Source organism: Tachypleus tridentatus, chromosome 8, assembly GCF_004210375.1.
Source record: "Tachypleus tridentatus isolate NWPU-2018 chromosome 8, ASM421037v1, whole genome shotgun sequence".
NCBI lineage: Eukaryota > Metazoa > Arthropoda > Merostomata > Xiphosura > Limulidae > Tachypleus > Tachypleus tridentatus.
The window spans coordinates 49,191,034-49,315,096 of NC_134832.1; the positions used below are offsets into that span (position 1 = coordinate 49,191,034).

The 124,063-nt window shown below is 35.5% G+C and overlaps 1 protein-coding gene and 3 non-coding genes across 5 annotated transcripts; all 4 read right to left on the reverse strand.

Moving 5' to 3' along the window:
• Positions 1-19,150: 19,150 nt before the first annotated feature.
• Positions 19,151-19,242, reverse strand: TRNAI-UAU (transfer RNA isoleucine (anticodon UAU)). The gene is given in 2 exon segments: positions 19,151-19,186; positions 19,205-19,242. It is a non-coding gene; the product is annotated as a tRNA-Ile (tRNA).
• A 5,594-nt stretch (positions 19,243-24,836) lies between these two features.
• TRNAI-UAU (transfer RNA isoleucine (anticodon UAU)) lies at positions 24,837-24,928 on the reverse strand. Its single transcript is given in 2 exon segments — positions 24,837-24,872; positions 24,891-24,928. It is a non-coding gene; the product is annotated as a tRNA-Ile (tRNA).
• A 10,124-nt stretch (positions 24,929-35,052) lies between these two features.
• Positions 35,053-35,144, reverse strand: TRNAI-UAU (transfer RNA isoleucine (anticodon UAU)). The gene is given in 2 exon segments: positions 35,053-35,088; positions 35,107-35,144. It is a non-coding gene; the product is annotated as a tRNA-Ile (tRNA).
• A 7,730-nt stretch (positions 35,145-42,874) lies between these two features.
• LOC143222361 (lachesin-like) lies at positions 42,875-83,796 on the reverse strand. 2 transcript variants are annotated; one of them, XR_013012200.1, is made up of 9 exons: positions 83,535-83,796; positions 67,187-67,293; positions 64,631-64,838; positions 60,451-60,624; positions 59,644-59,772; positions 54,842-55,129; positions 50,875-50,933; positions 47,478-47,555; positions 44,143-44,160 (listed from the first exon to the last, which is right to left on the reverse strand). XR_013012200.1 is itself a non-coding variant. In XM_076448802.1 (8 exons), the coding sequence occupies exons 1-8, from the start codon at positions 83,626-83,628 to the stop codon at positions 44,075-44,077; spliced, it is 1,164 nt and encodes a 387-aa protein (XP_076304917.1). In that variant the 5' UTR covers positions 83,629-83,796; the 3' UTR covers positions 42,875-44,074. The 2 variants fall into 2 exon arrangements, 1 of the variants encoding a protein (XP_076304917.1); XM_076448802.1 differs by lacking the exon at positions 50,875-50,933 and having other exon boundaries at positions 42,875-44,160.
• Between the last annotated feature and the right edge of the window lie 40,267 nt (positions 83,797-124,063).

Sequence of the window (124,063 nt, forward strand, 5' to 3'; positions counted from 1 at the left end):
AACCCAGCAAGTGAACTTTAACAGGTACTAAGAAATAATGTTGATTTGTGTTGTGACAACACCAAGAAAAGGTTTAAAAATGTTGTTTTTTAATAATATTTTCTCTCTACAGGATAGGGTGTGTTTTTTATGGGGGGAAGAGGTATGTCATGAGTGTGAAAGAACTTTATAACAACGTTGGTTGTGTATTTAAATTTACGTACGTCAAAAACTCTCAGAATTTTTGTACAGAAAGAAGTTACATAATTGAAACTGTTAGTACTTGGTGAAACTTTATAAGTACAGAACTGAATGAAAAAACGAAAACAATTGTAGGTTTCACAAACACATCATTTACTCCTGACCATGGTTGTGAATAAATGATATAATTGTGGATCTGACCTGATTTTTCTTCTCTTTTTGTACAATTTTTCTTGGAATTGAAAAACAACAACAAATGTTTTGTAAACTTTAATCTTACATTTCTACCTTTTACTTGAGATTATTATATTTGTAAAAATTCTGAATTTAATTTCTTGGGCCTTTAGTGTCCTTTAAGCTTAACTTTATGTGATTTTACATCTTCAGAGAATAATACTTGATGATTTACCATGCTGTTCTAACATCATCAACATACATAAAACAATAATACAATACTTTTATTGTTTTTAGATCTTGAAGAAGAAAATGATTGACCTCTGAATCCTAATTAGAACAGTCTTCTGACGTACCAGTGTTCTATGTTCTAATTCGAACAGTCTTCTGACGTACTAGTGTTATGTGTTGTAAGAAGTTCTGTGTAAGTTAGAACATAGTTTTGTGTTTTAAAACTATTAGTGTATTAAATTTCACTTAACTCTAATTAAAGTCAGTTAATGTTCAGAATAGTTTTTTAACCCTTTCCTAATTGGGTGAAAGTAAATTTGCCATTTCTGCCTTTGCATTCCTGAGAATATAGGAAATCTAAAACTTCATCATATTTTAAATGCAAGCAACTTAAACAGAAAGCATCATAATGAAATTTTATAGATTGTTGTATTTTTTACTCATTGTGAAGCAGGAATTAAATATATTATTGTTTGTTTAAAACATGCATTTCTAATGAATTGAACTTACCAATATTTTATACTGCTGTATTTTTGTTTATGGCACGTCATGTATACGTGTATCCAAAGCATACAATTTTAAGTAAATTGGATAACTTGTATATTTTTATAAATGGGTTTGTTTATATATATGTTTCTTATGATCTACGATTTGTGAGAGTTCCTACAGTCCTGTAAAGATGTTAGGCCTAAATCGAGTCAACGAACATCAGAAAAAGTGTGAGTAGGACAAATGCTATAGTAAATGCTGGATCTCATATAACTGAATAATTGAGAAACCAGAGTTGTAATTTATTATTAGAGTTTTACATATTGTGATTTTTAATATAAATTTTATTCATTGTGATTTGTAATACATGTCTTGGGGGATGTTGAATTCTTAGAATAGTAGAAATTTTTATTTTATTTTACAGGATTTCGACATATCGTAATCAGTATAAGATTTAAGAGTTTCTTTATGTTTATGTTTAGTGAATATTTTTTATGGAAACATTAAGTTTTGTGTGTTTTTATTCCTATGTTATATTTTAATCTTTGTATTTCATGAGAAATAAATTATTTTGAACTGTGGTTCATATTAATTTTGAAATTTGTTACAAGTATGATAATGTTAACTTGATGGTAAAATATTAACAGGTTAAATAAAATCGAAATCTAAGCGAGTAAATAGGAATGTTTAAATTTTTTTTTCCTTTGTTGAAGGAAGTAAGTAATAAAACACATTGTTCATTCAACTTTTGCTCAACAGGTGGCAGCACTAATAAACATTATTTGTGATAATGAACAAAATAAAAAAGCGACATGGGATATTTTATCGTAAATAAATTTCAGTATTCTCGTGATTTTTAACAAAACAAATGCAATGAACAGTATTAACACCAATATGAGTATCATGCTTTCAGTTTGTAATGTGTGATAAGTCCGGGCATGGTAGAGTGGTTAGAATGACTAGAGTGTGAAACCTCGAATTCGGGTTTCCTGTCTGTTGTCTTAAAATAATATGCTCCACAATTTGTGGCCGTGGTTGTGCCATAAGAGTGACTGTCAAATCCCAGTATTCGGTGAGATAGTTACACATCGATATCTCTTGTACATGTTTGCGCGATATTTGAAACAGGTTGTATAAGAAACTACATATGAAAGAACTTGTGACAACCGTTCTTTTAAATAAAAAAATATAAAAATACTTATAAGTAATATTCTTGTAATATTTTTTTTTAATTGAAGATAACCATCAGTTTTTAAACATGTTTCAAACTTATTTATTCAACACACTTGAACCTGGCATAGCCAAGTAGCTACGGCGGGTTCGAGGTCCCGTTACACCAAACATGCGTACTCTTTCAGCCGTGGGTGAGTTATTTAGTAACGGTCAGTCCCACTGTTCGTTGGTAAAAGAGTAGTCTATCAATTAGTGGTGGGTGGTGATGACTATCTGCCTTCCATTTAGTTTTACGCTGCTAACTTAGGGACGGCTAGCGCAGATAGCCCTCGTGTAGCTTTGCGTGAAATTAAAAAAAAAACAAACGTTATACTAGTTGCCCGAAATATCCTATTTATTATTGTTGATATTCGTGCGAAGCAACGTGAGGACTATCTGCACTTGTGGCCCTCAATTCTGAACTGATAAACAGGCAACAGTACTCGCCGCTTATTTTTAGTTATGCTCTTGTCTTATCGAGCGGTAGAATATGACTGCCATATTTATAACGCATCTACAGCCGAAAGGCTCGCCATGGCCAGGTGGTTAAGGCACTCGACTTGTAATTCGAGGGTCGTAGGTTCGAATCCACGTCACACCAAACATGCTTGTCCTTTCAGCCGTGGGGGCGTTATAATGTGACGTTCAATCCCACTGTTCATTGGTAAGAGTAGCCTAACAATCGGCGGTGAATGGTGATGATGACTATCTGCCTTCCCTCTAGTCTTACATTGCTAAATCAGGGACAGATAGCCCTCGAGTAGTTTTGCACAAAATTCAAAACAAACAAAACTTACATATAATACTAAAAAAAAAAAAAATACATTTCCACGTAAGGTAATATCTGCACGGTTACAAAATGTATCACCCCATCTTTTGGCACGATTAAACATAACTTTCATCTTGGACGATAAAAATTGTGATAATAATACAATTAATACGAAATTCTGAAACTAAAAAAAAAAAACTCTTAAAGAACAGAGTTTAATTATTTTGATTCGTTGAACGGTTAAGTTAACAATTAATAGATGATTGGTGGAAAAAAATTCATAAGTTTTCAACATGTTACTTTAGATAAGGTTTAAAAAAATTAGGAATTTTCGTTATTTGTTTCAACCAACCAATCAGAATGCCTTAGAAAATAGCTTCGAAGTTCACTTTGAATGAACGGTTAATAAGTGTGATGAAGGCTTTTCACGGATTAAGACGCTAACGAACATCGGGAATGTGCGTCGTATAAGAAAAATAGCGGATATTACTATCTTTCAAACGCAATATCCTAGAATTTACCTTTAATGCCTGAAGTATCCATCGGCTTTTTTGTTTTTAAAACTATCGTTGTGTTATAAGCTGGCTTCTTATCACAATGTTAAAGGCATGCTTATTATATAGTCTTCCATGTATGCGTAAGTAATTTAATCTTATTTTGTGATCTCTGACGATGTGGTGTCAAGCATATAACTAGAAACCTTTTGTTTGATTGATTCTTGAATTGACAGAAATAAAATGTCACATCTTGTTTCTCAGTTGCGCCCGGCTTGTCCAGATGGTTAAGGCACTCGACTCGTAATCTGAGGATCGCGGGTTCGAATCCCCGTCATACCAAACATGCTCGTCCCTTCAGCCATGGAGGCGTTATAACATGGCGATCAATCCCACTATTCGTTGGTAAAAGAGTGGCCCAGTAGTTGGCGGTAGGTGGTGATGACTAACTGCCTTCCCTCTAGTCTTACACTGCTAAATTAGGGAAACCTAGTGCAGATAACCCTCGTGTAGTTTTGCGCGAAATTCCAAAACAAACAAACAGACACAGAGAAAGACAGATAGATACCTTGTGTAAAACAACAGAGAAGGACTTAGAAATAGAGACCTGAAGAAACTAGAGGTTGAAGAATGAAAGAAAAACCGCACTGAGTAGAGAGCCTTCATGACTACACAGTGGACCACTTGAGATCAGTAAAGAGCCTTCATGACTACTCAGTGGACCACTTGAGATGAGTAGAGAGCCTTCGTGACTACTCAGTAGAACACTTGAGATCAGTAGAGAGCCTTCGTGACTACTCAGTGGACCACTTGAGATCAGTAAAGAGCCTTCGTGACTACTCAGTGGACCACTTGAGATCAGTAGAGAGCCTTCATGACTACTCAGTGGAACACTTGAGATCAGTAGAGAGCCTTCATGATTACTCAGTGGACCACTTGAGATCAGTAGAGAGCCTTCATGACTCTTCATATATGTATCATCACCAAGAAATCATTGTCATGTTAATTCTTGCCCGGCATGGCGTTCGACTCGTAATCTGAGGGTCGAGGGTTCGAATTCCCGTCGTACCAAACATGCTCATCTCTCAGCCGTGGGGCGTTATAATGTTACGGGTATTCCCACTATTCATTAGTAAGAGAGAAGCCCAAGAGTTGGCGGTGGGTAGTGATGAATAGCTACCTTTCCTCTAGTCTTACACTGCTAAATTAGGGACGGCTAGTGCAGATAGCCCTCGCGTAGATTTGCGCGAAATTAAAGAAAAAATAAACCCTCGTGTAGCTTTGCGTGAAATTCAAAACAAACCAGTTTATATGTTACACTTTGCTATGCTTGTAAACTACCGCATCTTTTAAACATCAAATGAAGTTAAATTTTCTTCCACGTTTGTCACTTCTATAAACTAACACCCTGTTTTATCATTATTACAAGAAAATGAAAAGCTATAAAATTAAAAAAATCCAACAAAAACACAATTAAAATTTATTTGTTTTTCGAAATCTGGGAACCAGTTTTGTATTTTTATGTATGAATAATTTCCAAACGGGTTGTAATTTGAAGCTACACTGAAACAAGATGAAAAAGACAGTTTATGGTTAGCTTAATGGTAAAGCTAGCCTAGCAACCTAACATTTTCTAACGCAGCACGAGAAAAGTTTTGGTGCGCCATCTATAAATCTGCTTATTTTATTCTTATAACGCGCTGTCACGCTTGAAACTACCGTTAAATATTTAAAGCATATGTGATGAGACGTCCGTTGCAATAACAGACGAAGACAGACGTTTTTGCGCTAATAACCGTATTAATAAACTTGGTGAGAGGTATTAGAAGAGTGTAAAAACGTCACAAATTAAACTCATTGGCTACATGTTTTCTAATAATTATTTCAGTGAGGTATTTTATCATAGGATGAATTACGTGTTACCTTCCACCATTTAATAAGTAATATAGACTTGTTTCAATCCCAAAAGTAGGCTAAGCGTATAGTAGACGTAGCATTCAACAGTTTTAGGGGTGGTGGGTTGTACACATTTAGTGTTCAAAGTTTTTATACTGTAAGTTATTTCAACAACCATTCACACTTTTTATATTAAAGATATGTTTAATGTCTGCCCATTTTCCCCATACTGATTATTGCTGCTTAACAGTGGTGGCATTTATAAGATAAAGTTTAAAACTCTGCTATTTTTAAATCTGAAATTTTAGAGACATATGTTCCTACAGCCATAGTTGTGTCGCGCGAATCCTCCCATCACAGTGGCTCAAAGGTAAGCCTGAAGACTTGAGGCACTAAATATAGAGTTTAGACACCCGTAATGAGAACAACACAGATAATCCAACCAAAGGTATTCACCCTTTCAGCTTTGGGGGCGTAACGATGTAACGAACAATCACATTATTCGTTGGTAAAAGAGTATTTTTTTTGTTTTTGAATTTTACGCAAAGCAAAACGCGGGCTATCTGCGCTAGCCGTCCCTAATTTAGCAGTGTAAGACTAGAGGAAAGGTAGCTATTCATCACCACCCACTGCCAACTCTTGGGCTACTCTCTTACTAACGAATAGTGGGAATACCCGTAACATTATAACGCCCCACGGCTGAGAGATGAGCATGTTTGGTACGACGGGGATTCAAACTCGCGACCCTCAGATTACTAGTCGATGGCTTTAACCACCTGGCCATGCCGGGTCAGTGACAGAGTAGCTCAGTATTAATGTGTGTACAATATTATTCACAGTGTGTAGTAGCAACATTCATACACCTTGAAAAGACAGTACTTAATATTCCGTTAGGTCCGGCATGGCCTGGTGGGTTAAGGCGTCCGACTCGTAATCTGAGGGTCGCGGGTTCGAATCACCAAACATGCTCGCCCTTTCAGCCGTGGGGGTGTGATAATGTGACGGTCAATCCCACTATTCGTTGGTAAAAGAGTTGCCGGTGGGTGGTGATGACTAGCCGCCTTCCCTCTAATGTTACACTGCTAAATTAGGGACGGCTAGCGCAGATAGCTCTTTAGTAGCTTTGTGCGAAATTAAAAAACAAATCATGATTGATATCTGAGCATATTTACACGAAATATGAAAACACTTAACTGTGATATTGTGTAACATAATTTTATTTTGTCTTGCTTTTACTTCATGATAATACGTTTGGTATATCTGCTATAATTTGATTTCAAAACAAAACAAAAACGTTAAAAGGTGGACATATAATAAGTTACGCAGTTGTTATCTATGTTGGAAAAGCGTTCCTAGAATTTGTTTTTCACGTTTCTCTAGTTAAATTTCTAATACTGAATGAAGAAAATAAAAAATGACAGCTGGACGTAACCCGCTAACCCTGAAACTTAAAACAACGAAAAAAAAAAAAAAAAACAGACAGCGCCACCGCACCACTTTCCTATGACGATGCTGGACATTTAGTAGAATCTGTTTTGAGAGTAATTTTTGGAAATGAGTTGGTTTCGTAGAAGATCGTTATATGTAAATACTTTGTCTCAGATGTTACATGTTATTTCTAGAATATCGCATTTCTAATCGGATTTATAATGTTATTCTGTGTGTTCAGTTTCAACCCAGCTTATAGGAATGTTGTCTCTTTTGAAATAATGACTAATCCCTCTCGATCGTAAGTGGGTAGGGGGCGCTCGACTTGTAATCTAAAAGTTACGGGTTTAAATCCCCATCACACCAAACTTGCTCGCTCTTTCAGCGGTGGAGGCATTGTAATGTGACGGCTAATCCCCCTATTCGTTGGTAAAAGAGTAGCCAGTAGTTGGCGGTGGGTGGTGAAGACTATCCGCTTTCCCTCTAGTCTTACACTGCTAAATTCGGGACGGCTAACGCAGATAGCCTTCGTGTAGCTTTGCCCGAAATTTCAAACAAACAAATTTTCTATAGTATATTTTGTATTGCTTTAAACAAAGCTTTACTGTACATGCTTTGTCTACAGCAAGTATCGAAATCCAGATTTTGGTGTCATTAACTCTCAGGGTTACCGCAAAACTATCAAAGGACCTCAATATTATGTAAATTTATCATTTTTATTCAGCCAATTATTACGTTTTTAATACCTATAGAGTTGAAAAATTTATTTCGAGACATCCTAATGTTAATGTGAAACTTACATAATTAGAAGTTTCATTTAATTAACACTTGAAAACTACTTAACTCGTGATTCGTTAGTGGCAGGTTTGACAACTCTCACAAAGGACTTATTACGTAGCGTTTTAACTTAAATGAGAGAAACATGTTTTTTTGTCGTTTTTGTTTTTTAGTAGAATGCGCTTTTAGATATATATATATATATATATATATATATATATATGATTTTGATGGTCGGAGGTTACGAGATAATGAAATATTTTATGATAGCCTACTTTTATCTTCTACAGGCAACAGCTGAACTTAAGTTATGGGAAAACTAACGCAAAAATCAATTGAAATCTCTTGCAGTTTCTAACCGATTTGGCTACATCGTGAAGATTTAAAAAATTGATAAAACATATGAAATCACTGAAGGAGGTCGTTTAACTTCTTTTAATTTCCATAATTACAGCTTTTAGTGTAGTAAATAATTTATTTGTTTACGGAGTGTGTGCATGTGTGCGTTTTTCTGATAACAAAGCCACATCGGGCTAGCTGTTGTGTCTACCGAGGGGAATTGAACCCCTGAGTTTAACGTTGTGAATCCGAAGAGTTACCACTGTCCCAGCGGGGTACATTTTTGAAGTAAAAGGCGACACAATGGGCTATCTGTACTGTGTCCACTATAAGTACGTAACCTTGGTCTTTAGCGTTGTCAGCCTTTAGATTTATCGTTGAGCCACTGGGAGGAGCAAATAGCTTATTTAACGATCAGTGAATAACAACTAGGATATTGTTTGTTTTGTGAAAAAGCAGCACTGTATTTCTCGCGGGATTCGTGCCTCGAATTCTAGCGTTATAAGCTCTTAAATTTACTGATAAGCTCCTATAGGACTGGGGAAAATAACACAAAATTCAGCACATTTCTTTGATCATCAAAACACTAATTTTGTGAAACAAAAACAAACAAACTGTTTTTGTGATGAAAAATAACACGAAAAAACAACAACAACATAATTTCGAACTACTCTGTAGGAATATTAAATATACAGTAGATCTTATTTTGTAATAACGTTAGGGTTAACAAATCTTCTCCCCGTAGCACCAAACATGCTCACGGCTACTCTTTTTACTAACGAATGGTGAGTGGGTGGTGATGACTAACTGCCTTCCCTCTAGGGTTACACTGCTAAATTAGGGACGGCTAGCAGAGATAGTCCTCGTGTAGCTTTGCGTGAAATTAAAAAAAAAAACCAAAGACTTGTTAAAATGTCTGTAAACAGAACGGAAAAATATGTTGATATTCAGTTAAAATTTATCAGAGCTGCTAAAGTGTGCAAACAAGTCTGTTAACAGAAAAGAAACAAATATTCGGTTGAAATGTGTAGAATTCGGTAGCCACATTTTCCATTGATGAACATTGGACAACTATGTATCTTTTGTTTTTATGATTTACGGGCACTTGGTTGCCCTCCCCCGCTAGCCAACACTTAATGAAGAATGAGATGGAAACAAACCAGTAAAAGTTATCGTCACTTCTGTAGGTGATGATAGAATATGTTAGTAGAATATAACAGTTAACGTTGAATTAACAGCACTTATAAACAAACACGCATCTGTGCTTTCAGAGACCATGAAGGACTCTCGCTGTTTTGGGAGAGGAGAAAGGTCACACATGTCATTTTTATTGTTTGATGTCCTTGATTTCTCTCCCCGTCATTACTGCATGTTTTAATGTCCATTTGTTTCAGCGACATCCTTACTTCCTTACATGACTATTTAGAAATGTCTTGAACCCTAGAATTATCCACACACACACACCCCTTCCCTTCCGGTTTGTTAGACACACTTTTAATGTTTTTAATGCAAGAAACTGTATGTGGGTTCGCGATTTTAGTAGTTACAACCTTCCTGCAGTAAAACCTGTCTAAGGCGGAATCGCACGAGTCCAAGTAAAATTTCCTGCTGAAGCAGGTTTTCCGGCTGAGACAGTAAACGTGCATTTCTTTAATTATATATAATTTTTGAGCGGAACGTTACATTTGCTTGACTCAAGGGAAGTGAGACGTTTACGAATAAAATTATTATAATGTTTATGTTTTATTTATTAGAATAAGAACAAAAATAGGCATTCAAAATATACACAAGCACACAAAATCTTAATCAAATTTATTTTAAGAAAGTGTCCAATTTCAACTGTTTCGTTATTTTAATGAGCTTTCTCATGCGGTTAAAATAGAACGCCAATTCTACGGCCTTTTCAAGAAGTTCATTTTTACATACAATTTGATAAAGTTAATATAACTTAACACTTGCGACGAAGTGGGAATTTCTATTTCTTCACTATCTTTTCCATTTTGTTCATCTTCTGAATCTCTCACACTGTTACCATCTTGATTTTAAATCAATTTCATCAGTTTCTGTTAAAACATTCTTGTCGACGTTCGCAGAATCATTTGCATAAATCTTCTTAATCAGAGTTTGAATTTCACTAGAAAATGCAATTACATCTAACATGTCAATTTTCATGGTCATTTCAGATGATCTGTTACAGTCGTCCATGTTTACAACAACATGATGAAACATCAATTTTACACACTGTATAATTCCATTATCTAATGGCTGTAGAACTGATGTTGCACGTGGAGGTAGAAAGACTAAACGAAAATTAGAAAGTTGAACTTTTGTGACAAGTTGTATTATCTAGGAAAAATAGAATATTCCTATTTTCTTGTTCCATTCTTTTGTTAAAAAATTCCTTGAATATAACACTTGTCATCCACGTTTTATTATTCGCTTTCCATTCCACAGGAAGTTGATTCTTCCTTAAATTTTTGAAACAGAGCGGATTTTCACGTTTACCTATTACCCATGGTTACTCAAGTTTTTCCATCAGCAAATGCGACCAAAAGTAGAGTCAATCGTTCTTTCGAATAGCGACCTCTGAAATAATGACGGCAGAAGAAAGAACAGAATATATTTATTCAGTACTTACTGTCACAAAATGTCCGAGAATTTATTAATGTTTAAAGAGATTTTTAATTAAATAAGAAATTAATATTGTATCAAAATCATTTTTTTCTGCCTTACTCAGGTTCTAACCCTACTTGTTGATAGACAATGTAGGTGAAAGATAGTTTTCCGTTTGCGTTACGCAGGTTCCACCATGTAGAGGGCGTTTTATAAGAGAAATATTAAAATAATGCGGCAAAATATTGATTTTTTGGCTTAGACAGGTTTTACTGTAGAACATTCCACCCAAAATTACTTCCAGGTTATTTTCTCTAATCGTGCCTAATTTAGAAGTAATACATTACTGTTTTCTTATAGCAAAGCCACATCGGGCTGTCTGCTGCGTCCACCGAGGGGAAAAGAATCCCTTATTTTTGGCACTGTAAATCCGAACACTTACTACTACTCCACGTGAGGACCATTGTGATGGGCTCGTCGGGAAATAGACTAGAGGAAAGGAAGATATTTAACACCAACCCTTACGCTACTTTTTACCAACGAAAAATGGTGTTGACCATCGCATTATTATGCCTCCATAAGTTAAAGGGCCAGCATGTTCTATGACGGAATTCGACTCGCAGATTGCTCAACCAGATCATGCCAGGCTAATGACCTGTGAGTCATACACAAAAGCCCCCTCCTGTGGCACAATGGTATGACTGCGGACTCACACCGCTAGAAACCGAGTTTCGATACCCGTAATGGGCAGAGCACAGATAGCCCATTGTATAAGCTTTGTGTTTAAATCCAAACATACATACACAAGAGATTAAATCTAACAAACATGTCACCAGTAGTACAACTAATTCCAATATCTACCACTGGCATTCACTATGTATTCTGCTTAGAAAATGAATAATTACATCCAATTTGTTTTGGTAAATTTTTAATTTCTAGACGAAAAATATAAAGAAAATAAATTGTAACTTTGAAGTTTAAAATAAACGTTGGGATTATTAGGGTACATCTAGGACTTTCTAACTAATGCTTTTGAAATTGTGAATGAAACGATCTCTTGTTTACAGGGGGAACGAAATGTTCCCTTACAATCCTTAAAGTTCAAGTAAGAATGAAGCAGTCAATAACGGAACTGATTGTGGCGCCCTCTTTCGGTTTTACTGATGTTCATCTTTTAACTTTTTTTTTGTTATCTTTTAATATTTGATAAACAGTTTAGAAAAAAAAAAGACCTTTAAAGTCTCTTACTCTTTATCGCTTTATAATAATTTTCTTATTTCCGTTTTGCAGCTTTATCAGGGTTAATAACACGAGTTAGTCTTAACTATGCCTCACAGCGCCATGTCTTACAACGCTACAATCTGTGTGTTCGTTTTGTTTGTTTTTTGAATTTCGCGCAAGGCTACTCGAGGGCTCTCTGCTCCAGCCATCCCTAATTTAGCAGTGCAAGACTAGAGAGAAGGCAGCTAGTCATCACCGCCCACCGCCAACTCTTGGGCTACTCTATTACCAACGAAGAGTGGGATAGACTGTCACATTATACCGCCCCCACGGCTGAATGGGCGAGCATGTTTGGTGCGACGGGGATTCGAACCCGTGACTCTCAGATTACGAGTCGAACACCTTAACCCGGCTGGCAATGGCGGGCACCAATCTGTGTGTCAATGCTCTTGGTGGGCAGAACACAGAGAGCCCATTGTGTAGCTTTGTGCTTAACTATAAACAAAGTTATCTTAATTACACATAACAATCATCGAGAAAAATATCACATCTGAAATAGTTACTTGAAGGTTATACCACTTTTTTAGAGGGTTTTTTTAAAGATGGCCTCTCGACTTTAAAAATGGAAGAACAAACGTTTCGTTTGGTGTTATTGGAAATCCTTCTTTTTTAATTTTCAACATTTCTCAACTGGAATTTTTTTCAAATTATTTTTACGAATATAGTGTATCTTAGGTTTGTCTTTAGGCTTAGCCGACAACAGTTCTTCGCTTTGATGCTCAGTTAACCTAAATCTACAAAACAGCTTTACGAACTTACTTCATTTTTTATATTAAGATTGTTTATTATCTCTAAAGTCCTGGCATGGCCAGGTGGTTAAGACACTCAACTCGTAATCCGAGGTTCGAATCCCCGTCACACCAAACATGCTCGCCCTTTCAGCCGTGGGGGCGTTATATATAATGTGACGGTCAATCCCACTATTCATTGGTAAATAGTAGCCCAGGAGTTGGCGGTGGATGGTGGTGACTATTTGCATTCTCTCTAGTCTTACACTACTAAATTAGCGAGGGCTAACGCGGATAGCCCTCGTGTAGCTTTGCGCGAAATTCAAAACAATTATTTCTAAGCGTTTCCTTTATTTTTCTAAATATTCTTTTTTATAATGATTCCAATGTACCGTATTTTTATAATGATTCTCGTTCCAATGTACCGTATTTTCGGTGGACTGTTTGTTTTCTAAACGTTCAATTTTCAATATATCAGAAAATATACAAACAAAACGTATTCCAAGGTGTACAATAAAGGGAATTATTTAGTTGTATAATATTTAGTTTACAGGCCTTCTGCACGCGTTTAATAAGAACAAGGAGAAACAAAAAACAATAGATTTATTTTTATTCAAGATAGTTCGTTACTACATGTTTTTTTTAACAAACAAAAAAACGTTCCTAAGTTCACATTTTAATCGAACAGCACTATCCAAGATGGAAACTTCATGTGAACATCTTCATTAATAACGTATTCATTGTTCTTTCTAAAGGGAAGGCATCCAGCTAAAAGCACTCGCCGTCAACTTGTGAGCTACTCTAATCAAAAAGTGGGAGTTGACTTCCACTCTTGCATACGGCTCTAAAGTCATAATTCTGCAGCAATGGAATACGGGCCAAGAGCCCTCGGATTCGCAATTCGGCACGCTAACCACTGACCCACGCCTGACCCATCAATTTCGAATGGACGAAAAATGTGTTTGATTAATCCTAATGTATGAGTGCCAGGGATTATTTGCTTTGCGGATGATTACCTTGTTATTCGTCTTTATTAAACTGTCGTAACGCCTTATTCACGAGCATGACGTCATACGTAGAGTCTTATCGTGTTTTAATGTTATATAAGACATTACTCAAAAATTACATCAATTGTTTCTTCCCAATTTGAACCCAACAGTTGACACAAAAATTCGCTTTTCGCTTCATGCCCTTGGATACGCATTTAGAGTGACGACCAAGTCTGACCATTCTGTTACTTAGAGTAAGTAGCCCAATGTTTGTCAGTGCGTACTGTTGTTTAGCAACCTTCATTTTAGTTTGTCAGTTCAAAATTGAGGACGTGCGACTCGTAATCTGAGGGTTGCGGGTTAGCATACCCGTCGCGCCAAAGATGCTCGTCCTTTCAGCCGTGAGGGCGTTATATAGTGTCGGTCAATCCCACTATTCGTTGGTAAAAGAGTAGCCCAAGAGTTGGCGGTGGGTGGTGATGACTAACTGCCTTCCCTCTAGTCTTACACTGCTAAATTAGGGACGGCTAGCGCAGATAGCCCTCGAGTATCTTTGTGCGAAATTCAAAAACAAACAAACAAACTGTATATCACAAGCACTGAAACCCGATTTTATGGAATCATAAGCCATTAGTCTTATCGTTTAGTCACCAGGGGGCTTCAGAGTGACGAAATGCTGTTTACGTTTTGATTATTGAACGGTTTATTTATTCATTTTGTCAGCTTATTTATAAACACACAATCTTGGATTGATGTTATTTTATGTATTGAATGTAATGGCAATATAAAATTAGCAAGTGTAACATTGCGAAGTTAATTGAGCAAATAACCTTATCACGACATTGATATACGTATAACCCACTAGAATGTCTTATTTTCATTTGAATACTTTTACATACGGTGAAACCGGAATTTATTTTGCTTGTTTTATGACTCTTTCAATGAATGTAAAAATCTTGCTCGTAATTTCTTAGGTTCAAAGTCTTTTATTTGTGCCTTGGCTTCCTAAATGTCTCAATGTCTTTAATGCTCAGCTCAATGTCCATAATGTTTGTCTCAATGTCTATTATATCTGCCTCGATGTCTCCAGCGAATCTAAGCACATGTATATGCGTAGTAAACGCTAACGTTTTTTGTTTTTTTTTAATTCAACCCTGTATGGTTTCAGCTTTGTTATGAACACGGCAGTTCTGATTTATTGGCAGTGAGGCGAAACCCTATTTTCTAAGCAGAGCGATCATATTAAGTGGAACTTGTATTTTTTTATTCTTTTTGTTGAAGTTGCCAAGAGAACCTACTGGAATATGAAAGAACTTTGAGCTGAAAAAAAAGAAAAAAACTTAATTTGTTCTAAATCCCATGATTTAATCTCTGATAGGACATTTATATTAGTTTCGTATCGTCAAAACTAAAACGAACGTATTTACAGAAGGAACTGCTGTGTATTTTGATAAAAGAACTGTTGTCGGTGCATTATTGATTTATCAGATTATGGCATTAGTTACTAAACGTATCGTCAAATAGTAAGTGGTGGCTAGAGATAATAATAATAATAAAAAAAGAAACTAACATGAATCAACAGCGAAAGTTAAGCCTTTTCAGGATTTGCGATGAACAGGAAATTCGGTTCATTTTTTTACGTAATTGGGCCTAGAGATTTTAAAGCTTTAAAAAATAAAAGAGGTGAAGAGAGGTTAACTTGAAAAATGAACCATTGACTTTAATTTCAGCAAAACTTTGATGAGCAATAATAGTTCTCTTATCAGAGGCCCCGGCATGGCCAGGTGGTTAAGACACTCGACTCGTAATCTGAGGATTGCGGGTTCGAATCCCCGTCACACCGGACACGCTCGCCCTTTCAGCCGTGGGGTTGTTATAATATGACGGTGAATCCCACTACTCGTTGGTAAAAGAGTAGCCCAAGAGTTGGCGGTGGGTGGTGATGACTAGGTGCCTTCACTCTAGTCCTACACTGCTAAGCAATAATAGTTTTCTTATCAGAGGCCCCGACATGGCCAGGTGGTTAAGACACTCGACTCGTAATCTGAGGATTGCGGGTTCGAATCCCCGTCAACCGGACACGCTCGCCCTTTCAGCCGTGGGGTTGTTATAATATGACGGTGAATCCCACTACTCGTTGGTAAAAGAGTAGCCCAAGAGTTGGCGGTGGGCGGTGATGACTAGGTGCCTTCACTCTAGTCCTACACTGCTAAATTAGGGACGACTAGCGCAGATATTCCTCGTGTAGCTTTGCGCGAAATTCAAACCAAACCAAGCCAATTATTATCAAAACGAACTTTTAAAAAAAATCCGCTACATTATTATCTGTTACTGTACAGTTAAATCTGCCATGTTTTTAAATCATTAATCTAAACTTTTACTTCAGTAGCGGCACAAATTGATCTTTATTATCAGAAAATGTTTGTAACTAGAATAAAATAGTTACTTCACTGCCTCCCGCCTTTTTTTTTTTTTTTTAGTTTCCCTCTTTTGTTCTAAAGTCACAATTAGTGGCACGAGCACAGTTTTGCCAAAAGCTTCGACTTTGTTATCTGGAATGCTTAGGTCAGCATGTGCAGAAGGAGAACGTGTAATGAGATAGCCACTTTCTACCCAACCAGTCAGGCTGATCAATGGCGAACAAATGGAGCTCAGGTTTTAGTCCTGTACTCTTTTAACTATATGCACTTGAATATTCCATAACAATTTATATTTTATTTTGAACTCATCAAAGATTTAGCAACAACAGTGGTTTTGTCTGGTACTGTTATTTTAAAAATGCACGAGGTACAAATTTCGCGGGAATTTTCTATCTCACCATGATTAGTTATTTTTTACTTCAATAAACCAAACAATGAATAAAAAAGTCTTTAATAATAAACATCGTTTAACTTATTTTATGGTCGAGGCTAACTGGTTCAAAAAAACAGACTGATGACTGTATTTGTAATATTAACTCTCTTTTGTTTCAAAGACATATTATTAGTGTTTAACTTATTATTAAGGGTTTTATATATGTTTCTAATTTTAATAGACTAATGCAGTAAATAGAGATGATAATTTTAAGAGACCAGATGAAGGTTTCGGCATTTTAAGAGCAGCCTTTGTCGGCACAAAAACCTTGATAATTATAAAGTCCAAAGACTAATAACCAACCAGACCTTCCACAGTAAAATATAGTACTTTTCTTTCTTCTCAATTTATAATGAACATAATATCGCTTCTACAACATTCATAAATAGGAAATTAGGCCAGCACGAAAACCACGTGCCTTGATAGTTCTGAAGTTCAAAGACTAATAACCAACCAGGCCTTCCTCAGTAAAACATAGAAATTTTTTTTCTTCTCAATTTATAATGAATATAATATAATACAACATTCACAAAAAGGAAATGGCGAATAATTATGCTTGATACCTATGTGGGCTACAGTTTCCACCCCTTCAACCTTCCAAGAAATATCTCCTCCACATGATCTTGTCAAAAATGTCCACATGAATCGTTACATCCTGTCTGTATTTAGAAGGACAATGGAATATCACATATACGATAACATGTTTGAAATTCGAGAACTGACTATCACCTTTAATTGTGGTTTCCTGGTGCTAGTTAACGAAGTGCCACTGACAACAGCAAATGATCCTATCACGAGGACAGAAATCAGACTTGGCAAAACGAGTATCATAAAGTCTTTTCTTCTTTTAATTATGTATGCGGGCGAAAAGTTGCTGACAAGTCCTAATTGGACTGCATCGCTCGGAATGTCAGATATTCTACTCACTGTTCTTCACGGACTGTGATGTTCCAACATAGAACATTCTTTCTTCAGTGAACGTATATACAGAGCTCATGCCATGTACTACAAAAGATAAACTGATTTTCTTCAAACAAATAGATCTAATCTATGCTACGGATGATATAAGATAAGTTCTTCTTATGTGAACGAACACAGAAATATTTAATGTATTACCGAACTATTATTTCAATGCTTAGATAAGGTTTTATCTAGAGTAAATAACAAACGACTATAGGAATCTGTTATTGCAACTTGAATATATTATGTCAAGACATTTCCATCCATGACACATTAAATTATCAGAGTCCCTACAAACGTAAACAAAAATTACCTTCAAGATCTGCACCACAAACCAAATATGTAAACTATACTTATTAAACAAACTAATCCGAAGATGAACAGAGACACTTGATGGCATATGTAACCAAACCACCATTCTAAAAACAATACGCAACACCGATACACTTGACACCATTACTTTCTGTTTAACACTTGCATACTGTAGAGTATCACACAATTACAATTCGTCTTACAATTCGTTTATAGCCCTTAAGTACACTTTATATCCTTTCAACTTATTACTGTTTCTTAACAACTTGTATTTTCTGTTTATGTGTTTTTAACTAATGATAAAACATATTGTAATTCTTTTTATTTTCATATCTCATAAAATAGTCATTTATGTAATATGTCAGTACAGCTGTATGTTTAGTGTTATAACTATACTATAATATTACACTGTTAATAATGTAACGAATATTATAATATTAAACGGTTGTGTATATTAACCCTAATGAAGCTGAAAAGGAAAAACGTCAGTTAGATAAAAAAATATTTTATATATGTTTGTTTGTTTGTTTTTAAATTTCGCGCAGAGCTACACGAGGGCTATCCGCGCTAGCCGTCCATCATTTCGTAGTGTACGACTAAAGGGAAAGTCCTCCGCTAATACACCGCTAAATTTTCGGATTTACAACGTTAAAATCAGGGATTCGATTAACTTCGGTGGACTCAGATGAGAGCCCAGTGTGGCTTTTCTAAAGAAAACACACACACACGAGAGGGAAAGCATCAATTCGTCATCACCCACTGTCAACTGTTGGCTACTCTTTTATCAACTAATATTACAACTGACCGTCACATTATAACGTCCCCACGGGCAAAAGGGCGAGGATGTTTCGTGTATACGGGGATCAACACACATTTGCAGCAAACATCACATTAGAAACAACCCACACACTACTTGTATTTGTCTTACACAACAGTTGTTTTAAACACTTGGTACAAAAAGAACAAAGGAGTGGCCATAGATAACAGTGCAGCAGTGACACTAGAAATCAAAACTCTTGACACATAAAACACACGTTTAGTACCAGATGTATGGTAGAGATATATTTATGGCAAATTTCAAATAGTGTTTATTTTGATTTTCGCGCAAAGATTCACGAGGGCTTTCTGCTCTAGCCGTCTCTAATTTAGCAGCGTAAGACAAGAGAGAAGATAACTAGCTATCACAGTCCACACAAACTATTGCGCTAGTCTTTTACCAACAAATATTGGGATTGATTGTACTTATAAGACCTCCATGACTCAAAGGACGAGCATGTTTAAGGTGAAAGGAATTCATACCCGTGACTCTCGGATTACGAGTCGAGTGTCTTAACCACCTGCTCATGCCGGGCCAAAGTATCAGATCATGGATTTCAATTGAAATTCTTTGCCTACGGGACAACGAGATAGAGAACAAAACGAATATTCCCCAGGTGAGACTCGAACTCACAACCCCGGCATATCCCACAAGTACTGTCTTATAAGTACCGTGCGCTAACCAATTGCGCCACTGGGGATAAGATATTATTTGCAATAGAAGCACTAGAACACTTCACTATTTCCTAAAACCCTTTATCTATTAGCCAAGTTAACACTAAAACTACCCAACCCAGAAGGATACTTAACATTCATAGACGTAGCCATAAACATCCAATACAGACAATTACGAAACTTTATACATAACAAAAAATACAGGGGCGTGGATTTTTTTACACTCGATGGGGGAGATGATTTTTACAACCACTTATATGGACTGTTTAATTTGCAAGTTGGTAATCTCTGATTACGAGAACCTGAAAGCTGTAAACATACAGTCAGAGTAATCTTGTTGCCTCGATACTTCAAGATTTCCATGCAGGTTTGTGTAAGTGAGGTGTTGTGAACAGTTTTCAAAATGTTAACAGAATAAAGACAAATGTGTCACAAATTAACTGCCACATGAATTTATTCCTGCACACTGCACAGTATAAAAGATGACCATCATACTTGATAAGGTTACTAATAACTTTCATTGCATTAATTACGTTTTCAAATATTAATAAAATTAGTAATTACCCTTGATAAGTTTATATCTATTGAAAAACTGTTCTGTTGTTTGATAAAAAAATAATTAAAATGTCTTTGCGAACTTTTGAAAATTACACATTAATACAAAGTAGCACATGGTTATTCATTTGTCCTGTAGTCTACATGTTCTCAAACGTAGACCTCCTTTGTGATGATCTGTTTATGAATTCTTTTATAAGCTCTTCTATATTTATCTTGTCAACCTCATCTTTGTGAGTGTGACAAACTGCCGCATGGTTGAGGCGGCACTGAGACATAGTTGACCTTAACCACGTTTTCAACCGTCTTAATGCAGAAAAGCTGCGTTCACATTCGCAGCTGGATACTGGACATACAAGCAAAATTTTCATGAGAAGAAAAACTTCCTTAAACATCTGCTGGCTTGTTTCATGCATTTTACAGTGAGCCTCCTTCGCACCTTTCAGAGATACTGCTTTTGTTGTTCCTTTGTACATGGACAACTGAAACTCGAGCCGTTGTGCAGAGATTTCTGGAAGGAAGTTTACAACCGAGTTGTCAATCTTGCCATAGTTGATCATATTCTCAAGTGCCAGGTATTGCATCAAGGCATTGTTGTCTGCATTGAATCTAGTGGTCAGATGTTCTATGACTCTGTCCACAAATTCAAAATATTGGCTTCTGCAGTAATCTCCAGCTGTTGCAGAATGGTGTGCTGAGCCATCACCTGTGATCCTTCTGGGGGGTCTGCGAATGGGTGGTAGTTCAATAGGCACCAGATCTAGGTAAGTTACCTTTTTCTCAGCTTCATGAAATATCTTGTTGTAATTTTCCTCTGTTCGCAATACCCGCAATTGCTCAACTGTCATTGCAGATGCTTCAATCATGTCAGATACTGTCACTGATTTTGCTTGGAATGCACGGTTTAGTTCCACTAATGCAGCTAATGGATGCTGAACCATCAACAATCCTAAAACTGTCTTTCCTTTGTCAGATCTGTCCAGCAGACCTCGTGCTTTCACTGCTACATCTGATTTATCATTTGCTAATTCAGACAAAGAATCAACAATGTCACTGTGGTGATCATTAGCACATGTAATTACAGATAGGCGGGACAACCAGCGTTTTGGACACAGTGGGCGGATGTATTTAACTGGACCATTGTGACTGTCTGACGATACAATATTTTCAAAGATTGTCTTGTATTTGCCTGACCTCTGAAGCAAGACACCGGGTTCACGTACCCACTGGATAGAATCTCGAACACATTCACAAGCTTCAACTGCATGTTGCATTATTAAATTAGCCTTGTGTGTTCCACAATGAAAAAACAAAGCTGACGGTTGCTTCTCTTTTATTTTTTCCTGGCATCCACTGTACGCACCACTCATGTTAGCGGCTCCATCATAAGTTTGTGCTCTTAATCTTGACAGTGGTAAATTGAGTCTGGTCAGTACATCAAGTATAGTCGAGGATATTGTTTCACAAGTTGTATTGGAAACACTGTACAAACCAAGAAATGTCTCATGGACGTCAATGTTTTCATCTACGTATCGTACACATATTGCTTCCTGTTCGGCACCTGTAACATCCTGAGTGCCATCAACCATTAATTCAAATATTTTATTTTGCTTCACTTCGTGTGTTATGTTCCTCAGTATTTGATGGCTGAACATCTCCAATATTTCATTCTGAGCCTGGGGTGATGTGAATGTGGTTTTCTTTGACAAGTAGGCCGTCAACTCAGGATCTTCCTCTTCCAGGAGCTTCATTAACTGCAGGAAGTTTCCCTCCGTATCATTATGTCCACGTAATGCTAAATCTTGACGCAGTAAGAAACGTAAACTTCTGAATATTTGGGCTAGACTTCCTTTGTATTCTTCCTGCTGCTTCTTTTTTCCATCATGTAGCTGGAGAGTCACTGGAGTTACATCAAGTGAACCTTCTGGAGATATAGCAAATCTGTTCTGAGAGGAGGATTGGTGTTCGTTAAATTTCTGTTTTGCCTTTTCCTAGTTGCAAAACCGGTGGATATGAAGGAATACTCCACTGGACTCTCCAATTTCACTGTAAAAAGACCTATATTTTCCTCCTTGGCACAATGATAGCATATGACTTTTTGAGTCTGATTGTCCAAGTGCAGCCATGGAAACTTATCAAACAACGTACCCTAGAAGTTGATATCTTGATATTTTGCTTTCTGTCGTGGTATTAGATGTGCGTATGGATGATATGAGGCCCGTTGTAAAATCGAAACTCAAATTAAAGGAGCGGAGGGGGGCGATATAGGGCGCGTCTAGATCCGAGCGGGCAAGGGCACGTCTGGATCCGAGCGGCCCAAACCTGTCGTTAACTGTACATTAAACATTCACTATGGTCAGCACCTTTGGCAGCTGAGGAGAGTAAGACGTTCGACAATAAAACCGGGAAGACATGCGTAAGAACAAATAGCGCAGGCAAACCGCACAATATACACATAAGATTGATGCAGCTACAACTGGCCTGCCAGATCTAGATAACAGGATTTTTCGCGTGGGAGTAATATTTTCGAATTTCACGCTCTGTTCAATCTGTTGTGATGAAAATTTTACTTAATCGTACATTACGTACAAAACATGGGTAGATTCTGTGATAGTGCTTGCAAGCCTTGCATGTATACTTAGGCCTACCGACTGATACTTACGAACTATCGCTTATATAAAAAAACTTAGAGGAACGCCTATTTTAAAGATGTACATTTTGGCGACTGAAAAAGCCTACATCTAGGCCTAATTATGTAATTCGATTGGTAAGAACACGGGAATTACAAGAAGAAACACACAATTTGTAGGCCAGTGATGCAATAAAACAGTTCAACAGACCAAACTGTACGGGGGGGATGATTGTATGCACCACACACCCCACCTAAAATGAAGGAGGGGATTTATCCCCCATTCTCCCAGGATCTACGCCCCTGAAAGAAATTAGTAAGCAGATATTTCTTCATAATAAATTACACCATCCACAACGAGTTAAAATGGAAACAATAATAGAAGAATTAAAGATAATAAATCAGAATTATTTCACTCAGAATGCCATTCAAACAGCTCAAAATGACTTTAATACATTACTACTGTGAAACTGATACACCGAATATTACAGTACCAACGTTTTGAAACCACAGAAAACAAGAACTCTGCAAGAACAGCAACAAACATACGAAAATATCCGCAATGAACATTCCTTTCAGTAACAACGTAATCACAACCGTAAAGTCATTAGACAGTCTCAACTGACAACCAACGCAACATAAGAAACAGGTAAAACATAATACGCCAGAGAAAACGCCGTAGAACAAACGTGTAACGCGAGAAACTTGGTTTGTCAAATCCTTGTAAAATATGTGGAGACCCATATGTAAGAGAAGCTGGAAGTACTTTAGACACACGTGTCTCACAACACATCAGTACGTTACAGACGTATGACCAACACAAAACCACTTCAACAGAAACACTTCTTGTACAAACAGGGAACCACAAACACAGAAAACCCATTTTATGTTTCTACCTTAAAAAATACGAATGATTTTGAAGAGAAAATATATGGAAGCTAAATTTATTAAAGAATCTAATCCGTAGATGAACACTTAATGGCATATGTAACCAAACCACCGTTCTAAAAACAATACGCAATACCGATACACTTGACACCATTACTTTCAGTTTAACACTTGCATACTGTGAAGTATCACACAGACTTACAATTCGTTTATAACCCTTAAATATACTTTATGTCCTTTCAACTTATTACTGTTTCTTAGCAACTTGTATATTCTGTTTATTTGTTTTTAACTAATCATAAAACATATTGTAATTCTTTTTATATTTATATCTTATAAAATAGTCATTTATGTGATATGTTAGTACAGTTGCATGTTTAGTGTTATAACTATACTATAATATTACACTGTTAATAATTTAACGAATATTATAATATTAAACGGTTGTGTATATTAACCCTAATGAAGCTGAAAAGGAAAAACGTCAGTTAGATAAAAAAATATTTTATATATGTTTGTTTGTTTGTTTTTAAATTTCGCGCAGAGCTACACGAGAGCTATCCGCGCTAAACGTTCATCGTTTCGTAGTTTATGACTAAAGGAAAAGTCCTCCGCTAATACACCGCTAAATTTTCGGATTTACAACGTTAAAATCAGGGATTCGATTAACTTCGGTGGACTCAGATGAGAGCCCAGTGTGACTTTCCAAAAGAAAACACACACACACCAGAGGGAAAGTACCAATTCGTCATCACCCACTGTCAACTGTTGGCTACTCTTTTTATCAACTAATATTACAACTGACCGTCACATTATAACGTCCCCACGGGCCAAAGGGCGAGGATGTTTCGTGTATACGGGGATCAACACATTTTTGCAGCAAACATCACATTAGAAACCACCTACACAATACTTACATTTGTCTCACACAACGATTCATGAGGGCTTTCTGCTCTCGCCGTCTCTAATTTAGCAGCGAAGGACAAGAGACAAGGGGGGCCTGGCATGGCCTAGCGCGTTAAGGCGTGCGCTTCGTAATCTGAGGGTCGCGGGTTTGCGCCCGAGTCGCGCCAAACATGCTCGCCCTCCCAGCCGTGGGGGCGTTATAATGTGACGGTCAATCCCACTATTCGTTGGTAAAAGAGTAGCCCAAGAGTTGGCGGTGGGTGGTGATGACTAGCTGCCTTCCCTCTAGTCTTACACTGCTAAATTAGGGACGGCTAGCACAGATAGCCCTCGAGTAGCTTTGTGCGAAATTCCAAAACAAACAAACAAACAAACAAGAGACAAGGTAAATAGTCATGACAGTCAACACTAACTATTGTTCTAGTCTTTTTAACAACGAATATTGGGATTGATTGTCCCTTGTAACACCTCCATGACTCAAAGGGCGAGCATGTTTGGGGTAATAGGAATCAATACCCGCGACTCTCGGATTACGAGTCGAGTGTCTCAACCACCTGGTCATGCCGGGCCAAAATATCAGATCGTGGATTTCAATTGAAATTCTTTGCCTACGTGACAACGAGATAAAGAACAGAACGAATATTCCCCAGGTGAGGCTCGAACTCACAACCCCGGCATATCCCACAAGTACTGTCTTATAAGTACCGTGCGCTAACCAATTGCGCCACTGGGGATATGATAGTATTTGCAATAGAAGCACTAGAACACTTCACTATTTCTTAAAAACCTTTGTCCATCAGCCAAGTTAACACTAAAATTTCCCAACACAGAAGGATACTTAACATTAATCGGTTGTGTATATTAACCCTCATGTAGCTGCAAAGGAAAAACGTCAGTTAGATAACAAAAATATTTATGAATTAGGCGCAAAGCTGCACGAGGGATATCCGCGCCAGCCGTCCATAATTTAGTGGTTTAAGTCTACGGATTTACAATGTTAAAATCAGGGATTAGATAACCTTCGGTGGACTCAGTTTAGAGCTTAGTGTGGCTTTGCTAATGAAAACACACACACGAGAGGGAAAGCAGCAATTCGTCACCACTCACCGCCAACTCTTGGGCTACTCTTTACCCACAAATATTGCAAATGACCGCAACATTATAACAACCACACGGCTGAAAGGGCGAGGATGTTTGGTGTATACGGGGATCAATACATTTTCCAGCAAACATCACATTAGAAACAACCCACACAATACTTACATTTGTCTTACACAACAGTTATTTTAAAAAAACTTTGTACAAACCAAACCAAGGAGTGGCAATAGATAACAGTGCAGCAGTGACACTAAAATTCAAAACTCTTGACACATATACAGGCATGTGAAAAAGTCAGGACACCCTATGAAAGCCTGTATATTTTTGTAACATTTTTGGATATGTAGTTATTTAATCTCAATTTCAACAATACTGAGAGATTATAGGAATATATCTAAACAACTAAAACTGAAGAAAGGACTTTTCAAGATCTTCTGTAAATGTAATTCTACAAAATGCATATTCTAACTGAGGAAAAGTTAGGACAACCCACATTTATATCCACTTAAAATGGCTCAACTCAAACACAGGTGTATCATACCAGGTGCACATGATTAGAAGATCGTTACTCAGCATTTTGAATGAGGCATGATTTATTTAAACCTCAGATATTTAGTTTGGTGTGCTCCTGACTGTTGAAGTGAAAGTGAGCACCATGGTGAGAGCAAAAGAGCTGTCTGAGGCCTTCAGAAAGAAAATTTATGAGTCTGGTAGCACTTTATGAGTCTGGTAAGGGTTTTAAAAAGATCCCAAAAGATATTGAAATCAACCATTCCACTGCCCGGAAAATAGTCAACAAGTGGAGGGCTTTCAAAACAACTGCCAACATGCCCAGGTCTGGTCGTCCAAGCAAGTTCACCCCGAGAGCAGACCGCAAGATGCTAAAAGAGGTTTTCAAACACCCTAACATGTCATCACGAGACCTACAGCACGCTCTGGTACTGCTGATGTGAAAGTGCATGCCTCTACAATCAGAAAGAGACTGCACAAGTTTAACTTGCATGGGTGGTGTACAAGGAGGAAACCTTTGTTCTCTAAGAGAAACATCAAGACCAGACTAAAGTTTGTCAGAGAGAATGTAGACAAAGAACAGGTCTTCTGGAATAATGTTCTTCGGACAGATGAGTCCAAAATTGAATTATTTGGACACCGGAACAGAGGACGTGTTTGGCGTAAACAAAATACTGAATTCCAGGAAAAGATTCTCATACCAACTGTGAAGCATGGAGGTGGAAGTGTCATAGTTTGGGGCTGCTTTGCTGCAGCAGGACCTGGACAGCTCACAATTATAGAATCCACCACGAATTCCACTGTGTATCAGAGAGTGCTTGAGAATCATATGAGACCATCTATATGAAAATTAAAGCTGAAGCGGAACTGGACACTTTAACACGACAATGACCCAAAACATATCAGGAAATTCCCCAAGGACTGGTTGAAAACTAAGAAATGGAGAGTCCTGGATAGCGGAGACAAAGCCCAGATCTTTATTGCATTGAGATGCTGTGGGGTGACTTGAAACGGGCCGTACATGCAAAAAACTCCTCAAACATCTCACAGCTGAAAGAATTCTGCATTGAGGAGTGGGGCAAACTTTCTTCAAACCGATGTCAGAGACTGGTAGATGGCTACAAAAATCGTCTCACTGCAGTTACTTTAGCCAAAAGGGGATAACACTAATTATTAGGGGGTAGGATGGTCCTAACTTTTTCCTCAGTTAGAATATGCACTTTTGTAGAATTACATTTACAGAAGACCTTGAAAAGTCTTTTCTTCAGTTTTAATTGTTTAGTTATATAACTGTAATCTCTCAGTATTGTTGAAATTTAGATTAAATATCTATATATTCAAAAATGTTAGAAAAATACACAGACTTTCATAGGGTGTCCTACCTTTTTTCACATAACTGTAGATAAAACACAGGTTTAATACCAGAAATATGGCAGAGATATATAGATGGAATATTTGTTTTATCGGTTTGTTTTGAATTTCGCGCCAAGCTACACGAGAGCTATCTGCGCTAGCTATCTATAATCTAGCAGTGTGAGACTAGATGGAAGGTAGAAAGTTATCACCACCCTTTGCTAACTCTTGGGCTACTCTTTTACCAACGAATAGTGGGATTGAACGAACTTTATAATGCCCCCACGGCTGAATAGGCGAGAATATTTGCTGCGACGGGTATTCGAACATGCGACCCTAAGATTACGAGTCCAGTGTCTTAACCACCTGGTCATGCCGGGCCAAGATATCATATTGTGGATTTCAATTGAAATTATTTGCCTACGTGACAACGAGGTAGAGAACAAAACGTTATTTCCCCAGGTGAGGCTCGAACTCACAACCCCGGCATATCCCACAAGTACTGTCTTATAATTACCGTGCGCTAACCATTTGCGCCACTGGGAATATGATAGTATTTGCAATAGAAACACTAGAATACTTAACTATTTCCTAAAAACCTTTATCTATTAGCCAAGTTAACACTAAAACTACCCAACCCAGAAGGATACTTAACATTCTTAGACGTAGCCATAAAAATCCAATACAGACAACTACCAAGCTTCATACATAACAAAGAATATAATAAGTAGATATTTCTTCATAATAAATTACACCACCCAGAACGAGTTAAAATGGAAACAATAATAGGATAATTAAAGATAATAAATCAGAATTATTCCACTCAGAATGCCATTCAAACAGCACAAAATGACTTTAATACATTACTACTGTGAAACTGATACACCGAATATTACAGTACCAACGTTCTGAAACCACAGAAAACAAGAACTCTGCAACAACAGCAACAAACATACGAAAATATCCGCAATGAACATTCCTTTCAATGACAACGTAATCACAACCGTAAAGCCATTAGACGGTCTCAACTGACAACCAACACAACATAAGAAACAGGTAAAAAATGATACGCAAGAGAAAACGCCGTAGAACAAACGTGTCACGCGAAGAACTTGGTTTGTGAAATCTTTGTAATATATGTGGAGACGCATATGTAAGAGAAGCTGGAAGTACTTTAGACACACGTGTCTCACAACACATCAGTACGTTACAGACGTATGACCAACACAAAACCACTTCAACAGAAACACTTCTTGTACAAACAGGGAACCACAAACACAGAAGACCCATTTTATGTTTCTATTTTAAAAAATACGAAGGATTTTAAAGAGAAAAAATATGTAAACTATATTTATTAAACAAACTAGTCCGTAGATGAACAGAGACACTTGATGGCGTATGTAACTAAACCACCATTCTGAAACAATACACAACACCGAATGTTTTTTGACATTAGCAACTAAACCTTTAAACACATTTTATAATGTGTTATACTTCAGCACGTGGTAAGCTAGTTGTAGTCCGGCATTCTCCACTACAAGTAACTGATTAACTTGTACATCATTACAAGTCAGGATTTATGTTAATTAGTGAATTTGCTAACTGAAACTTGAACCTGGTTTTATTGTCTTAATTTTTTTTAATTTTAACAACCCCTCCCCCTTGAAAGTGAACTTTTATTTTGTGCCATTTCCTGGATCACACCTGTTAGGACTTGACTAAGTTTAATTCTACATCGTAGTGGGTGTAAGGTGTAATTAGTACTACATCGTCTATTTAACACCATATATGATGAATTTTTATTTTCTTAACTTAAAGTGCTCATTGTTGAAAAGAACTGCACCCATCACAGGTTGCTTACTGGTACAGTTACAACACAAAGTGTTCGTACACCTGCATCCCGAGTAGTTTTTTGTTCATAACTTATAAAGTACCACTTATAGGCTAATAAACGTATAGTGTATTATAAATATTATGCTAACACACATCTACATGAATTTTTATGTAAATTAAACCACAAATAAACTGTATATAAAGAAACAACCAAAAATTGGAGGAGCAGAAAGTGTTCGTACATTTCAGAACGTGTGAAAAAACTGATATTCCTGTGAATAATTTGTTTAGTTTGGCAAATAAACTACATTATACCATTCCAGAACTAGACACTTGGTTCATAATTATTGGAATTTAGCCAGCAATAAATGTACTTCCGGCAATATAGCGCCGTATCCGTCATTATCTGCTTGGTCATCATGGCGAACAGGAAACAACTGTCCAGTGATTTAAAAAATCCGTATTGTTGGAAAACACAAGTTTCGTCTGTTTCTTTCCGGTATTGCTACACAACTTAATGTGCCGAAATCTAATTTCCAAGTTTAAGGTTACAGGATCAACTGCTAACCACCTTCGTTCAGGACGCCCTACCAAAATTCCAGAGAGAACCTAGAGGATGGTTCTCAAAAAAGTTAGTAGGAACCCTCGTTTAACTCGTAATGACATACAGAAACTGGTAAGGGAAACTGAGGTTGACGTATGACCAACACAAAACCACTTCAACAGAAACACAGAAAACCCATGTTAATTTTCTACCTCACAAAATACGAATGATTTTGAAGAGAAAAAAATAGGGAAGCTAAATTTTTTAAAGAAACTAGTCCGTAGATAAACACTTGATGGCATATGTAACCAAACCACTATTCTAAAAACAATACAGAACACCGATACACTTGACACTATTACTTTCTGTTTAACACTTGCATACTGTTGAGTATCACACAGTCTTACAATTCGTTTATAACCCTTAAGTACACCAAATATCCTTTCAACTTATTACTGTTTCTTAGCAATTTGTATTTTCTGTTTATGTGTTTTTAACTAATGATAAAACATGTAATTCTTTTTATATTCATATATTATAAAATAGTCATTTATGTAATATGTCAGAACAGCTGTATGATTAGTGTTATAACTATAATATTAGAGTGTTAATAATTTAACGAATATTATAATATTAAACGGTTGTGTATATTAACCCTAATGAAGCTGAAAAGGAAAAACGTCAGTTAGATAAAAAATATTTTATACATGTTTGTTTGTTTGTTTTTGAATTTTCGCGCAGAGCTACACGAGGGCTATCCGCGCGAGCCGTCCATCATTTCGTAGTGTACGACTAAAGGGAAAGTCCTCCGCGAATACACCGGTAAGTTTACGGATTTACAACGTTAAAATTATGGGTTCAATTCCTTTCGGTGGACTCAGTTTAGAGCTTAGTGTGGCTTTGCTAATGAAAACACACACACGAGAGGGAAAGCAGCAATTCGTCACCACTCACCGCCAACTCTTGGGCTACTCTTTACCCACAAATATTGCAAATGACCGTCACATTATAACAACCACACGGCTGGAAGGGCGAGGATGTTTGATGTATACGGGGATCAATACATTTTCCAGCAAACATCACATTAGAAACAACCCACACAATACTTACATTTGTCTCACACAACAGTTATTTTAAAAAAAACTTTGTACAAACCAAACAAAGGAGTGGCAATAGATAACAGTGCAGCAGTGACACTAAAATTCAAAACTCTTGACACATATACAGGCATGTGAAAAAGTCAGGACACCCTATGAAAGCCTGTGTATTTTTGTAACATTTTTGGATATGTAGCTATTTAATCTCAATTTCAACAATACTGAGAGATTATAGGAATATATCTAAACAACTAAAACTGAAGAAAAGACTTTTCAAGACCTTCTGTAAATGTAATTCTACAAAAATGCATATTCTAACTGAGGAAAAAGTTAGGACAACCCCACATTTATATCCACTTAAAATGGCTCAACTCAAACACAGGTGTATCATACCAGGTGCACATGATTAGAAGATCGTTACTCAGCATTTTGAATGAGGCTTGACCTATTTAAACCTCAGACATTTAGTTTGGTGTGCTCCTGACGTTGAAGTGAGAGTGAGCACCATGGTGAGAGCAAAAGAGCTGTCTGAGGCCTTCAGAAAGAAAATTGTAGCAGCTTATGAGTCTGGTAAGGGTTTTAAAAAGATCCCAAAAGATATTGAAATCAACCATTCCACTGCTCGGAAAATAGTCAACAAGTGGAGAGCTTTCAAGACAACTGCCAACATGCCCAGGTCTAGTCGTCCAAGCAAGTTCACCCCGAGAGCAGACCGCAAGATGCTAAAAGAGGTCTTCAAACACCCTAACATGTCATCACGGGATTTACAGCAGGCTCTGGCTACTGTTGATGTGAAAGTGCATGCCTCTAGAATCAGAAAGAGACTGCACAAGTTTAACTTGCATGGGAGGTGTACAAGGAGGAAACCTTTGTTCTCTAAGAGAAAATTCAAGACCAGACTTAAGTTTGTCAGAGAGAATGTAGACAAAGACCAGGTCTTCTGGAATAATGTTCTTTGGACAGATGAGTCCAAAATTGAATTATTTGGACACCAGAACAGAGGACGTGTTTGGCTAAAACCAAATACTGCATTCCAGGAAAAGAATCTCATACCAACTGTGAAGCATGGAGGTGGAAGTGTCATAGTTTGGGGCTGCTTTGCTGCAGCAGGACCTGGACAGCTCACAATTATAGAATCCACCACGAATTCCACTGTGTATCAGCGAGTGCTTGAGGATCATGTGAGACCATCTATATGAAAATTAAAGCTGAAGCGGAACTGGGCCCTGCAACACGACAATGACCCAAAACGTACCAGGAAATTCACCAAGGACTGGTTGAAAACTAAGAAATGGAGAGTCCTGGAATAGCTGAGTAAAAGCCCAGATCTTTATCGCATTGAGATGCTGTGGGGTGACTTGAAACGAGCCGTACATGCAAAAAACTCCTCAAACATCTCACAGCTGAAAGAATTCTGCATTGAGGAGTGGGGCAAACTTTCTTCAAACCGATGTCAGAGACTGGTAGATGGCTACAAAAATCGTCTCACTGCAGTTACTTTAGCCAAAGGGGATAACACTAATTATTAGGGGGGGTAGGGTGGTCCTAACTTTTTCCTCAGTTAGAATATGCACTTTTGTAGAATTACATTTACAGAAGACCTTGAAAAGTTTTTTCTTCAGTTTTAATTGTTTAGTTATATAACTGTAATATCTCAGTATTGTTAAAATTTAGATTAAATATCTATATATCCAAAAATGTTAGAAAAATACTCAGACTTTTATAGGGTGTCCTACCTTTTTTCACATAACTGTAAATAAAACACATGTTTAATACCAGAAATATATAGATCGAATATTTGGTTTATCGTTTTTTGTTTGTTTTGAATTTCGCGCCAAGCTACACGAGAGCTATCTGCGCTAGCCATCTATAATCTAGCAGTGTGAGACCAGAGAAAAGGCAGCTAGTTATCACCACCCATTGCTAACTCTTGGACTACTCTTTTACCAAAGAATAGTGGGATTGACCGGACATTATAACGCCCCCACGGCTGAATGGGCGAGCATATTTGGTGCGACGGGGATTCGAACATGCGACCCTCAGATTACGAGTCAAGTGTCCTAACCACCTGGTCATGCCATTTTGACTCTTTTTAGGTGAAGGAGTAAGGTTGGTCATAATACTTATGAGCGAGATAAAGGTAGCATCAGAGAGACAAGCCAGAACCCAAAAAGCAGATGTCAAACTAAATATGAATATGAACGCGAGACGACCCGAATCAGAGCATGACGATAGTGCTGCCTTGGCTGGGATCTAAAGATGCAACAACACCGGCATATCCGACAAGTACTGTCTTATAAGTACCGTGCGCTTTTTTGTTTTATTATTCAAAACCTCTTGAAGAGGCCTCTTAATCATATATATTACATGCAAAACAAGTACAAAAATCAAATACACGATTATGCACAATTGAATGCAACGAATACTCTCTCTGATTACTCGTATTGAAGGACACACAATAATGTAACGTTGTGAACAAGGACAAACATGTTTAGAATAAAACTGAAAGAAACATCGACATTATTACGAATAACATACCTGGAATCATCAAAACTTGTTTTCTTTATTAACTGACCTTTATAAAATGACAACAGATTTAAATGTATATTTTTGGCTAAACAAAATTATCTTAACAGTCATAACACAATATTTAGCTAGTGTAATCAAAAACATACGCTGTAGGTTGTCATCTTTTCTTAATCTTTCTAGGATACCCTGTACAAGAATTCTCCATTTCTGATTCATTGGTACTGATTTTGAATGATAAAGGAAAGAGTATTGAAAACTAATGTTCATAAGGATTGAACCACTGGACATAGGCAATATAAATGTCTCACTGTTTCAGTTTCTTTATCACAAGGTGTACATAAACTAGTATCATGTTTTTGCATATGAACAAGTTTATTGTTCGTGATTAAAGCATTGTGATAAAATAAATAATTCACATCAAAAAAGACAAAGCCTTTAAATGGGTGATAAGTATATTTATGTATTTTTTTTTCCAGTTGATATCTATTAAAATATCTTCCCATGCAATAATTTCTTCAGTAGCGGGGATGGAGTTCTGGTGTATTGTCTTAATCAGTCTTTTATCAGGAAGATCATTTAGTGGATAACAATTTCACCATCTGAATCACACATCTCAAAAATAAATTTTGTCGTACCTGTAATTGGGGGAATCTCTCTTTTCAACCAAGCCTTTCCATTGTTCTGTAATAGCATCATATAACTATTAGTAATACTGTCTGACTTGGACAGGTATCATACTTTCAGATACATCCTGACATAACTCGATAAAAGTTTCTAAGGGAAGCCAACGAGGGACAAATTAGTAAGTGAAGTCCCTTAAGCGAATTAGTCCCGCGCTAATAAAATTTTAATAATAGAATGTGCTTAATTCCATAGTGGGAACAAAAACATTGAGAAATAGTGGTTGCGGAAAAACAATTTCTGTGTTATTTGAGTACCGTGCGCTAAACAATTGTACCACTGAGGATGTTATGGTACATGGAATAGAAGCCCTAGAACACTTCACTATTTCCAAAAAACCTTTGTCCATCAGTCAAGTTAACCATAAAATTTCCCAACCCAGAAGGATACTTAACATTAAACGGTTGTGTATGTTAACCCTCATGTAGCTGCAAAGGAAAAACATCGGTTAAGATGACAAAAATATTTTAAAAGTGTTTGATTTTGAATTTCGCTCAAAGCGACACGAGGGTTATCCGCGCTAGCCATCCATAATTTAGTTGTATAAGTTTACGGATTTACAACGTTAAAAGCAGGGATTCGATTACCTTCGGTGGATTCAGATGAGAGTCCAGTGTGGCTTTGTTAAAGGAAACGCACACACACTAGAATATTGCAACTGACGGCCACATCATAACGACCCCACGGCTAAAAGGGCGAAGATGTTTCGTGTATACGGGGATCACAACCAAACAAAGGAGTGGCCATAGATAACAGTGACATTTGTAATAATATTCATATGTACACAAGACATCAAAGCTCTTGACACATATTGATTAAACTCAGGTTTAATACCATAAGTATGGTAGAGATACATCGATGGCATATTTCGGAAACGATTTGGTTTGAGTCTTGCGCAAAGATTCATGAGGGCTTTTTGCTCTAGCCGTCTCGAATTTAGCAGCGTAGGACGAGAGACAAGGTAAATAGTCATCACAGTCAACACTAACTATTTTTCTAGTCTTTTTACAACGAATATTGGGATTGATTGTCCCTTGTAACACCTCCATGACTCAAAGGGCGAGCATGTTTGGGGTAATAGGAATTAATACCCGCGACTAATTACGAGTCGAGTGTCTCAACCACCTGGTCATGCCGGGCCAAAATATCAGATCGTGGATTTCAATCGAAATTCTTTGCCTACGTGACAACGAGGTAGAGAACAAAATGGTCATTCCCCAGGTGAGGCTCGAACTCACAACCCCGGCATATCCCACAAATACTGTCTTATAAGTACCGTGCGCTAACCAATTGCGCCACTGGGGATATGATATTATTTGTAATAGAAACTCTAGAACACTTCACTATTTCCTATAAACCTTTATCTATTAGCCAAGTTAACACTAAAACTACCCAACCCAGAAGGATAATTAACATTCTTAGACGTAGCCATAAAAATCCAATACAGACAACTACCAAGCTTCATACATAACAAAGAATATAATAAGTAGATATTTCTTCATAATAAATTACACCATCCAGAACGAGTTAAAATGGAAACAATAATAGGATAATTAAAGATAATAAATCAGAATTATTCCACTCAGAATGCCATTCAAACAGCACAAAATGACTTTAATACATTACTACTGTGAAACTGATACACCGAATATTACAGTACCAACGTTTTGAAACCACAGAAAACAAGAACTCTGCAACAACAGCAACAAACATACGAAAATATCCGCAATGAACATTCCTTTCAATGACAACGTAATCACAACCGTAAAGCCATTAGACGGTCTCAACTGACAACCAACACAACATAAGAAACAGGTAAAAAAATGATACGCAAGAGAAAACGCCGTAGAACAAACGTGTCACGCGAAGAACTTGGTTTGTGAAATCTTTGTAATATATGTGGAGACGCATATGTAAGAGAAGCTGGAAGAACTTTAGACACACGTGTCTCACAACACATCAGTACGTTACAGACGTATGACCAACACAAAACCACTTCAACAGAAACACTTCTTGTACAAACAGGGAACCACAACACAGAAGACCCATTTTATGTTTCTACCTTAAAAAATACGAAGGATTTTAAAGAGAAAAAATATGTAAACTATATTTATTAAACAAACTAGTCCGTAGATGAACAGAGACACTTGATGGCGTATGTAACTAAACCACCATTCTGAAACAATACACAACACCGAATGTTTTTTGACATTAGCAACTAAACCTTTAAACAGATTTTATAATGTGTTATACTTCCGGCATTCTCCACTACAAGTAACTGATTAACTTGTACATCATTACAAGTCAGGATTTATGTTAATTAGTGAATTTGCTAACTGAAACTTGAACCTGGTTTTATTGTCTTAATTTTTTTGAATTTTAACAACCCCTCCCCCCTTGAAAGTGAACTTTTATTTTGTGCCATTTCCTGGATCACACCTGTTAGGACTTGACTAAGTTTAATTCTACATCGTAGTGGGTGTAAGGTGTAATTAGTACTACATCGTCTATTTAACACCATATATGATGAATTATTATTTTCTTAACTTAAAGTGCTCATTGTTGAAAAGAACTGCACCCATCACAGGTTGCTTAGTGGTACAGTTACAACACAAAGTGTTCATACACCTGCATCCCGAGTAGTTTTTTGTTCATAACTTAAAAAGTACCACTTATAGGCTAATAAACGTATGATTTATTATAAATATTATACTAACACACATCTACATGAATTTTTATGTAAATTAAACGACAAATAACGTGTATATAAACAAACAACCAAAAATTGGAGGAGCAGAAAGTGTTCGTACAGTTCAGAACGTGTGAAAAAACTGATATTCCGTAAAAATTTTGTTTAGTTTGGCAAATAAACTACATTATACCATTCCAAAACTAGACACTGGGTTCGTAATTATTGAAATTTAGCCAGCAATAAATGTACTTCCGGCAATATAGCGCTGTGTCCGTCCTTATCTGCTTGGTCATCATGGCGAACAGGAAACAACTGTCCAGTGATTTAAAAAATCCGAATTGTTGTAAAATACAAGTTTCGCCTGTTTCTTTTCAGTATTGCTACACAACTTAATGTGCCGAAATCTAATTTCCAAGTTTAAGGTTACAGGATCAACTGCTAACCACCTTCGTTCAGGACGCCCCACCAAAATTCCAGAGAGAACCAAGAGGAAGGTTCTCAGAAAAGTTAGTAGGAACCCTCGTTTAACTCGTAATGACATACAGAAACTGGTAAGGGAAACTGGGGTTGAAGTAAGCACCTCTACAGTTACGAACATGTTACGCTCTTCTGGGTTCAACTGAGGTTGACGTATGACCAACACAAAACCACTTCAACAGAAACACAGAAAACCCATGTTAAGTTTCTACCTCACAAAATACGAATGATTTTGAAGAGAAAAAAATATGGAAGCTAAATTTTTTAAAGAAACTAATCCGTAGATAAACACTTGATGGCATATGTAACCAAACCACTATTCTAAAAACAATACAGAACACCGATACACTTGACACCATTACTTTCTGTTTAACAATTTCATACTGTGAAGTATCACACAGTCTTACAATTCGTTTATAGCCCTTAAGTATACTTTATATCCTTTCAACCTATTACTGTTTCTTAGCAACTTGTATTTTTCTGTTTATGTGTTTTTAACTAATGATAAAACATATTGTAATTCTTTTTATTTTTATATCTCATAAAATAGTCATTTATGTAATATGTTAGTACAGTTGCATGTTTAGAGTTATAACTACACTATTAGAGTGTTAATAATGTAACGAATATTATAATATTAAACGGTTGTGTATATTAACCCTAATGAAGCTGAAAAGGAAAAATGTCAGTTAGATAAAAAATATTTTATATATGTTTGTTTGTTTGTTTTTGAATTTTTCGCCCAGAGCTACACGAGGGCTGTCCGCGCGAGCCGTCCATCGTATCGTAGTGTACGACTAAAGGGAAAGTCCTCCGCGAATACACCGGTAAGTTTACTGATTTACAACGTTAAAATTATTGGTTCGATTCCTTTTGGTAAACTCAGATGAGAGACCAATGTGGCTTTGCTAAAGAAAACTCACACACTCTAGAGGGAAAGCAGCAATTAATCATCACCCACCGCCAACACTTGGGCTACTCTTTTACCAACGAATATTGCAACTGACCGTCACATTATAACAACTCCACGGCTGAAAGGGCGAGGATGTTTGATGTATACGGGGATCAATACATTTTCCAGCAAACATCACATTAGAAACAACCCACACAATACTTACATTTGTCTCACACAACAGTTATTTTAAACACTTTGTACAAACCAAACAAAGGAGTGGCAATAGATGACAGCCAAGTAGTGACATTTGTTATTATATTCATATGTACACTAAAAATCAAAACTCTTGACACATTTATTGGGTTGAGGAATAATTCGTGAGCGTTTTTAAATAAATTCATTCAAGCATTACATGCAAGACTATACAATACTTCAATACATGAACACCTTACACCCAAAACATTTATTATGATACTTTATTTCATGTAATACCTCGGTATATAGTATGCATTGTTTTAAACGAAATTGCAAGAAATTAAATGCGAAAAGCAGATGGTTTCGAAAATGCTCGATTTTGTCCACTTGACATTCCATTTAATGAGCTGAAAATGAAAGCAAAAATTAAATACAAATGAAAATCAAACACACCATCTATTAGAGCAAAAAATTATCTACCAAATGACGTGAAATATTTTGCGAAAGCGTTTCATTTATTAATATATTTTTTTAACTTGAAGAAACGCTCACGAATTATTCCTCAACCCAATATTTTAAACTCAGGTTTAATACCAGAAGTATGGTAGAGATATATCGATGGCATATTTCCTATAGGGTTTCACGTAAGGCTATCTGCTTTCGTCGTCTCCAATTTGACTGCGTAAGATTAAAGACAAGGCAGCTGGTCATCACAGTTCACACAAACTCTTGTGCTCGTCTTGTGCAACGAATAATGGGATTGATAGTTTCCTTTTGTCGCCTCCAGGGCGATGATGTTTGGTGTGAAGGGAATTCGACCTTCATGGCGGACCAAAATATCAAATCGTGGATTTAAATAGAAATTATCTGTCTACGTGACAACGAGGTGGAGAATAAAACGTCAATTCCCCAGGTGGGGCTCAAACTCACAACCCCGGAATATCCCGTAAGTACTGTCTTATAAGTAGCGTGTGCTAACAAATTACGCTACTGGGGATATAATAGTATATAGAATAGAACACTTCACTTTATCCATTAGCCAAGTTTACACTAAAATTACCCAACCCAGAAGGATAGTTAAAATTTTTTAGACGACCCAAAGTAGTCTAAAATTGAAGTGGAAATTACGGAAAATTGATATTTCTTCTTTACGGTCTTTTTTCCGTTACGGATTCATACCTGTATAACTGGCATTTTAGACGTACGTATTGTGTTCCACAAAGTACTTCAAATGCCTTTCTTTAACACCTGGAACACCTGTAATGTATAACAGTTAATCTTTGTGTCTAAAACCTTGAGTACCATGTAATATACAATAGCTAATCTTTGTGTCTAAAACCTTGAGTACCATGTAATATATAATAGCTAATCTTTGTGTCTAAAACCTGGAGTACCATGTAATACATAATAGCTAATCATTGTGTCTAAAACCTTGAGTACCATGTAATACATAATAGCTAATCATTGTGTCTAAAACCTTGAGTACCATGTAATACATAATAGCTAATCATTGTGTCTAAAACCTTGAGTACCATGTAATATATAATCGCTAATCTTTGTGTCTAAAACCTTGAGTACCATGTAATATATAATAGCTAATCTTTGTGTCTAAAACCTTGAGTACCATGTAATATATAATAGCTAATCTTTGTGTCTAAAACCTTGAGTACCATGTAATACATAATAACTAATCTTTGTGTCTAAAACCTTGAGTACCATGTAATATATAATAGCTAATCTTTGTGTCTAAAACCTTGAGTACCATGTAATATATAATAGCTAATCTTTGCGGCTTAAACTTTGTTAATATCTCCAAGTTAAAACTCGACCATTCTGTTTATAGGTAAGAGTTAAACTTTGTTAATATCTCCAAGTTAAAACTCGACCATTCTGTTTATAGGTAAGAGCTGGCTAAAAAGTTTCTTCCTCGGTGCTGCTAAATGAAACCAACCCAGACTAAGTTATCTTCTGTCAACAGTAAATTCACGAAAGTGTTTGAATAGGTTCGGTCAGCCAGGTTGTAGGGTTCGCCTCGAGTCAAGAATATATCCCTCTACATTATTCCCCGCTCGTGACGGAAGAAAAATAAATCAGTGATCGAATATTTACGAAAGAACTGTTTAAACGCATCCGTAATAAAACACGTAATTAAAAAAAAATAAAGAACGTGATTCGAACCTGAAATCTGCCCTACTTTTTTCTACTGATTTTGAACGTGAGGACATCTTTCATCGCGATTTAACAAGAAACTGACACTTTTATAAATGTGCAACTTCCTCTCTGAACGTAAAGGTAATTTATTAGCAGAACCTTCTTGTTATAATATTCAGATAGCCACATTTAGACGAAAACATGCCACACTAACGAGCGTCAGACAGAAGATAAAAAAAAAAATTCACTATTACTTCTCATCTTCGTCTTCCACCTTACTCAGCATAATTGTTATCCTCCCCTCAGAGTTCTTTCACTAAAAATTCATCAACGCAGAAAACACGATACTCTCCCCCCCCCTGAGAATTTGATAGGTTCAATTTGGTTGAATGTCATACAAGATAATTAATGTACCATCGCGCAACTGTACTCCTTGTTAATTTCATTTATTTGTTCTTATCACTGATTGTTACTGGCTATTATTGATTGTTGTTGGTTATTTCACATTGTTACTGGTTGTTTCTCATTGTTGCTGGCTGTTATTGATTGTTCCTGATTATTACTGGCTATTATTGATTGTCATCGGCTATTTCGCATTTTTACTGCTATTATTGGATATTTTTATTATTGCTTGATACTATTGGTTGTTACTGGTTATTTTTCATTGTTACCGATTATTATTGGTTGTTATTGGTTATTTCTCTTTGTTACTGGATATTATTGGTAGTCTCTGATTGTTGCTTAATATTATTAATTGTAATTTATTATTTATCATTGTTACTGGATATTATTAGTTGTTATTTGTTAATATTCATTGCTAATGGCTACAATTGGTTGTTATTGGTTAATACTCATTGTTCTGGCTATTACTGGTTGTTTCTGATTGTCACTGGTTATTTCTCATTGTTTCTAGATATTATTGGTTATTTTTTATTGTTATTGGTTGTTTCTGGTTATTTGTCATTGTTCCCGGATATTACTGGTTATTTCTTATTGTTTCTGGATATTTTGGTCATTTCTTATTGTTACTGGCTACTATTGGTTATTTCTGATTGTTACTGGCTACTATTAGTTATTTCTGATTGTTACTGGCTATTATTAGTTATTTCTGATTGTTACTGGCTATTATTGGTTATTTCTGAATGTTACTGGCTATTATTAGTTATTTCTGATTGTTACTGGCTACTATTAGTTATTTCTTATTGTTTCTGGATATTATTGGTTATTTCTTATTATTTCTGGATATTATGTTATTTCTGATTGTTACTGGCTATTATTGGTTATTCCTGATTGTTACTGGCTACTATAAGTTATTTCTGATTGTTATTGGCTACTATTAGTTATTTCTTATTGTTTCTGGATATTATTGGTTATTTCTTATTATTTCTGGATATTATTGGTTATTTCTTATTATTTCTGGATATTATTGGTTATTTCTGATTGCTACTGGCTATTATTGGTTATTCCTGATTGTTACTGGCTACTATAAGTTGTTTCTGATTGTTACTGGCTACTATTAGTTATTTCTTATTGTTTCTGGATATTATTGGCTATTTCTTATTGTTACTGGCTACGATTAGTTATTTCTGATTGTTACTGGCTATTATTAGTTATTTCTGATTGTTACTGGCTATTATTGGTTACTTCTTATTGTTTCTGGATATTATTGGTTATTTCTGATTGTTACTGGCTACTATTAATTATTTCTGATTGTTACTGGCTACTATTAGTTATTTGTGATTGTTTCTGGCTACTATCAGTTATTTTTTATTGTTACTGGCTACTATTAGTTATTTATGATTGTTGCTGGCTACTATTAGTTATTTATGATTGTTACTGGCTACTATTAGTTATTTCTGATTGTTATTGGTTATTTCTGATTGTTACTAGTTATTATTGGTTGTTTCTGATTGTTACTGGTTATTATTGATTGTTTTTTATTGTTACTGCCTATTGTTGGTTATTTCTTATTGCTTCTGGATATAATTGGTTATTTGTGATTGTTACTAGTTATTATTGGTTGTTTCTGATTGCTACTGGTTATTATTGGTTATTTCTGATTGTTACTACTTATTATTGGTGATTTCTTATTGCTTCTGGATATTATTGGTCATTTCTGATTGTTACTGGCTATTATTGGTTATTTCTTATTGTTTCTGGATATTATTGGTCATTTCTGATTGTTATTGGTTATTGCTTGCTGTTAATACAACCTATATAAATATCTTTTGATATTTGATCCTTTGATAACATAAAATGTTTAACGGGTCTCGTGGAAGAGGTGTTTTTGTTCGACATTTAGAGCTTGTGACTTCTCTTACAGACTTCCTCTTTTAATCAAGCCGAGAACTGGCAAAGAAAAAAGTGGACATTGAAGTTTTTCTTTTTATACATTGAGTAATTTACACTATAAGAGATAACTATGTGCGTGTCTGATAAATATTACCTATGGAACAAGAAAGTCTATTTTTAATGTACAGACAATGACCACAATATTGCTTCAATAACAAAGTGGTCACACCACTAGGAGTTTTCTGAAGGTTTCCAGTTCTTAAAGAGCCAACTTACAGAACTTTAATACTATACCACTATAGAACTGTTTTATTTTCTATTTGAGTTTACTCGAGAAATAACACCCTCATACACGTTAAACCTGGAGTTGTTTTTATTCTATTAGAGTTCACTTGAGTAACACATCTTTGTGTATCTATAACCTGGAGTTGTTGTTTTTAACCCATGAGTTAAACTGAGTAATACACCCTTGCTTAGCCTGGAGTTATTTTTTTATTTTATTAGAGTTAACTTTAGTAAAACACCCTGATGGTTCGAGCGAAATATACGTTTATCCGCGGAGCTGTCTTTTCTATTACTCAGATTAAAATGAGTATGCTCTGAGTGAAATGTACGCTTAGCTCATAAACCTACGCTGAACTATTTTCAAAATGATGTATTCATTACCCTTCAACAAACCGTTTCTGCGTGACTGACACTGCTTATTATCGTTCTAATGAAAATAAGGTTTATATTCTACTAGATGAAGCACTAGAGAACCATCTACAGTATGACATGTTATATATAGAACACTCTACAGGTTGCTTATACCTCATTCGGATTATTGTTACAAAATAAACGACATTATATATAAATTTTAATAACCATACAATCTCAATAGCGACGAACATTGGAGCGAGTAATAACTGTAAGGTTCATCAGTTATGTGACATAAGTTCGTAATGACAAAAAATTAAATATTACGTCATTCAAAATCAAAATCAAACTGATTACATGGCATTATTCAGAGCAACACACATACATAGCTGTCTAAGAGATCAAAACACTGTAACTTGGAAACCGTATTTATGGAAATATATTGTTTTACGATGTTCAAAAGCGACACGTGGCGACATCTGTAGAGAAATGAGTTATTCGTCAAAACAAGTAGAGTTCTTCAGTATATGACGAACGTGAATTAAGCCTTACTGAACCAAATACTGCTACTGGTGTAATTAGGAAGAAGAAGGTATTAATCGTTCGACATGTGTTCTCTCATTTTATGAAACTGACCGAGTGGGCTGAGTAACGAAACGCCTGTTAACCACGTGACTAATAATGAACCAATAAACGCTTAATTAGTGCCTCCAGCGTTACAGCAGTACTACAAATAACGCACCATTTTTTTTTCTTCTAATTTCTTAGGCTATCAATCACACATAAATTATTCCGATTTTCCATTTGCTTAGGTAATGACGTAGAAACTGTAAAGTCCAAGATGCCACAGGTAACACAGAAGTCCATGGGTTTTTACACGTGCGAAAACTGGGTACCTCACCTCAAGGTTCTTTGATTCATCGACGTTAACCAAAATATTAGGCTTAGCACCAGCTGAACTGAATGACTGTAGTGCGATGAGCCTGTATACAAAATCATAAAGGAGAGATTGACTTGTGAAAATATAACAAATACAGTAACAAACACAATGCATTAAGCCTATTTATATATTGTTCCGATTAATCTGGAATAAAATTCAATTAATATATTAACTAAACGTTGTTTAGGTATATTTACGGCATATCTTTTAAGGAACAGCAAGTAGCTCGTGATGATAAGAAACCAACTTGAAGTAAAAATGTTTCTTAAGACGACTGGTATGTGTATTAAAACGACTGGTATGTGTATTAAAACATCGTAGAGAAAAACCTTTTGACCTTCACAGGTCATCTTCATGTTAACAGAGAGAGAGTTTACAACGTTGTTAACTCGAAGATGACCTAAGAAGGTCGAAATGTTATTCTCCACTATATTTTAACAAACGTTTTAATACATACACCAGTCGTCTTGAAATACATTTTTACAGCAAGTAACTGTAATCTCACAGCAGTGGCGTAGCCAAAAATGGTCACTGGGGGGAGTTTAGTTTGAGTGCTTGATGCAAGCGCCGCAGGCCTGAAGCCATGCTAAGTGAGTCCGGGGCATGCCCCACCCCCCGGGAAATTTTTTTAATAAAACGGTAAAAGAAAAGCCTGAATTATGCATTATGAGACCACGTTTTTGGCAAATTTCAGAGTGGCACACTGAGGTGTTTGTCTTATTTTTTTAATCATAAATAAATATATAGGCTTATATATATAATATACAACTTAAAGTTATCAGGCCCAGCAAAGTAGGCCTCATTATACATTCACCGTGATATTAAAGTTGAACCAAACTGTGTTGTAGATGTCCTGGCAAGAACGAACAGACGTTTGAGCCTTTCATAGATATTCGATTGTATTTCTCTAGTTCTGACAAAACTTGCTGTGTTAAAGTGTTCAATCAGAAATTTGTATTTGACCATTTGTTGTGTGTGAAATTATCTGCCATGCAATCACGGATCTTTATGAAACTTCACAGGTGGCAACTGAACTTGTCTAAAAAGTTTGGGTCCATGGAGGGTGGGTTTAACACGCCCATTGGCTACGCCCCTGTCTCACAGTTTTTTATTGAAACTTTACTGTTCCGAATTAGTTCCGTAGTAACAAAGGTATGATAAGAATACTGCTCGAATAGCAGAATTAATAAAATATCAAGTTAGATTTAAAGTTCGACATGGTGCTATGATTGGCTAGCTTTTGTACGTCATTGGCCTTCACTAACTAATCATTTTACTTTATGCAGAACACTAACACTTATAATTTTAATAATAAATGAATTGTATTATTACGTTTATTTAATTTAGGCTTAACTCTATTACCTAACAGACTTTCATTTCTTAGTAACCCTGCCCACAATTTTAAAATTTTCTTTGTTTATTGAAACTGTAAAGCGCATGTCCCTTAAACTTTTTTTTAAATTTAAATATAAAAATCGAATATCCATCTGTTAAACATCGATTGTACCATATCAATACAGAAGTCCTAAATGTAATTTAGGTTATGTAGGTTCTACTGCTAGGGCGTTAAAAACAAGCAAACAAAAGTAAAGACATGAGTTATATATTTTAAAAAACAAGAAAAACTTTAATGGCTAATGATGAACAGTATTTAAGAATAGATGAAAGCCTATTAAGCCTAAATTAAACAGATATAATAGTGCAATTCATACACTCACCCTAGTAGACAATCCACAAATCAGTTAGAAAACGGAATATACACCACAAATGGAACACGAATATACACTGCTGGCCAAAATCTTAAGGCCAATGAACATAGAGAAAAATATGCATTTTGCGTTGTTAGACTCAACCACTAATTTGAGTAGAGCTTTGAAAGATGACAATAATAAAGGGAAAATAAAAAATAAAACACTTTTTGAACATTTAATACGGAAAATGTGAACAATATGAAATTAGCCTAAATACTTGCTGGCCAAAAGTTTAAGACCATACCAAAAGAAGTCCTAAACAGGTAGGAAATGCCCAACAAGAGGTCTCAGTAGTGAGTTGCACGGCCATCATTACGAATAACTTCAAACATTCGCTTTGGCATGGTCGATGTAAGCGTTTGCAGAAGGCTGGCTGGAATGTTATTCCGAGTGGTGAAGATGGCTTCAGGAAGATCATGCACTGTTTGGAATTGACGTCCATTTCTATAGACTCCTCTTGCCATCCACCCCAAACAATTTCAATGGGGTTCAGTTCAGGCGAACACCTAGATGGTTTGAAAGAATCACCTTATTCGACATGAAAACGTCCTTTGTTTGACGCCCCTGTATAACCTGAAGCTTCATTGTTCCATGGAAGGAAAAAGCACCCCAGGTCATTATGGAACTTCCTCCACTGTGTCATGCAGAAAATGTCTCCGGTAGGATATCCTTATCGTGCCAGTAACGTTGGAAGCCATCTGGACTATCCAGGTTAAATTTTGTCTCATCAGAGAACAAAACCTTCGTCCACTTTTCTACGTCCCATGTTTGGTGCTTCTCAGCAAAGTTTAACCGAGCTGTTTCGTGGTGTGGAAGGAGACGTGGCTTTTGAAAACGCTTACGGTTTTTAAAGCCTTTCTCTCGTAGATGCCGTCTTATTGTTCTTGAGCTGCATTCTGCATCCGTGAGGGCCTTATCTGGTTCGACAATCGGCTGGTGTCTTGCTGGACAACTCGTCGAATCTTCCTGTTCAACGTCGGCGAAATTTTCCTGGGCCGACGACTTGAAATTCTCGTTCCGTATCCCTCAGGGTCTTTTAGGATATTTACAACAACAGTTTTACTACATCCAATCTCACCAGCGATGACACGTTGAGAGAAACCTTGCTTTTACAACTCGACAATTCTGCCACGTTCAAACTCTGTCAACTTTTTAACCTTTGCCATGTTTTTACCCAATGTAACACAGGAGATGTCAGTGGGAGATGTTGACAACGCTAATGCTTGAACACAAATGACTAAATTTCGTTACGTATTTACCGATTAACGCTTCGTTTCAGTATGGTCTTAAACTTTTGACCAGCTAGTATTTAGGCTAATTTCATAGAGTTCACATTTTCCCTATTAAATTCTACAAACCTTTTTATTTTCCCTTTTCTTATTTTCATCTTTTGAAACTCTACTCAAATAAATGGTTAAGTCTAACAATGCAAAATGCATATTTTTTCTTTATGTTTATTGACCTTAAGATTTTTGGCCAGCAGTGTGTATCAGCTTAAGAAAACCTGCATACTTTTACCAAATATTTATATGTAGGTTTAATTTTCTTAGCTTTATATTTTCGTAATTAAAATGCTTAGAAAAACGAGATCAAATTTTTTTATTTTTACCCGAGTTTTGTTGCTGGTCGAGGGAGTTCAGACCCTTATTGTTACTGCTGTAATCATCGGTCATTCTTAGTTGACCACCTGCAAAGGGAACATCAAATAATTCACTATTTCAACTCAGTTTGTCAGTGTCTTGTATGTTTATGGTTTTTACTTCATTTAACATGAAGTAATAATATTAAAATAAAAAATATTAAAATATTTGCTCGTCAATCTATAAATCAAATCACCCGAGAGGTTCTGTCTTTTAATATACTTAAAAACAACAATAAAGTTTTTTATCACATTCATCTATGATGACGTCATAACTACTTGGAGAGACTTAGCTTTAATGGACTGCATCGACTTCTTGCTTGAGTTGGACAATGACCGAAAATCTTTCCAGGCCGTTGTCATTTCTAGAACGGTACGACGTTTTGGATTATATACTGAGTCTTTTGTCAGGTTGTTATTTGTTTCTCAGAGTGATGCGACTTTTCGGCTTCTACAATTAAGCCTTTTTCTGGCTTTTGTTTGTTTCTTTGAGTCGCACGACGTTTCTGCTTCTATACTGAGGCCTTCTCCAGGCCAAACAATACAGGAGCTATCTGTTAAAGCTAAACCTCCACTACGTCTAAACTGCATAAAATACCCATGAAAGGTTTAGAATGTTTAGACCCAAATGTTGAACATAATACAACATGATTTTCATAATAGATGTTAACCTTTAAACTTTAATCACAATTCCACATGATTTATTTTATCGAAATACATTGTTTTAAGCTTCTAGATCAAGGTTTAATGGCGATGTTTGATAATAGATAATTTGTCTACCACCTACATGAAAGGTTCCCAAGAGCTTAACTGAAAGATGTTCCACATAAATTGACAAAATAGTGGAGGTTTCAAAACAAAAAGAGCAGTGATTGGATTATTCAAAGCGTAAAATACTGCCAGTTGAATATACTATTCCCGGGTCTCTTCTTATAAAGATTAAAATACAGTATTTCTTCAATTGGATACCTTCGCTACTAAGGATATTTTCGGCCGTAATTCCAATAATATCTCCCGAAGTTTGGTCAGCTTAATATATGCATATAGGGCTAAACTAAATTTCTTAAGCTACCAGTGTTTCTGTTTGTTGGTTTAAAGTTAAGCACAAAGCTACAAAATGGGCTATCTGTGCTATGCCCACCACGGATATTGAAACCTAATTTTCAGCCACATAAGTCTTGAGATTTACCGCTGATCAGATGGGGGCGTGGCCAGTGTAAAACAATATCTATAATTAAAATATGATTACAATGTGTAAAGTTAAAAAGTAATAATACTTGGAATATTATACAGAATAACTAACACTGTAACTCAAAGTAACAATGAACAACTAATAATACTATTAACAATAGAAATAAAACACCTTCAATCCGATGTGTGATAATGTTACACAATCCTGACTTTCTTCTGAACACTAACAATAGAAATAAAACACCTTCAATCCGAAGAGATGTGACAAGTTATTTCTAAAATGAAAGAAGTCTTAATATAACCATAGATCCAACCGTACGGCAGAGTACGTGTGTACGTTTTGTTCTTCAGATTATCAAAAATAATGCACATTTAATCGATATATCAGTAAGCGATTTTAAGCTAAACCTTCGACGTTACATCGAGCTGATGACGTCAGCAGACGATCGATACGTCTTCTAATTACAGTGGCTATTAAACCATTCAACACTTGAACTTATTTCCAAAACGAACTATCTGCTAATAAATCGGTTTCAAACGAATTAAAAGTCCTGTTGAAGTGTAGAGACTACACAGGGGAGACTGGTCGTTTGGATGATTCTTCTACGTAATAGAAACTTGGGTTAGGCAGAAAGCTGATATATATACAAAATAGTTAAGGCCTAATTGCTTACAGCAAGAACCTAACAATGAAATTCTCATTTCCTAGTCTTAAGAAGATTGGGCGAAACACAGCGCTGTGATTCTCTGGTGGTTAAAAGTGTTAAAACGTATCTACATTTTCCTTCCAGGCTTTCTAATTACATACTTTCTCACACTAACTTATAGCTTATTTATTTTAAATGGTGTAACTCATAAGTGAATGCTAGAAACATTATAAATTTTAAGATATATTGTAAAGTACAATATGTCTTTCAAAAAGTTCATATTGTATCGACTTTGTATGCAAATCAGTGCAACTTTGGTTTCTATTTTCCCTTTGTGAACATTTTTTTTTCATTGTTGTTGTTGTTAAGTGCAATGCTGCACACTAAGGAACGTGTGTCGTACCGGGATCGAACACCAGATTTAAGCATTATAAAGTACTCTAGCTTACGGCTAAGCCACCTGAGAGGAGATTTCATTCACAGAATGTAAATTTATTTGTGATCACGAAGTTATTGAGAATCATGAGAGAGACTGGCGTAAACTCGAATTTCTCATCTAATATAAAATGAGAAAAATCATGCCCAGCATGGCCAGGTGGTTAAGGCACTCCACTCGTAATCCGAGGGTCGCGGATTCGAGTCCCCACCAAACATTTTGTCTTTTCAGCCGTGGGGGCGTTATAAGTTGACAGTCAATCCCACTAGTCGTTGGTAAAAGAGTAGCCCTAGAGTTGGCAGTGGGTGGTGAAGACTAGCTGCCTTCCCTCTAGTCTTACATTGCTAAATTAGAAACGGTTAGCGCTGATAGCCCTCGTGTAGCTTTGTGTGAAATTCAAAAACAAACAAACAAACCAATTATCAAATTGATTGTGATAAATTTGAATAAGTTGTTCTTGCGCGAAATTCAAAAATAAAGTGAAAACTGAACCACTTAAACCCTTTATGTAAATTTATGAAGTTTTATTTGTGAGGAAATATATATATAAAACACTATTCACTCAAACGATCTGTTCATCAAACTATGTAGTAAGTAAATATAATAATCTTAAAACGAAATGGATGAATAAAATTCGGTAGTTAGAAAATTATTAATGTTTCTCTTCAGCGTAGATGCGCGCCGTCTATGAGGCGATTAAAAATTTTTGACATGTATGTAAATGTTTAGATATATGAAGATGAAACTAATTTTATTTCTTGTCTCTTAGCGGACATATCTTAAGCTACATATTTCAAAATGTCACATACATATATATATATATAATCACTACCGCGACATATGAAGAGTTTCAAAAGAAAAAAACCAGTTTAGAACGGATTTGTCTCTGATAAACTTGTCGTGCATTATTTGCTATCGATCAATCAACACTGGAGAATCTTGGGTTACAAGTCATTCATGAAGGACATCATGTGACCATCTAAGAAGATAACAAATAATAATCTTCCATACTTTTTCTACGAAGCTGACTCTAGCCTCTAACGAGTAACAGGCGAAGGCAGAGAACACATTAATTAAATTATCTTCGACTCACCGTTCACGTTTTGGAATAAAGTCGAAAAAACTTTTCTTTATCAGATGCTTCGTGGACTTCTATATCAATAAGAAAACATCAGGTTTCACAGCTATAATTAAATCTTTATACATTCACCGTTTAAAACACCTACATGTGCTAACAATTAAATAACGAAAACAAAACTCGTAACTGTGATTTTAATCATTGTTTAAACAATACGTAAATATGCTTTTAATTTGTTTGAACAACCAGAACAAAACAACATGTAACGATGACTTTAATCATTGTTTAAACAACCATAACTTATCTGCACAACTTAACCATGTTGTGGAATCATAACCCAAATACTGCTTAACGTTATCTAACACGACTTGGTCATGTCGTAAGACCATAACCTGAAGTCTGGTTAACGTTATGTAACACGACTTGGTCATGTCGTTAGACCATAGCCTGAAGTCTGGTTAACGTTATGTAACACGACTTGGTCATGTCGTAAGACCATAGCCTGAAGTCTGGTTAACGTTATGTAACACGACTTGGTCATGTCGTAAGACCATAGCCTGAAGTCTGGTTAACGTTATGTAACACGACTTAGTCATGTCGTAAGACCATAGCCTGAAGTCTGGTTAACGTTATGTAACACGACTTGGTCATGTCGTAAGACCATAGCTTGAAGTCTGGTTAACGTTATCTAACAAAACTTGGTCATGTTGTAAGACCATAACCTGAAGTCTGGTTAACGTTATCTAACACGACTTGGTCATGTCGTAAGACCATAGCTTGAAGTCTGGTTAACGTTATCTAACACGACTTGGTCATGTCGTTAGACCATAACCTGAAGTCTGGTTAACGTCATCTAACACGACTTGGTCATGTCGTTAGACCATAGCCTGAAGTCTGGTTAACGTTATGTAACACGACTTGGTCATGTCGTAAGACCATAGCTTGAAGTCTGGTTAACGTTATCTAACAAAACTTGGTCATGTTGTAAGACCATAGCTTGAAGTCTGGTTAACGTTATCTAACAAAACTTGGTCATGTTGTAAGACCATAACCTGAAGTCTGGTTAACGTTATGTAACACGACTTGGTCATGTCGTAAGACCATAGTTTGAAGTCTGGTTAACGTTATCTAACAAAACTTGGTCATGTTGTAAGACCATAACCTGAAGTCTGGTTAACGTTATCTAACACGACTTGGTCATGTCGTAAGACCATAGCTTGAAGTCTGGTTAACGTTATCTAACACGACTTGGTCATGTCGTTAGACCATAACCTGAAGTCTGGTTAACGTCATCTAACACGACTTGGTCATGTCGTTAGACCATAGCCTGAAGTCTGGTTAACGTTATGTAACACGACTTGGTCATGTCGTAAGACCATAGCTTGAAGTCTGGTTAACGTTATCTAACAAAACTTGGTCATGTTGTAAGACCATAGCTTGAAGTCTGGTTAACGTTATCTAACAAAACTTGGTCATGTTGTAAGACCATAACCTGAAGTCTGGTTAACGTTATGTAACACGACTTGGTCATGTCGTAAGACCATAGTTTGAAGTCTGGTTAACGTTATCTAACAAAACTTGGTCATGTTGTAAGACCATAACCTGAAGTCTGGTTAACATTATCTTGAACAAATTAATTCAGAAATAAATCTTCGTTTACCCTACTACTACTGGTAGCAGTAACTTGGTTTGTGATTTATTAATTTAAAACAACATTATCCATAAGTCCTTACAACACACTTTAATGGGAAACTCTCCTTTTTATTATAGTCATGAGACTGATTAATAGGAGAGTTTCAAATTAACTGACGTCACCCAGTGAGTACACAGAAAAACGGAATTGTGATATTGAAACCGAACGGTACCTTATGCGCATGCTGACTGAATGTCCAGGCCAGAGATTCCTAAGGCTTAGGTTTGGTTTGGTTTGTTTCCAATTTCGCACAAAGCTACTCGAGGACTATCTAAACTAGCCGTCCCTAATTTAGCAGTGTAAGACGATAGGGATGGCAAGTAGTCATCGCCACCCACCGCCAACTCTTGGACTACTCTTTTACCAATGAATAGTTGGATTGACCGTACATTATAACGTCCCCACGGCTGAAAGGGCGACTATGTTTGGTGTGACGGGGATTCGAACCCGCGACCTTCATATTACGAGTCGAGTGCTTTAATCACCTGGCCATGCCGGGCCGAAGGTTTAGGTATAACCGTTCTTAATTTCGAACCACTGACCAATCATCAGAGGGACCTTTCTGGTACTTCAATCATAACAGTACTGACTGTCACGTTTATTATGTGAGTTTATCACGCCTCAAACTACGGACCTTATGATCCATAGCTCGACACTCTGGATAACGCTCGGTCCACAGGAAAACACAAACAAATTTTAAAGGTGTATGAATATGGACTCATCCAGAAGATGATGGTCTATGAATACATAAAGTATTTCTGGACTTTTATTAAAGGTTTACATTTAATTTCTGAGCATCCAGCTGTAAAGTTGCTTATAATTCAAAGTTATACTTAACACATTGCAAACTCTGTCAAACATTAACAGTTCTTATCCTTCGCTCTCTAATTCTGATCCATTGCAAGTTGCTGTCGTTAGTACAAAAATACTACCAAGAAGAAAAAAAAGACGATGAAATTTGAAGCTCTTCAAATAGAAGAGTTGCACGTGACGTCTCAAGCGAGTAACGTGTTCTGAACTTATCAGAAGAATAGAGATGATCGTGGTGTCTGTGACAGTACTTCTTCTACTAGAAGCCAAATCAGTAATAACTTCAACAGGTGATAAACGTTTATCTACATGGAACCAAGGAAAACAAACAGTACTTTCCATTCTTGCCACAAGGGGATTGCGACATATGACTGTTTATTACAGTCATCAGTATCATAGTTTCGTGTCAAGTGGAAGATTTGGTTAGGCCATCTGAATTCCATAAAAGAGTGAAGCAATCATTAAGTTACGTCTAGATGTCGAACAGGATGAATCTGACTTAAGACGTTTGTTACTTGACGAGGAAAACTATTTATATCAGTCTGTTTTGGCCCAGCATGGCCAGGTAGTTAGGGCACAAGGCTCGTAATACGAGGGTTGCACGTTCAAATCCCTCTCGTACCCGAACATACTCGCCCTTTCAGGTGTGGGGCGTTATAATGTGACGGTCATTCCAACTATTCGTTGGTAAAGAGTAGTCAAGAGATGGCGGTGGGTGGTGATGTCTAGCTGCCTTCCCTCTAGTCCTACACTGCTAAATTAGGGACGGCTAGTGCAGATAGCCCTCGTGTAGCTTTGAGCGAAATTAAAAACAAGCAAACAAAAAAGCAAGCATACTCTCGTATCTGACAGAACACCACTCACACTGGTCAGATAACTAGTGAAGAGAGAAAATCAACAGGACCAGTCAGTTTATGTAACTGAAAAGTAAAATTGACCAGAGTAGCTTGATAACACTGCACAACAAAGTTTTTGCTTCTTGAACACTGTTGGGTGTTCCTTATAGATTTTGGCTGTTGATCACGAAAATTACATCCATATTTGCCCATCACGTACCGTTTCATCGAAATCTTCAGTTTTGCTGCAATGGAAAAACGATATCAGAGCAACTGGAATCCGTCAATGCTTGTTGACTACTGTTGGACAATGTAACGTGATGCACTGGACATTGAATACAAACGGAAATCAGGAGCAAAACACTTTTAATTATGTTGAACTTAATAGCGTATCAGAAACATACACGTAATTAAATACGTTAAACAGTTAACTGTCTATTTCTCAGAATTCTTACGTGATGAAGCAAAACCAAAACTATATTTGTGCATACCCACCAGGTACCTGTTACAATCAGCAAAAACTTTTCAAAAAATTGTTGTGCAGTGTAATATGAATGAACAGATAACTTGTCTAACCTATTGAGAGGAGATAAAGGGTTCGTCAAAACATTTACTAGTACTTTGGAGGTTAATAAAATCATACCGTAAAGCCTAATTGACCCTTCTGTTGACCCTAGAGAGTTTTTAGCAAAACATCGGTAACTTCCATAGTCGTCTGGGGTCACAAATAAGATGACCAGCTGCATATGGACTTTATAGGTCTCCTCGTGCGTCTCTGTCACGTACTTCTGGTCAGATACGATCATTTCACCTTCTTCCTTGGTCCAGTAGTTGATGGACATAGGGAAGGCTTCAGTATGACATTCCAAAGTGACGTTGCTCCAAACTAAGGATCCAACCAGTTGGTGTGGGATCCAGATCATTGGTGGAACTAGATGAGGAGTGTATACAGGACAAGAACTGACAGGTACCATTAATATTCTACACTATTCTATATCTTATAGTTTATACAGTACAAGAACTGACAGGTACCATTAACATTCTACACTATTCTATATCTTTCAGTTTATACAGGACAAGAACTGACAGGTACCATTAATATTCTACACTATTCTATATCTTATAGTTTATACAGGACAAGAACTGACAGGTACCATTAACATTCTACACTATTCTATATCTTATAGTTTATACAGGACAAGAACTGACAGGTACCATTAATATTCTACACTATTCTATATCTTACAGTTTATACAGGACAAGAACTGACAGGTACCATTAATATTCTACACTATTCTATATCTTATAGTTTATACAGGACAAGAACTGACAGGTACCATTAACATTCTACACGATTCTATATCTTACAATTTATACAGGACAAGAACTGACAGGTACCATTAATATTCTACACTATTCTATATCTTATAGTTTATACGGGACAAAAACTGACAGGTACCATTAATATTCTACACTATTCTATATCTTATAGTTCATACAGGACAAGAACTGACAGGTACCATTAACATTCTACACTATTCTATATCTTATAGTTCATACAGAACAAGAACTGACAGGTACCATTAACATTCTACACTATTCTATATCTCATAGTTTATACAGAACAAGAACTGACAGGTACCATTAATATTCTACACTATTCTATATCTTATAGTTTATACAGAACAAGAACTGACAGGTACCATTAATATTCTACACTATTCTATATCCTTCAGTGTATACAAGACAAGAACTGACAGGTACCATTAATATTCTACACTATTCTATATCTTATAGTGTATACAGGACAAGAACTGACAGGTACCATTAATATTCTACACTATTCTATATCTTATAGTTTATACAGGACAAGAACTGACAGGTACCATTAACACTCTACACTATTCTATATCTTATAGTTTATACAGAACAAGAACTGACAGGTACCATTAATATTCTACACTATTCTATATCTTATAGTTTATACAGAACAAGAACTGACAGGTACCATTAATATTCTACACTATTCTATATCTTATAGTGTATACAGGACAAGAACTGACAGGTACCATTAATATTCTACACTATTCTATATCTTATAGTTAATACAGGACAAGAACTGACAGGTACCATTAATATTCTACACTATTCTATATCTTATAGTTTATACAGGACAAGAACTGACAGGTACCATTAACATTCTACACTATTCTATATCTTATAGTGTATACAGGACAAGAACTGACAGGTACCATTAACATTCTACACTATTCTATATCTTACAGTGTATACAGGACAAGAACTGACAGGTACCATTAATATTCTACACTATTCTATATCTTTCAGTTTATACAGGACAAGAACTGACAGGTACCATTAACATTCTACACTATTCTATATCTTATAGTGTATACAGGACAAGAACTGACAGGTACCATTAACATTCTACACTATTCTATATCTTATAGTTTATACAGGACAAGAACTGACAGGTACCATTAAAATTCTACACTATTCTATATCTTATAGTTTATACAGAACAAGAACTGACAGGTACCATTAATATTCTACACTATTCTATATCTTATAGTTTATACAGAACAAGAACTGACAGGTACCATTAATATTCTACACTATTCTATATCTTATAGTGTATACAGGACAAGAACTGACAGGTACCATTAATATTCTACACTATTCTATATCTTATAGTTTATACAGGACAAGAACTGACAGGTACCATTAATATTCTACACTATTCTATATCTTATAGTGTATACAGGACAAGAACTGACAGGTACCATTAACATTCTACACTATTCTATATCTTATAGTGTATACAGGACAAGAACTGACAGGTACCATTAACATTCTACACTATTCTATATCTTACAGTGTATACAGGACAAGAACTGACAGGTACCATTAATATTCTACACTATTCTATATCTTTCAGTTTATACAGGACAAGAACTGACAGGTACCATTAACATTCTACACTATTCTATATCTTATAGTGTATACAGGACAAGAACTGACAGGTACCATTAACATTCTACACTATTCTATATCTTATAGTTTATACAGGACAAGAACTGACAGGTACCATTAACATTCTACACTATTCTATATCTTATAGTTTATACAGAACAAGAACTCACAGGTACCATTAATATTCTACAATATTCTATATCTTATAGTTTATACAGGACAAGAACTGACAGGCACCATTAATATTCTACACTATTCTATATCTTTCAGTGTATACAAGACAAGAACTGACAGGTACCATTAATATTCTACACTATTCTATATCTTATAGTGTATACAGGACAAGAACTGACAGGTACCATTAATATTCTACACTATTCTATATCTTATAGTTTATACAGGACAAGAACTGACAGGTACCATTAACATTCTACACTATTCTATATCTTATAGTTTATACAGAACAAGAACTGACAGGTACCATTAATATTCTACACTATTCTATATCTTATAGTTTATACAGAACAAGAACTGACAGGTACCATTAATATTCTACACTATTCTATATCTTATAGTGTATACAGGACAAGAACTGACAGGCACCATTAACATACTACACTATTCTATATCTTATAGTGTATACAGGACAAGAACTGACAGGTACCATTAACATTCTACACTATTCTATATCTTACAGTGTATACAGGACAATAACTGACAGGTACCATTAATATTCTACACTATTCTATATCTTTCAGTTTATACAGGACAAGAACTGACAGGTACCATTAACATTCTACACTATTCTATATCTTATAGTGTATACAGGACAAGAACTGACAGGTACCATTAACATTCTACACTATTCTATATCTTATAGTTTATACAGGACAAGAACTGACAGGTACCATTAAAATTCTACACTATTCTATATCTTATAGTTTATACAGAACAAGAACTGACAGGTACCATTAATATTCTACACTATTCTATATCTTATAGTTAAAACAGAACAAGAACTGACAGGTACCATTAATATTCTACACTATTCTATATCTTATAGTGTATACAGGACAAGAACTGACAGGTACCATTAATATTCTACACTATTCTATATCTTATAGTTTATACAGGACAAGAACTGACAGGTACCATTAATATTCTACACTATTCTATATCTTATAGTTTATACAGGACAAGAACTGACAGGTACCATTAACATTCTACACTATTCTATATCTTACAGTGTATACAGGACAAGAACTGACAGGTACCATTAATATTCTACACTATTCTATATCTTTCAGTTTATACAGGACAAGAACTGACAGGTACCATTAACATTCTACACTATTCTATATCTTATAGTGTATACAGGACAAGAACTGACAGGTACCATTAACATTCTACACTATTCTATATCTTATAGTTTATACAGGACAAGAACTGACAGGTACCATTAACATTCTACACTATTCTATATCTTATAGTTTATACAGAACAAGAACTCACAGGTACCATTAATATTCTACAATATTCTATATCTTATAGTTTATACAGGACAAGAACTGACAGGCACCATTAACATTCTACACGATTCTATATCTTTCAGTTTATATAAAACAAGAACTGACAGGCACCATTAATATTCTACACGATTCTATATCTTACAATTTATACAGGACAAGAACTGACAGGCACCATTAATATTCTACACGATTCTATATCTTTCAGTTTATATAGGACAAGAACTGACAGGCATTATTAATATTCTACACGATTCTATATCTTTCAGTTTATAGAGGACAAGAACTGACAGGTACCATTAACATTCTACACGATTCTATATCTTTCAGTTTATACAGGACAAAAACTGACAGGCACCATTAATATTTTCTATGATTCTATATCTTTCAGTTTATACAGGACAAGAACTGACAGGTACCATTAACATTCTACACGATTCTATATTTTTCAGTTTATACAGGACAAAAACTGACAAACACCATTAATATTCTCTATGATTCTATATCTTTCAGTTTATACAGGACAAGAACTGACAGGCACCATTAATATTCTACACGATTCTATATCTTTCAGTTTATACAGGACAAGAACTAACAGGCACCATTAATATTCTACACGATTCTATATCTTTCAGTTTATACAGGACAAGAACTGACAGGCACCATTAACATTCTGCACGATTCTATATCTTACAATTTATACAGGACAAGAACTGACAGGTACCATTAATATTCTACACGATTCTATATCTTTCAGTTTATACAGGACAAGAACTGACAGGTACCATTAACATTCTACACGATTCTATATCTTACAGTTTATCTATAACAAATACTTCCAGTTACCGTACACTTTTCACATGGCACGTGCTGATATTCGATACTTTTAAAACACTAAACTTACAATGTCATATTTTGGTCCACTTACAGTTTACTTGTAGCACAATTCTTCGACTGACCGATGGAGGAACACCATTTGATGCGATGCACAAATAAGCACCCATATGAAGCCTACTTACTTTAGTGATGTTTAGGGTTTCTCCAGTGATAGACTTTCCTATAAATACGAAAGTTTGAATCTCTTGTTAGAGTAACGTATCTTGACTTAAATAAAATACATCTTTGTTCAAATAATTCTACCAACCTGGAAAATAATATTATTATTTTGTTACGAATGTGCGTTTTTAAGGGAGAATCAAAGTTAAACAATAACAATGTAAACCCTGCAGGTTTCGACAAATTGGGTTTTTATGGATATCTTTAACTTTTATTCACCAAATATTTTTGATCCCGTTTGTTCTTATGATCAGCGTCTCTTTGTCAAAACCCAAGTTTTCTACATTACCCTGTACTTTTAGGGAAGAGACATTTAATTTAATGAGGGGTGGTCTCGAGTTACTACGTGTTAAGAATTGATGACACAAGAGATGAAAGGTTTAGATTTTTAAAATACTGTTTTATGAGACGCGGAAATCAGTAACGATGCAGAATGCAGATTGGCGTGCACGTGAGTATCACGTTGTTTCCTCGAGTCTCATTTAAGTCTTTTAGGGCTATCATCAACACTGAAATTATGAGAATTATCATATTCAGTAACTAACAGCTGCAAATGGCAGTGCTAATCTCTCTTTAATAATTCAATGGAAGGCATTTAAAAGACAAAAATATATGCAATTTTTTTAAAATTCTGATATGGGCTTGCCAAGCTAATGCCTTTTTAATTTTATATTCTCACCACGAATCATCATGTTTGTCTTCCAGTTTCCTGCTGATACGGGTTGCTCGTCTTCTCGTCTCCAAGATATCGTCGGTGTGGGATAACCTTTGGTTCGACACGTCAGGGTTACGCTGACTCCTTCCCTCACGAGCACGTCAGTACTGCTCTCGGGCCCAATGATTTCCGGCGGAACTGACGAAATAATAGAAACCGTGATTTGAAATGCATGTTATTGTACGAAGATTGGTTAGAAGTTCACACCTTCGGGTAATGGGAAAAAAAACGTAGCTTGTGTGTGTTTGTGTGTGATGCATGACTTACGAGTTACAGTCTTATCCGTAATAAGTCGAGAAACAAAGGGCTCTAGACGACTGTTTATTTTGTAAAGAGCGTTTACTCAGTTCCTTAAGAAAATAGCACAAAATGACATCACACATCCACGCGCTAATCTCGCGATCTCTCCAAGTTCGATTAATTTTTGTCTCACGTCCAAATGATCGAAAGTACTTTGATACAGGTTAATGTTTTGTTCTAGACCTAAAGTTTGTAGTTGTTGAGGTTTTGTTTTTAGAGCTAAGACAATTTCTAGTGACAAGGTTCTGTTATTTGTTTTTCAACTTCATTGTTAGATTTGCTTATCTGGGATGGAAGTTTAGTTTCATCAATTATTCGCACAATGCCTAAAGTTTGGGCCTAGCATGGCCAAATGTGTTAAAGTCGCACCCAACATACTCGCCCTTTCAACCGTGGGGGGCGTTATAATGTGTCGGTCAATCCCACTATTCGTTGGTAAAAGAGTAGCCCTAGAGTTGGCTGTGGGTGGTGATGAATAGCTGCCTTCCCTCCAGTCTTACACTGCTAAATTAGGGACGGCTAACGCAGATAGCCCTCGTATAGTTTTGCGTGAAATTCAAAACAAACAAACCTAAAGTTTTTGTTTTGTTTAGAATTTCCCGTAAAACTACACCGCTAGCTGCTGTAATATGGCTAGAGGAAAATAGCTAGTTAGTCATCACCACCCACTGCCAAATCTTGGCTAATCTTTTAGCAACAAATAGTGGAATGTACCGTGACTTTATAACGCCCTCACGGTTAGAAAAGCGACCATATGCGTTGACGGAATTCGACCCCGCGACACGCAGATACGGACTGAGCGTCCTAACCATCAGACTATGCCAAGCATTGATCATAACCCCCCTCCATAAAGTTACTCGACGTTAAACCCTTTTCAAAGCAGATTAACCCAATGTCGTTATCGACTTTATTCGATATATATTTTTTAATATAGTAAGTATCTTAAAACTATTGAGCTTAATAACTGTCTTAAGTCCCTCGCAGGGACAGCGGTAAATTTTCGAATTTATAGCGCTAAAATCAGAGGCTCGATTCTCTTCGGTGGACACAGGAGAGAGCCCGATGTGACTTTGCTATAAGAAAACACATAAAAACACAAACTTTCTTAAATCATTCAACTCAATATCTTAAAAAACTACCGAAGTCAGTATATATTTTAAAACTGTTTAACTTATACATTTTTTAAATCGGTTCGTGTTCATTGTATAACTACTTTTATACAGCATTAATAAAGCCAGTTCAACAACTTTTCTTTTGAGTACACCAAAAATTTGTGAACAAAATAAAGACGCGAATTTTTGAACTGATTTTATTGAGTGCCTCCATCTAGGAAATGAAACTAAAAATATAATATTTTATTAAAAGAAAGCAAATCATACTTTACTTCCATACAAAACCGTGTTTATCGTGTTCATTGATTAATTTATTATCGAGGAAGAGACCAACCCCTAGACCTGGAGCCTAGACGAACGTGAAAACTGCTATCTGATACAGTCGTTTGTTGGCGCATACACTTCATTGAAATGTGTGTTACTACACGTTATTCTTTGTAGCGATTGGTTTGAATTTCGCGCAAAGATACACGAGGACTATCTGTGCTAGCCGTCCCTAATTTAGCAGTGTAAGACTAGAGGGAAGGCAGCTAGTCATCACCATCAACCGTCAACTCTTGGGCTACTATTTTACCAACGAGTAGTGGGATTGACCGTAACGCCCCAACGACTGAAAGGGCGAGTATGTTTGGTGTGACGGGGATTCGAACCCGCGACCCTAAGATTATGAGTCGAGTACTTTAACCACCTGGCCATGCCGGGGGGCCTCTTTGTACAATTATTTGTATAAAAATTAGTACAAGGCTTTTAAAATAAACCTGCGCAAGTTTTTATTCGTTTACATCTAATTAAACAAAAATTCACGAAGACATCTCAGGAAAACTCGACGAAGAGTCCGAAAACACGTTTTATTTCCTGACTTACATGTCTGTACTTTCTATTTTCTCAGTGATAATAATTACAAGTTAATGCGAAAAAAAACAACAACCCAACTCTCATTAAAGTTAGATTAAGCGAAAATTTAGTTTCATATTGAAGATTAACCAATAATATTTCTATGATAAAGAAAACTATGAAACCGTGTTAATCATAAGTGTGATGAATATTGTTATTAGGGAAGTTTGTTTTCTTCACCAGCAGAAACTACTAAAAGGCTAATCTGTAATATTATTCGAGATTTTTCGTGTTTCAGTATTATATACAAAGCCTAATCACGTATTAATATTAGTAGAAACAGTCATAATGACACAGTTAAATTTGAATGCTCTATATAGTTTGTGGCCAACAGTACGTTTATTTCTACACGCTTTATGTTGTTTTTTTTATAATTATTCAGGTTTAGTAACCTTATTTTACATGTATGTAAACATCATTATTTAACATAACTTTTACATTTGCCATAGTATTACGTCACAGCTTCGTAACCGCTGCTGGTCACGAAGTATTATTACGTAACAGGTACGTACTTATTGTTTGGTTGGCTTTGGACTTTCTTGGGCTACTTTTTTTACTGACGAATAGTGGAATTGACCAAACATTTTAACGCCCTCCGTCTAAAAGGGCGTGCATGTTTAGTGCGACGGGGATTCGAACTCATGACCCTCAAATTACGAGTTGAACGCCTTAACGACCTGGCTATGCTGGCCTTGAAATATGTTGTTATGCATCTGTAAGAAGTTCAAGTCTGTTAAAACATGTTTCGTGTAACTGCGTGTGTTGTTACAGGCAGTCTGTGTTTCACTACCCGCCATGGGTATCGAAACCCTATTTTCAGTGTTTCTCTGAAGAAAGGTAAAATAATTACAATAGCTAACACCAACAAATTTTCAAATAATTTATATTTGACTATGTGCGATGAACGTTTTTAAACCTAATCTGCTAATTATCCTTTGTTAGGCCATTTAAATGCGTACCAATGGTCATTCGATTTGAAAATTTCAAATGGACCAATTCCAGCAGTAAGGGCCCGGCATGGCCAGGTCGTTAGGGACGCTCTACTGATAATCTGAGATTTGCGGGTTCGAATCCCCGTCACGCCAAAATGCTCGCCCTTTCAACCGTGGGAGCGTTATGATATGACGGTCAATCTCACTATTCGTTGGTAAAAGAGTAACCCAAGATTTGGCGGTGGGTGGTGATGACTAGCTGCCTTCCCTCTAGTCTTACACTGCTAAATTAGGGACGGATAGCGCAGATAGTCCTCGAGTAGCTTTGCGCGAAATTCAAAACGAACAAACAAAAATAAACTCTCTATTCTTGACTGGCTTAACGGCGTTTACAAGCCGGTTTTTGTCCTACGAAGATATCTAATGTCTTCTTAGAAATAGTAGCGTCCGAAATTAATTAATTGAAGTTGGCCAAATATCTATAGTTTTCCAATTAATAAACTCTTTATCATAGCTATAACGTCCAAGGTTTATTATAGGATATTAGATATAGCAAAGCAACAATATAATGAGAACTGTCTCTTGGCGCGTCGATGTATAAACTTTAGGCAAGGTTCTCGAAAGTTCAGTTTGCAGCAATATTTTACTTACGGACATAATATATTGTTGATTCTTGCACTCGAGAATCTTCCACAACTTTAGACAATAGGTGGAAATTTCGCAACACATATTTAACACAATAAGTTACATGCATTTCTAAATATATATTAACCTAAAACAAACATCAATATTAAAATAAATACACATAACATAAATCATAAATCTATAACACAAAGCTCTGTTTAACTCTGTTTTTAACGAACTTTCACAATCATACTGATAAACCCAAACCAATAATTAACTCACCGACTACGTCTAGATAGCCAACTTGACTCTTCATGGGCACAGTGTTAATCTGACACATATAACCTCCCCTATCAGACTCTTGGACATTCTTAATGTGGAGAACCCAGTTTCGATGGTCGCTGTGACTTAAGTCAATTCTATAATTTCTAGTTATCACGTGATGGTGGATGGTTAAGATAGTTTTGCTCTCGACTCTCAGCCAAGCAACCTGAAATATTAAATATTTTCCAATAATACAACTTACTTAAATGTGTTTAAAATTTTTCATTCGACGTTCCTGAACTCGTGAGTTTTTTGAGTCAGGGCTTTGAGTTTACTGAAGAAGAGCGAGCGTTGGTTTCGAATGTTTAAAGTACTGTTACAGAGTCTGTTGAAATTTCACTTTAACATTCTGAATATTGAAAAGTTTTACTTCATCAAAAAACACTTAACTATCAATAAGATAAATATTTCAAGATGATATTAAAGAGAAGTACTTCATTATCAAAGAAGCACATTCAGCCGACGTTGTGGTAATTTCAAATATTTGCAGTTTAACCTCAAGGCCGAAAATTTTCAAATGCAGACAGTGGTCCATAGGCTTAAGGGTTATATCAACACTGTTTATAAAAGTTTGATAGTTCGCTAAAATTAATTATTTCATATGAATTTTGCCGATTATTCATTTTCAATAACTGAAAACGCGAGTAACATTATGTTTTATATTGAATTATGCAGTTAAAAGAATGTGATAAAAATGTGACTGTTTTTAACATGTTAATCGGATCATGTCATGAGGTCATAGTTCCGTTGTTATGGTAACAAACAAAAAAACGAAATTTCCAAACTCTTTCTCAGACAGTCATTAAGTATTTGAAGGATTCTCGATTAGTAACGCCCCCTTCAGTGGCACAGCGGAATGTCTGCGGACTTATAAGGCTAAAAACCGGGTTTCGATATCCCTGGTTGGCAGAGTACAGATGCCCCATTGTGTGGCTTTGTGTTTAATTCAACAACAACTCAACTAGTGGCAGACTTTCAAAGATTCACACTAATAACCACAGCCTTTCAAATATTTTTATTGAGAAACAAAAAAGTAAAATGATCAGTTATAAATCACGTTATTACTCAGAAAGTAAATACTGAAAAACAGAACAAGAAAAAAGAGTAAATGTTGAAAGAAACCGAAAAAAAAAAAGAAAACATCCAATGAAATTGATGTTTACCGATGTGTAACCTGGGATTGAAAGATATATATTAATTTTTATTTTGAAGAGAGAAAGATCGGAATAACATTACTAACACTGTGAATACTTTAAGAGAATACGGACTTTAAGTTATGTCCGTAATTTTAAATATGGTATAGTAGTTCAAAATAATGGTTGTTCTTATTTCTGACTACGTTATACCGGATATGTCTTATCTACACACAGAGCAGTAAGTTTTAGTTTTACGACTCTTACTCTGTTTGTTGTCGGATATTTGTAGCCCTGCACAAATAACGTATCTTCGCTCTTAGCCGACAATGCCAGTGTATCTATACCTTGATTGAATTACATGATAGGTCTAGACAGCTAAAAAAAATAACATCTTGATGCTTTCCTTAAATATACAATCGCTGTCAGAAGGCAGGAATTCTCTCTGTATGTCTCAATAAAACTTGACTCGTGTAAGCAACAACTTCAGAAAATGGGGTTTTGTGAGCGATAGAAGCTAAACTTCCAATCAATCAATCCGAACCAATTTATTGAAAGGAAAATACCTAATGAGATAAGTACATCTTGGTGACTTTGAAATGTCTGTTAGTTTGAGATCTCCATCTTCTGGTCTTTTCTGTCAAAAGAAGACCACTAACCAAGCCCACGTGCACATTGAACGATTGACGTGTTAGTAAAATAAAGCTTCTAGGAACATCCAAAGTTAATAATTCTTGATAAATAACGGAATATTTCCTCCTGCGTTAGGTTTTACTTCTTTCTAAGTCTGTATTACCATCAGTCATATTGTTTTCTGTCTCATTTATACAAAGGCAGTAAAAGATACTCGTAAAGTTGTAGATACAAAATAAATTCATCAAAAATAGTCCTGATAAAAAAATCCACCATCAGAATAACATCGTCACTAGTACTTATAACATCTATTAACTTCATCTTCTCCACAACCACAAATAATTACCATCTACCAATACCATGGTATCAAAGTATAGCATTCGAGCAGTACTTTGACAATAGTTACAGAACTCCGTCTTTAACCTATTGTTGTCACAATGGTTAGAAAAACAATGAAAACATTACACATTATTCGTCAGCATTATAGAAACTTAAAGGCTTGTGAGACACACACACACATACATACATTGCAAAATAGTTCGGTTTTTTGTTTTGGTATAGACATTAGATGCAGTTATTATGTTTGAACTAAGTGCTTTGTGAAATCATGACGGACAAAACTTTTTCTTCCTTTAACCATGAAACGCTGTCACTGTATTAACTGAAGTTAAGATACAAACCTTACTCGGTATCCTAAGTCCAGTCCCACCTCTGTCAGTATTAACGTAAGCTAAGATCTAAACCTTACCCGATATAATCCTAAATCTTCCACCACACACTTCAGACTGGCAGTCCGCCCCACTGCTACTGTGATGTTGTGCACTGGTTCGGAGAACACAGGCTCGGATTCTAAACCTGAAAAATCACTATATGTTTAACACTAATGATCTATAATAGACTTAGGAATTATAAAATACATAGATAACATCAGTTCAACACAAGATGTATACTGATGTATAATAACTGTTTTCTTTATTCTGGGTAACTAAAATTACAATAAAATAAACAAACCATGAATTATACATGACTACATTTAAACTAGTACCATTGTAAAATAAATAACATGGATATCTTTAAACTAGTACTAATGTAAAATAAATAACATGAGTACCTTTAAACTAGTACCAATGTAAAATAAATAACATGACTACCTTTAAACTAGTACTAATGTAAAATAAATAACATGACTACCTTTAAACTAGTACCAATGTAAAATAAATAACATGACTACCTTTAAACTAGTACCAAAGTAAAATAAATAATATGACTACCTTTAAACTAGTACCAATGTAAAATAAATAACATGACTACCTTTAAACTAGTACCAAAGTAAAATAAATAACATGACTACCTTTAAACTAGTACCAAAGTAAAATAAATAACATGAGTACCTTCAAATTAGTACCAAAGTAAAATAAATAACATGAGTACCTTTAAACTAGTATCAATGTAAAATAAATAACATGAGTACCTTTAAACTAGTACCAATGTAAAATAAATAACATGACTACCTTTAAACTAGTACCAATGTAAAATAAATAACATGACTACCTTTAAACTAGTACCAATGTAAAATAAATAACATGACTACCTTTAAACTAGTACCAATGTAAAATAAATAACATGACTACCTTTAAACTAGTACCAATGTAAAATAAATAACATGAGTACCTTTAAACTAGTACCAATGTAAAATAAATAACATGAGTACCTTTAAACTAGCACCAATGTAAAATAAATAACATGACTACCTTTAAACTAGCACCAATGTAAAATAAATACTTGTATATAATCTAAATGAAACGTGATCAAAATATTTTATTGTAATATGTTTCTTTAGGCTGGGCTTAGCGTGTTGGTTACTGAGCAGGGGGTACATTATAGAAAATTCAAGAAATAAAACTCGATGTTACTAAATCAGTTCTGCACTCAGCTATGGGCGCATTTGTAAAATTGACGGTCGATTTTCTCATTCGGTTCAACGTTCTTGTAGAGGTGAGTGTTACTTTTGGTCAGTAGTTCAATATTAATAACTCTCAAACTAGACACCTAGGGGTTTTTGAAGTGGTCATTTATCCTTTGCCATATGTAGCATAAGATTCGTTCAGAAGCCTAAACAAAACTTGACTAGAAACTAAAGTCACTTTCTAATTTAACATTTCCTTCTCAAAGACCAAAGGTGTGAAAATGTGAGGTTTTCATATTTATTTCTGTTGTTATTATTAAAATACTGGAATATTTTAATAGTCGAACTAGGCCTAACTCATCACGTACACACACGTTACAAAAACAATGGAAACTTTTCACAGTCTAGCTAAGCCTTACTCATCATGTACACACACGTTACAAAACATTCGAAACTTTTAATACTCCAACTGAGCCTAACTCATCACGTACACACACGTTACAAAAACAATGGAAACTTTTCACAGTCTAGCTAAGCCTTACTCATCATGTACACACACGTTACAAAACATTCGAAACTTTTAATACTCCAACTGAGCCTAACTCATCACGTACACACACGTTACAAAAACAATGGAAACTTTTCACAGTCTAGCTAAGCCTTACTCATCATGTACACACACGTTACAAAACATTCGAAACTTTTAATACTCCAACTGAGCCTAACTCATCACGTACACACACGTTACAAAAACAATGGAAACTTTTCAGTCTAGCTAAGCCTAACTCATCACGTACACACGCGTTATAAAACTTGACTATCACACAAACAAGCTAAACATTTTTTTTATCCAGTCATACTCTAGACTGATACTACGTTCTCTATTTATTAATGTTTTTCTTTTAAAAATTGATATCTCATATGTTTATATGCAAATTCGATGAATGACTGGGGTAATACTTAGATAAAACTTACGTTGATCCTGGAAACAAGAAGTATATATATATATATATATTACATTCAGCTAGTTACATTAAATCTTACACTGAAATGAAAACGTTCATTACGTTTGGAAACAGTAGAATACAGCCAATAATCACATGGCATAGTTACATGTGGAGAAAGTAGAAGATAATTAATAATCACGTGACACAAAGTAAAGATCTGTCAGACTCCTTCTGGTGGCAAAAGGATTAATTATGAAATTGGATTTAAAAATATGTTCCACCCAGATTCCACCGTAGCAATAAGCAAATCGAAGTGGTTTGAAGTTCTATCGAGTATCTCAGAAATCAAGCATTGAATAACGTGTTGAAATGTAAGGAAACAGTGACAAAGAAAAGATATATATATATGTACTTATATCCTCAGAAGTATTACTCATCCTGACTGTCTGACAGGAAATCATATTGAGCACTTGATTACCAGTGAGGAATTAATTGAAGAGCGCTGGTGACAAACCTATAACAGATTATCCTCAGCTGATAGATAGACCTCATGTTTTTTTCATCTAGGTTTTTTTTCCCTTTTGATAGGTCTCTCTTTTTTGTTCCTTATCACAAGAAATTTATACTATTTTTAACGTTTGAATGAGTCTCGTTTCATCATATTTAGTAGTGTTGTAGTCCAGTGACAAATCACGGTCTGTCAAAAAATAGAACAAAGCATTATTGGTACTCGTTTTGGATAGGTCGACCATTCATAAACAATATCCATCCGGGATTTTTCCATGAGGAACTATGATTTGTTTGGACAAATCTTACACCAAATGCAAAGTGTAATAAAAGTTCTAAATGGAGGCTTTTCTTAGATAGTAAGTTCAATCAGAAAATATTTAATATGACCTGTTGAAACTGACAAATTGTTTTTCATATGTGGTCCAGTGAAGCAATTCGGCCTGATACATTATCAAATACTAGATATATCACTAAATTTTTAGAAACTTTCTCATGGCCTGTACACGAAGTACAGGGTGTTCAGAAAGTCACTGTGCAGTTTTGTAATCATATGTCTATTCAGTATATTTCAAACCAGCAACTGATAGCGGTGTTTAGAAACAAAATAAGAAAGATCCAGGCCTGTATTGATGCCAACGGGGGTCACTTTCAACATTGTTTATAATTGTCATTCATATTTACCTCCTGTATTCTATATTGAAACATGTCTGATAATAAATATACAAGTGCACAGTGACTTTCCGAACACCCTGTAGTTCATTTTACAATATATGTGCTTACACGTTCAAAGTAATCTTTTAACGCGATTGTTGTTGGATATTTTTTGTAAGGTTACTTTATATGAATACTTTCTGAAGTAAAATCGAAAAAATTTTTATAGCTAAGTGACAAAATACAAAGCCCTGAAATCAGGCAATCAGAGCATAACACTTATTACAGGTTTGTATGTTGTAGTACTTTTCAAAGAAAGGAATTCTTTTAATTTCCGAGGATGATACAAAAGTATGTAACTGGAACTTCTTCTCCGTGGGTCATTTATAAGCTGTTTTTTTTATTTCTGGAAATTAATAAGGAATCAGCTATACGGATTTTAAAACAATCAAAGTTAAAACCATAACAAATTTTCATAACCTCTTTTATCAAATATATAATAAAAAACCTTCACAATGTTAGAAAAACACCGACGTTCGAAAGGCCTGGCATGGCCAAACGCGTAAGGCGTGCGACTCGTAATCCGCGGGTTCGCGCCCGCGTCGCGCTAAACATGCTCGCCCTCCCAGCCGTGGGGGTGTATAATGTGACGGTCAATCCCACTATTCGTTGGTAAAAGAGTAGCCCAAGAGTTGGCGGTAGGTGGTGATGACTAGCTGCCTTCCCTCTAGTCAGCACAGATAGCCCTCGAGTAGCTTTGTGCGAAATTCCCAAACAAACAAACGAAAAGTTTTAATAGAAATTAATAAAAACCTTTAACATAAGCGCTTTCAAAAGATGGACTTTTCTTCTTCAGGGGCAAACTGGGTTATAGAGTTTTTATTCATCAATAACAAACCTTAACTTCAATAACATATACTCTTCAAAACAAGAAACGCAAAAGGGATATTTTTGTTATTTTAAAGAGAAATATACGTAATAACGTTTCAAGCTCAGAGTATGCGATGTTACACGTGTTAAGGCACCGATTGTCAGACTAAAATGACAATAAAAGTTGTGCACTTTGAAAACGGAGAAAAACATCGGATTTTTCGCCAAAACGCATGCGTGTCCAATAAATTTGTTTGAGAGATCTGCACGTTCTGCAAGTGCAACATGTGCAAAATCCCTATAAAAGTGACGAGTTTTCGGTTTTCATAGCTCAGTGTTAAGCCACCGACACGCAATACAGTTACGACAAGACTGACTGAAGCACAATGCAACAACGCCATTGGCCGCTTGGAAGCAGGCGAATCTCGATCAGATATTGCCAGAGCTGTAAATGTCTATCACAAGGCTATGGAATCGTCACCAACAATATGGATCAACTCGTGACCGTCCACGATCTGGCAGTCCTCGTGTGACCACGCTCGCACAAGATCGCAACATCCGGTTACGTCACCTTCGGGATAGGACCATTACTGCAACGTCTACTGCCTCAACCATACCAGGGCTACGTAGGATTTCCGATCAGACCGTACGCAACCGTCTACGAGATTCTTAGGCCCCATGTGCAACCCATCATGGTGAACGTCAACGACGTTTTTCAACATGACAACGCCCGTCCTCACACAGCCCGACACACCACTGTCTTCTTCAGACACCACAACATCAACGTTCTTCCCTGGCCCTCCAGATCACCAGATTTAAACCCCATCGAACATCTTTGGGACGAGTTGGACCGACGTCTGCGACGGCGACAACCTCAACCGCAGACTCTATCTCAGCTTGCAGCAGCTTTGCAGGCTGAGTGGACAGCCATTCCACAGGATGTGATTCGTCATCTCATCGCTTCCATGGGCAGGAGATGCCAAGCAGTTATTGATGCTCACGGGGGGGCATACTCGTTATTGACGTTGAGTGACGTTAAACTTCACCTAGTGAGCATGGACTTCGACTTTGCAGACTTTGGACGTTCAGCAGTGAATGTGCAAAGTTTCACACATGTCATACAGAACTACCCGGAATAAACTTGTTAACAATTTGTCTCATGTTTTGCCTTTTGCGTTTCTTTTTTTGAAGAGTATATTTTATCTAATCTATAATAATAAACTTTAACTTGGATAACCTCTTTTATAGAATATATAATACTAAACTTTAATTTGGATAACCTCTTTTATAGAATATATAATAATAAACTTTAACTTCAATAACCTTTTTATAGAATATATAATAATAAACTTTAATTTGGAAAACCTCTTTTTGTAGGATATATAATAACAAACCTTCTTCAATATCTTCTTTTATCGAAAATGTGATAAATTGGAATCACTGACGCAGTCTTGGAAACGTATGCAATATACCGACAAAAGTTTTTTTGGTTTTTTTTTCTTATGAGGAGACAGAGAGAGAATTGTATGCAGTGCTATCTTCTCACAAACACCAGACAGATCTCTCCTTGACAGAGAAACTGGCCTTACGTTGTCTGGAAACAAGATACAAAAACAAAGAAACGAGAGGAAGAAAAGAAACGGGGTGGAAGTGAGACTAACTGAAAGGTTTTGAATTAAACATGAGAATGAAATTATAACGAGCAAGCACTCAGACCTTAGGCCTAGTCACATTACGGTATTTGTATTAAGCTAGCTGAATCCGAATCAACTGGTTGACTCCCTTCAATCAAACATCCTTTGGGTGATACTTTGACCAAGCGCCTTCTATTTGACAGCATTCTGTTAGATTTTGGATTCACTGTAGCCTTATTTCAATATTATTTATGTGATATCTCAGAAGGTCGTGTCTACTTCGCTAAGAAATGCTAAGATGTGTAACAACAACAACAAAAAAAAAAGGCCCAAGAACTGATATTGTCGCCAAACGTAAAACATCCCGATAAACGCTAAACCTACCAGTAGCGACCCCCAGTGGCACAGTGGTATTTCTGCAGACTTATGGCTAAGAAAGCTTTGCGTAACCTTGTGTTTAATTACAAATAAACGAACAAAACATACCAGTAGAATTTTGTGAGAGTCTTAACACGGGTTAATCAACGCTTTAATTTTAACTACCATATTTTTATAATATTAACTTCTTATGCATTTTCATTTTTTTTATTTGCTTAATGAGTTAACTGCTTTCACTAACCCTAAATAACTTTCGCTACACTTCATGACGTAACACTAATTATGTTATGAAAAGTTACTCAGTGTTACAATTCATGACATTACAGAAATTAGATTGTGCTACAACTAATTACACTACGAAACAGTATCCAGCGCTACACTACACCACACAAATATACACTGTAAGACACTACATAATGCTATCTGTATTATAAAACGTTATGCAATACCATACTACACCAATTTACACTATATTACATCACACATAGTACAACGTCTCATCAGTTTCGAACATTAGTTGTCATTTTGACTTCATGCTGTTACCCAGAATTACATTAGGTGTAGTCACTAGTATGAATAGATATTGTATACAGAATCTCTACTCTTGTTTACTTACTTTTTTAATACTCACCTATTCATGAAAGATTATTTGATATGATAGCTACTTTTATACATTGCAATGATAATACGCGTAGTTAGTAGCTAGCTGATATGGTACCTGATGATTTACTGTAGCTATTCACTACTTGATTACATTAGTTTGAGAGGTAAAATGTTAAGCTGTAGTTGGTGATTGTCATAGAGATTTGTCTGACAACATAGTGGACATTTATAGTTTCTGTGCAACTTAAATAAATATGTACATATAAATAATGCATAGAAATAATAAATGTATACCTGAACTAAGAAACAACGACAGTAAACGAATTCAAATGTTTTTCCGGTAGAAAAACAGTCTTTTTAAATAAAACATATAGGTCTAAAACATTGCTCTAAATAAAACTTCGTGATTTTAAAGTAATTATTCTACAAATGTGTGTAATAAAAATTAATATTGTTTTTTTTTTAATATTTCGCTTCATACATAATATAGGTGTTGGCTCCCTAGAAACCTCGATTGTATAGTGTACAAAACATTGAGTACTTACATGTTATAGTAATCTAATGTTCATCTATTATTGGTTGATAAGTCCCGTTTCACTCATTACTTAAGTTTTTTTTAAAGGAACATTAGATGTTTGTCGGAAATCTAACTTTCAGGAATAAAAATAACATTGTTTACACAAGAAATAATAAACAGACTTTATGGTCTTCATGGTACCTTATATAATATTCGACAATATACCAAACTGTTTCTGTTGTAGGCTGACAAGAAAATAATAACAAAAAGACGAATTACAAATGAGTAATTCTGAAATACATGCTTTCTGTTCAATTTTATGCGTGTACAGCCTAAACAGTCGATAGTAAGAGGCTTAAAGTGTTGTTCGTACTGAATATTTACATTTGAAGGTGTGTTTTACCTGAACATTCTATTACGGTTATTTTAAATTCCTTGTGATCTCTATTATGAGCCACAATCGTGAATCACGATGTATCACACTACCAAACACTGTGAGACGTCACACAACAATACATCACACTACTAAACACTGTGAGACGTCACGCAACAATACATTACACTATCATACACTGTGAGACGTCACACAACAATACATCACACTACCAAACACTGTGAGACGTCACACAACAATACATCACACTACCATACACTGTGAGACGTCACGCAACAATACATCACACTACCATACACTGTGAGACGTCACATAACAATACATCACACTACCAAACACTGTGAGACGTCACAAAACAATACATCACACTACCAAACACTGTGAGACGTCACACAACAATACATCACACTACCATACACTGTGAGACGTCACACAACAGTACATCACACTACCAAACACTGTGAAATGTCACACAACAATACATCACACTACTAAACACTGTGAGACGTCACGCAACAATACATTACACTATCATACACTGTGAGACGTCACACAACAATACATCACACTACCAAACACTGTGAGACGTCACACAACAATACATCACACTACCATACACTGTGAGACGTCACGCAACAATACATCACACTACCAAACACTGTGAGACGTCACACAACAATACATCACACTACCATACACTGTGAGACGTCACACAACAGTACATCACACTACCAAACACTGTGAAATGTCACACAACAATACATCACACTACCAAACACTGTGAGACGTCACACAACAATACATCACAATACCAAACACTGTGAGACGTCACACAACAATACATCACACTACCATACACTGTGAGACGTCACGCAACAATACATCACACTACCAAACACTGTGAGACGTCACACAACAATACATCACACTACCATACACTGTGAGACGTCACACAACAGTACATCACACTACCAAACACTGTGAAATGTCACACAACAATACATCACACTACCAAACACTGTGAGACGTCACACAACAATACATCACAATACCAAACACTGTGAGACGTCACACAACAATACATCACACTACCAAACACTGTGAGACGTCACAAAACAATACATTACACTACCATACACTGTGAGACGTCACATAACAATACATCACACTACCAAACACTGTGAAATGTCACACAACAATACATCACACTACCAAACACTGTGAGACGTCACACAACAATACATCACAATACCAAACACTGTGAGACGTCACATAACAATACATCACACTACCATACACTGTGAGACGTCACATAACAATACATCACACTACCAAACACTGTGAGACGTCACAAAACAATACATTACACTACCATACACTGTGAGACGTCACATAACAATACATCACACTACCAAACACTGTGAGACGTCACACAACAATACATCACACTACCAAACACTGTGAGACGTCACACAACAATACATCACACTACCAAATACTGTGAGACGTCACAAAACAATACATTACACTACCATACACTGTGAGACGTCACACAACAATACATTACACTACCATACACTGTGAGACGTCACACAACAATACATCACAATACCAAACACTGTGAAATGTCACACAACAATACATCACACTACCAAACACTGTGAGACGTCACACAACAATACATCACAATACCAAACACTGTGAGACGTCACAAAACAATACATTACACTACCATACACTGTGAGACGTCACATAACAATACATCACACTACCAAACACTGTGAGACGTCACACAACAATACATTACACTACCAAACACTGTGAGACGTCACACAACAATACATCACACTACCATACACTGTGAGACGTCACACAACAATACATCACACTACCATACACTGTGAGACGTCACACAACAGTACATCACACTACCAAACACTGTGAGACGTCACACAACAATACATCACACTACCATACACTGTGAAATGTCACACAACAATACATCACACTACCAAACACTGTGAGACGTCACGCAACAATACATTACACTACCAAACACTGTGAAATGTCACACAACAATACATCACACTACCAAACACTGTGAGACGTCACACAACAATACATCACACTACCAAACACTGTGAGACGTCACACAACAGTACATCACACTACCAAACACTGTGAGACGTCACACAACAATACATCACACTACCATACACTGTGAAATGTCACACAACAATACATCACACTACCAAACACTGTGAGACGTCACGCAACAATACATTACACTACCAAACACTGTGAAATGTCACACAACAATACATCACACTACCATACACTGTGAGACGTCACACAACAATACATCACACTACCATACACTGTGAGACGTCACATAACAATACATCACACTTGGTTTGTATTATAATTTACTTCGGACGAGTCTCACATTTATTATGTTACGTACGTTACGTATTACTATTTGAAATAACCGGAAATTTGAATTTGAACCTAATACCTAATATGTATTAAATATATATTATTTACCAACAAGATTTATACACCCAAGTTCCTTTTTTCAACAAATATATAAGTTAATATAAAACACATTAAAAAGTATAATTTATAATAACAGTTATTATTAAAGTTATTACAAATGCTGGTTTATGTACAAGAATGTTACAATTTACAAAAAATACTGGGTTTTATCCAGTCTAGAACTGGATATTTTATTAACGATGCAGGTCCACGACAAGAAAATTACTTCTTTGTTGATACACCTGTAAAACTTCTTTTAACGACTAGATAGCTTAAAACACCCGTAAGTGTTTTGTCTACAACAATATTTAATGTCCTCGTTGTATTACTGACGTCCAAAGTAATTCACTGAAATTGAATGGTTTGTAATGTTAATTATCTACAAACGTTCCCGGTCAAATTCTGCAGTTTCAGAATAATAGGTGTTAATCCCAATTATAGCTTCAGAGGCCTATAGCACACTGACTATAGCTATCCAACAATAATAATGTTATTCGTCACTCGGCGCATCGGTTTTTATATACCAATCAGGCAAGTTTCTAGAATTTTCAACAATGATATAGCGTGTTTTCGTAAACAAATGTTGTTGATTGTCACTTTAAAAAATTCTCTACAAGTTTCGAAAACAGGCAGGAGTTGCGAAATATAAGTCAAGAATATACATTGCATGCAAAAAAGAAAACTATATTGAAATAAGTGTAGGTACTACAATAAATGTACAACAGTAAATCTGTTACACACTACCATACACAGTGAGACATCACACAACAATACATCACACTACCATACACAGTGAGACGTCACATAACAATACATTACACTACCATACACTGTGAGGCGTTACACAACGATACATCACACTACCATACACTGTGAGACATCACACAACAATACATCACACTACCATACACAGTGAGACGTCACATAACAATACATTACACTACCATACACTGTGAGGCGTTACACAACGATACATCACATTACCATACACTGTGAGACGTCACACAACAATACATCACACTACCATACACTGTGAGGCGTTACACAACGATACATCACATTACCATACACTGTGAGACGTCACACAACAATACATCACACTACCATACACAGTGAGACGTCACATAACAATACATCACATTACCATACACTGTGAGACGTCACACAACAATACATCACACTACCATACACTGTGAGGCGTTACACAACGATACATCACATTACCATACACTGTGAGACGTCACACAACAATACATCACACTACCATACACAGTGAGACGTCACATAACAATACATCACACTACCATACACAGTGAGGCGTTACACAACGATACATCACATTACCATACACAGTGAGACGTCACATAACAATACATTACACTACCATACACAGTGAGGCGTTACACAACGATACATCACATTACCATACACTGTGAGACGTCACATAATAATACATCACACTACCATACACTGTGAGACGTCATACAACAATACATCACACTACCATGCACTGTGAGACGTCACACAACAATACATCACACTACCATGCACTGTGAACGTCACATAACAATATATCACACTACCATACACTGTGAGACGTCACACAACAATACATCACATTACCATGCACTGTGAGACGTCACACAACAATACATCACACAACAATACATCACACTACCATGCACTGTGAGACGTCACATAACAATACATCACACTACCATGCACTGTGAAACCTCATACAACAATACATCACACTACCATGCACTGTGAGACGTCATACAACAATACATCACACTACCATGCACTGTGAGACGTCATACAACAACACATCACACTACCACACTACCATGCACTGTGAGACGTCACACAACAATACATCACACTACCAAACACTGTGAGACGTCACACAACAATACATCACACTACCAAACACTGTGAGACGTCACACAACAATAAATCACACTACCAAACACTGTGAGACGTCACAAAACAATACATCACACTACCATACACTGTGAGACGTTACACAACAATACATCACACTACCATGCACTGTGAGACGTCACACAACAATACATCACATTACCATACACTGTGAGACGTCACATAACAATATATCACACTACCATACACAGTGAGGCGTTACACAACGATACATCACACAACAATACATCACACTACCATACACTGTGAGACGTCATACAACAATACATCACACTACCATGCACTGTGAGACGTCACACAACAATACATCACACTACCATGCACTGTGAGACGTCACATAACAATATATCACACTACCATACACTGTGAGACGTCACACAACAATACATCACATTACCATGCACTGTGAGACGTCACACAACAATACATCACACAACAATACATCACACTACCATGCACTGTGAGACGTCACATAACAATACATCACACTACCATGCACTGTGAAACGTCATACAACAATACATCACACTACCATGCACTGTGAGACGTCATACAACAATACATCACACTACCATGCACTGTGAGACGTCATACAACAATACATCACACTACCACACTACCATGCACTGTGAGACGTCACACAACAATACATCACACTACCAAACACTGTGAGACGTCACACAACAATACATCACACTACCAAACACTGTGAGACGTCACACAACAATAAATCACACTACCAAACACTGTGAGACGTCACAAAACAATACATCACACTACCATACACTGTGAGACGTTACACAACAATACATCACACTACCATGCACTGTGAGACGTCACACAACAATACATCACATTACCATACACTGTGAGACGTCACATAACAATATATCACACTACCATACACAGTGAGGCGTTACACAACGATACATCACACAACAATACATCACACTACCATGCACTGTGAGACGTCACATAACAATACATCACACTACCATGCACTGTGAGACGTCACACAACAATACATCACACTACCATGCACTGTGAGACGTCACATAACAATACATCACACTACCATGCACTGTGAGACGTCATACAACAATACATCACACTACCATGCACTGTGAGACGTCATACAACAATACATCACATTACCATGCACTGTGAGACGTCATACAACAATACATCACACTACCACACTACCATGCACTGTGAGACGTCACACAACAATACATCACACTACCAAACACTGTGAGACGTCACACAACAATACATCACACTACCAAACACTGTGAGACGTCACACAACAATACATCACACTACCAAACACTGTGAGACGTCACACAACAATACATCACACTACCAAACACTGTGAGACGTCACACAACAATAAATCACACTACCAAACACTGTGAGACGTCACAAAACAATACATCACACTACCATACACTGTGAGACGTTACACAACAATACATCACACTACCATGCACTGTGAGACGTCACACAACAATACATCACATTACCATACACTGTGAGACGTCACATAACAATATATCACACTACCATACACAGTGAGGCGTTACACAACGATACATCACATTACCATACACTGTGAGACGTCACATAACAATACATCACACTACCATACACAGTGAGGCGTTACACAACGATACATCACATTACCATACACAGTGAGACGTCACATAACAATATATCACAGTACCATACACTGTGAGACGTCACACAACGATACATCACACTACCAAACACTGTGAGACGTCACATAACAATACATTACACTACCATGCACTGTGAGACGTCACACAACAATACATCACACAACAATACATCACACTACCATGCACTGTGAGACGTCACATAACAATACATCACACTACCATGCACTGTGAGACGTCATACAACAATACATCACATTACCATGCACTGTGAGACGTCACACAACAATACATCACACTACCATGCACTGTGAGACGTCACACAACAATACATCACACTACCAAACACTGTGAGACGTTACACAACAATGCATCACACTACCATACACTGTGAGACGTTACACAACAATGCATCACACTACCATACACTGTGAGACGTCACAAAACAATACATCACACTACCATACACTGTGAGACGTTACACAACAATGCATCACACTACCATACACTGTGAGACGTTACACAACAATGCATCACACTACCATACACTGTGAGACGTCACACAACAATACATCACACATACTAACTGTGAAATGTCACGTAACCGAAAGTTAAATCAGATGATTTTATGGAAAATCTATTGTTTTCGTTAGACGTGCTGTTAAATATTTCAAAATTTATTTGTTGATAGTAGATGTATTATTCAGTGTATTAGGTGGGTGTGTTACTCAGTGTAAGAGGTGGATGCACTAGTAATAAATGTATAGTGAGTTGATTGTGATTAGTGAATGTTGTTTGTAGTGATATAAGGTGTTAATACTGACATATTACTGTCGGTTATATAGATGTATCAGATGAAAGAAAAGATGAAACTTGAATATTGTCAGAATTATAAGTATGGGTGTAAGGACTGTGAAGTTTTAATAACTGTCTCGATAATGAATAAATAAAAATGTAGATGTCAGTAGTTGACAATGAAAGCGTAGGTAGACAATTTGCGAAGTTAACTGGGTAAAATAAGGGTTAGATATAAATGTGGGCCGATAGGTTAATGACAGGAAAACGTTTCATATTAGCCATATAAATATAACACTGTTATTGTTTGTTTAAGTTTGATATTTAATTTGTTCATTACAGAATGTAAGAGGTGTTTATTGCGTTGTAACTTAGCACTGAGATGTAATCCATCAAGTTATTTACCACCAAATATATTTATATATTTATAATAAAATATAGCGAAGTACTCACATATTAACAACATAGCAAAACAATGAGACGTAATTAACTGTTGCATTGAGATCACTGAGCGTTTAGTGTTTGCTCAACAAACAATATGCCAGAAACTGAAACATTCATTTTTCTAATAGTACATATCCTGTGAGTTTCGCCACAGAGTTACAAAATTCTGTACCTTTCAGTTCTTTAGTAACAATACAAAATACCAAGGTGTTAAAACATTTTGTGCCATTCAGTTCTTTAGTAACAATACAAAACACCAATGTGTTAAAATATTCTGTGCCATTCAGTTCTTTAGTAACAATACAAAATACCAAGGTGTTAAAATATTCTGTGCCATTCAGTTCTTTAGTAACAATACAAAACACCAAGGTGTTACAATATTCTGTGCCATTCAGTTCTTTAGTAACAATACAAAGCACACAAAGGGTTACAATGTTCTGTGCCATTCAGTTCTTTAGTAACAATACAAAACACCAAGGTGTTACAATATTCTGTGCCATTCAGTTCTTTAGTAACAATACAAAATACCAAGGTGTTAAAATATTCTGTGCCATTCAGTTCTTTAGTAACAATACAAAACACCAAGGTGTTACAATATTCTGTGCCATTCAGTTCTTTAGTAACAATACAAAGCACACAAAGGGTTACAATGTTCTGTACCTTTCAGTTCCTTAATAACAATACAAAACACCAAGGTGTTACAATGTTCTATGCTTTTCGCTTCTTTTCAACAATACAAAACACCAAGGTGTTAAAATATTCTGTGTCTTTCGTTTCTTCTTTAACAATACAAGACACCAAGGTGTTACAATGTTCTGTACCTTTCAGTTCTTTAATAACAATACAAAACACCAAGGTGTTAAAATGTTCTGTACCTTTCAGTTCTTTAATAACAATACAAAACACCAAGGTGTTACAATGTTCTGTGGCTTTAAGTTTTGTTTTGACAATATAAAACACTAAAATGTTAAATCTTTGTATAATTAAGTTATCTCTCAACATTACAAATCCGAATTGTTAAAACAATAGTTTTAGTTCTTTTTGACATAAATATAAAAGAACAACGACAAACCGTGTTATTTATGTGTTATAATACAACATATGAATATGTTATAACATACAACACCTTTACAATAGACGAATATAACACCTTGTATGCACAATTTCGCTTTGTTTGAAACGATAACTACTGGAGCGTAATATAATTTAACTCTCCAAATTAACAAAACACGCAAGGTGTTTACGAAATATTCGTTTCAATTAAAGTAACACATCAATACATTTATGCCTACCGTAATATTCAGATCGTCCAATTTCCACGACGTCGTCAGTAAGTATCAACACCAGGGTGCAAGCTAAAGCTAAACAAGGATATAGTTTGACCATTTCGGATCTAATTTGTACAGGAGACAAACTAGTCCTTATATGCTATATCTGTCAGGTCTAAAAGAAACGTGTCCAGGATAAGTTTAGCTTATCATTTGGTTCATGACACCTTGTCTAGATATCTTATCTGGAACTTAAACAAGCGGGAAACCTTCGCCTACCAATCAGGCTTTCTAATACGTACGTTTTCAGCGAGCCTTTTATTGGGTGGTTTGGCGTTAGCTATCCTTATACGGAAGCTGTTCGTCAGCGCCTCCTGTATGAAACTTCTCCATTTCCTACATATGACTTTCGGATCGGTGTTATTAAGAAATAAAGAATAAAGAAAGTTACTTGAATATCTTCAATGGCATGTTTTTGGTAGCCCGCTGAATAAGTTTAAAGTAATAATCTAGCAAAGAATTTTAATGTGCGAAGAACATCGAAAATATTGTATTCTCCCAACTCCTGATGTCTGAGAAACTGTTTCAAAGTTTTCTCTGCTTTTTGTTTTGATCCACGTGTATACACAAAAACTTGATAATTTAAACAATTTTGTGCAAATGACGACACACAAATACGTCCGTTGGCTACGATTAAAGTTCATATTTGTCTACAATGTCAGACACTGAGAAAATAAACCAACTATAATGAAACTGGAACTTCCAGTGATGTATACAAAATTATTTTTTATGTGTACAAAACAAACGTCAACAGAGGAAACTGAACAAAACTTCGCTAAGAACATATATTATAAAAGAATGCAATATTCAAAGACATTAGCCAGATGTAACACACACATAATATATCTTAGCAAGACACAGTTCTAACAAATTTCGACCGGATTCAATTAAGAACCAAAGTTTACGAGATGCGACTTTTATAAATAACAGCCAGAAGAAACGGGTAATGAATATTGGCCAGGTTCAGTTTGCGCATGCACTGTTGGCAAGACGAACTGGCTGCAAATGTTGGCTAGAAAATGAATAAACCTTCCACAGTTGAATAAGAGTTAATATTAATCGTTGATGAAGATAGTCAGTGACCTACCTATATTGTCACTTGTTAAGTACATTGTTAAACTTTCTCTTCGGTGGACGCACCATATAGCCTGTTGTTTGTTTGCTTGATTTTGAATTTCGCGCAAAGCTACACGAAAGCTATCTGCTCTAGTCGTCTCTAATTTAGCAGTGTAAGACTAGAGGGAAGGTAGCTAGTCGTCACCACCAACCGCCAATTCTTGGGCTACTATTTTACCAGCGAATAGTGGAATTGACCGTCACTTTATAACGCCCCCACGGCTGAAAGGGCGGACATGTTTAGTGTGAGGGGGATTCGAACCCGTACCTTTCGGATTACGAGCCGAGTGCCTCAACCACCTGGCCATGCCGGCCGTAGCCTCTTGTGTTTTTGCTATAAGAAAACACCCATATCTTTTAACATTAACAGTTATAATGTACAATAACGACTTTTCCATGACGAAAAGTAAAATATAATATTCATATTTAAAATCGATTTTTTACTTCGTACTTGAAGATCTTGAATTACTTTTAGAAACTTAATAAAAAAACACATAAAATGTATTGTTTTCTGTACTCATCCGATACAAGGTTCCAAAAAATTTAGGTCTCGGCATGTCCAGGTGGTTAAGACGCTCCACTCGTAATCTGAGGGGCGCGGGTTCGAATTCCCGTCACACCAAACGTGCTCGCCATTTCAGCCGTGGGAGCGTTATAATGTGACGGGCAATCCTACTATTCGTTAGTAAAAGAGTAGTCCAAGAGTTGGCGGTGGTTGTTGATGACTAGCTGCTTTCCGTCTAGTCTTACACCGCGAAATTAGGGACGGATAGCGCAGATAGCCCTCGTGTAGCTTTACGCGAAATTCAAAAGAAACCAAACATCGTATATTCATGAACCGATTCGCTAAAATCGTTAACAACAAAATTCAGTCGTAAAAAACGACACAAACATGACTGAACGAAACACACAGAGAGAATGAGACAATATTGTACACATTAGGTTTACCAACTCTACGTAAATTGTTGCAGATTAATTTAGAAAAACCAGCGAACAGCTTGCTCAATATAGATTAATCAATATCAGAGAGAGAGAGAGTTTTTTTTAAAATTCTGAATAAAAGGATGCTCATAAATTTTCTTTAATCGTCTATAAAACGTTATGACTGTCCAGTCTGAAGCAGTTTACACAGAGCGTAAATACTGAAACGGTGACTTCTCATTGTTCTGTTCAAATTTGAAATTTACTGAGAAATAGTTGCTACTTGTCTTTGATATGAAAGCAACGAGCTAGTTTCTATTTATATTCGCTACTCTTTCTGTGTAATAGCCAAGTAAAGAGATTAGGCTGTTATTTTTAACATGGTATATTTAATACGTTAATCGATCTTAAAGCTTTTTTACCTAACCCTAATCTGATCATTTACGAGCAACTTCTTAACTTGGCGGGGCTCAAAAGTGAAGTGAAATTGGAATACATTTAATTAAAGTATCTCGTTTCACAAGACAGAAGAACAAAAATTAAATAAGAGTAGCCGCCCCTAGTGGTGAACTGACAAACTCGAGGAAAGACAGCAAGTCAACAATGACAGACAGACTCGAGGAAAGAAAACTAGACAACAATGACAGACAGACTCGAGGAAAGATAACTAGTCAACAATGACAGACTGACTCGAAGAAAAACAACTAGTCAACAATGACAGACAGACTCGAGGAAAGACAACTAGTCAACAATGACAGACAGACTCGAAGAAAGACAACTAGTCAACAATGACAAACAGACTCGAGGAAAGACAACTAGTCAACAATGACAGACAGACTCGAGGAAAAACAGCAAGTCAACAATGACAGACAGACTCGAGGAAAGAAAACTAGACAACAATGACAGACAGACTCGAGGAAAGATAACTAGTCAACAATGACAAACAGACTCGAGGAAAAACAGCAAGTCAACAATGACAGACAGACTCGAGGAAAAACAGCAAGTCAACAATGACAGACAGACTCGAGGAAAGAAAACTAGACAACAATGACAGACAGACTCGAGGAAAGATAACTAGTCAACAATGACAGACAGACTCGAGGAAAAACAGCAAGTCAACAATGACAGACAGACTCGAGGAAAAACAGCAAGTCAACAATGACAGACAGACTCGAGGAAAAACAGCAAGTCAACAATGACAGACAGACTCGAGGAAAGACAACTAGTCAACAATGACAGACAGACTCGAGGAAAGACAACTAGTCAACAATGACAGACAGACTCGAGGAAAAACAGCAAGTCAATTATGACAGACAGACTCGAGGAAAAACAGCAAGTCAACAATGACAGACAGACTCGAGGAAAAAAACAAGCAAGTCAACAATGACAGACAGACTCGAGGAAAGACAACTAGTCAACAATGACAGACAGACTCGAGGAAAGACAACTAGTCAACAATGACAGACAGACTCGAGGAAAAACAGCAAGTCAATTATGACAGACAGACTCGAGGAAAAACAACTAGTCAACAATAACAGACAGACTCGAAGAAAGACAACTAGTCAACAATGACAGACAGACTCGAAGAAAGACAACTAGTCAACAATGACAAACAGACTCGAGGAAAGACAACTAGTCAACAATGACAGACAGACTCGAGGAAAAACAGCAAGTCAACAATGACAGACAGACTCGAGGAAAGAAAACTAGACAACAATGACAGACAGACTCGAGGAAAGATAACTAGTCAACAATGACAGACAGACTCGAGGAAAAACAGCAAGTCAACAATGACAGACAGACTCGAGGAAAAAACAGCAAGTCAACAATGACAGACAGACTCGAGGAAAGAAAACTAGACAACAATGACAGACAGACTCGAGGAAAGATAACTAGTCAACAATGACAGACAGACTCGAGGAAAAACAAGCAAGTCAACAATGACAGACAGACTCGAGGAAAAACAGCAAGTCAACAATGACAGACAGACTCGAGGAAAAACAGCAAGTCAACAATGACAGACAGACTCGAGGAAAGACAACTAGTCAACAATGACAGACAGACTCGAGGAAAGACAACTAGTCAACAATGACAGACAGACTCGAGGAAAAACAGCAAGTCAATTATGACAGACAGACTCGAGGAAAAACAGCAAGTCAACAATGACAGACAGACTCGAGGAAAGAAAACTAGACAACAATGACAGACAGACTCGAGGAAAGACAACTAGTCAACAATGACAGACAGACTCGAGGAAAAACAGCAAGTCAACGATAACAGACAGACTCGAAGAAAGACAACTAGTCAACAATGACAGACAGACTCGAAGAAAGACAACTAGTCAACAATGACAAACAGACTCGAGGAAAGACAACTAGTCAACAATGACAGACAGACTCCAGGAAAAACAGCAAGTCAACAATGACAGACAGACTCGAGGAAAGAAAACTAGACAACAATGACAGACAGACTCGAGGAAAGATAACTAGTCAACAATGACAGACAGACTCGAGGAAAAAACAGCAAGTCAACAATGACAGACAGACTCGAGGAAAACAGCAAGTCAACAATGACAGACAGACTCGAGGAAAGAAAACTAGACAACAATGACAGACAGACTCGAGGAAAGATAACTAGTCAACAATGACAGACAGACTCGAGGAAAAACAGCAAGTCAACAATGACAGACAGACTCGAGGAAAAACAGCAAGTCAACAATGACAGACAGACTCGAGGAAAAACAGCAAGTCAACAATGACAGACAGACTCGAGGAAAGACAACTAGTCAACAATGACAGACAGACTCGAGGAAAGACAACTAGTCAACAATGACAGACAGACTCGAGGAAAAACAGCAAGTCAATTATGACAGACAGACTCGAGGAAAAACAGCAAGTCAACAATGACAGACAGACTCGAGGAAAGAAAACTAGACAACAATGACAGACAGACTCGAGGAAAGACAACTAGTCAACAATGACAGACAGACTCGAGGAAAAACAGCAAGTCAACGATAACAGACAGACTCGAAGAAAGACAACTAGTCAACAATGACAGACAGACTCGAAGAAAGACAACTAGTCAACAATGACAAACAGACTCGAGGAAAGACAACTAGTCAACAATGACAGACAGACTCGAGGAAAAACAGCAAGTCAACAATGACAGACAGACTCGAGGAAAGAAAACTAGACAACAATGACAGACAGACTCGAGGAAAGATAACTAGTCAACAATGACAGACAGACTCGAGGAAAAACAGCAAGTCAGCAATGACAGACAGACTCGAGGAAAGAAAACTAGACAACAATGACAGACAGACTCGAGGAAAGATAACTAGTCAACAATGACAGACAGACTCGAGGAAAAACAGCAAGTCAACAATGACAGACAGACTCGAGGAAAAACAGCAAGTCAACAATGACAGACAGACTCGAGGAAAAACAGCAAGTCAACAATGACAGACAGACTCGAGGAAAGACAACTAGTCAACAATGACAGACAGACTCGAGGAAAGACAACTAGTCAACAATGACAGACAGACTCGAGGAAAGACAACTAGTCAACAATGACAGACAGACTCGAGGAAAGACAACTAGTCAACAATGACAGACAGACTCGAGGAAAAACAGCAAGTCAATTATGACAGACAGACTCGAGGAAAAACAGCAAGTCAACAATGACAGACAGACTCGAGGAAAGATAACTAGTCAACAATGACAGACAGACTCGAAGAAAGACAACTAGTCAACAATGACAGACAGACTCGAGGAAAAACAGCAAGTCAACGATAACAGACAGACTCGAAGAAAGACAACTAGTCAACAATGACAGACAGACTCGAAGAAAGACAACTAGTCAACAATGACAAACAGACTCGAGGAAAGACAACTAGTCAACAATGACAGACAGACTCGAGGAAAAACAGCAAGTCAACAATGACAGACAGACTCGAGGAAAAACAGCAAGTCAACAATGACAGACAGACTCGAGGAAAGACAACTAGTCAACAATGACAGACAGACTCGAGGAAAGACAACTAGTCAACAATGACAGACAGACTCGAGGAAAGACAACTAGTCAACAATGACAGACAGACTCGAGGAAAAACAGCAAGTCAATTATGACAGACAGACTCGAGGAAAAACAGCAAGTCAACAATGACAGACAGACTCGAGGAAAAACAGCAAGTCAACAATGACAGACAGACTCGAGGAAAGACAACTAGTCAACAATGACAGACAGACTCGAGGAAAGACAACTAGTCAACAATGACAGACAGACTCGAGGAAAGACAACTAGTCAACAATGACAGACAGACTCGAGGAAAAACAGCAAGTCAATTATGACAGACAGACTCGAGGAAAAACAGCAAGTCAACAATGACAGACAGACTCGAGGAAAGATAACTAGTCAACAATGACAGACAGACTCGAGGAAAAACAGCAAGTCAACGATAACAGACAGACTCGAAGAAAGACAACTAGTCAACAATGACAGACAGACTCGAAGAAAGACAACTAGTCAACAATGACAAACAGACTCGAGGAAAGACAACTAGTCAACAATGACAGACAGACTCGAAGAAAGAGAACTAGTCAACAATGACAGACAGACTCGAGGAAAGACAACTAGTCAACAATGACAGACTGACTCGAAGAAAGACAACTAATCAACAATGACAGACAGACTCGAGGAAAAACAGCAAGTCAACAATGACAAAGAGACTCGAGGAAAGACAACTAGTCAACAATGACAGACAGACTCGAGGAAAAACAGCAAGTCAACAATGACAAAGAGACTCGAGGAAAGACAACTAGTCAACAATGACAGACTGACTCGAGGAAAAACAGCAAGTCAACAATGACAGACTGACTCGAAGAAAGACAACTGGTCAACAATGCCAACTTCCAAATTTTGTTGTGCAAATAGAAGGATTTGACTGTTACGCTTATAGTGCACGCACACCCTCAAAGTACGAAGCGTATTTTTGCGTTGACGTCTTCAAAGTTTGAGTACACAAGCCACTAGTCCACTCTAGGCCCAAGTACCAAAGTAGAAATAATTAGGGTTAGGTTAATTCCTGAGGCTTTACTAAAATATTGATCAAAAATATTGATCAAATTTTTACAGATTACGTAAAAAGTGCTACTATATTAAACGTCAGATAATTACATTTGATTCAGAGTGATTAATTTAGATTATTCCAACAGGTGGATAATTTAATTTTATAGATCAAAATTATAATGATTCTAAGATACGAAAATAATACGCAAACTCAAGGTAAAATATACAAAGCTACGATCAAGCGGTTGGATCAACGTTCCGACATCAAATCGAACACAGCCGACAAAATGTGCTACTATTAACTTTACCGAAAGCAGAACTTAACAGAGACCTACGACATCGCTGACGCTAGATATTTGATTTACGGTTTTATATATTACCACTATCAGTCGGTTATCTTTTCGAATGAAATAGATCTATTCATATTATACCTATTACTCTCCTATCGCACATAACCCTCACACTGGCTGTATCCATTGCTTTGGTTAAGCCTAACTAAGTTTTAAGTATATGTGTGTCTGTATATAATAGGAAGCCGCCATTTTGTTTCGCGATATTGAGCTGCACAAATGCTGTTTGTTATAATTTCGAAATTAAAGTCAACTGTTCTTGTTTGTACAGAAGAACTATACAGTTTTAGATACTGCCTGCTGAAGACCCTTAAGTTACGAGCTCGACACATATATAAGGCTCATTAAAAGTCATTAGACGACAAGAAACTATTATCGTAATGACTTCTCCACATGTTTCACTAACCCTAATTCCCACTACTTTCCAAATGTCTTCCTAAAAACAGTTTCTAATAATCCAAACGATTCTTAACTAAAAGCAGCCGTGTGCTTCTTTGCGCGGAGCCATTTATTAAGATCCGCCGTGATAGAACCTCTTTTCAAATCGAAGTACACGGATAACTGCTTCTCCTTCGTATATGTTTGTCGCCAACTTTCTATTAATTCATTGTCTCTTGAGTCTGTCATCTCGTCGCAATAATCAAAATGTCTTCTTTTTTATTCAAGTGTTTCTTTGTTACTTCCACATCTTTTACACCAATCATCCTGTCAGATGTTCCATTTTTTGCCTAAACTTAAACTAATTTTATAGTTATTGGTTTACATCTACTACCTTGAAAAGCCACTGATTACATATATAGCTTATCTCTAATATTCCTGGAACCCTTCGTGTTGAGTTTCTCATTACCTGAAGATTCCAACGACAACATTGTATTTACACGTTTCTCCTATAGGTGGCTTCAATCACACCAACCTTACTAATAACATCATGTAAGGTGTTTGTATTGTTCATGTCTTATCCACACTTTGGTAAGAATGTAAATGAAGCTTCTCTTGCTGGAGATTGAATTTTACCGATGTTATCCATGCAGGATTAGGTACAAAAATATATAAAGAAGAGAAAACATCAAAACAATAAATGTCAGTAGTTTTTACATTGAAGAAACTGACTTCAGCACGTTCCTGTGTTCTCTCTAATCTCACATTACCTTCTAGTATTATCGTTTTAAACCTATAATGTAATTACCATGAACAGGATTGTTTCATCTCTTTATTATAACCAGCCCAAAGGTATATGATATCTCTCAAAACAGAATTATTTCAAATATTTAATGTTATCATTCTAGGCCCGGCATGGCCAAGCATGTTAAGGCGTGCGACTCGTAATCTGAGGGTCGCGGGTTCGCATTCCCGTCGTGCCAAACATGCTCGCCCTTTCAGCCGTGGGGGCGTTATAATGTTACGATCATTCCCACTATTCGTTTGTAAAAGAGTAGCCCAAGAATTGCCGGTGGGTGGTGATGACTAGCTGCCTTCCCTCTAGTCTTACACTGCTAAATTAGGGACGGATGTCACAGATAGCCCTCGAGTAGCTTTGCGCGAAATTCAAAAAACAAACAAACAAACATTATCATTCTAAACAGGATTGCTTTTATCTATGACATGATGGATCCAAGCAAGATTATTTAAGCATAGAACATCATGAACCCAAACATGATTATTTTAAGATCAGGATATGATAAGCTAATCAGAATTATTTAAGCTCAGAACATGTTGAACCCAAAAAAATATTGTTTTAAGTTTAGAACATGTTGAACCCAATCATGACTGTTTTAAGTTAGAACATGTTGAACCCAAGTAAGATTGTTTTAAGTCAGACCAAAATCTTGTATGCGCGATGTAAAATATACACGTATAACACCAACTTATTTCATGTGAAAAGTTGTACAGATTTATAGAATATTTACATGAAAGCCATTGTATTAATCCACCAATCTTGAAGAAATCTTAAAGCTTTTTTATCCCAATTCCCAACCACCATTTTAACAAATTTTTCATAGCCGCCATTATTGGTATCTTTGTTGTCTTTTACGACGTGTTTCTGCACAGAGAAAACAGTTAAAAAAACAATACATTTCGTAATAACGTAACCATTGTTTTATCAGAAACAAAAAATCGATTAGAATTTTTATTTTCGATTTCTTTGTTCTAATATTTTGTTATGCATCGTTATAAAAACAAATCAAGGACTGATGGAAAGCAGATTGTATCAAAGGTTATCCGCGATGACACGTGGTATAAATTACTAGTCCATTTATTTTTGTATCTACCAAAAGACTGCACAACTAAGATATATCTCCTGATGTCAAAATAATGAAGTTACTTTTATTGGAAATAAATGATATGACATTCATGCGTATTCTGCCCGTCAAAAAATTCTGGCTTGGAACTTCAGCTAATGCATTTAGTCTTATAATTATAAAACACATAACAACTGTTCATAGAGATGCAATATATTTCCTCGTAATCTGCTGGCCGAAGGGAATGCTAATAAAAACAGTATAAGTAGTTTGTGAATACGTTTGGTTGGCCTAGTTGTTAGCAAAGGAGGATGAACTTCTTATATTCGTTTCAGATTTAGATCAGACTTTTGTTATGCTATTGTACTTGGATGCTGTTGACTTGCACATTAGAATTATTTATATTTATTGTACTTGGATGCTACTGATGTACAGATTAGAATTATTTATTTTATTGTACTTGGATGTTACTGATTTACGTCTTAGAATTACTTAATTTTATTGTACTTGGGTGTTACTGATGTACAGTTAAAACTATTTATTTTTATTGTACCATAACCGTATCAATATGATATAATACCACTACATCGAGGTGGTGTAACACCAACATATAGAGATTAGAAGTTGTTTGAAGTTAAGCATAAAGCTACACAATGGACTATCTGTGGTCTGACAAACACGGGTATCGAAACCAGGTTTCTGGCGTTGTAAGATCGCAGACGTATCGCTGTGACATTGGAGGGGGGGGGACAGAGATGATATGACATAATTTTTGCTACGTCTGAACAGTTAGCTGCAACATCTGAACTTTGTCTATGACACTATTCGATGTCTTCTAACACTCAAAGTTATATTTGCATAAGATTTGAAGAATATTGATTATTTAGCTTCTAAATGACTAAAAAACAAACAAACAAAAAACAGTTATAGCCTCATGTATAATGTACACTTCACCACTACAAAAATCCTAGTTTTATGGGTACGAATTGATTTTGTCTGTGTTTACTAACCAAGGGTGAAATCTCTAAAACTGATTCCAAGTGATAAACCAAATGATAGACGGGGGGTTCAAACTTAGTTTGTTTTAATGTTCAAACTTTAGGTGATTTTATTTTTCGTCATGAAAGCTGGTTTCTATGTGTTCCACTGTATGATCCAGGAACTATATATCCTTACTATTTGATCCAGGAACTATATATCCTTACTATTTGATCCAAATCTTATGTATTCCCACCATGTGATCCAAGCTTTGTGAATGTACAACATTTAATTGAGATCAGACATATTTCTATCATGTGGTTTACACCCTATGTATCCCCAACGTGTGATCCAGGCTCTAGGTGTCCCCACAGAGTGATCCAGATTTTATTCATCACCACCGGGTGACGGTAACATTAATTAATCAATCCGATATTAGAATATTAATTCCAGAGAGAACAAATGTTTCTAATTCTATCACCTGTAATCCTGAAAGTGTTTAACATAGTGTTTACCATGATATTTTAGCCCAATAAAATATGATAAAGATTGCAATTGAAATGTACAAATATATCTGGATAATTATTCATTTAATTTTTTAACACATGGATATATGTGAGTGGGTGTCTTTGTCACACTTCGACACTTCGGAAATTTGTGTTTTAAAACATCTCAAGATTTCAACCGGAAAGAACGCTACCTATTGTTAGTTGCGTTTATGTATACTTTGGCAGACGAACTGAGAGATATTTTCCCGCTCTTTAAGCGCTCACCAATGAAGAAAAGTGAAACATTACTAGTTGCATACGGGCGATTATAAAAGAAAACCAAGGAAAATGTAAGTTTTTCTCTTTAGATAGAAAGATGTTTTGATATAAAATGAATGGCGCTAAATGTCACATGCTTACGCTTTCATATATTCAATTAAAAAAAAAAAAACTTTCGTTTGTTTACAAAGGTTGGATTGACATTTAGATGCTGACATATTGATTTTAAGAGAAATGCAGTGACTTTTCAAGAATCTAAATACCACGATTTCGAGTGACTTGCCGGTTAAATTGTTTTTCTGAGAGATACCGTTAAACTGGATTTTCATGGAATGAAAAAAGAAGCTATAATTAATGGCCTTCCTAAACTTTTTCAATATTAAAAAATCAGGAACTTGAGACACAACCTTTCTGTTGACATTAACGAACTGTCATTAGTGTTTTCCACCCTGGACGTACGAAATAAAAATTAATATATATATGTGTTGCTAACAGGGGGCTATGAAACCGGCTTGACTGTCTCTCAGGCGCCATTTAAATCTTTTGTGAAATATAAAGATCACAACTTGTTTGTTGAACTAATAAAATTTTCTATTATGCACATCTGTTTCTAGGGTTAACTATATTCATTCGAACCTCTGTTTCTAGGGTTACCTTCATCCGTTACAAATCTCTGTTTCTGGCGTTAATTGTATTTATTACTAACATAAGTTTCTAGGGTTAACTGCATCCATTACGAATCCTGGTTTCTGGAGTTAAACTACATTCATTAGGAACTTCAGTTTCAGGGATTAGCTATATTTATAATATACCACGTTTTCTGTAATTAAATCAAATTTGTCTTTGTGATTTGTATTTCATTTAATAAAAATGTGTTTTTCTTCTGGTTTCATGTTTTATTTGAATTTCTGAGAATACTCATTTAAAACAACAAATCAGTTTCTCAAAAACTAATATTTGAACTGATCGTTTGAGATTATTACGATCAGTTTGTTTCACTGTTTCAAACCTTAAACCGTCGGTCGCATCAAATATTCTTGTGGTCGCAGTCAATATGTTACGAACTTTATTTTAAAAATTCGTAAATCTTTTAGCATCCATTTCAAAGACTGAAAGAACGCGTTTTAAAGTGTTTTTTTTTCCCTCGAAACTATATTTCACCGGAGGTCAGTAATAAAATCAGTTTAGTTTGTGAGAGGGGAGGAACTTGAAGGCAACAGAATTTTAATATATTCTTTTTTTTATTTTCTTCGGAAATTAAAAACAAAAAGAACAGACTGTGTTTTGAAGACTCGTTGCGTTATGGAACTGATGGATAGCCTTCAGAAACATGGAAACCTTATATTCTCGGACCCGGGAGGTTCGGTGGAAATAGAACATCATTTTTACGAGATGTTTTCTCCATAAGTGCATCGAACTCTCCAAATCTGTTTCAACTTGAGTTTGAATGAAAAACAAACTGAATGCATGCAGAACGTGTGCATTTGCTCTCAGAGTTAAATATGTGTGTGTGGGGGACTGTCAAACGGGTCGTGGGGTGTCACAAATGATTTGAAATATCCTTGGAAATGTACGATTTAGTATAAACGTTTCTTTTCTACGCTAAGAAACTACATCTAGAAAAAATACTCAATATAAACAAAGCGACAACCCATTTTATACTTAAAAGCAATTATTTATGCCAAAATTGTTAGTTTCCGTAATAAAATCAGCGTGACTGGAACAGTTATCAGCACTTGTTTGGTTTGTTTTCATTTTCGAGGAAAGCTACACGGCGCAATCTAATTTAGCAGTGATAGACTAGAGGAAAGGCAGCTAGTCAATACCACCCACCGCCAATTCTTGGGCCACTCTTTTACCAGCGAATAGTGGGATTGATCATAACATTACCACGACCCTAAGCTTGGAAGGGCAAGAATGGTCGGTGCAACGGGATTCGAATCCGCAACCACAGAATGCGAGTCGAGCGTTCTAACCATCAGGCCACGCCAACTCCACATTCCCAGAAAACCTATTTTACCATTTTTCAATTAAAAACTTTAATTAAAACAAAACTATACTTGTACGATTTATAATTGTTTTAATTTGGGTTGCTGGTGAGAAAATTATTAACAGATTATGTCTTAGCGAATCCTTACGAATTCCTTGGTTATTGGATCATTCTTGTTTGTACAGAAAATGGAAACTATGCGTAATAAGACAGTAATAAATCAACTAGAGCCACAGTTGCGTGGATAACTGCGTTTCGTTTCTGGAAGATAAAACACGTAAAAACATATTTTGAATAGATTACGAGTTAATAAGCCTAGTTGTGCTGTTCATGCTACGTCTCCGCCCCTCCCCCCCGAAACTCACACCTTAAATTTAGAGCTCCACAGCCCCAACCTGTTTTCTTGATAAAATCGATATCTACTTTAGTGTCATCTTATGTAACGAGGTCACAAACGGAAAGATTCAACAGCGTTGACTAAAAATGCTAATTTTTCCCTGACTGTGACGTCACAATGACATATACTAATGAGATTGGAAAGTGTACCACGCGCAGCGGCTTCTGTGGTTTATTATATACCATAATTACAAGCGTTTGTTTGACAGTGTGAATAATGAAGTTTCGGAGGGTTGATTATGATAAAAGAAAAAATAAAACCTTGATGTTCCACAGGCATGGTGTAACATCTGTAATTAGATTATTGTAAATTAGGGCGCTAGTTGGTGAGGTACTTTGATATATGATATTAAGAGAGGGAATTTCTTTACAAGTGTTAATGAGGGTGGCTATGAACAATTAATTCTACATTAATTACATACGTATGAAGACGTGTATTCTTGTTCCTTTGCAAAGAGCATTGTACATTAGCCCCCAAAACTGGAAATCTCACCCTTAGTGCTTGTTTCGTTAGTTCCAGGCGCCAGCATGGCCATGTGGTTAGGGCGCTCGACTCACAATCTGAGGGTCACAGGTTAGAATATACCAATCGCACCAAACGTGCTCGCCTTTTTAGCCGTGGGGACACTATAATGTTACGGGTTAATCCCACTGTTTGTTTGTAAAATAGTATGTTTTATTTATTGCAAAGCCACATCGGGCTATCTGTTGAGCCCACCGAGAGGAATCGAACCCCTGATTTTAGCGTTGTAAATCCGGAGACATACCGCTGTACTAGCGGGGGCGTTCATAAATGAAACGCTTTCGCAAAATATTTCATGTCATTTGGTAGATATTTTTTTGCTCTAATAGATGGTGTGTTTGATTTTCATATGTCTTTAATTTTTGCTTTCATTTTCAGCTCATTAAAAGGACTGTCAAGTGGACAAAATCGAGCATTTTCGACACCATCTGCTTTTCGCATTTAATTTCTTGCAATTTCGTTTAAAACAATGCATACTATACACCTAGGTATTACATGAAATAAAGTATCACAATAAATGTTTTGGGTGCAATGTGTTCATGCATTGAAGTATTGTATAGTCTTGCATGTAATGCTTGAATGAAATTATTTAACAACGCTCACGAATTATTCCTCACCCTAATAAAATGGTAGCCCAAGAGTTGGCCTTGGATGGTGATGAGTAGTTGTTTTCTCTTTAGTCTTACGCTGCTAAATTAGGGATGGCTAGCGCAGATAGCCCTCGTGCAGCCTTGCGTGAAATTCAAAACAAACAAACAAATTATTAATTCCACAGAAGAAGGCGGTTTCATAAGTAAGTTTTCACGATAAATTAAACAGACGTGAACGTGCTCTTCCGTTTGCCCATAAGCCAAACATAAGTGTTTTAAAGTAAATCCCATACTATGTCACTAGAATACTTTGTTGTTTTGAACACAGCTAGATAGTGATTTATTTGTGCTCTGTTTGTCGTGTGTATCGAAACTCGATTTTTAGTGTCGTAAATCAGTAAACTTTCCAGCTGAGACACTGGAGGGGTTGCGTGTGCTTTAGGCTTAGGAAATGATCTTAAAAGGTTAATCTCATATGCGCCATTAAACTGCTACTGACCTCTAGAATTTTAAACATTTTAATTCGCACTCGTATTTCACCTAGAGCTTAGAATCCGAAAATATTTTATTAGGAAATAAACAGAATGGAAACTCTTTGCCACATGGACCAGACGGACTTGTCACTCCACCTACAAGAAATAATCTTCTCGAATTGCACATTTTTCAGCTTCTGAGTTTTCAAAACCAGTGGACGAGAGAGCAGAGGTTTATGGATGAAGAAGGAAGTTTGCTTCCCTTTAAGAAGAATTTGAATGTATTACTTTTTCTCAAGACAGTTGTTCATTTATCGAAAGAAAAATAACCAAACGAATCTCCGGGGTGAAATCTTCAGGAAAGCTGAATATTTCATGGAAAAATGGATTTTTTTTTCCTTCGATAAGCCATTGAGAAAACACACACATAAAAAAAAAATCTTCAGAAGGCTTAGACGGATTTTTGTTTTCCTTTTTCTTCTCTCTTTCTGTATGTCTGAGGTGGCCATTACAAAGATAAACTTGGGCCAACCAAACACATAACTCTCGCCACGTATTTACAAAAACAAAATTGTTCACGAGAATGATCATAAAGTTCTGTTTAACAAATAGTTCAAAATATTCAACTGAAGTTGAACGGACACAACCAAGTCACAAAACAAAAATCATCTATTTACATTACCTACCAGAAGAGCAGTTAGGCTTAGTTTGATTTCTACAAATAACTGAATAAGAAATGGCGATTTTTTTTTATTATTAAAGCGAGAATGTACAAAGCACGTGAAGTTTCACAGTAAAACTTAGTCTGACATCTTTAAACTGTACAATACTTTCAGAAATATGTATCACTGGTTAATCGATACTTAATGTTTTACTTAATTCTAACCTATATTTTTATTAAGTTGAATTTCGCACATAGATATTGGAATTATTAAAAGATAGACTAGAGGGAATTCAGATAGTTAACATCAGCCACCGCCAACATCTGGACTACTCTTTTCTAAACGAATACAGAAAAAATACGTATATTCCTGAAAGAGATTTAAACACGCGATCCGCAAATTTCCAGGATACTGTTTTAATCAGGAGGCAATACTAGGGTCTCTAATCTGAGAGCATAATGTACGTAAGTAATTTAACAATGATTTACGTAACTATAGCTAAAATAAACTTGATACTGAATGAATTCGACTCACACAACTGAGATCACTTTGAATCATCTACAATATTTCAGCCAACAATGTTTGACAGAAAATTAATACACTAATCTTGTAAGAATGTCACAACAATCCAGTATATAAAACAGTACATACATCAATATCGCAATGAAACAGTATGTACAACAATATAACAACAGTCCATTATATAGAACAGTCTATACAAGAATACCCCAACAGTCCAGTATATACAAAATTATAAAACAGTCCATTATATAGAACAGTATATACAAAATGTATTTCAAAACGGCTGGTACGAACCCAAAGATTTACCTGGAGATGACCGCAGAAGGTCGAAACGTTGTTTTATGCTTTATTAACAAAAGTGTCAGTACCAATACCAGCTGTACTGAAATACATTTTTACTTCGAATGAAGTTCTTGTTATCACGAGTACATGCAACGGTACAGAAACAGTCCATTATACACAACATTACAGCAACAGTTCATTATATACAACAGTACAGTAACAGTTCATTATACACAACAGCACAGCAACAATCCATTATATACAACAGAACAGTATATACAACAGTACAGCAACAGTTCATTATACACAACAGTACAGCAACAATCCATTTTACACAACATTACAGCACAAGTACAGTATATACAACATTACAGCAACAGTACAGTATATACAACAGTACAGCAACAGTACAGTATATACAACATTACAGCACCAGTACCGTATATACAACACTACAGCAACAGTACAGTATATACAACAGTACAGCAACAGTACAGTATATACAACATTACAGCACCAGTACAGTATATACAACAGTACAGCAACAGTACAGTATAAACAACAGTACAGCAACAGTACAGTATATACAACATTACAGCAACAGTCCATTATAAACAGTACAGTATATACAGCAGTCCAGCAACAGTACAGTATATACAAAATTACACAAACAGTACAGTATATACAACAGTACAGCAACAGTACAGTATATACACCATTACAGCAACAGTAATGTAAAAACAACATTACAGCAACAGTCCATTATAAACAGTACAGCAACAGTACAGTATATACAGCAGTACAGCAACAGTCCATTATATAGAACAGTACAGCAACAGTACAGTATATACAACATGACAGCAACAGTCCATTATATGCAACAGTACAGCAACAGTCCATTATAAAAAAACAGTACAGCAATAGTTCATTATATAGAAGAGCAACAGTCCATTATATACAACAGTTCATTATATGGAACAGAACAGCAACAGTTCATTATATAAAACAGTACAGCAACAGCTCATTATATGCAACAATACAGCAACAGTTCATTACATAGAACATTAGAGCAACAGTTCATTATATACGACATTACAGCAACAGTTCATTATATAGAACAGTACAACAACAGTTCATTATGTGGAACAGAACAGCAACAGTTCATTATATGCAACAACACAGCAACAGTTCATTATATACAACAGTTCAGCAACAGTTCATTATATACAACAGTACAGCAACTGTTCATTATATGCAACAGTACAGCAACAGTAGAGTATATACAACAGTACAGCAACAGTCCATTATATACCTTACAGCAACAGCACAGTATATACAACATTACAGCAATAGTACAGTATATACATTATTACAGCAACAGTACAGTATATACATTACAGCAACAGTACAGTATATACAACATTACAGCAACAGTACAGTATATACAATATTACAGCAACAGTTCATTATATAGAACAGTACAGCAACAGTACAGTATATACAACATTACAACAACAGCCATTATAAAGAGTACAGCAACAGTTACAGTATATACAACATAACAGCAACAGTTCAAGTATATACAACATAACAAAAACAGTACAGTATATACAACATAAAAGCAACAGTTTATTATAAACAGTACAGCAACAGTACAGTATATACAACATTACAGCAACACTACAGTATATACAACATTACAGCAATAGTTCATTATATAGAACAGCAACAGTTCATTATATAGAACAGCACAGCAGAAGTTTATTATACAGAACAGTACAGCAGCAGTTAATTATATAGAAAAGTACAGCAACAGTTCATTATATACAACAGTAAAGCAACAGTTCATTAGATAGAACAGTAAAGCAAAAGTTCATTATATACAACATTACAGCAACAGTTCATTATATACAACATTACAGCAACAGTTCATTATATACAACAGTACAGCAACAATCCATTATACACAACAGTACAGCAACATTACAGTATATACAATAGTACAGCAACAGTCCATTATATACAACATTACAGCAATAGTACAGTATATACAACATTACAGCAAAGAGTACAGTATATACATTACAGCAACAGTACAGTATATACATTACAGCAACAGTCCATTATATGCAACAGTACAGCAACAGTTTATCATATAGAACAGTACAGCGGCAGTTCATTATATAGAACAGTACAACAGCAGTTTATTATATACAACAATTACATCAACAGTTTATTATATACAACAGTACAGCAACAGTTCATTATGTGGAACAGTACAGCAACAGTTCATTATATGCAACAATACAGCAACAGTTCATTATATAGAATATTACTGGAACAGTTAATTATATACAATATTACAGAAATAGTTCATTATATAGAACAGTACAGCAACAGTTCATTATATAGAACAGTACAGCAGCAGTTCATTATATAGAACAGTACAGCAACAGTTCATCATATACAAGAGTACAGCAACAGTTCATTGTATACAACATTACAGCAAAAGTTCATTATATAAAACATTAGAGCAACAGTTCATTATATACAACAGTACAGCAACAATCCATTATACACAACAGTACAGCAACAATCCATTATACACAATAGTACAGCAAGACCACAGTATATACAATAATACAGCAACAGTCCATTATATACATTACAGCAACAGCACAGTATATTCAACATTACAGCAACAGTACAGTATATTCAAAATTAAAACAACAGCGCAGTATATTCAACATTACAGCAACAGTACAGTATATTCAAAATTAAAACAGCAGCCCATTATAAACACTACAGCAACAGTTCCTTATATACAACAGTGCAGCAACAGTTCATGATATAAAACAGTACAGCAACAGTTCATTATATACAGCAGTACAGCAACAGTTCATTATATACGACATTACAGCAACAGTTCATTATATAGAACAGTACAGCAACAGTTCATTATGTGGAACAGTACAGCAACAGTTCATTATATGCAACAATACAGCAACAGTTCATTATATACAACAGTTAAGCAACAGTTCATTATATACAACAGTACAGCAACTGTTCATTATATGCAACAGTACAGCAACAGTAGAGTATATACAACAGTACAGCAACAGTCCATTATATACCTTACAGCAACAGCACAGTATATTCAATATTATAGCAACAGTACAGTATATTCAAAATTAAAACAGCAGCCCATTATAAACACTACAGCAACAGTTCCTTATATACAACAGTGCAGCAACAGTTCATGATATAAAACAGTACAGCAATAGTTCATTATATACAGCAGTACAGCAACAGTTCATTATATACGACATTACAGCAACAGTTCATTATATACAACAGTACAGCAACTGTTCATTATATGCAACAGTAAAGCAACAGTAGAGTATATACAACAGTACAGCAACAGTCCATTATATATACCTTACAGCAACAGCACAGTATATTCAACATTATAGCAACAGTACAGTATATTCAAAATTAAAACAGCAGCCCATTATAAACACTACAGCAACAGTTCCTTATATACAACAGTGTAGCAACAGTTCATGATATAAAACAGTACAGCAACAGTTCATTATATACAGCAGTACAGCAACAGTTCATTATATACGACATTACAGCAACAGTTCATTATATAGAACAGTACAGCAACAGTTCATTATATACAACATTACAGTAACAGTTCATTATATACAACAGTACAGAAACAGTTCATTATGTACAAAATCACAGCAACAATTCATTATATGCAATAGTACAGCAACAGTTCATTATATACAACAGCACAGCAACAGCTCATTATATACAACAGTACAGCAACAGTTCATTATATACAAAAGTACAGCAACAGATCATTATATACAGCAGTACAGCAACAGTTCATTATATACCTTACAGCAACAGCACAGTATATACAACATTACAGCAATAGTACAGTATATACATTATTACAGCAACAGTAACAGTATATATACATTACAGCAACAGTTACAGTATATACAACATTACAGCAACAGTACAGTATATACAATATTACAGCAACAGTTCATTATATAGAACAGTACAGCAACAGTACAGTATATACAACATTACAACAACAGCCCATTATAAAGAGTACAGCAACAGTACAGTATATACAACATAACAGCAACAGTACAGTATATACAACATAACAAAAACAGTACAGTATATACAACATAACAGCAACAGTTTATTATAAACAGTACAGCAACAGTACAGTATATACAACATTACAGCAACACTACAGTATATACAACATTACAGCAATAGTTCATTATATAGAACAGCAACAGTTCATTATATAGAACAGCACAGCAGAAGTTTATTATACAGAACAGTACAGCAGCAGTTAATTATATAGAAAAGTACAGCAACAGTTCATTATATACAACAGTAAAGCAACAGTTCATTAGATAGAACAGTAAAGCAAAAGTTCATTATATACAACATTACAGCAACAGTTCATTATATACAACATTACAGCAACAGTTCATTATATACAACAGTACAGCAACAATCCATTATACACAACAGTACAGCAACATTACAGTATATACAATAGTACAGCAACAGTCCATTATATACAACATTACAGCAATAGTACAGTATATACAACATTACAGCAAGAGTACAGTATATACATTACAGCAACAGTACAGTATATACATTACAGCAACAGTCCATTATATGCAACAGTACAGCAACAGTTTATCATATAGAACAGTACAGCGGCAGTTCATTATATAGAACAGTACAACAGCAGTTTATTATATACAACAGTACATCAACAGTTTATTATATACAACAGTACAGCAACAGTTCATTATGTGGAACAGTACAGCAACAGTTCATTATATGCAACAATACAGCAACAGTTCATTATATAGAATATTACTGGAACAGTTAATTATATACAATATTACAGAAATAGTTCATTATATAGAACAGTACAGCAACAGTTCATTATATAGAACAGTACAGCAGCAGTTCATTATATAGAACAGTACAGCAACAGTTCATCATATACAAGAGTACAGCAACAGTTCATTGTATACAACATTACAGCAAAAGTTCATTATATAAAACATTAGAGCAACAGTTCATTATATACAACAGTACAGCAACAATCCATTATACACAACAGTACAGCAACAATCCATTATACACAATAGTACAGCAAGACTACAGTATATACAATAATACAGCAACAGTCCATTATATACATTACAGCAACAGCACAGTATATTCAACATTACAGCAACAGTACAGTATATTCAAAATTAAAACAACAGCGCAGTATATTCAACATTACAGCAACAGTACAGTATATTCAAAATTAAAACAGCAGCCCATTATAAACACTACAGCAACAGTTCCTTATATACAACAGTGCAGCAACAGTTCATGATATAAAACAGTACAGCAACAGTTCATTATATACAGCAGTACAGCAACAGTTCATTATATACGACATTACAGCAACAGTTCATTATATAGAACAGTACAGCAACAGTTCATTATGTGGAACAGTACAGCAACAGTTCATTATATGCAACAATACAGCAACAGTTCATTATATACAACAGTTAAGCAACAGTTCATTATATACAACAGTACAGCAACTGTTCATTATATGCAACAGTACAGCAACAGTAGAGTATATACAACAGTACAGCAACAGTCCATTATATACCTTACAGCAACAGCACAGTATATTCAATATTATAGCAACAGTACAGTATATTCAAAATTAAAACAGCAGCCCATTATAAACACTACAGCAACAGTTCCTTATATACAACAGTGCAGCAACAGTTCATGATATAAAACAGTACAGCAATAGTTCATTATATACAGCAGTACAGCAACAGTTCATTATATACGACATTACAGCAACAGTTCATTATATACAACAGTACAGCAACTGTTCATTATATGCAACAGTAAAGCAACAGTAGAGTATATACAACAGTACAGCAACAGTCCATTATATACCTTACAGCAACAGCACAGTATATTCAACATTATAGCAACAGTACAGTATATTCAAAATTAAAACAGCAGCCCATTATAAACACTACAGCAACAGTTCCTTATATACAACAGTGCAGCAACAGTTCATGATATAAAACAGTACAGCAACAGTTCATTATATACAGCAGTACAGCAACAGTTCATTATATACGACATTACAGCAACAGTTCATTATATAGAACAGTACAGCAACAGTTCATTATATACAACATTACAGTAACAGTTCATTATATACAACAGTACAGAAACAGTTCATTATGTACAACATCACAGCAACAATTCATTATATGCAATAGTACAGCAACAGTTCATTATATACAACAGCACAGCAACAGCTCATTATATACAACAGTACAGCAACAGTTCATTATATACAAAAGTACAGCAACAGATCATTATATACAGCAGTACAGCAACAGTTCATTATATACAACAGTACAGAAACAGTTCATTATGTACAACATTACAGCAACAATTCATTATATGCATTCAGTACAGCAACAGTTGATTATATAACACAGTACAGCAACAGTGCATTATATACAACATTACAGCAACATTTCATAATATATAACAGTACAGCAACAGTTCATTATATATAACAGCACAGCAACAGTTCATTATATACAACAGCACAGCAACAGTTCATTGTATACAACAGCACAGCAACAGTTCATTATATAGAACAGTACAGCAACAGTTCATTATATAGAACAGTACAGCAACAGTGCATTATAAGCAAAACACAGCAACAGTCCATTAAACACAACAAGTACAGCAATAGTTCATTATATAGAACAGCAACAGAACATTATATACAACATTACAGCAACAGTTCATTATATACAACAGCACAGCAACAGTTCATTATATAGAACGGTAGAGCAGCAGTTCGTTGTATAGAACAGTGCAGCAACAGTTGATTATACACAACAGTACAGCAACAATTCATTATACACAACATTACAGCAACAGTACAGTATACACAACGTTAGAGCAATAGTACAGTATATACAACATTACAGCAAAGTACAGTATATACAACATTACAGCAAAGAGTACAGTATATACATTACAGCAATAGTACAGTATATACATTATAGCAACAGTACAGTATATACAACATTATAGCAACAGTTTATTATGTACAACATTACAGCAACAGTTTATTATATACAACAGTGCAGCAACAGTTCATTATATACAACATTATAGCAACAGTTTATTATGTACAACATTACAGCAACAGTTTATTATATACAACAGTACAGCAACAGTTCATTATATACAACAGTACAGGAACAGTTCATTATATACAACATTACAGCAACAGTTCATTATATAGAACAGCACAGTAGGAGTTCATTATATAAAAGAATACAGCAACAGTTCATTATATACAACAGCACAGCCACATTTCATTATATACAACAGCACAGCAACAGTACAGTATATACAACAGTAAAGCAACAGTTCATTATCTACAACAGTATAGTATATAGAACAGCACAGCAAAAGTTCATTATATTAAACTGCAGAGCAACAGTTCATTATCTACATTAGCACAGAACAGTTCATTGTATACAACAGCACAGCAACAGTTCATTATATAGAACAGTATAGCAGCAGTTCATTTTATAGAACATTACAGCAACAGTTCATTATATACAACATTACAGCAATAGTTCTTTATATACAACAGTACAGCAACAGTTCATTATATACAACAGTGCAGCAACAATCCATTATACACAACAGTTACAGCAACAGTTACAACATATACAACAGTACAGAACAGTCCATTAAATACATTACAGCAACAGTACAGTATATACAACATTACAGCAATAGTACAGTATATACAACATTGCAGCAAGAGTACAGTATATACATTACAGCAACAGCACAGTATATACATTACAGCAACAGTACAGTATATACAACATTACAGCAACAGTACAGAATATAGAACATTACAGCAACAGTTAATTATACACAACAGTACAGTAACAGTTCATTATATACAACAGCACAGCAACAGTTCTTTATGCACAACATTACAGCAATAGGTCATTATATACAACATTACAGCAACAGTTCATTAGGTAGAACAAGTACAGCAACATTTCATTATATAGAACAATTACAGCAACAGTTCATTATGCACAACATTACAGCAACAGGTCATTATATACAACATTACAGCAACAGTTCATTAGGTAGAACAGTACAGCAACATTTCATTATATAGAACAGTACAGCAACAGTTCATTATGTACAACATTACAGCAACAGTTCATTATATACAACAGCACAGCAACAGTTCATTATATAGAACAGTACAGCAACATTTTTTTTATATACAACAGTACAGCAACAGTCCATTATATACAACATTAGAGCAACAGGTCATTATATACAACAGCACAGCAACAGTTCATTATATAGAACAATTTACAGCAACAGTCCAATTTATAGAACAGTACAGTGTATACAACAGCACAGCAACAGTTCATTATATAGAACAGTACAGTATATACAACATTAGAGCAACAGGTCATTATATACAACATTGCAGCAACAGTTCATTATATACAACAGCGCAGCAACAGTTCATTATATAGAACAGTACAGCAACAGTCCATTATATGCAACATTACAGAAACAGTTCATTATATACAACAGCACAGCAACAGTTCATTATATACAACAGTAGAGCACCAGTGCAATTTATAGAACAGTACAGTGTATACAACAGCACAGCAACAGTTCATTATATAGAACAGTAGAGTATATACAACAGCACAGCAACAGTTCATTATATACAACATTACAGAAACAGTTCATTACATACAACAGTACAGCAACAGTTCATTATATAGAACAGTTCAGCAACAGTCCATTATATGCAACATTAGAGGAACTGTTCATTATATACAACAGCACAGCAACTGTTCATTATATACAACAGCACAGCGGCAGTTCATTATATACAACAGCACAGGAAGAGTTCATTATATACAACAGCACAGCAATAGCTCATTATATAGAACTTTACAGCAACAGTTCATTATATACAAAAGTACAGGAAGAGTTCATTATATAGAACAGTACAGCAACAGTTCATTATATACAACAGTACAGGAAGAGTTCATTATATAGAACAGTACAGCAACAGTTCATTATATACAATAGTACAGCAACAGTTCATTATATAGGACAGTACAGCAACAGTTCATTATATAGAACAATACAGCAACAGTTCATTATATACAACATTACAGCAACAGTTCATTATATAGAACATTACAGCAACAGTTCATTATATAGAGCAGTACAGTATATACAACAGTACAGCAAGAGTTCATTATATAGAACAGTGCAGCAACAGTTCATTAGATAGAACAGTAAAGCAAAAGTTCATTATATACAACATTACAGCAACAGTTCATTATATACAACATTACAGCAACAGTTCATTATATACAACAGTACAGCAACAATCCATTATACACAACAGTACAGCAACGTTACAGTATATACAATAGTACAGCAACAGTCCATTATATACAACATTACAGCAATAGTACAGTATATACAACATTACAGCAAGAGTACAGTATATACATTACAGCAACAGTACAGTATATACATTACAGCAACAGTCCATTATATGCAACAGTACAGCAACTGTTTATCATATAGAACAGTACAGCGGCAGTTCATTATATAGAACAGTACAACAGCAGTTTATTATATACAACAGTACATCAACAGTTTATTATATACAACAGTACAGCAACAGTTCATTATGTGGAACAGTACAGCAACAGTTCATTATATGCAACAATACAGCAACAGTTCATTATATAGAATATTACTGGAACAGTTAATTATATACAATATTACAGAAATAGTTCATTATATAGAACAGTACAGCAACAGTTCATTATATAGAACAGTACAGCAGCAGTTCATTATATAGAACAGTACAGCAACAGTTCATCATATACAAGAGTACAGCAACAGTTCATTGTATACAACATTACAGCAAAAGTTCATTATATAAAACATTAGAGCAACAGTTCATTATATACAACAGTACAGCAACAATCCATTATACACAACAGTACAGCAACAATCCATTATACACAATAGTACAGCAAGACAACAGTATATACAATAATACAGCAACAGTCCATTATATACATTACAGCAACAGCACAGTATATTCAACATTACAGCAACAGTACAGTATATTCAAAATTAAAACAACAGCGCAGTATATTCAACATTACAGCAACAGTACAGTATATTCAAAATTAAAACAGCAGCCCATTATAAACACTACAGCAACAGTTCATTATATACAACAGTGCAGCAACAGTTCATGATATAAAACAGTACAGCAACAGTTCATTATATACAGCAGTACAGCAACAGTTCATTATATACGACATTACAGCAACAGTTCATTATATAGAACAGTACAGCAACAGTTCATTATGTGGAACAATTACAGCAACAGTTCATTATATGCAACAATACAGCAACAGTTCATTATATACAACAGTTAAGCAACAGTTCATTATATGCAACAGTACAGCAACTGTTCATTATATGCAACAGTACAGCAACAGTAGAGTATATACAACAGTACAGCAACAGTCCATTATATACCTTACAGCAACAGCACAGTATATTCAATATTATAGCAACAGTACAGTATATTCAAAATTAAAACAGCAGCCCATTATAAACACTACAGCAACAGTTCCTTATATACAACAGTGCAGCAACAGTTCATGATATAAAACAGTACAGCAATAGTTCATTATATACAAAGCAGTACAGCAACAGTTCATTATATACGACATTACAGCAACAGTTCATTATATACAACAGTACAGCAACTGTTCATTATATGCAACAGTAAAGCAACAGTAGAGTATATACAACAGTACAGCAACAGTCCATTATATACCTTACAGCAACAGCACAGTATATTAAACATTATAGCAACAGTACAGTATATTCAAAATTAAAACAGCAGCGCATTATAAACACTACAGCAACAGTTCCTTATATACAACAGTGCAGCAACAGTTCATGATATAAAACAGTACAGCAACAGTTCATTATATACAAGCAGTACAGCAACAGTTCATTATATACGACATTACAGCAACAGTTCATTATATAGAACAGTACAGCAACAGTTCATTATATACAACATTACAGTAACAGTTCATTATATACAACAGTACAGAAACAGTTCATTATGTACAACATCACAGCAACAATTCATTATATGCAATAGTACAGCAACAGTTCATTATATACAACAGCACAGCAACAGCTCATTATATACAACAGTACAGCAACAGTTCATTATATACAAAAGTACAGCAACAGATCATTATATACAGCAGTACAGCAACAGTTCATTATATACAACAGTACAGAAACAGTTCATTATGTACAACATTACAGCAACAATTCATTATATGCATTCAGTACAGCAACAGTTGATTATATAACACAGTACAGCAACAGTGCATTATATACAACATTACAGCAACATTTCATAATATATAACAGTACAGCAACAGTTCATTATATATAACAGCACAGCAACAGTTCATTATATACAACAGCACAGCAACAGTTCATTGTATACAACAGCACAGCAACAGTTCATTATATAGAACAGTACAGCAACAGTTCATTATATAGAACAGTACAGCAACAGTGCATTATAAGCAAAAACACAGCAACAGTCCATTAAACACAACAATTGCAGCAATAGTTCATTATATAGAACAGCAACAGAACATTATATACAACATTACAGCAACAGTTCATTATATACAACAGCACAGCAACAGTTCATTATATAGAACGGTAGAGCAGCAGTTCGTTGTATAGAACAGTGCAAGCAACAGTTGATTATACACAACAGTACAGCAACAATTCATTATACACAACATTACAGCAACAGTACAGTATATATACACAACGTTAGAGCAATAGTACAGTATATACAACATTACAGCAAAGAGTACAGTATATACAACATTACAGCAAGAGTAGCAGTACATATATACATTACAGCAATAGTACAGTATATACATTATAGCAACAGTACAGTATATACAACATTATAGCAACAGTTTATTATGTACAACATTACAGCAACAGTTTATTATATACAACAGTGCAGCAACAGTTCATTATATACAACATTATAGCAACAGTTTATTATGTACAACATTACAGCAACAGTTTATTATATACAACAGTACAGCAACAGTTCATTATATACAACAGTACAGGAACAGTTCATTATATACAACATTACAGCAACAGTTCATTATATAGAACAGCACAGTAGGAGTTCATTATATAAAAAAGAATACAGCAACTGTTCATTATATACAACAGCACAGCCACATTTCATTATATACAATAGCACAGCAACAGTACAGTATATACAACAGTAAAGCAACAGTTCATTATCTACAACAGTATAGTATATAGAACAGCACAGCAAAAGTTCATTATATTAAACTGCAGAGCAACAGTTCATTATCTACATTAGCACAGAACAGTTCATTGTATACAACAGCACAGCAACAGTTCATTATATAGAACAGTATAGCAGCAGTTCATTTTATAGAACATTACAGCAACAGTTCATTATATACAACATTACAGCAATAGTTCTTTATATACAACAGTACAGCAACAGTTCATTATACACAACAGTGCAGCAACAATCCATTATATACAACAATTTACAGCAACAGTTACAACATATACAGCAACAGTACAGAACAGTCCATTAAATACATTACAGCAACAGTACAGTATATACAACATTACAGCAATAGTACAGTATATACAACATTGCAGCAACAGTACATTATATACATTACAGCAACAGCACAGTATATACATTACAGCAACAGTACAGTATATACAACATTACAGCAACAGTACAGAATATACAACATTACAGCAACAGTTAATTATACACAACAATTACAGCAACAGTTCATTATATACAACAGCACAGCAACAGTTCTTTATGCACAACATTACAGCAATAGGTCATTATATACAACAGTACAGCAACAGTTCATTATATAGAACAGTACAGCAACAGTTCATTATGCACAACATTACAGCAACAGGTCATTATATACAACATTACAGCAACAGTTCATTAGGTAGAACAGTACAGCAACATTTCATTATATAGAACAGTACAGCAACAGTTCATTATGTACAACATTACAGCAACAGTTCATTATATACAACAGCACAGCAACAGTTCATTATATAGAACAGTACAGCAACATTTTTTATATACAACAGTACAGCAACAGTCCATTATGTACAACATTAGAGCAACAGGTCATTATATACAACAGCACAGCAACAGTTCATTATATAGAACAGTACAGCAACAGTCCAATTTATAGAACAGTACAGTGTATACAACAGCACAGCAACAGTTCATTATATAGAACAGTACAGTATATACAACATTAGAGCAACAGGTCATTATATACAACATTACAGCAACAGTTCATTATATACAACAGCGCAGCAACAGTTCATTATATAGAACAGTACAGCAACAGTCCATTATATGCAACATTACAGAAACAGTTCATTATATACAACAGCACAGCAACAGTTCATTATATACAACAGTAGAGCAACAGTGCAATTTATAGAACAGTACAGTGTATACAACAGCACAGCAACAGTTCATTATATAGAACAGTAGAGTATATACAACAGCACAGCAACAGTTCATTATATAGAACATTACACTATATGCAACAGCACAGCAACAGTTCATTATATACAACATTACAGAAACAGTTCATTACATACAACAGTACAGCAACAGTTCATTATATAGAACAGTTCAGCAACAGTCCATTATATGCAACATTAGAGGAACAGTTCATTATATACAACAGCACAGCAACTGTTCATTATATACAACAGCACAGCGGCAGTTCATTATATACAACAGCACAGGAAGAGTTCATTATATACAACAGCACAGCAATAGCTCATTATATAGAACTTTACAGCAACAGTTCATTATATACAAAAGTACAGGAAGAGTTCATTATATAGAACAGTACAGCAACAGTTCATTATATACAACAGTACAGGAAGAGTTCATTATATAGAACAGTACAGCAACAGTTCATTATATACAATAGTACAGCAACAGTTCATTATATAGGACAGTACAGCAACAGTTCATTATATAGAACAATACAGCAACAGTTCATTATATACAACATTACAGCAACAGTTCATTATATAGAACATTACAGCAACAGTTCATTATATAGAGCAGTACAGTATATACAACAGTACAGCAAGAGTTCATTATATAGAACAGTGCAGCAACAGTTCATTATATACAACAGTACAGCAACAGTTCATTATATAGAACAGTACAGCAACAGTTCATTATGTACAACATTACAGCAACAATTCATTATATGCAATAGTACAGCAACTGTTAATTATATACAACAGCACAGCAACAGTTCATTATATACAACAGTACAGCAACAGTTCATTATATACAACAGTACAGCAACATCTCCTTATATATAGCAGTACAGCAACAGTTTATTATATACAACAGTACAGAAACAGTTCATTATGTACAACATTACAGCAACAATTCATTATATGCATTCAATTACAGCAACAGTTGATTATATAAAACAATTACAGCAACAGTTCATTATATATAATAGCACAGCAACAGTGCATTATATGCAAAGCACAGCAACAGTTCATTATATAGAACAGTACAGCAACAGTTCGTTTCATAGAACAGTGTAGCAACAGATGATTATACACAACAGTACAGCAACAATTCATTATACACAACATTACAGCAACAGTACAGTGTACACAACGTTACAGCAATAGTACAGTATATACAACATTACAGCAAAGTACAGTATATACATTACAGCAATACAGTACAGTATATATACATTATAGCAACAGTACAGTATATGCAGCATTACAGCAACAGTACAGTATATACAACATTATAGCAACAGTTTATTATGTACAACATTACAGCAACAGTTTATTATATACAACAGTGCAGCAACAGTTCATTATATACAACATTATAGCAACAGTTTATTATGTACAATATTACAGCAACAGTTTATTATATACAATAGTGCAGCAACAGTTCATTGTATACAACATTACAGCAACAGTTTATCATGTACAACATTACAGCAACAGTTTATTATGTAAAACAGCACAGCCACATTTCATTATATACAATAGCACAGCAACAGTACTGTATATACAACATTACAGCAACAGTTCATTGTATGCAACAGTACAGCAACAGTTCATTATATAAAACATTACAGCAAAAGTTCATTATAAAGAACAGCAGCACAGTAGTAGTTCATTATATAAAAGAATACAGCAACTGTTCATTATATACAACAGCACAGCCACATTTCATTATATACAATAGCACAGCAACAGTAGTCAGTGTATACAACAGTTAAGCAAAGCTTATTATATACAACAGCTCATCAACAGTTTTATATACAACAGTACAGCAACAGTTCATTATCTACATTAGCACAGAACAGTTCATTGTATACAACAGCACAGCAACAGTTCATTATATAGAACAGTAGAGAACAGTTCATTATATAGAACAGTACAGCAACAGTTCATTATACACAACAGTGCAGCAACAATCCATTATACACAACAGCACAGCAACAGTACAACATATACAACAGTACAAAACAGTCCATTAAATACATTACAGCAACAGTACAGTATATACAACATTACAGCAATAGTACAGTTATATACAACATTACAGCAACAGTACAGTTTATACAACATTACAGCAACAGTTAATTATACACAACAGTACAGTAACAGTTCATTTTATACAACTGCACAACAACAGTTCATTATGCACAACATTACAGCAACAGGTCATTATATACAACATTACAGCAACAGTTCATTAGGTAGAACAGTACAGCAACATTTCATTATATAGAACAGTACAGCAACAGTTCATTATGCACAAAATTACAGCAACAGGTCATTATATACAACATTACAGCAACAGTTCATTAGGTAGAACAGTACAGCAACATTTCATTATATAGAACAGTACAGCAACAGTTCATTATGTACAACATTACAGCAACAGTTCATTATATACAACAGCACAGCAACAGTTCATTATATAGAACAGTACAGCAACAGTCCAATTTATAGAACAGTACAGTGTATACAACAGCACAGCAACAGTACAGTATATACAACATTACAGCAACAGTTCATTATATAGAACAGTACAGTATATACAACAGCACAGCAACAGTACAGTATATACAACATTAGAGCAACAGGTCATTATATACAACATTACAGCAACAGTTCATTATATACAACAGCACAGCAACAGTTCATTATATAGAACAGTACAGCAACAGTCCATTATATGCAACATTACAGAAACAATTCATTATATGCATTCAGTACAGCAACAGTTGATTATATAAAACAGTACAGCAACAGTGCATTATATACAACATTACAGCAACATTTCATAATATATAACAGTACAGCAACAGTTCATTATATATAACAGCACAGCAACAGTTCATTATATACAACAGCACAGCAACAGTACAGTATATACAACATTACAGCAACAGTACAGTATATACAACATTACAGCACAAGTACAGTATATACAACATTACAGCAACAGTACGCAGTATATATACAACAATTACAGCAACAGTTCATTATATACAACATTACAGCAACAGTTACCATATATACAACACTACAGCAACAGTACAGTATATACAACAGTACAGCAACAGTAAATTATATACAACACATTACAGCGCACAGTTACAGTATATACAACAATGTTACAGCAACAGCATATTCAGTATATACAACAGTACAGCAACAGTTACAGTATATACAACATTACAGCAACAGTCCATTATAAACAGTACAGTATATACAACCAGTCCAGCAACAGTACAGTATATACAAAATTACACAAACAGCAACAGTATATACAACAGTAGGCAGCAACAGTACATGTAGTATATACAACCATTTACAGCAACAGTAATGTAAAAACAACATTACAGCAACAGTCCATTATAAAAACACAGTACAGCAACAGTACAGTATATACAGCAGTACAGCAACAGTCCATTATATAGAACAAGTACAGCAACAGTTACAGTTATATACAACATGACAGCAACAGTCCATTATATGCAACAGTACAGCAACAGTCCATTATAAAAAACAGTACAGCAATAGTTCATTATATAGAAGAGAGCAACAGTCCATTATATACAACAGTTCATTATATGGAACAGAACAGCAACAGTTCATTATATAAAACAGTACAGCAACAGCTCATTATATGCAACAATACAGCAACAGTTCATTACATAGAACATTAGAGCAACAGTTCATTATATACGACATTACAGCAACAGTTCATTATATAGAACAGTACAACAACAGTTCATTATATGTGGAACAGTACAGCAACAGTTCATTATATGCAACAACACAGCAACAGTTCATTATATACAACAGTTCAGCAACAGTTCATTATATACAACAGTACAGCAACTGTTCATTATATGCAACAGTACACAGCAACAGTAGAGAATATACAACAAAGTACAGCAACAGTCCATTATATAAACCTTACAGCAACAGCACAGTATATACAACATTACAGCAATAGTACAGTATATTTACATTATTACAGCAACAGCAACAGTATATACATTACAGCAACAGTACAGTATATACAACATTTACAGCAACAGTACAGTATATACAATATTACAGCAACAGTTCATTATATAGAACAGTACAGCAACAGTACAGTATATACAACATTACAACAACAGCCCATTATAAAGAGTACAGCAACAGTACAGTATATACAACATAACAGCAACAGTACAGTATATACAACATAACAAAAACAGTACAGTATATACAACATAACAGCAACAGTTCATTATATAAACAGTACAGCAACAGTACATAGTATATACAACATTTCAGCAAACACTACAGTATATACAACATTACAGCAATAGTTCATTATATAGAACAGCAACAGTTCATTATATAGAACAGCTCAGCAGAAGTTTATTATACAGAACAGCACAGCAGAAGTTTATTATACAGAACAGTACAGCAGCAGTTAATTATATAGAAAAGTACAGCAACAGTTCATTATATACAACAGTAAAGCAACAGTTCATTAGATAGAACAGTAAAGCAAAAGTTCATTATATACAACATTACAGCAACAGTTCATTATATACAACATTACAGCAACAGTTCATTATATACAACAGTACAGCAACAATCCATTATACACAACATTACAGCAACATTACAGTATATACAATAGTACAGCAACAGTCCATTATATACAACATTACAGCAACAGTACAGTATATACAACATTACAGCAAGAGTTCATTATATACATTACAGCAACAGTTACAGTATATACATTACAGCAACAGTCCATTATATACAACAGTAACAGCAACAGTTTATTATATAGAACAGTACAGCCAACAGTTCATTATATAGAACAGTACAACAGCAGTTTATTATATACAACAGTACAGCAACAGTTTATTATATACAACAGTACAGCAACAGTTCATTATGTGGAACAGTACAGCAACAGTTCATTATACAACAGTACAGCAACAGTTCATTATATAGAATATTACAGCAACAGTTCATTATATACAATATTACAGAAATAGTTCATTATATAGAACAGTACAGCAACAGTTCATTATATAGAACAGTACAGCAACAGTTCATTATATAGAACAGTACAGCAACAGTTCATTATATACAACAGTACAGCAACAGTTCATTGTATACAACATTACAGCAAAAGTTCATTATATAAAACATTACAGCAACAGTTCATTATATACAACAGTACAGCAACAATCCATTATACACAACAGTATGCAGCAACAATCCATTATACACAATGAAGTACAGCAAGACTCACAGTATATACAACAATACAGCAACAGTCCATTATATACATTACAGCAACAGCACAGTATATTCAACATTACAGCAACAGTACAGTATATTCAAAATTAAAACAACAGCGCAGTATATTCAACATTACAGCAACAATTTACAGTATATTCAAAAATTAAAACAGCAGCCCATTATAAACACTTACAGCAACAGTTCCTTATATACAACAGTGCAGCAACAGTTCATGATATAAAACAGTACAGCAACAGTTCATTATATACAGCAGTACAGCAACAGTTCATTATATACGAACATTACAGCAACAGTTCATTATATAGAACAGTACAGCAACAGTTCATTATGTGTGGAACAGTACAGCAACAGTTCATTATATGCAACAATACAGCAACAGTTCATTATATACAACAGTTACAGCAACAGTTCATTATATACAACAGTACAGCAACTGTTCATTATATAGCAACAGTACAGCAACAGTAGAGTATATACAACAGTACAGCAACAGTCCATTATATAATACTTACAGCAACAGCACAGTATATTCAATATTATAGCAACAGTACAGTATATACAAAATTAAAACAGCAGTTCATTATAAACACTACAGCAACAGTTCATTATATACAACAGTGCAGCAACAGTTCAAATTATATACAAAGTACATTACAGCAACAGTTCATTATATACAGCAGAACAGCAACAGTTCATTATATACGACATTACAGCAACAGTTCATTATATACAACAGTACAGCAACTTTGTTCATTATATGCAACAGTAAAGCAACAGTAGAGTATATACAACAGTACAGCAACAGTCCATTATATACCTTACAGCAACATCATACACAGTATATTCAACATTATAGCAACAGTACAGTATATTCAAAATTAAAACAGCAGCCCATTATAAACACTACAGCAACAGTTCCATTATATACAACAGTGCAGCAACAGTTCATTATATAAAACAGTACAGCAAACAGTTCATTATATACAGCAGTACAGCAACAGTTCATTATATATAATACGACATTACAGCAACAGTTCATTATATAGAACAGTACAGCAACAGTTCATTATATACAACATTACAGCAACAGTTCATTATATACAACAGTACAGAAACAGTTCATTATGTACAACATCACAGCAACAATTCATTATATGCAATAGTACAGCAACAGTTCATTATATACAACAGCACAGCAACAGCTCATTATATACAACAGTACAGCAAACAGTTCATTATATACAAAAGTACAGCAACAGATCATTATATACAGCAGTAGTACAGCAACAGTTCATTATATACAACAGTACAGAAAACAGTTCATTATCGTACAACATTACAGCAACAATTCATTATATGCATTCAGTAATAAGCAACAGGTTGATTATATAACACAGTACAGCAACAGTTGCATTATATTACAACATTACAGCAACATTTTCATAATATATAACAGTATACAGCAACAGTTCATTATATATAACAGCACAGCAACAGTTCATTATATACAACTTAGTACAGCAACAGTTCATTATATACAACAGCACAGCAACAGTTCATTATATAGAACAGTACAGCAACAGTTCATTATATAGAACAGTACAGCAACAGTTCATTATGCATAAGCAAAACACAGCAACAGTCCATTAAACACAACAATTACAGCAACAGTTCATTATATATGAAAGCAACAGAACATTATATACAACATTACAGCAACAGTTCATTATATACACACAATAAAACAGCAACAGTTCATTATATAGAACGGTACAGCAGCAGCAGTTCGTTGTATAGCAACAGTGCAGCAACAGTTGATTATACACAACAGTACAGCAACAATCCATTATACACAACATTACAGCAACAGTACAGTATACACAACGTTAGAGCAATAGTACAGTATTATACAACATTACAGCAAGCAGCAGTACAGTTATGTACAACATTACAGCAAAGAGTACAGTATATACTATTTACAGCAATAGTACAGTATATACATTAAAGCAACATTTAGTACAGTATATATACAACATTATAGCAACAGTTTATTATGTACAACATTACAGCAACAGTTTATTATATGTACAACAGTGCGTTAAGCAACAGTTCATTATATACAACATTATAGCAACAGTTTATTATGTACAACATTACAGCAACAGTTTATTATATACAACAGTACAGCAACAGTTCATTATATACAACAGTACAGGAACAGTTCATTATATACAACATTACAGCAACAGTTCATTATATAGAACAGCACAGTAGGAGTTCATTATATAAAAGAATACAGCAACTGTTCATTATATACAACAGCACAGCCACATTTCATTATATACAATAGCACAGCAACAGTACAGTATATACAACAGTAAAGCAACAGTTCATTATCTACAACAGTATAGTATATAGAACAGCACAGCAAAAGTTCATTATATTAAACTGCAGAGCAACAGTTCATTATCTACATTAGCACAGAACAGTTCATTGTATACAACAGCAAAACAGCAACAGTTCATTATATAGAACAGTACAGAAACAGTTCATTATATAGAACAGTACAGCAACAGTGCATTATATACAACAGTGCAGCAACAATTCATTATATAGAACAGAATAGCAGCAGTTCATTTTATAGAACATTACAGCAACAGTTCATTATATACAACATTACAGCAATAGTTCTTTATATACAACAGTACAGCAACAGTTCATTATACACAACAGTGCAGCAACAATCCATTATATACAACAGTACAGCAACAGTACAACATATACAACAAAGTTACAGAACAGTCCATTAAATACATTACAGCAACAGTACAGTATATACAACATTACAGCAATAGTACAATATATACAACATTGCAGCAAAAGAGTACAGTATATACATTACAACAACAGCACAGTATATACATTACAGCAACAAGAATATTCAGTATATACAACATTACAGCAACAATTACAGAATATACAACATTACAGCAACAGTTAATTATAGCAACAAGTACAGTAACAGTTCATTATATACAACAGCACAGCAACAGTTCATTATATGCACAACATTACAGCAATGGGTCATTATATACAACATTACAGCAACAGTTCATTAGGGAAGAACAATACAGCAACATTTCATTATATAGAACAAGTACAGCAACAGTTCATTATGTACAACATTACAGCAAGCAGTTCATTATATACAACAGCACAGCAACAGTTCACCATTACTTAATAGAACAGTACAGCAACATTTTTTATATACAACAGTACAGCAACAGTCCATTATGTACAACATTAGAGCAACAGGTCATTATATACAACAGCAGCAGCAACAGTTCATTATATAGAACAGTACAGCAACAGTCCAATTTATAGAACAGTACAGGTGGTATACAACAGCACAGCTTAACAGTTCATTATATAGAACAAGTACAGTATATACAACATTAGAGCAACAGGTAAATTATATACAACATTACAGCAACAGTTCATTATATACAACAGCGCAGCAACAGTTCATTATATAGAACAGTACAGCAACAGTCCATTATATGCAACATTACAGAAACAGTTCATTATATACAACAGCACAGCAACAGTTCATTATATACAACAGTAGAGCAACAGTGCAATTTATAGAACAGTACAGTGTATACAACAGCACAGCAACAGTTCATTATATAGAACAGTAGAGTATATACAACAGCACAGCAACAGTTCATTATATAGAACATTACACTATATGCAACAGCACAGCAACAGTTCATTATATACAACATTACAGAAACAGTTCATTACATACAACAGTACAGCAACAGTTCATTATATAGAACAGTTCAGCAACAGTCCATTATATGCAACATTAGAGGAACAGTTCATTATATATACAACAGCACAGCAACTGTTCATTATATACAACAGCACAGCGGCAGTTCATTATATACAACAGCACAGGAAGAGTTCATTATATACAACAGCACAGCAATATAGCTCAGTTATATAGACAGGGACAGCAACAGTTCATTATATACAAAGAATTACAGGAAGAGTTCATTATATAGAACAGTACAGCAACAGTCCAATTTATAGAACAATTTCAGTGTATAGGACAGCACAGCAACAGTTCATTATATAGAACAGTTGAGTATATATACAACATTTACAGGCAACAGGTCATTATATACAACAGTACAGCAACAGTTCATTATATACAACAAGCACAACAGCTTGTTCATTATATAGAACAGTGCAGCAACAGTCCATTATATGCAACATTACAGAAGCAGTTCATTATATACAACAGCACAGCAACAGTTCATTATATACAACAGTGTAAGCAACAGTTCAATTTATAGAACAGTACAG

Excerpts from the sequence above, each read along its gene's own strand:
- LOC143222361 (XM_076448802.1), bottom strand. The coding sequence starts at position 83,628 with ATGGTCAAACTATATCCTTGTTTAGCTTTAGCTTGCACCCTGGTGTTG. Across the intron at positions 67,294-83,534 it reads TGGACGATCTGAATATTACG|GTTTAGAATCCGAGCCTGTG; the intron begins GTAGGCATAAAT and ends GTGATTTTTCAG. Across the intron at positions 60,625-64,630 it reads TGGCTATCTAGACGTAGTCG|TTCCGCCGGAAATCATTGGG; the intron begins GTGAGTTAATTA and ends TTATTTCGTCAG.